This window comes from Schistocerca nitens, chromosome 3 (genome assembly GCF_023898315.1).
Source record: "Schistocerca nitens isolate TAMUIC-IGC-003100 chromosome 3, iqSchNite1.1, whole genome shotgun sequence".
NCBI classification, from domain to species: Eukaryota; Metazoa; Arthropoda; class Insecta; order Orthoptera; family Acrididae; genus Schistocerca; species Schistocerca nitens.
In genome coordinates, this window is record NC_064616.1 from 648,538,347 (window position 1) to 648,682,525 (window position 144,179).

The 144,179-nt window shown below is 40.8% G+C and overlaps 1 protein-coding gene across 2 annotated transcripts; it reads right to left on the reverse strand.

The window, feature by feature from the left end:
* Positions 1-3,142: 3,142 nt before the first annotated feature.
* Positions 3,143-109,928, reverse strand: LOC126248606 (ankyrin repeat domain-containing protein 16-like). Of its 2 annotated transcripts, none has more exons than XM_049949745.1 (6): positions 109,263-109,928; positions 106,881-107,069; positions 106,661-106,788; positions 37,391-37,561; positions 17,953-18,351; positions 3,143-4,680 (listed from the first exon to the last, which is right to left on the reverse strand). In XM_049949745.1, the coding sequence occupies exons 2-6, from the start codon at positions 107,051-107,053 to the stop codon at positions 4,649-4,651; spliced, it is 903 nt and encodes a 300-aa protein (XP_049805702.1). In that variant the 5' UTR covers positions 107,054-107,069; positions 109,263-109,928; the 3' UTR covers positions 3,143-4,648. The 2 variants fall into 2 exon arrangements, with proteins under 2 accessions (XP_049805702.1, XP_049805701.1); XM_049949744.1 differs by having other exon boundaries at positions 37,298-37,561; positions 109,263-109,918.
* Between the last annotated feature and the right edge of the window lie 34,251 nt (positions 109,929-144,179).

A 144,179-nucleotide genomic window follows, 5' to 3' on the forward strand; every position in this document is an offset into this window, starting at 1 on the left:
ATAGACCTAAGTTTCTTCTTTCCAACAATGTAAATTTCTATGAAAATAAAAAATGTTGTCCATTTGTAAAAATGAAAAGAACCTTACTTCTGGATCAAATCTCACACCTATGAAGTGAAGCATGTTGGTACACACTCTCCATCCCATCTGGCGTCTCTTTGGTTTCTAGTGCAGCGGCCAGAACTCATGCCAGCAGATCTTCCCCCATCTCTACAAGTGTCTTGTAAATTAAACTTTGTACATGAACCATTGTCAGGTGACTGTGACACATCACCCTATCTGCCCCACTGCATACCAGGACAAGCAATTCTGAGATTTTTCCCTTTCCACCAGCAGACATATACGTGTTACAGATCTGAACTAAAACCGATGTAGAACAGAAATGGTACTTTTACAGACCTGGATTTCTATTCAAAATGTTATGTGCTCACCCCCATCTTACAAGTCCTAGAAGTCTGTAATGGGAATTGCTGAACACCCTGTATGTTCTCTCTACCTACCTACCCCAGCCCACTTCATGAAGACGCTCCGAATGAACTCATTATTCAGCTGCTACTCCTTCATCTACACAGATTTTACCACATATAATGTGCTATGAGACCAAGCAAACAGCTGCACCAACAGTACAGTCATTGAGGAACTCTTAGTCATCACATACATGTCTGCTGAACAGAATGCAGATGATGTGCTTCATCACTGCAGCAGGATTATTCATACCTATCTTGATATGCTCTCCATCTCTCACATACACTGTTCAATGGGAAATTGTCACAGAGTTGCCCATGAATGACCATACCACAATCTCGATTCACCTTCCAGACATACCACTGTCAAAAAAAAAAAAAAAAAAAAACCTGCCATGATGGATGCTCAGTAAGGCAAACTGGATGCTATATAGACAGTTTTCTGCATCTGAAAACTGTGACATCATCCACAAATGGGAAGATAACATCACCAAGATGATCCACCACACCACTGAAGCATCCACTGCAAAGGCTCAGCCCGCAACAGCAAAATGTTGCTGAATTATTAGGGAGAGCAAGAAGAGATCATGAAAAAAGTTCTTCAACACCATTCCAATGAAAGTATAATTGTATGGGAGAAGGAGTTCTGAGGGTGTGGGAGATGCACAGTGGCAGCTGTAATGTGGAATGATAGTCACCAGACCAGATAATGGTGGAATATTTTGCCAGCTTTCCAAAATTACTGAGTGGCAGTTGAGAAGAGCAATTGGGAATCCAGGTCCAACAATTAAGAAGAATACTACTGCCCCTTTTTCATGTGGGAGCTAGAGTCAGCATTATGTAGAGCTCCAGACATATCAAAAGGATTCTGCACACCTAGGAGGGAGCAGATCTACACCTTGGCTCCTGTAGAGACCTAGAATAATTTTAGATCTGATAAATTTTGATGAAGAATGCACTCCAGATCTAAACTTTAACTCTTTCACGCATAAAACAGTCCAGACCACATGGTATATAACTGTTATGATCAGTCCATGATGAATTAGGTCATCTTCAGATTTACAATTAGAATAATGAGAATACATTAGTATTCATTATCATCTAAGCTAGTTATAGTAATATGTGGAAGAGATAAATATGTAAATATACCATCTTACTTAAAATAATGGAGAGTTGCTACCACCAGCATTAGCTACTGTGCATTGTTATAATTAAGAAGACAAATTAAGCTTTGTGACTATATATATGACAGTATCAGAGACTTGGTATTACCAATCATAATAGAATGACAGTGCCAAATAATGTATATGTTGATGAGTATTCTTGTGTTATTGGTACATTTATTTCATAGTCTAAGGTAAGAATAAAATGTATTCAAACATAGCAGCTTAAAAAAACTAAATGAAAAATATGTGGGGCTACCATTTTATGGTATAGTAGTTTGGTTATCAACATAGTGTAAAATGTTAAACAAATTGGTTAACTGGGTTGTTATACGAGGATTTTAATATGAAGCTATATTAAATGCAAAAGCTTGTGACATAATTGCCACTGTGTCATGAGTATTGTAGATGGCACAATTGTAGTGTAGTAACTATTTGGTTCTGAAGAAGCTAGGCTGGTGCTGGTTCAGCTGTAATTTTGCTGGTAGTGTGGACATAGCTCCTCATGGCATTGCAGCACTATCCATTTCCACACACCACAAACAACACAGCTTCCAGAATAGTGTGTTCTGAGGCAAATCTCATTCAGTTATGTGCATCTACACTGAAAAATCTGAATATCATTGAATAGAGTCTCTGTAAATGTTAAAGTAAGCACTATGATTAAACTGAGTTTGTTCACTGGGTGTTGACTCTGGTTTGTTCTTTATGTTTGTGTAAATTTCATTATCTTGTAAAAAGGTTAATACGCTGCCCTTTTGTTCAATATGTAAAATAGTTACCTGCTCTCCTTTATTTTTTAACACAGAATGGTTTCTGTTTAGTAGGTGCAGTCCAAAAGCCATTTTGTAGTTTTGAGTTTGTGAATGCTCCTTGAACAATATACGAAAATTTCCCCCTGTTTATCAAACATATTGTTTATTGCTATCTCCACATGTAACTTTGTAAGCACCTGTGTACATGTATTACATTTTTACTTAAAAGCAATTTTTACATCAGATTTTTGAAACCAGTTAGTGATTATGTCCAATAATTTACTACTGTGTTTTGTCACGACAAAATTATTTTTCAGATGATCTTTTCTAGTTTTGGTATTATATTATTTTCTCTGTTTTCTTTCCATAAATAATCTGTCAATGTCAGCTTCATGATACAAAAAGAACTAGCTACCTTAAAGCAAATAGTGTTCGCTAATAGTCATCTTGAATGAGTTCACCCAGTCAGTCATATGGATTGGGGACAATTTGTGATGTTAGGGTCTTGGGTTAGAGGAAAGTAAGGGCATATACTCTCCAATAGGACACCATCTAATGAAGCACTGTGATGTTCAAACCAACCTTTAATTTGAGGAAAAAAGTCAGGATTTGGAAGTTTTTTAATTTACTTTCATATTAGCAAATTTAATCACACTTATTTTACTGCACATGCATTGTTTTAATATTGTATTTTTCCTTTACTTCTGTGCAAACTTCATTCTCTTTTTTTTGCATCAAATGTCTCACAATTATACTTCAGTTTTTTTTTTTATTATTTTTATTTTTATTTCCAGAACAGCAAACAGTATCACAAGATAAGAACCATGATGATTTGTTGAGACCACATTACAAGTTTTAATCAAGAAACCAACTGTATCAATCACTCACAAACATTAATGCAATCATTGGTAATTTTAAGAGAGCTCTGCTTATGTAGTAAAATATGTATGAGTATAATTATGAAAGAGAAAAAGACACCAGTATAACTAAAAGTAATGTAACATTATATGGGCCATATTTGCTACCACACTCACTGATTTTAAGCAAACAACTTTTTTTTTTCGAAAAAAGAGACAATTGTTTAAGTTTCTTTGTAGATTGGGGATTTTGATTAATATGGAGGCAGATTACCTAGTGGGAGTCATTTCTAATGGAACCATATTCTAACATCTTAAGAGGCTGTGTGAAGAATGCAGTTTTAATGCAGAGGGTGTTGTACACTGAGGTGATGTGGTTAAGGAAGAAACTCAATAGTACATTCAGCACATTATTTCTAGATAACACAATAAGGAAATAGAGATTTTCAAATGTCTGAGTTGTTGAGTACATGAGGAAGATAAATTAAGTAAAGGACACATTAATTTTTATTCTGCATTGTATGCCATAGTACCTTTATGTGAGGCTCTCACTAGAACTGAGTGTGAGAAGGGGTCTACACTCAAGAAAGAGACGTTCAAGATTGCAAAAGAGGTGGCAGAACTTTACCATGTCTTAGAGAACAAACAGAGTTAAAACTACAGGACACTTCAGCAACCAGGAAAGAGAGAGCTATGTCCAATAAAAGGCATTGGAATCCGCAGTTAAGAAAGGCTACACTCTTCAGAGAAAATCACAATAACATGTTAAGGACTCTTTCCTTCATGAAAGCACTGGACAGAAAACCTTCAGAAGATTCCGAGAGAAAAATTGTGTGTGATGATGATAAGAAGTTCAGGTCATCTAAAGAAAATATGAGGAACTTGAAGAATTATAGAGACATCTTTTCAAGAAGAGGTTTTGATGAGAGAGAACTACATTAATGATGTATTAGATAATCTCAGAAAACTGTCTGTATATCTTCATGAGACCACAACTTATCAAGAAAATTTCTTAAATACCATCACAGCCACTTGTATTTCAACTGTAACAGCTCAAGAACACAAAATATGAAGATGTGAAATAAGGAAGCGAGAGAATATCCCCTGTACCTAAAACGTATCAAAGCAGTAATTCAGGAGCTGTGGAAGAAGTTGTGTTTTGGAAAACATCACCTTTAATCATTACTGGGGTTTTACTCTGAAGAAAGAATTTAAGCCTCATTTCAACATTTGCATTGCTGTTGTACTGGACACCACACTGTGTATTATTTACCGGTTCAATAGTGCAAAATTGTAATGGATCAGAAAGACCACAGTTTTAATCAGTTATGAATGGAGGGATTGTACCAAGTAATAGCTGTAGATCTGTCATCAGTCCTCTTGGTTACTTGTGGAAACCTTTACATTACTCAGGTGATGGGAGCTCCACTGTAATCCCATACTGTAAGAGAAGAAAAATGACAGTATATACATACTACTGCTTCTTCTTCAAAAGATGCTTAAAAAGACAATAAAATCAAACAAGTATATTTTAAACAAAGAAGTGTTATTTCAGCATATAAAAAAACTGAGACGTTATGGTAGAATGGATTTGTGATCCCAAGTAATGAAAATTTTGGTTGTTGTTGTTGTCTTCAGTCCTGAGACTGGTTTGATGCAGCTCTCCATGCTACTCTATCCTGTGCAAGCTTCTTCATCTCCCAGTAACTACTGCAACCTACATCCTTCTGAATCTGCTTAGTGTACTCATCTCTTGGTCTCCCTCTATGATTTTTACGCTCCACGCTGCCCTCCAATACTAAATTGGTGATCCCTTGATGTCTCTGAACATGTCCTACCAACCGATCCCTTCTTCTAGTCAAGTTGTGCCACAGTTTTCTCTTCTCCCCAATTCTATTCAATACCTCCTCATTAGTTATGTGATCTACCCATCTAATCTTCAGCATTCTTCTGTAGCACCACATTTCAAAAGCTTCTATTCTCTTCTTGTCCAAACTATTTATCGTCCATGTTTCACTTCCATACATGGCTACACTCCATACAAATACTTTCAGAAATGACTTCCTGACACTTAAATCTATACTCGATGTTAACAAATTTCTCTTCTTCAGAAATGCTTTCCTTCCCATTGCCAGTCTACATTTTATATCCTCTCTACTTCGACCATCAGCAGTTATTTTGCTCCCCAAATAGCAAAACTCCTTTACTACTTTAAGTGTCTCATTTCCTAATCTAATTTCCTCAGCATCACCCGACTTAATTCGACTACATTTCATGATCCTCGTTTTGCTTTTGTTGATGTTCATCTTATATCCTCCTTTCAAGACACTATCCATTCCGTTCAACTGCTCTTCCAAGTCCTTTGCTGTCTCTGACAGAATTACAATGTCATCGGTAAACCTCAGTTTTTATTTCTTCTCCATGGATTTTAATACCTACTCCGAATTTTTCTTTTGTTTCCTTCACTGCTTGCTCAATATACAGATTGAATAACATCGGGGAGAGGCTACAACCCTGTCTCACTCCCTTCCCAACCACTGCTTCCCGTTGATGCCCCTCGACTCTTATAACTGCCATCTGGTTTCTGTACAAATTGTAAATAGCCATTCGCTCCCTGTATTTTACACCTGCCACCTTCAGAATTTGAAAGAGAGTATTCCAGTCAACATTGTCAAAAGCTTTGTCTAAGTCTACAAATGCTAGAAACGTAGGTTTGCCTTTCCTTAATCTAGCTTCTAAGATAAGTCGTAGGGTCAGTATTGCCTCACGTGTTCCAATATTTCTACGGAATCCAAACTAATCTTCCCCAAGGTCGGCTTCTACTAGTTTTTCCATTTGTCTGTAAAGAATTCACGTTAGTATTTTGCAGCCGTGACTTATTAAACTGATAGTTCGGTAATTTTCACATCTGTCAACACCTGCTTTCTTTGGGATTGGAATTATTATATTCTTCTTGAAGTCTGAGGGTATTTCGCCTGTCTCATACATCTTGCACACCAGATGATAGAGTTTTGTCAGGACTGGCTCTCCCAAAGCTGTCAGTAGTTCTAATGGAATGTTGTCTACTCCCGGGGCCTTGTTTCGACTCAGGTCTTTCAGTGCTCTGTCAAACTCTTCACGCAGTATCATATCTCCCATTTCATCTTCATCTACATCCTCTTTCATTTCCATAATATTGTCCTCAAGTACATCGCCCTTGTATAAACCCTCTATATACTCCTTCCACCTTTCTGCTTTCCCTTCTTTGCTTCGAACTGGGTTTCCATCTGAGCTCTTGATATTCATACAAGTGGTTCTCTTTTCTCCAAAGGTCTCTTTAATTTTCCTGTAGGCAGTATCTATCTTACCCCTGGTGAGACAAGCCTCTACACCCTTACATTTATCCTCTAGCCATCCCTGCTTAGCCATTTTGCACTTCCTGTCGATCTCATTTTTGAGACGTTTGTATTCCTTTTTGCCTGCTTCATTTACTGCATTTTTATATTTTCTCCTTTCATCAATTAAGTTCAATATTTCTTCAGTTACCCAAGGATTTCTATTAGCCCTCGTCTTTTTACCTACTTTATCGTCTGCTGCCTTCACTACTTCATCCCTCAGAGCTACCCATTCTTCTTCTACTGTATTTCTTTCCCCCATTCCTGTCAATTGTTCCCTTATGCTCTCCCTGAAACTCTCTACAACCTCTGGTTCTTTCAGTTTATCCAGGTCCCATCTCCTTAAATTCCCACCTTTTTGCAGTTTATTCAGTTTTAATCTACAGTTCATAACCAATAGATTGTGGTCAGAGTCCACATCTGCCCCTGGAAATGTCTTACAATTTAAAACCTGGTTCTTAAATCTCTGTCTTACCATTATATAATCTATCTGAAACCTGTCAGTGTCTCCTGGCTTCTTCCATGTATACAAACCTTCTTTTATGATTCTTGAACCAAGTGTTAGCTATGATTAAGTTGTGCTCTGTGCAAAATTCTACCAGGCGGCTTCCTCTTTCACTTCTTCCCCCCAATCCATATTCACCCACTATGTTTCCTTCTCTCCCTTTTCCTACTACCGAATTCCAGTCACCCATGACTATTAAATTTTCATCTCCCTTCACTATCTGAATAATTTCTTTTATTTCATCATACATTTCTTCAATTCTTCGTCATCTGCAGAGTTAGTTGGCATATAAACATGTACTACTGTGGTAGGCGTGGGCTTCGTGTCTATCTTGGCCACAATAATGCGTTCACTATGCTGTTTGTAGTAGCTTACCCGCACTCCTATTTTTTTATTCATTATTAAACCTACTCCCGGATTACCCCTATTTGATTTTTTTTATTTATAACCCTGTATTCGCCTGACAAAAAGTCTTGTTCCTCCTGCCACCGAAGTTCACTAATTCCCACTATATCTAACTTTAACCTAGCCATTTCCCTTTTTAAATTTTCTAACCTACCTGCGCGATTAAGGGATCTGACATTCCACGCTCCGATCCGTAGAACGCCAGTTTTCTTTCTCCTGATAACGACGTCCTCCTGAGTAGTCCCCGCCCGGAGATCCGAATGGGGGACTATTTTACCTCCAGAATATTTTACCCAAGAGGACGCCATCATCATTTAACCATACAGTAAAGCTGCATGCCCTCGGGAAAAATTACGGCTGTAGTTTCCCCTTGCTTTCAGCAGTTCACAGTACCAGCACAGCATGGCCGTTTTGGTTATGTTACAAGGCCAGATCAGTCAATCATTCAGACTGTTGCCCCTGCAACTACTGAAAAGGCTGCTGCCCCTCTTCAGGAACCACACGTTTGTCTGGCCTCTCAACAGATACCCCTCCGTTGTGGTTGCACCTACGGTACGGCTATCTGTATCGCTGAGGCACGCAAGCCTCCCCACCAACGGCAAGGTCCATGGTTCATGGGGGGAAAATTTTGGTAAACTCCTAAATAGTTTTTTTAAAATATCTTAAATAAAACACTTCCAGTTAGAACTTGGGGCAATGAAGTGACAAAGTAAAGTGGATCATCCACGGCATTAAAAGTTCCAGTGTAAGAAAAATGCAGCTGCACAGGTAACAAAAATATAGTAGAAATTATGATTTTATTGAATATTGTAGACTTCATAAAATTATAGTTAAAAGAGTTGTCAATGCAAAAAAAATAGAAGGATAATTTTAAACCATAAAAATAATACGAAGGCCGCACAGTCAGTTACTACATCTGTAGTAGTTGTTAAATTCTCTATCCATGAAGTTTGAAAAATAATCCTTAAAGGAAAGGCTATTGTAGGTCCCAACTCAAATACCAGAGTGCTACAATGAAATCTTTATAACTGTAGCAAAATCTGATCTTAGTACATCAGATATCAAAACAAATACCTTTGGTCTTGATGAAAATTCTAAACACCTGTTTGTGACATGTGTAAAATAAATAAATAAATGCAAACTTAGCATTAAAAACACAGGCACAGGGCTGCAAAATTAAATTTTTGTTCAATGCTTTTAATTGTGAAGGGTGATTTTCATTCATTGCTGGCCTCTGTTGAAGAATGTGAAGTCAGATTGGGCTTTCACATATAAAAAAACTGTAATAATTCTACAAAGCACTGTCTTATTTATACAATATTAAGATATTTTAATGTAGTAATAAAGACACTTAGAGCTATACTAGTAATGTCTAAATAGTTTAAAATTGCAGCCATTAAACAGAATCAAACCGCCCTCATTTATTCATAAAACCTAATCACAATTTAAGTCCAACATATTCCAAGTCTTACAGAGACACTGCACTTTTCCAGTACCATACTGCTTCCTCTTCATATTGATTCAAGATTTTCTTCTATGCTGTGGACCACTTATCTCTTTTTAGAAAGCAACAGTAGTCAGGCATCATCCTTCATCCTGTCTTGATAATATGATACTATTTCTTTCATATCTTGATGAGGCCTTTCTCCACATTCTTTGCTAACATCTCCAAGATTTTCATGGAAGAAGTCAAGATGACTATGAAGAAAATGGATTTTAATGCTCATATTGCATCCTAAATTTTTCAGTTATCTTATCCATGTACTGGTGCCACCTTAGTTTATTATGCATCTGGGTGCCTAGGAACTTTACACATGGAGCATCATTCAATGTGTGCCCACTGAGGTTTATTTTTACTATCTGTTAAGTCATTTTCATTTGAAACTGAGTAATATGAGTCTTTGTAAGATTAAAACTTAAGTTGTTTGTTGTGAAACAGTTGTAAGCCTTTTTCATTATTCTCCTGGTGTATTTGCACCCTTCATCAGTATTCTTGTGTCATCAGCATACATCAGTTACTGAAGTACATATGCTTTGGGTAGTTGGTCTGTTGAACATACGAAGAAGTTGCTGTTGCAGAAAAGAAAATGAAGCTTGTTGGGCAGAAGAATTTGGGAAAACATTAACATACACAACGAAATCTTTTATGTGAAGCAAATCTCCCACTGTAGATCAAAGGAATGGCCAGGAAGAACACCACACAGAACTACAGAAAAGATTTCAATAATTACAATCAACAAAACTTGGCATGCAGCATTTAAGTGGTCAGTTTAATAAAATTCTATGTAATATTATTCAAGAAGCTAAATTGTAAACAACAAAGTTGTATTTGAGAGATGATAAAGTTACTAAACAAACTATAAGAAACTACATACGTCCGTAGAATACTCAAGGAGTGAGAAAAGCAGTAGAGCAGTATAGCTCATTAAAATGCTCTCCATGCACAACACAGCTTCTGCATCTATGTCTACAAACATACTCTGTAGGCCACCATACGATGAATGGCAGAGGGTACCTTGTATCATTACTAGTCATTTCCATCCCGTTTCATTCCCAAATGGGGCAAGGCAAAAACAACAATCTATTTGCTTCCTTATGAGCCCTGATTTCTCTTCTCTGGCATTTGTGGTGCTCTGATGAGATGTATGTGGGTGACAGCAGGGTTGTACTTTTCGTACACTATAGTTTCATCAGCAAACAGTCACAGATTGCTGCTTACCCCATCCATCAGATCGTTTAGATATACAGAAGACAAGAGTGGTACTATCACACTTCCAAAGGGCATTCCTATTTTATCTTTGTCCCCAATGACCACTCATAGCCCAGGACAAAATACTGGGTTGCATTACTTAACAAGTCTTTGAGCCACTCACATATATGAGAGCCTATCCTTTATGCGCAGACCTTTGTTAACAGTCTACAGCATGACACTGTGCCACGAGCTTTCCAGGAACTTACAAATATGGAAGCTGTCTGTTGAGCTCCATCCATGGTTTGCAGGATATCATGTGAGAAAATATCAAGTTGACTTTTGGATAAGCAATACTTTCTCAATTGGTGTTTATTTGTGGATAGAGGCTTTTCTCTCTCAAGGTAATGCATTATATTCAAACTCAGAATATTCTCATGAATTTTGCAGCAAACAGATGTTAAGGATTGTACACTTCTTTTACATGGGACTCAGCAGCACTCTTCCCAGTCACTTGGAGCTTTGCACCAGGCAAGGGATGCACGATAAATGCAAGCTAAGTAAGAGGGCTGTTGGGATACCATCTGGGTCTGTAAACTTCATTGTCTTCAACTCTTTCAGCTGCTTTTCAGTGCCAAGGATGCCTATTTCTACATCATCAATAGGGGAGTTTGTGCAGTGGTCAAACAGTAGTATGTCCATACTATCCTCCTGTGTGAAAGATTTTTTTTTAACGTAAAATATAAAACTTTTGCTTCTTCTTTCTTCTTACTGCCTTCTAGTGCCACACCAGGCTGGTTTATGAATGACTGGGTAAAAGCCTGCGACTCACTTATCAATTTTATGTAAAACCAGAATTTTCCAAGATGTTTCACTAACTTATGACATGGAAATTGTTGTACACTTCGTACATTAACCTTTTGCCAGTTGACATTTCTGCGTTATTTTTTGAACAGTGTGTGCAATAATGTCTGTTTTCTCAGAAGTTCCTAAATTTTCTTTTTGAACCACTGTGCGTCTTTTCCAGTCTTAATCTACTTACTCTGCACATACTTCTTCAGCATGTGATTTATAACCAGTTGAAACTTTACCTACAACCCCTCTATGTTCATCATACTGCAACTAAATGATGTCCACTCATTATCTTAGTAGTGAGCTAACATCTGCTAATCTGCTCTTTCCAGCACAAAAAAAAAAAAAAAAAACTGCTTCACAAGAATTACTGTCCATACTACCAGCAATAAACCCATATATTTTCCAGGAAGCTTCAGGAAGGGAATGGGTGGGATGTCTGTGATATGTGAATTGTGTTCCTCAGACAGAAAGAAACAGTATTCTGAATATAACTACAACATTCTATCAAAACATGTACAGTTGTGCAGGTGCTGATGAAGAAGAGGAGGAGTAGTAGTAGGATTAGTAGGCGTTAGAGATGGGCAAATTTGTTCACCTTGGGAACTAGTTCACTGATGATCACTCTTTTTTGGGAACCACTCATATTTACTCATTCACCGTTCATTTGTGCATGGTATATGGTTCTTATGAAAAATTGAAAATTAACAGAATGGGTGACTGAAGATGGAAGGCGCCAAGAGGGGGCACTTGCCTCCCCTCTAGAGTACAGAGTTTTTATTCATTACAGAATTCTCACACACTTATAGAAATAATTTTCATGACTCTGCAAAACCTCTCGTTTAGCCAACTGTAGCATTATGTGGCTGATCACAGTGAAATAATATAAGGTGGCACATGAAAAACTGGCCCTGAGTGCAGACAGCTCGCCAATTATGCACAATTTGTTGACTGCTACAATCAGAATAGATAAACGTGTAATAATTAGGCAGAAATAAATAACAAGTAAACTAATGCAAACAAAAACTTCAGAACAATAGATGATGATTGGTGGGCGACAATGAGCAGTCTAGTACTCAGGGCTGATTTTTCGTGCGCCACCCTGTACCACTGAAATGATATTGTAGAAGTTATTGTATTCTCTTTACAAAATGTGACACCAGACGCTCTATTATGGAGCGCGGGCTTCATACGGTTGTAAGTTGGTCTGCCTTCCGTAACAATGAACATGCTGTTTTACCTTGGATTTAAAAAAAAAAAAAAAAAAAAAAAAAAAAAAAAAAAAAAAAAAAAAAAAAAACGGAAAATGGCCACTCCTGTGTGCCATGCCGACTTCCTTTGCATGTGTAATAACAAAAAAACTTGCCATTTATAAGTATATCTTCTGCTGTTTATTGAAATAGTGAAGTAAGCCGATATGCCCTTTTGTCAACCGAAAAGATTTATGTATTACATACCATGTAATTTTTATGTAATTTATGTAATTATAAAATAATTTTAATTACCAGTCATGGATGCTGAATAGAATATTAAAAGAAACACAGTCCAGATTTTAAGAAAGGTTTGAAACAGAGTTAGAATGGGCATGCACAGTTAACGAAACGAACAACAACTTGATACTGAACTAACTAGGAGCAGTCGGCAGTGGAACTGGAACGAGTGGTCACACAAAGAAGGACGAGACCGGCCGAGGGAGACCAAGATCGGGACAGACGGGAATGGGACCGAGGCTGGAATGAGACCGGCCGACATGCCATTGCGGGAATGAGACCGCCTGTTTCCCATTCCCAGAAACTATAAGAACAAAGCTGCGACCAAAGTGAACTATGAAAGACCTTTCCTTAGAATTCATTCCTCGCTCCTTCCGTTCATCCTGGTGAACTGTTCCTTTAGATCCATTAGTTTGCGAACGACCCATCTCTAGTAGGAGTAGGAGTAGTAGTAGTAGTAGGAGGAGGAGGAGGAGGAGGAGGAGGCGGCGGCCTGTTGATATTCCACTTATAACAGCTGCAGAAATTCAGTATGAACCAACAAAAAATAAAAACAGCAGACTTGGTTCACATGAAATAACACCTGTAATGAAAAAAAGGAAGTATGCAGCATATCCCAGGATGAATGGTCAACACTAAGGGATATGACACAAGCAATCATTCAAAGCACAAATGTCAATTTTTTAAATGAGCACACCACCATTTGACCGTATTGTTGTTTATTTAATTACGACCAAGGTTTCGGTGTTTTATGCCAATTTCAATTGATTGAGTTGATGTCATTAACATGCATTGTAGGATATCAAGCTCAAAATTGACCGTGAATTAAGAAAAATATTGGTTCCCCACACAATGTAAGATGTAAAATCATCATCGTAAAAGATCAACAAATAATAGTGGGAGCACATCATATTTAGTAAAAACATGTTTACTTGGTATGAACCATCTTTTATATACCTACTTTTACTAAATATGAGATGCTTTCACTATTTTACTCCCAATGATTTTACATCTGGCATTTCATCGGGAGCCAATATTTTTCTTAGTTTAAAACCAATTTTGAGCTTGATGTCCTGCAACATATGTTAATGACATCAGCTCAATCACTTGAGCTTGATGTCCTGCAATATATATGTTATGTTAATGACATTAACTCAATCACTTGAAAATGGCATAAAAGGCCAAAACCTAGGTCATAATTAAATTTAAAAAAAGACAGTCAAATGGTAGTGTGTTCACTTAAAGAATATTATATGATTGTTGCTCAGCAACATCAAAAAATGCCTAGTAAACATGGCCTCTATGAAAGAGCTATGAGCCCTTAAACATCTACATTGTGAAACAAATCACTTCTATAGCAAACTCTTTGCTTTCCACGTTTTGGGAGCAGATAGTATGGACCAAAACAACAAAAAATTGTCTAGTAAACATGGACTCTGAAATGCATAACTTAAAAGCTAGGAGGACTTGTTGAACAGGAGAGATGTTGTCACAGCAGTGACGAAGAACAAGTATTCACAGCTCATAAGGTATGCACTTGAGACCCCATGTTTATTGTTTTTTTTTTTTTTTCCTTGTTTTGGTCCATACTACCATCTCTCAAGAAATGGGTAACAAAGGGCTTGCAGTAGAAGAGATTTGTTAGCTGATGAAGGTTTCTTGGGTCTCCAGCCGGATGGTAGCGTTGATATCTCGCAAATCTCTCCATGAATCTCGACACTTCGCCAGAAGATGGGTAGTATGACACTTCCCAAAACATCGTGAGATATCAGCATTACCACCCGGCTGGAGACCCGAGAAACCTTCATAAACAGTTTACGCCGGGAAAGCCTACAGTCACATATATGACACCTCTACAGGAAGATTTGGTAGATTTGTTGCACAGTATCGAATATGAAGAAGTGCTCGTCGCTCTTAAGGTATGCATTTTCGAGGCCATGGTTACTAGACTGACCAGCCTGTTTTGCTTTCAATGATTGCTCCTGTCATATTCCTGAATACTGACAATTCCTCATGAGATACACTGTATAGCTTGGACAGGTTATATCATTCGATATGGAAAACCATGAGCAAAAAGCATCTCTAAGAAATTTTATACATAGCTCCACCTGTCTCTCTGTGCGCACACACACACACACACACACACACACACACACACACACACAGTGGAAAACTAAATCACAGTGATGACAAGGGCAATGGAAAAAGAGGATAGTGAATGTAACATGATGAGACTGGATTAGAAATAAAAGACATTACAAATAAAACATGGGTACAGGATTCCTTGGCTCAAGCTGAAATTGGCAGTGTGCTGGTCATGTCAGGAGAATAACAGATGAAAGATGGGGAATATCAGAAACTGAACTGGTGTCTCTGGAAGAAAATAGGAGAACAGGAAGACAGACAAGATTATGGTGAGAGATGCTGAAGGCTTACGAAGGACTGTTGTGGCCAGCAACAGTGCTAAAGAGAATTTGTGGAAGAAATTGGGAGAGGCATTTCTCTGACAATGGGGCACTAATGGCTATCATCATCATTAAAAGTCTGAGAAAATGGGATAAGTGTGTCTTCACTGTGGGCCCAGATCTTTAATTGGAAGGTACAAAAACTGCAGGAATGTGATAGGTTAAGATCAAATGTGGAGGATTACCATTAAATACAGTTTGGAACTGAGTGTAGGAAAATTATGTTGGTTCTAGTGGTTCCCAAATCTTGAATACACAACTGAACAATTAAAAATTTACTTTCACAATGTCCATGAAGTTTCTTAAATCTCCTGTAGCTCTTAAGTTCCAGCACTAATCCATCTTTCACTCAATGATACCTTTGCATGTTAAAAATGTTTGTGATCTTTAAACAAACGATCACAAAAAGATTATACAATAATAGTAACACATGAGCCAAGCTAAGAACAAATGCAGTGTCTTCAAACCTTTTTTTTTTTTTTTTTTCTTCAAATGGAACTATCCTTTCCCCCTCCCTCCTGCCCATTTTCCCTCCTCTCCAGAACAGCAAGTCTCATTGAGTCGTACTTAGTGATACAAATATTTCACAGAGTCGTCAAGATATTGCAGAGTATAAATGCATTTAAAATCCAGAGTCTTCTGTTGTTATTATGGTGTGTTGAGTGGCACACCACTCTCAAGTTTTGGCACTGTCAATAGACAGATGCATTGCTGAGATTCTTTATTGGCTTTCTAGTGCAGTTGGGTGTTCAGTAAAATGCAGTGGACTCTCCGTGTACAGGATCACATCTATTGGCATCAATCTTTTTTGCATTATTGTAGATGTTGCAAGAACTATTACTTTGGATGCTATGTGGTAATATCTTTACTTCACAATTGTTTTCTTGGAGTAAAACTGGGGTTTTAAAAAGCCTTTTGACACTTTTGATGTTGGTGCAATGAATTAGATACTATTCCTCAGAAACTTTTCTTCATAAAGTTCTGTTGTTTTGGTTCATTTTAGCATCATTCCTCATAAATTAATATTTTCCTAGCATTTCTCTGTTTCTAAAAATAATTTCAACCTAAAGAAAGATTTAGAAACTAACTGACAATGTAGGTATTTTATACAGAATGTACTGTAAATTATTGAAGGCATACCTCAAAGTAAACTTGATCTATGTAGTTAGTTGTCACAGGAAGCAATGCTCAAACCTTTTAATTAGCCAAGTATGTCTTATCCTTCTAATAATTTCCGGGTATGCAGCCGGATCCCGTCGACATTCTGCCACGATATTTCGGCCCAGAGACGTCTGGCCATCATCAGGTGAGTACACAACTACTGAAAAGCCCAGGTGCAGTCGCGGTATTTATGCAGAATCTTGCGCACACGAAATGTACTGGCATCCTACAGTGCACGCATCAGGTGTTGACATGCATGGCAAAGCCGAGTTGTATGTGCTGCCCTCAGTGGTGAAAGTAAAAGATCATCTAGTCATTGAGTATCGAATGACGCCGTCGATTCCACTGTGATTGTGTAATTTTAATAACAGGATTCCAATTTTTATCCAGCTGAAAGCTGCCATCACCCAGCATAAACAGCCGGTGTTCTCAATACCTTAATACATTGAGCGCATGTAATATCGGATGATGAAAACCTCCACCTTCGGCATAAATACCGCAACTGCACCTGGGCTTTTCAGTAGTTGTGTACTCACCTGATGATGTCCGGACGTCTCTGGGCTGAAATACCGTGGCAGAATGTCGACGGGATCCGGCTGCATAACCGGAAATTATTAGAAGAAGAAATGCGCCAGGAAAATTTCAGAAGTCACATGTCTTATCCTAGCAATGCGTATTTTTCAGGACAGTAGCATTAACGTTTGGATGGAATTTTAAATAATTTTTTACTTAACTTCCTATCAGGTCTAAGACATTTTCAAGACACCAAATTTACCTTATTGATAGAAACAATTTTCATTCTGAACAATGGCATAAGTCCACTTTTGAAGAAAAGTGTTGGACGTCAGTTTTGAGCCCCTTGTGACTATTTGTACAAGTGAAAGCACATGAGGAATATCTTTAATATACTAAAAGATATTTGAGATGATACAGTGGCACATCTTGTACATATCATTTTTCTTCAGCCCGCCCCAGGTAGCTGAGTGGTAAGCGCGACAGAATGTCAATCCTCAGGGCCCGGGTTCGATTCCCGGCTGGGTCGGAGATTTTCTCCGCTCAGGGACTGGGTGTTGTGTTGTCCTAATCATCATCATCATTTCATCCACATCGACACACAAGTCGCCGAAGTGGCGTCAGATCGAAAGACTTCCACCTGGCAAAAGGTCTACCCGACGGGAGGCCCTAGTCATACGATATTTTTTTCTTCAAAGTTTTAATGATTTTCTCATAAAAGGATCATTTTAGCTATGAGTGGTTTACTATGTTTATGCTCTTCAAGACAAGAATCATCTGTAAATGACATTGCTCTTTTAAAAATGTATGTATTTCCTTTAAGTTTCTTGAGAGTTCTTTCCTTTACTCATCAAAGTATAGGCTTACACATCTTAACAACAGTGTCATGACACTTTGATAATAAAATATAAATAGCAGCTTGAAATACTGCATCTGAACAGAAATAGGAGAACTTTCAGGTTACTCTTTGGATTAGTTAGTTGGTTGATTTGGAGAAGGGGAGCAAACAGCGAGGTCATCGGTCCCATCGGATTAGGGGAGGATGTGGAAGGAAGTCGGCCACAAACTTGCAAAGGAACCATCCCGGAATTTGCCTGAATCGATCTAGGGAAATCACGGAAAGCCTAAAACAGGATGACCAGACACGGGTTTGAACCACCGTCTGCCGCAATGTGAGTCCAGTGTGCTAACCACTTTGAACTTTAGAGATACTTATGTTACAATTAATGCTTTCCACTAAACAGTTCCACAGAACGTACCACTGCGACCATGTGCATCAGTCAGAGAAGTGTCAGCTCCCAGCTTCATCAGAAGATGAACAACGTCACTCTGTTTCTCACGAGCTGCAACATGTAATGGTGTCACTCTGTCAATGCCTGAAACACTGTTAACATCTGCTCCTAGTTCTTTTACCAGGAACTCAATCACCAATACACTTCCTGTGCGCGCAGCATGATGAAGTGCACTCAGTCCTTTCTTGTCCTTGTCACCTAGGGCATCATAATATGACAGGATAACCTTCACTGTTTCCAGGCTTCCACTAGCAGCTGCGTCAAGGAAAGGTGAAACACCACACATGTCAGTACAACTCAGCATCTCCCTGCAGCCACACACTGAGCTCAAAAGGAACTGTAGTACTGATGCCCTACCATGGAGAGCTGAAAGAAAAATGTGCAAGACACATTTATATCAATCATAACATTGATAAAAGAGAAGTAGGCTTTATCAGCCTTAACATGTAGAGTAAGTTATGTAGACAAAACTGCAGAAAAACAGAACATTATTTGCCTTCCAGTTTCAATGCCTTTAGGTATAGAGATATTTTAAGAAATGGGACAGCTGCAATGCAGTGAAAGAATAGTTACAGTTTTCTTTCACTGTATGCTTGACTATCAAGAAACATGAAAGGGTCCATGTTGAAATAATAACATCAAGTGCCACTCTATGGCACCATTAAATCTGACAGTTGCGTGTGAAATTACATGCCACTCCAAAACTCAACAGTGTCTCTTTTATAAATTCCTTTTTGTAAAAATTCCTCCACAAAGAAATTACATCCAGCCTGACAATGAGCTGCACTGGTGCAAATAAACAATTCCAAAAACAAAGCAGTTATACAGTGTGACATTTTTATGCATACAGTAACACCGTCTGCTAAAAGACACATAATTTGCAGAAGAAACAGCTTCATTCTATCTTTTGTTTAACCAGAAGTTTAGTCAATAATTAATGTCAATTTTTTGTTTATATAACAACCTTCAAAAACCACCTGTAGCCCGAACAGGCAGCCATGCGTGATCTGCACAGAAGGTGTCCCCATTCAAGTTGAGAAAGAAAACCTTGTGGACAACATGTGTCATCAGGTGAAGCAGTTTCATGACATACTTATTATGTGATATTCTGTGCATAAATCAGTTAGTTTTATGTTCTCTTAACTTTCATTTGTGAGCTAAAGAAAAGCAGTGATAGCTTTGTAAATATTGGTCTGCATGAAAAATGATTCATGGACTTTTTATTCTTTCCAGCATTATCTGCACATCTTTGTTTATCTGTACACAATGAAAAGTCACCCTGTATAATATTGTGCATTCAAGACTGATATCTGATAAGGCTCCAGAACCAGTCTCAGTTATAAACACATAATGCCCACATAGTACTAGGAACAGAAAGCTGGCTGAAACCATATGCTAATAGCAATGGAGTTTTAATTCTGACTGCAATTTATATTGGACAGGTAGGCTGGATACTGGGAGAGGAGGGGTGTTTATAGCAGTAAACCTATTACTGCTAGTACAGAATCAGAATACAAATACTGTAAGTGTTAAAGATAGCTCAAACTTGGTACTCATATGATTTTATAGATTTCCTACCTCAGGAGCAGTACTGACAGAACATTTAAGTGATATCTTTGTGAATGTTGTGGATAAGTTTTCTGATCATATTACAGTATTACGAAGGGATTCCAATTTACCAGATCCAGACTGGGAGACTCAAATTATTAGAGTGAGTACTATGGACAGGGTATCATGTCAGGCAGTAGTAGCCGACCGAGATGGACGCAGCAACAGGGAAGTAACAGCTTTTGTGACATTTCTGAGTTCCTAACCAGGAGCGAATTTTATTATATCATCTGTGTGCTTTAATAGTTTAGTTTCTTGAGTTTCTGCATGTAAATTTAATATCTAATAGCCACAGTTCTCCCGTTTTCATTTGCGTCGGAAAGTAAACAGATTTTGCGGCATATTACAAATTCCTAATCAGGGGCACATTATTTAGTTTCATCTGAGTGCTTCGGTAGTTAGGTTTTTGAATATCTGCATATTACTAGACACAGTTCGTGCGTTTTCGTCAGGGTCTACAGTAGAGTTGCGCAGCACGTGCCAATAGTCCATTTATCTGCATAGTTTAGTTTTCCACGGTCTTTAGTATGGACAGGGACAGCGATTGTTGTGTGCAGATGCAAGCCGAGTTGGTGAGACTTCGCTCTCAGCTTCAGGCTGTGATTGCTTCGATTGCACAGCTTGAGGCTGCAGTGGATGGGCACCACTGTGGGGATCCAACGAACGTACAGCACGTCAGTGTCCTCCGATCGGTCCTCACCAGTGGCCAACCCAGTTACAGCTCGCACTGAGGCTGACCCCTCACCTGTGGTCGAGTGGGAGGTCGCCCCGGGGCGAAGCAGGTGGCGAAAGACTTCCCAGGCGGCCGCTGTCTGTGGCTGACACTGTTGCTGAGCCAGATGCTGTCGCCTGTCCTGTTTCAGAGGAAACCACTCAGCCTGCAAGACCCGGGCAATCACAGAGGGTGGGATTATTGGTAGTTGGGAGCTCCAACGTTAGGCGCGTTATGGGACCCTTAGGGACTTGGCTGACAAGAAGTGTAAGAAAACCAATGTGCACTCCGTGTGCATACTGGGTGGAGTCATTCCAGATGTGAAAAGGGTCCTCCCGGATGCCATGAAGAGCACAGCGTGGAACCAACTGCAGGTGGTTGCTCACGTCGGTACCGATGATGTGTGTCACTTTGGATCAGACGAGATTCTCTCTGGTTTCGAGCGGCTAACTGAAGTGGTAAAGGCTGCCAGTCTTGATTGCAAGATGAAAGCAGAGCTCACTATTTGCAGCATAGTCGACAGTACTGATTGCGGACCTCCGGTACAGAGCCGAGTGGAGGGTCTGAATCAGAGGCCCGGATGGTACTGCGACTGTGTAGGCTGCAGTTTCTTCGACTTTCGCCAAAAGGTGGTTGGGTTTCAGTTTCTGCTGAATAGGTCAGGTGTCCACTATACGCAGGAGGCGGCTACACGGGTAGCAGGGGCTGTGTGGCATGGACTGGGCAGTTATTTAGGTTAGAGGGTCTCAGGAAAACACAAGAACGGCTTCAGTCACAAAGGGTGCAGGATGAACACAGGAAGAACATAGATACAGGAACCATTGGTATAACAGTTTTAAATTGCCGTAGTTGTGTTGGGAAAGTACCAGAGCTCGAAGCGCTAATAGAAAGCACTGATGCTCAAATCGTTATAGGCACTGAAAGCTGGCTAAAGCTGGATATAAGCTCAGCCGAAATTTTTTAAAAAACCTAATGGTGTTCTGAAAGGATAGGCTAAACACGGTTGGCAGTGGCGTGTTTGTTGCTGTCAGAAGTAATTTAAGTTGTCACAAAATTGAAGTTGATACTTCCTGTGAGTTAGTATGGGCAGAGGTCATTGTTGGCAACCGGAATAAAATAATAATTGGATCCATTTACCAACCTCCCAATTCAGAAGATACAATTGCTGAAAGGTTCAAAGAATACCTGAGTTATTTCATCATGTACCTGACTCATACGATAATAGTTGGTGGTGACTTTAATTTACCCTCGATATGTTGGCGAAAATACATGTTCAAGTCTGGAGGTATGTATAAAATATCATCTGAAATTGTGCTAAATGCATGCTCTGAAAATTATTTCGAGCAGTTAGTTCATGAGCCCACGCAAATAGTAAACGGTTGTGAAAACACACTTGACCTCTTACCAACAAATAATCCTCAGTTAATAATGAGCATCAAAACTGATTCAGGGATTAGTGAACACAGGGTTGTCATAGCGAGATTGAATATTGTAATCCCCAAATACTCGAAAAATAAGCGAAAAATATACCTATCCAAAAAGCAGATAAAAATTCACATGACGCCTTCCTGAGAGACTCATTCCAAATAAATAATATAAGTGTAGACCAGATGTGGCTTGAATTCAAAGAAATAGTATCGGCAGCAATTGAGAGATTTATTCCAAATAAATTAACAAACGGCAGAGCTGATCCTCCTTGGTACACAAAACGGGTTAGAACATTGTTGCAGAAACAATGAAATAAGCATGCCAAATTTAAATAGACGCAAAATCCTCAAGATTGACAATCTTTTACAGTAGCTCGAAATTTAGCGCGGAATTCAATGTGAGATGCTTATAACAGTTTCCACAACGAAACTTTGTCTTGAAACCTGGCAGAAAATCCAAAGAGATTCTGGTTGTATGTGAAGTATGTTAGCGGCAAGAAACAATCAATGCCTTCTCTGCGCGATAGTAATGGAGATACTGTTGAAGACAGTGCTGCCAAAGCAGAGATACTAAACACAGCCTTACGATATGCCTTCACAAAAGAAGACGAAGTAAATATTCCAGAATTTGAATCAAGGAACAGCTGCCAACATGAGTAACTTGGAAGTAAATATCCTCGGAGTAGTGAAGCAACTTAAATCACTTAATAAAAGCAAGTCTTCTGGTCCAGACCGTACACCAATTAGGTTCCTTTCGGAGTATGCTGATGCATTAGCTCCATACGTAACAATCATATACAACCATTCGCTCAACGAAAGATCCGTACCCAAAGACTGGAAAGTTGCACAGGTCACATCAATATTCAAGAAAGGTAGTAGGAGTAATCTACTAAATTACAGGTCCATATTGTTAATGTCGATATGCAGCAGGATTTTGGAACATATATTGTGTTCGAACATTATGAATTACCTCGAAGAAAACGTTCTATTGACACACAGTCAACATGGCTCCTTATTCACATGAAGTGTTGAGTGATATTGACAAGGGATTTCAGATAGATTCCCTATTTCTGGGTTTCCACACAAGTGGCACGTAGTAAAACTGCGTGCTTATGGAATATCGTCTCAGTTATGTGAGTGGATTTGTGAATTCCTGTCAGGGAGGTCACAGTTCATAGTGACTGACGGAAAGTCATTGAGTAAAACAGAAGTGATTTCTGGCATTCCCCACGGTAGTGTTATAGGCCCTTTGCTGTTCCTTATCTACATAAACGATTTTTGAGACAATCTGAGCAGCCATCTTTGGTTGTTTGCAGATGACGCTGTCATTTCTTGACTAATAAAGTCATCAGAAGATCAAAACAAACAGCATAACAATTTAGAAAACATATCTGAATGGTGCGAAAAGTGGCAATTGACCCTAAATAATGAAAGGTGCGAGGTCATCCACATGAGTGCTAAAAGGAACTCATTAAACTTCTGTTACATGATAAATCAGTCTAATCTAAAAGGCATAAATTCAACTAAATACCTAGGTATTACAATTACGAACAACTTAAATTGGAAAGAACACATAGAAAATGTTGTGGAGAAGGCTAACCAAAGACTGCGTTTTATTGGCAGGGCACTTAGAAAATGTAACAGACCTACTAAGGAGACTGCCTACACTACACTTGTCTGTCCTCTTACAGGATACTGCTGCACGGTGTGGGATCCTTACCAGATAAGACTGATGGCGTACATCTAGAAAGTTCAGTTTTGTGTTATCGCGAAATATGGGCGAGAGTGTCACAGAAATGATACAGGATTTGGGCTGGAAATCATTAAAAGAAAGGAGTTTTTAGTTGCAACGGAATCTTCTCACAAAATTCCAACCACCAACTTTCTCCTCCGAATGCGAAAATATTTTGTTGACACCAACCTACATAGGGAGGAACACAATCACCATGATAAAGTAAGGGAAATCAGAGCTCATACGGAAAGATATAGGTGTTCATTCTTTCCGGAGATTGGAATAATAGAGAATTGTGAAAGTGGTTCGATGAACCCTTTGCCAGGCACGTAATGTGATTTGCAGAGTATCCATGTAGATGTAGATGTAGATGTAGAACTGTTCTACATACCTACCGAAAACTACACTGAAGCTCCAAAGAAACTGGTATAGGCATGTGTACTCAAATACAGAGAGATGTAAACAGGCAGAATACGGCACTGTTGTCGGCAATGCCTATATATGACGACAAGTGTCTGGTGCAGTTGTTTAATTGTTTACTGCTGCGACAATGGCAGATTATCAAGATTTAAGCGAGTTTGAATGTGGTGTTATAGTAAGCACGAGCGATGCGACACAGTATCCCTGAGATAGTGATGAAGTGGGGATTTTCTGGTATGACCATTTCACGAGTGTACTGTGAATATCAGGAAAATGGTAAAAGATCAAATCTCTGACATCACTGTGGCCTGAAAAAGAGCCTGCAAGAACGAGAACAATGATGACTGAAGAGAGTCGTTCACCATGACAGGACTGCAACCCTTCCGCAAATTGCTGCAGACTTCAATGCTGGGCCATCAACAGGTGTCAGCGTGTGAACCATTCAACAAATCATCATCAAAATGGGCTTTCGGAGCTGAAGACCCACTCATGTACCCTTGATGACTGCACGGCATGAAGCTTTATGCCTCGCCTGGGTCTGTCAACAACGACATTGGACTGTTGATGACTGGAAACATGTTGCCTGGTCAAATGTTCAAATTGTATCGAGCAGATGGATGTGTATGGGTATGGAGACAACCTTATGAATCCACGGACCCTGCAAGTCACCAGGGGACTATTCAAGCTGGTAGAGGCTCTGTAATTGTGTGGGACGTGTGTAGTTGGAGTGATATTTCTAGATACGACTCTGACAGATGACATGTACAAAAGCATCCTGTCTGATCACATGCATCCATTCATGTCCAGTGTGCATTCCGGTGGACTGGGGAAATTCCAGCAGGACAATGTGACATCCCACACATCCAGAATTGCTACAGAGTGGCTCCAGGGACACTCTTCTGAATTTAAACACTTCCACTGGCCACTAAACTGCCCAGACATGAACATTATTGAGCATATCTAGGATGCCTTGCAACATGCTGTTCAGAAGAGATCTCCAGCCCCTCATACTCTTATGGATTTATGGAGAGCCCTGCAGTTTAATGGTGTCAATTCCCTCCAGCACTACTTCAGACATTAGTCGCGTCCATGCCACATCGTGTTGCGGCACTTCTGCGTGCTCGCGGGGGCCCTTCATGAGATTACGCAGGTGTACCAGTTTCTTTCGCTCTTTAGTGAAACTTGAGCAGTTAAGCATAAAATTAACATGTGAGGGAAATATCATTGATTTCAAGCTTAAAAAAAGGCCTGAACTTTTCACCTCAGTTAATGAAGGGTGGGGACTCTGTGCTTACAGGGGTGTTATAACAACATTGATTACAGGTGCAAATAGGAAGGTAAAAAAGGTTAGCAAGGTATATCTGCTAGGTAAGTGCAATGTGAAGATTTCAGATTATTAGAGCAATTAAGGGGACCACACCATGATTCAGGTAAAAAAAAAATCGATTTTCAGTTTTCATCATATTTCGATAGAGTAAGGTTTTATTTAAGTACTCTGAAAAGGATTTTGCTGAAATTTTTTTTTCGAGCATTTAAAGAGCATTTTCCTACCACGTGTGTTTATGTACCACACCCACTTTTCTGCATATATTTTAGATCTTTATATCCCCTACATTGCACGTTAGTGATTTTTTTTTTTTACTCCCGAGTGTGTTGGCTATCCTTGGAATGCAACGGTCGGTATTCTTTTGTTTCTGCTGTTTGTAAACAACACAAGTGTGATTGTGAGTAGTTGTTATAGAAAACTTGCAGGTATACTCTGGGCAGGCAATTAGGAGAAATAAAGAAAATCTGGAGGCAATGAAAAGAGACGATTGGGCCATATTCTTCCATAAGTCCTCTACTGACGATAAGCCATGTCATGGATTGTGTCCACCAGGAGAAAATTCGTGGTGCAAATACAATATGGCTCGGGCAACTGGAGAATCTCATTCTCACCAGCATTCTCTTCCTGCTTATGTTATTACACCAATTAAACCTATTTTCAGGGACTTGGTTCATCCTGACCTTCTCAGGAAATGTCTGCATGGGCAGACACAGAACCCAAATGAATGTTTCAACAGCATAATTTGGAACCGCCTTCCTAAAACTGTATTTGTAGGCATGCATACGATGAAACTAGGAGTTCATGATGCTGTTATTACATTCATTTGTGGTAATATTGGAAAGTGTTGGGTATTGAAAAAGCTAGGAATTAATCCTGGTGAAAATATGATCACTGGGCTGCAACATTGCGATAAAATGAGGATAGCCGATGCAGACAGGTCTGCATCTAATATGGCCAAGAAAGAAAGACAAACATCCAGGAAGGTGAAAAAGAAGCTGGAAGATCTGCTAGAGGCCAAAGAAGGGCCATCATATGCAGCAGGACAGTTTTAATTAACTGCAAGTAACAAATTTCAAAAGTTTTTTCTTTAAAGTCAATTTTCCACAGACTAAAATTTTCAGTTCATATGTCCCATTATATAAGAAACTATCATAGATAAATGAATGAAATTTTCAGAGACTCTGCATAACATAAAAAACCACCTCTGGTACTACATTCATTAATATTCCCCCATTAGGAAGTTCACAAAAAAAATATTTTCTGCAGAAAAAACTTAATATTTTTTGTTAATAAATTTAAAAAAGTATTTCTTGAAAACTATAAAATGGAATAAGTAGATTTTAGTGCAGTTGACTCTATTAACATCATGTAACATACATTAAAAATATTAAGGTCCTGCATCAAATAGTTTTTCTGAAATGGGTCAAATACTTGCCTAAATTCACATGGTTTAGATAGGCAGGGTGTGGTCCCCTTAACATCAAAAATTCATTTCTGAGAGAAAAAATGTTGAGTATAAATGTACAAAGTTCAAGACTGTTGTACCATATGCCTTAGAAGGGTATGTGTCGAGCATTTTTTGAGGACTGGGAAAAACCTACTGGGGTTTGTGAAAGCTAAAATTGAATAACATGGGTCAGGAAAATCTGTCATAAATGGTGTGTGTGTGTGTGTGTGTGTGTGTGTGTGTGTGTGTGTGTGTGTGTGTGTGTGGCGAGGGTAGGGGGTGGGGGTTTAGAGGCACTCAACAATGAGGTTATCAGCACCGAAATGAGAAGCAAATTAGTCTGGAAATTAAGAAGCAACAGTGAAATATATCGAGAGAGAGAGAGAGAGAGAGAAATAACAGAAACAATAAGAAAAAGAGTAACATTTTTTGGACATTTATACAGAAGCCAACAGACTGACAAAGCAGACCTACAAATATCTCTGGGTAAAGAAATTAACAAGCCGGATTCAAGAATTTAAAAAGAATTTAGAAACACACAATATAAAAGTGATGTAGAAGGACATCAAGGAAGAAGAAGTACTAACAGGGACTGAAGAAAGGGGGGAAAAATCCATGGTTGAAAGATGCAACAATACTGGAGGGAAAGAAAAAGAGGAGATGAGAAGGAACTGAAATTGTCACGTGGTCCCCATTTGGGTGTGAGAAAAAAAAAAAAAAACTCTTGAAAACAAACAATGTAATAGTAAATAAGAATAAAATACAATAAGACCAAATCCTAAAGATATGCATCAGGTATATACACTACTCACCATTAAAATTGCTACACCAAGAAGAAATGCAGATGATAAACGGGTATTCATTGGACAAATATATTATACTAGAACTGACATGTGATTACATTTTCACACAATTTGGGTGCATAGATCCTGAGAAATCAGTACCCATAACAACCACCTCTGGCCGTAATAATGGCCTTGATATGCCTGGGCATGGAGTCAAACAGAGCTTGGATGGTGTGTACAGGTACAGCTGCCCATGCAGCTTCAACACGATACCACAGATCATCAAGAGTAGTGACTGGTGTATTGTGACGAGCCAGTTGCTCGGCCACCATTGACCAGACATTTTCAATTGGTGAGAGATCTGGAGAATGTGCTAGCCAGGGCAGCAGTCAAACGTTTTCTGTATCCAGAGAGGACCGTAAAGGACCTGCAACATGCGGTCGTGCATTATCCTGCTGAAATGTAGGGTTTCGCAGCGATCGAATGAAGGGTAGAGCCATGGGTCGTAACACATCTGAAATGTAACATCCACTGTTCAAAGTGCCGGCAATGCGAACAAGAGGTGACCGAAATGTGTAACCAATGGCACCCCATACCATTACGCCGGGTGATACGCTAGTATGGGGATGACGAATACACGCTTCCAATGAGCGTTCACCGCGATGTCGCCAAACACAGATGAGACCATCATGATGCTGTAAACAGAACCTGGATTCATCCGAAAAAATGACGTTTTGCCATTCGTGCACCCAGGTTCGTTGTTGAGTACACCATCGCAGGTGCTCCTGTCTGTGATGCAGCGTCAAGGGTAACCACAGCCATGGTCTCCGAGCTAATAGCCATGCTACTGAAAACGTCGTTGGACTGTTAGTGCAGATGGTTGTTGTCTTGCAAACGTCCCCATCTGTTGACTCAGGGATCGAGACGTGGCTCCACAATCCGTTACAGCCATATCGATAAGATGCCTGTCATCTCCACTGCTAGTGATACGAGGCCGTTGGGATCCAGCACGGCGTTCCGTATTACCCTTCTGAACCCACCGAGTCCATATTCTGCTAACAGTCATTGGATCTCGACCAACGCAAGCAGCAATGTCGCAATATGATAAACCGCAATCGTGATAGGCTACAATCCGACCTTCATCAAAGTCGGAAACGTGATGGTACGCATTTCTCCTCCTTACACGAGGCATCACAACAACGTTTCACCAGGCAACGCCAGTCAACTGCTGTTTGTGTATGAGAAATCGGCTGGAAACTTTCCTCAAGTCAGCACATTGTAGGTGTCACCACCAGCGCCAACCTTGTGTGAATGCTCTGAAAAGCTAATCATTTGCACATCACAGCATCTTCTTCCTATCAGTTAAATTGCACATCTGTAGCACGTCATCTTCGTGGTGCAGCAATTTTAATGGCCAGTAGTGTAGTATACATACTGCTCAAGAAAATTAAGAGGAACATGACTTAGGGTATCTGTCATACTCCACTGAGCAGTAATTTTGGATTGGGAATGTTAGCAAATTATACCTCTATCTTTGTCAAATTAAGCACACTTTTAAGTACACAGCAAAACATCATTACAATCTCGTTCATTTCCACCATAAGAACTGAAATGTCCAACAGATGTCAAAAACGAAGTGGAAACAATCATTCAAGCTGTCATCCTGGGTGTTTTTCATTGGGCTTTGAGAGTTTCAATAATGTGTAAGCCATCCATGCGTGTTTATCATGGCCCGACACCTATGTGACATGCTCCTTATAATTCTACGGAAAACAACCAGGTCATGACCCACTGTGGCCATGCCACTATTTAAATGCCCTGGCTTTGCAAGACATCACATAAGTGACGCCCACCACACATGCACAAGAAGGAGTTCAGGACAACCGTCATATGCAGCAGCCTACAAATAGTCCAACTATCTATTTGGTGTATTGCCTGGTAGTAAGGTAACTATGGAGCATGACAAGATCCATACAGCTGTTAACACTGTCTCTCCACACCAGCACAGGACTTTCCTGGACAATGTTTGGCAGGTACCACAAACCACGTCTCCACACATGAACGTGGCCATCGCGTCGTGGCAGAAGAAATCTTGACTCGTCTCTGAGTAACACACTTCGTGAGTGGCAAAGTTGCCAGTTGACACAGCAATGGCAGAACTGAAGGCGAACTGCAAGATATTGTGATATCAAGCAAGGTACTCGAACAGGATGTCTGGGTCATAATGTTCTTTCTCATAACATACACCCTACATTACAGTAGGACACAGTGGCTCTTCTATGATCATCTTGCAGCACTCTGGAGGTAGCCGTACAATGCCACAATGCAGAGATGGTCACATAGCAGTCTTCACGTGGGGGTGTAATGCATTGGTGACCTTGTCCAACTCGTCTTGTGTACTGACCTGTCTCCCTGTAGCATGTCCACAACCTATGGAAGAAAGATGGAGAGCCATTTGCATCTGCAGCAAAAGAATGGAAAGTTCATCCTGCTTGGCTCAGACAACTCTTGCAATTGATACTGCATTAACATGTCGCATTGCATGTACTTGCACTTGAGTACAACATTCACAAATGACAACTGCAGTCTCCGTACATCATTACAGGTTACTGGGACACCAGTATTCCCTTCCTTCTGCAGGGTCAGAAGTCATCTGGTACTGTAACACAAACACAGCCAATAGATGGCAAATGATTTAAGCTCTTGCATACATTAAAAGTGAAGATCTCAAGCTATGCAATAAGATCACAGATACTGTCTGTATCAAAACAGATTTAACATGCCAGACATTGACGCATGTATTCCCCTAATTCTTTTGAGCTGTACATAAGCCTTCTTGAGTCTTCAAATTAATTCTAAACTAAAACCCCAAAACCCACCAATTTTGCACTGACCTTGGTAAAACTTGAGTCACAGTGCTGATGTACCTCAATGGGATTTTTATATTCTGAATAAATGCCGATAGTTTTCTGAGACTCTAGAGGACTCGAATCACTACACTCCAAGTCAGTTGGTAGCAGTTAAGTTTTATGGTAACAGTATCCCTACGCAAACAATAAATAGCATGCCAAATCAATTATAAACAATTACATAAGGTATAAAGTAAAAACAGAAAGAACTGTTACATATATTGTAAACAATAATCTACTGGATGCTATTCAATCTGTGTATTGAGCAAGCAGTAAAGGAAACAAAAGAAAAGTTCAGAGTAGTTATTAAAATCCATGGAGAAGAAATAAAAACTTTGAGGTTCGCCGATGACATTGTAATTCTGTCAGAGACAGCAAAGGACTTGGAAGAGCAGTTGAACGGAATGGACAGTGTCTTGAAAGGAGGGTATAAGATGAACATCAACAAAAGCAAAACGAGGATAATGGAATGTAGTCAAATTAAGTCGGGTGATGCTGAGCGAATTAGATTAGGAAATGAGTTTTGCTATTTGGGGAGCAAAATAACTGGTGATGGTCGAAGTAGAGAGGATATAAAATGTAGACTGGCAATGGCAAGGAAAGCATTTCTGAAGAAGAGAAATTTGTTAACATCAAGTATAGATTTAAGTGTCGGGAAGTCGTTTCTGAAAGTATTTGTATGGAGCGTAGCCATGTATGGAAGTGAAACATGGACGATAAATAGTTTAGACAAGAAGAGAATAGAAGCTTTCAAAATGTGCTGCTACAGATGAATGCTGAAGATTGGGTGGGTAGATCACATAACTAATGAGGAGGTATTGAATAGAATTGGGGAGAAGAGGAGTTTGTGGCACAACTTGACTAGAAGAAGGGATCGGTTGGTAGGACATGTTCTGAGGCATCAAGGGATCACCAATTTAGTGCTGGAGGGCAGCGTGGAGGGTAAAAATCGTAGAGGGACGCCAAGATATGAATACACTAAGCAGATTCAGAAGGCTGTAGGCTGCAGTAGGTACTGGGAGATGAAGAAGCTTGCACAGGATAGAGTAGCATGAAGAGCTGCATCAAACCAGTCTCAGGACTGAAGACCACAACAACAACAACATCTGAAAATGTAACTGATGCAATAAACAAGTGCCTGACACTTCTGTTATTTGTATTCCCCTGCACGTTTGAACCTTGTCAGATCTCTGATGGAACTGTAGTACGCAATGTTTTTATACTTGCCCAGGAAAGAGTGTTTCCCAATGTGTAGAGAAGGTTCACAGCTACAACACTGTTGCCCCTACAATGAGCAACCTGAGAGTAAACATGTGAACAACAATGAAAGGAAGACAAATAATAGAGACGGCACAGCAGAATAATAAGCCCTAAGAGTAAACCAAGATCGAAAGCCTAAGATAAAGCGAATTCACAACCACGATAACAATGTGTTGTGAGATTATTACAATAGCCCAGAGAAATTGAGACTGACTGCAGAGCCACTCACTGCTGTCTTTAAAGGGCAGCCACAGGTGCTGACAGACTGGCAAGGAGGGCTAGTCCTCACAGTGGTGTTTGCAGCAGCAAAACTAGCACGCCATCTAGCAAATTTGTCAAGTTACTCCCGTGATGTGGGGCCTCATTCTTCAAATGTTCTCCCGCTAAGTGGACTTGGTGCTGAGAACTCACCTAATTGTTTCTTCAGTTCAACCTGGAATTTGTCCCAGCTATTGAACTTCTCTTCATTGCTCTTCAACTGCTGCTGGACTGTACCATTCAAGTAAAGGTACAAATCACGTCATTCCACCTCTTGTATTTGGTGTCTCAGTTGAATGCTTTCATCCCTTTCATTAGGTCCTCACCAGTGTCTCCAGAAAATGCTGATGGATGCATGATGTACAGCTGACATAATACTCATTTGGAATCCACTAATCTCCTGAATATACAGGCCTTGGGAACAATCTACTGCTTGTGTTTCAGTTCCTGGCCATGTAGAAAACAGATTTTATGTTGCTTTGTTGGAGCAGTGATGTTGAGATTTTGAACTACACGGTACATGCACCAAAAAATATCAAGTCATAACCTCATCCAAGTCAAAAGTCTAAAGCAGGGTCATCAATGAAGTTCTCCACTGAAAGCACATTTAGTACTGATACCAACATACTGACAGAACAGAACTACATCCTGGATGGAAGGTGCTGTTATTTATACAAACACTGAATATTCCACAATACGCAAATATTATGAACATAAGAGATTTTGAGAACATTCTAGAAATGATAAATACTAAATAACAAATATTTGCTGGTGACTGGAGTTGCAGCACGTCAGCCAATGATGCAGCACAGCTCATTACAGTATCGTTGGTTCAAAGAATTTCTGTCCACATCTAACCATTTCCACAATACCCTATGTTGTGAAGGGCAGTCGAGAGGCATAGTCAACATTATAGCTCTTTTCTTTTTTTTTAAAATGCAGCCAAGTCACGTGGACACTTGCATTTCATGGGTTATTGAGATCGTGGTACACAGCCCTTTTGATTAAGACTTCCGTTTGCATGTGCAGTCTGGTACGAAGGGCCAGTCAGTTACTTTACCCATATTTTAAATCACTTTCACATTTAGTAATTCCTGGTGGTGACTTTGAAGCACACTATTCTTCATGCTAGCTGGTGGCAACTGGAATCATCTAGGTAAACATCAGAGTACACAAGCTTGCCGTACACGCTATGCCTCACCTTTTCATTCAACAAAAACATTCAAACATGTGAGTTGTTCATTTATTTCACAAACCATAATGAATTTGATGTCAGGACACAGAGAGTGACTCAAATACTGTTTGGATTCAAAGGTCATTTTGCCACATCCCACAAATATTGTTAAAAAATCTTAAGAAATAAATCAGTTTTAAGTGCTGCAAGTCAAGAGCTATAAACAGACTGAAAACCACTTGTAACAGGGAAATACATGTCCACATCATTCACTTGTTTGTAGTAACATCTACTGAACAGACAGAAGGTAGTTGGTAGCTCTTGTTTGAAGAGTTAAGCTATAAGCTAATCAAACTTGTCACTGATGAGCTGGAGTTAGTCTTCAGTACGTACTTTAGTGAAAAATTACATTATAGAAGGTAACAGAACTATCAGCATTTTGAAAGTGTAATTCTTGCAGACAAGTCAGTGGAGTTCTGTAAATGGTATTCACAGTGCTTGACACACGGACTGAGAAGAGTTTTGATGTATTTTAGAGGTAGTAAATAAGTAACCTCAGTAGTTCATAATGGGATTGGCACATCTGCAATCTTGAAGAGGCCACATTATCTTGGTCAAACTATTCCATGAGATTGAATTCTTCTTATAATCTTCTAAAGTGATTCAAAACTGTTGCAAAAAGCTATAGTTTTTCTGAACATTCATTGTGTAGGATCAACAATGTGTTTGGTATAGGTGCTATTATCTAGAAAGGCACTGGTTCTTCCTCACTGTGTTCATCTTGCTAGCTGTGAATAGGAGAGGCTATAAGATATGTTGATCAGTAACTGTCCTGGAGGTCTTCTCATATTTTAGCTTGGTAGCCAGTTGTTATCAATATCAGTGCAAGAACCCACACTATTTTAAGTTCTAGGAGTGTTGGAGAGACAGATATTCACAAAATTTTGACAAAACAGTCTACAAATACGGAAGATTATGTCATGATTTTTGTGTGGTAGTATTTCAACACATGTTTACAGGTGATAATGTGTTACCCAACAGCTGGTTTATTTCACTGCAGAAGTCTGGTGTAGTAACAGCATTTTTGAAAACTTCCTCACATCCTTTGTATCATGTGTTTGAGACTTTTCTTTTCACTCTAGGACCTGTGACATACTTGCTCCAACTCTTCACGGAGGCCATCACTAAACTCCTCATGCAGATGCAGTCACCCACATTCTATGGTTAACAGTAAGTATTATCAGTAAACATAGGGTGTGGAGAAAGGCTGCCCCATATCCAGTGGGTGCCAATCTGTTTGTGAAATAGTTTGAGGAGACAGCACTGAACTTGTCACAAGTGAAACCAATCCATTTCTTTAAATATGTTAATGGCACCTTTATGGCATACTAATGCAGGCCTGTGGAACTGGAAACTACTTCTGCATAATCTGAGCTCAGTACTTCCAAATGCCAAATTCATGATGAACCATGAAAAGGATGGATAACCCCACTTCTGTACATTCTGTTGTTTTTTTATTTGTTTCCCTGTCAGATCCCAATATGAATATGTAATCCATAAAGAAAGCGAAGCTTGTTGAAAGCGGAACACTGAATGAAAGCCAACAACTAGAACAAGGAACTTCAAGCACAACATAGTGTCAAAACCCAATGAGCAGAATGGTATGAGTGATATTAGCTCATGCAATGGACTGTACTAGAATGAATCATGGCTTGCTGCCTGGTTCCATTGGCATGAGTGGTGTGGCCCATGTGACATGCTGTGCATGCTCCTGGTGGTGACCGACAACTGTGAGTGGCCCATGTGACATGCTGTGCATGCTACTGGTGGTGATCGACAACTGTGAGTGGCCCATGTGACATGCTGTGCATGCTCCTGGTGGTGATCGACAACTGTAAGCTGTAGCAAAGCACGAAGGAGCCGGAGAATGAAATCAAGAGTTTGTAGTCAGTCAACAGATGGAATTTGCTGTCATACAAACACTCATGAAATTTATTGATCTCATAAATGATTGTCAGAGCCTGCTTGTCAATTTCTAAATGGTGGAGGTGTGCTGCAGTTAATGTTTTACAGGTGAAGGCAACTGGCCACTCAGAATCCTCTGACAACTTATTGGACAAAACTCCCATTATTCTGTACTGAGACACATCTGTCATGAGTGGCAACAGCGGACCCAATGTATATCAAATCCGACATGGCGCCATCTTGGGACCTTTCTTAAGGTGCTGAAAAGCCTGTTGATGGGCAGCCAACCATACTCATTTGATGTCGTCCTTGTGCAGCTGATCTATGGAGCATAAAATTTTCACTAGCCATGGAATAAACTTGGGATAGTACACAATCAAGACATGAAGAGAATAGAGGCTTTTGAAATGTGGTACTACAGAAGAATGCTGAAGATTAGAGGGGTAGATTGCGTGTTATCTTTCTTGCATCACTCTGAGAACCAAGGCTTTAAATTTGCATGTATGTCACCTGTTCATTGCAGTTTGCCTTGAAAATGGTGGGGTGTTCTCCCGCCGAAATATCGGCGGTCGCTGAAAGTGTTACCTGGCTGAATTCCCGGAAGTTATTCGAAAATTGTGTCACTTGTGCACTCACATCTGTCAAAGTATTCAAACAGATATTTCTTATAAATATCTGTGGTTATGTTAATGAAATTTCAAGCTATTACTAACATTTTACATAAATGAAATATTTTCATGACTTATTTTTTTAAATTATTGTCTTTTTCATCACATTAAGGTTGTAACAATCACTTTTACAATATATACACACACTCTAAGACAATAAAATAAAATAAAATAAAATAAAAAATGATGCACCATGTAACAATTATCGACACGGCACGGAAATCTGTAGTTGTGATGAACGTGTATAGACAAACAAATGATAACAAGTTCAGAAAATTGGATGATTTATTCAAGAGAAAGAGCTTCCCAACTTGAGCAAGTCAATAATGTGCTGCTCCACCTCTGGCCCTTATGCAAGCCATTATTCGGTTTAGCATTGATTGATCGAGTTGTTGGATGTCCTCCTGAGGGATATTGCACCAAATTCTGTCCAATTGTCATGTCAGATTGTCAAAATCTCATGCTGGTTGGAGGACCCTGCCCAGAATGCCCCAAATATTCTCAATTGGGGAGAGATCTGGTGACCTTGCTGGCTAAAATAGCATTTGACAAGCATGAAGGCATGCAGCAAAATCTCTCATCGTGTATGGGCGGGCGTTACCTTGCTGAAGTGTAAGACCAGGATTGCTTGCTATGAAGGGCAACAAAATATGGCATAAAATATTATCAATGTAGTGCTGTGCTGTGAGGGTGTCGTGGGTGACAACCAAAGGCAGCTTGCTATGAAATGAAATTGTACCCCAAATCATTACTCCTGGTTGCTGGGCCACATGGCAAGCAACAGTCAAGTTGGTATCCCACCACTGTCTGGATCATCTAGAGAAATTTCTTTCACTTGGAATCTCATTGACTGGAATACAATTGTCTTCAGCGAAGAGTTCCACTTCAAATAGAGCCCGGTGACCAGTGAAGGTGTGCCTGGAAATGCCCCAGACAGTGGCGGGATACCATCCTGTCTGTCACTCGCCATATGGTCTGACAACCAGGAGTAGTGGTCTGGGGTGCCATTTCTTTTCATAGCAGGACTCCTTTGGTTGTCATCTGCAACACCCTTACAGCACGGCAGTACATCAACGATATTCTATAACGCATTTTGTTGCTCTTCACAGCAACCTATCCTGGGCTTGCACTTTGGCAAGATAATGCTCAAATGCACACAATGAGTGTTTCCACTTTTGTCTTCGTGATTGCCAAATCCGACCATGGACAGCAAGGGAGCTGGATCTCTCCCCAATTGAAAACATTTGGAGCACTATGGGCAGGGCACTGCAACCCGCTCAGGATTTTGACAATCTAATGCACCACCAATTGGATAGAATTTGGCACTAGATCCCTCAGGAGGACATCCAACAACTCTGTCAGTCAATGCCTTGCCAAATCATGACTTGCATAATAGCCAGAGCTGTACCAACGTGTTGTTGACTTGCACAATTTGAGAAGCTTTTGCTGTTGAATAAATCATTCAACTTGTCTGAAATTGTATTCATTTGCTTGTCTGTACATGTACATCACATCTATTAATTTCTGTGCCACTCAGATAATTTGTGGTGTATTGTTTTATCTGTCTTAGCCCAGCTCAATTTTGCTTGATTTACTTATTACAAACAGCAAAATATATACCCGCAGTATGTAGTATGGTTCGTTGGTTGTTTGTCTTGATTTTCAGTGCATCAATATCAACAGATGCTAGAAGCTTTATTTTGTTTTCATCACCTAAACGCACAGCAAGATTGACTGGTGTCCATCCATCTTTGTTCTGAGCTTTTGTCTTTGCCCCAAATCTGAGAAGCAAACTGACAATATCACAAGATGATGTGCCAGAATTAGCACAAGCAAGCATAAGTGGGGTCCATTCGCCTCGTTTCACAGCATCCACAGTTACACCTGAAAATAATTAACAAAATTTTATTGCAGATTTTCAGCTCAGAAAAAAGAATTTAATGCATCAGTTTTGTAATAGCGATATCAGCAGCTGGAGTGCTTGGATTGTGCAAAGCAATTAGTTTACTTACTTTACTACAAATTTCTGAATGGACATGAATGTTTGTTACCTTTTGTGTTTGTAAATTAGTACTTTGTTCTTGTTTTCTTTGGTTTTCTGATTGTGTACATGAGTTAGGCTGGAATGTAAGAATTTTGTAGTGTAGTTTTCACTCACCTATAAGTGCCACTGTCACCTGATTTGAATAGATGAAAACTTATCTCAGTAGGCTTTCGGCGGCTTTCTCAGGAAGGAAGATTAAGAGCACCACTTATGCCAGCCAGAATACTTGGTTTGTGCAAAACATTTAGTTAATAGACAGAAACAGTAGTCATGTCAAGTAGAAACATGGCCGTAGTATGACCGTTGGAGGGTCATCTCATCCAAGATGTGAAGGAGGCTCAATCAGATGGGATTCATACTGGATCAGCTAACAACAAGTAATGATACTTGTCACCATCAATAATACCAGTTATATGGTTAAACTGTAGAATACCACTTAATAGGTCAGATACACTTTACACTGAGAACGAAGCCACTTGGGTAGCTGTGCATGTGTTGCTTCCACATGATGGTTGCTTTTTCAGATCAGAACTACTATTATATCAGACCAATATGTAATTAGGTGTAGAGGTGCAGTAACAAACAGAGCAACAAGCAAGTCATCTGAATTTATTATAGAGATGAATACAGATCCTCGAATATCAGAACAAGTAAATGTAATATTATACAACTGAAAAAGCATTCAGAGAAAGATGTCAGAATTACTTTCACTAATTAATGGTAGCAAATCAAATTTAATACTTTGAATAGGAAGGTAGCTAAAATCAGAAACAATCAGTAGCAATCACAAGTACATGCAGGATACCAATGGTGACGATATATTTCTAGATAAATAAAATGACGAAGTGTCAAAGGTGGGCCATAAGTAGTCTTTTGGTGTTACTATCACAAATGCACAGCAATCATCATCATGTGTGTGGAATTTTTCGATAGAAATTATGAAAGTTTCATATGTGAATGGCCTTCTCATGCCATAGAGATAGTGGGAGTTTTTAGTAAGTAAATAATGTGGTTCACACAGTCCTAAACACTGTCACAATACTGCAAAATAGTTCACTTCACAAAATGCAGAAAAGTAGTATTCTATGATTACAACATCAAAGAGTCACAATTGGAATCTGTCAACTCATTCATTGGAGATGCCACATGAATAAACTTCAGTTAATTTGTAAGATACTGGGAAAATATTGTAGGATACAGTCTACTTACAAAACACTTGTGCGTCTCATCCTAGAATACTGCTCAAGTGTATGGCACCCATACCACACAGGACTAACCAACGATACTGAATATATACAAAGAAGGACGATGTGAATTATCATCAATTTCTTTTACTCATTCAAGAGTATCACAGAAACACTGAAAAACCTGAATTGGCAGAGGCTTGTAATTATGTGTGAACTATTGTGTGAAAGCCTACTTACAAAGTTCCAAGAGCCGTAATTATTAGGTAAATAATCTAGGAATATATTACAGCCTGTTACATGCTGCTCCAGTAGGGACTGCAAAGACAAGATTAGACTAATTACAGCATGCACAGAGACATTTAAACAGTCATTCTTGCCATGTTTCATTTGCAAATGAAATACGAAGAAGCCAAAATATGTGGTAAAATGGGAAGTACCCTGTCCTATACAGTTCATAATAGTTTTCAGTGTAGAGATATTGATGTAGATTCAAACATAGAATGTTGGACGTACAATGCCCAGTTTGCCTTGCTGAACATATTGTTGCTAATTTATTTCAGACACCACTCTGTCTAATAGTTATATCCACTAAGGGAACTAGTCATTGGGGTGCAGATCATTGATCACTCCCTACTGAGGAGTGTCTGTGAGGGCCGGAAAGCACATTGAGTAATCAACATTGGAGAACCACATCGTAGCAATTATAAAGTGTTGGTGCTGTGCCCCATTTTTAAATAAAATAACTCATGTTTTCCAAAAGCATGAAGCTCTCTCCAGCTCAACTCGTGGGTTAGCTTGTTGCAGAGACCCATCACACATAACCAGTGAATCCCCAATTCTTTAAAGAATCGTACTTTCTAAAATACGTAAAAAAAAGTTTGATTATTTTACAAATGAATTAGTGTGTTAAATATTCGACGTTAAGGATGTAAGCGACAAAAAGTTTGAAAAGGTCTGAAATTATGCTTAAAGTTTGTCAGAAATTGCTACATGCTCTCATTGTGAAACACTGAATGAACACAATCTGGGTAATTTGTGCTGCATTTTAAGCAAGAGCTAGTATTTCATGCCTCTCAATGTTTATGATGTCATATCTCATGAAGTATGTGTTGTACAATTATATATTTTGCATGTACATTCAGTGGTATATGTGGATCCTGTCTGCAAACTGTGTTTTGAATAGTCAGTAGTAAAAAGTAATAAATTAAAAAATCATGTCTGATGCTTAAGTTTTACTGCACGCACAGTGAAAATGTAGTAAGTGATAAACTTGATTCCTTCCATCTTTCTTGGGGGTGTCAGAGTGAAAAGGTTTTTTAAAGATTTGAAATCATATGTGAAGTTTGTTGAAAGTCACTAAGTGTTCTCATTCTCAAATACTGGATAAATAAAGTCCAGGTATCTGCAAGCTGTCAGTTATGTGCTTCAATATAACAGTTTCTGACTGTAATGCTTGTCTTCTTGTGTTCAACTTTTAACACAAGAATATACCTTTTAATGAGTAGAATATAACAACATTTTAATTTCTTAAATTTTGTCAGTAGACGGCCAAAAGCTATAACTGTGAGAGTCTTTTTGTTGTGCCTACCTGCGACTCAGCATGTCCACTATATAGTGAGTAGCAACCTATCTTTTGTTTGACCACATGAAAGGAAAATTTATTTCCAATTCACGTAAATTGGATTTACTTTATTTCTGTGCTACTTTCCCTTGACTGGGCACACAAATCAGTATAATTTTAATCTAAGAAGTACTCAAATACAGTGTGCCTATCAGGTTAAACCACAGATCAACTGCCGCAGTCTCGAGCAGACAACCCTGTTTTGCATGCAAAATTAAGAGTTCTGCCTGGCAAGTTGCATGTAACAATAAGCGGCTTTAAATTACTTCATTTTTAGTTGATATGCTGGAATGTCTGCTTAGAATAAACATATAGAAAATAGTTTACTTAGAAAAATAAAAATGGACATAAATAAACTAAGATTGACTGGTATTCAGAAACAACACATTTTATTGTTTTCCACTGAACATAGTTCTTCCCAAATGAATTAGCCTTGATATGTGCTTGTTATTCAAAATCATTAATGTTTTGCTGGAAAAAAAAAAGAAAAATGCAAAGATGAACACAAAAGTTTCTGCTACATGGTCAGCAAAGACCATGTGTGTGGCTTGGTGGCTCAGTGGTAAAGTGTCAGGCGAGAGTTCCAAAGACGTTTGGTTTGATACTCAGGCAGTCCTTGGATTATGAGCTCTCATTTTTCACTTCTTTCATCACTGGCAATCTTCGTTGTTGTTAAAAATGACAAGTTCACCATGGTTCAGAATCTACATTAAATTATAGGTCCTCCTATAAATGGCTCGGTAAGTCAAGATCAGAGGAAGGAAACAACATACCACCTCTAATGGAACTGTGCCTAGTAAAGCACTGTAGTATTCAAAACCTTCAGGTAGACGACAGCAAACACTGTACAGCTTTTTATTTTGATACTGACTACCAACCAGGCTGTTCATCAAGATGATGCCCACCGCCAAACTGTTGCCAAGAACAAAGTTGACCACTTTGTGGCAGAACATACAGCTGAGCACAATTTACTCAATTTCAATGGATGTGTCATACAACACAAGCCACCTGGACCCTACCTTCCACCACCAGCTTCTCTGAACTATGCACATGGGAGTATTACAACACATCCTATGCTCCTATAATCGTCATGGCCCCAATCTCTGGTAACCCATCCAACAGTTTCCTTCCTCTGTCCCGTCATCCCCTCCCAATTCACCTCTCCACATCACCTTCAGCGTGTGCCCCTCCCCACTGGTTCTGACAACCATGCATCATGTCCCTGGCCTATCTACCAGCAACCCTCTCTCCCATATTCCTAGCCAGCAAACCGGTTGCCTCCCTCCGAGCTGCTAGCCTCTCACCCTCAACACCTCTCCCTGCCTCCTGTTTCTCTCTCTCACCTTCTATCCACCCCACGAGACACTATCCCCACTAAATCCAGTCCACCTGCCGAAATTGAGCATGTCACTATTCGTCCAGCTGGCACCATGTAGGGGGTATAGGTGTGTGTGTGTGTGTGTGTGTGTGTGTGTGTGTGTGTGTGTGTGTGTGTGTGTGTGTGTGTGTGTGTGTGTTTTCACTCTAGCTTGAAAAAGGATTACTTTGAAACCTAGCAAGCTTGTTTTCTTTTGTGAGTGCCTATTGACAACTTAACACTTCTGATTTTCAGTGCATGGTCTCCTTTAATACAGAGATATTTATAATATTAACTATATCAAGATAATATTTACTATGCCTATTTCCTTCAACAGAGCTGCAGCCCAAACTTGTACTGTTATTCATACCATTAAGTACAGAAGTGAGTCAGCTGTTACTTGAGAGTGCATAGTAAGTTGGGCTGGAATCAGCAACCTACATTTCACTAAAGGAATAATGGGCAACATTACACATTGATATACTGAAGCCAAAAGTGGCAAGGAGGCAGGGAGAGGTGTTGAGGGTGAGAGGCTAGCAGCTCGGAGGGAGGCAACCGGTTTGCTGGCTAGGAATATGGGAGAGAGGGTTGCTGGTAGATAGGCCAGACAAAGCAAATAGGTTTGAATAGGAAACAGTGGTACATGAAGTACTAATTGTACACCTAATATTACCTTTGATGCAGCCGAAGTAAATGTTTTATGCTGTTAACCAGTATTGGTCATCATAAGAACTAAAAAAGAAAAAGAATAAAGTTAAATAAGAAAACCGATAACTTGAATTTCCTCTTTTCAGACAAATATCGCTAAAAAATTCTGAATACAAGTATGCTGGTAACGGGAATGTAAATTAAATTTCGCAAAAAAGGAAAGATAAAACAGTCTTTATAGATTTATGTATCAAGGAATATGTTACCAACAGGTCAAATCTTTTTTTTTCTTCTTGTAAATAAAAGTCCTAAAAGACAAAATCTATGAAAAATCAGTGTCAAAAACAACAGAACCTTTAGCCCTGAAGTAAAGAATAGTGTGATCCCTAAAGGAGTCACTTTTGCATAAATGGACATTGAAAATTTATACATGAATGTACCTATTGAGGAAATATTCGATGCCAAAAACTGGAACCTAGCACATCACAATTACATGAATCAAAGAGAAATTACTGAATTAATGAAAATGTTACAATTTCTTTCCTAAAATTATTTTGTATCTAACAACACACAACAAAAAATGTTTTCCATCACCCAGGTTCCCAGAACTCCTGAAGATAGATGTTACTGTGGATATTGTGTCACAGACACAGTCCCTTTGACTGTTCAGAGATATCACTAAACCCGCCCAAAGATGTAAACAACCATGCATGAGCAGCACCTACTAGACGGAGGAGGTCCGCATTGTTACTTCGTGCCAGGAAGGGCTCTCAGCAAGGGAAGTGTCCAGGCATCTCAGAGTGAACCAAAGTGATGTTGTTCGGACATGGAGGAGATACAGAAACTATCGATGACATGCCTCGTTCAGGCCGCCCAAGGGCTACTACTGCAGTGGATGACCGCTACCTATGGATTATGGTTCGGAGGAACCCTGACAGCAACACCACCATGTTGAAGAATGCTTTTCATGCAGCCACAGGATGTTGTGTTACAACTCAAACTGTGTGCAATAGGCTGCATGATGTGCAACTTTACTCCTGACATTCATGGCGAGGTCCATTTTTGCAACTATGACGCCATGCAGCGTGGTACAGATGGGCCCAACAACATGCTAAATGAACCGCTCGCTATTGGCATCATGTTCTCTTCGCTGATGAGCGTCGCATATGCCTTCCACCAGATAATCGTTAGAGACCTGTTTGGAGGCAACCAGGTCAGGCTGAACAACTTAAGACACACTGTCCAGCGAGTGCAGCAAGGTGGAGGTTCCCTGTTGTTTTGGGGTGGCATTATGTGGGGCCGACGTACGCCGCTGGTGGTCATGGAAGGCGCCATAATGGCTGTACGATACGTGAATGCCATTCTCCGGCCGATAGTGCAAGCATATCTGTAGCATATTGGCGAGGCATTTGTCTTAATGGACGACAATTTGTGCTCCAATCATGCACATCTTGTGACTGACTTCCTTCAGGATAATGACATTGCTCGACTAGAGTGGCCAGCATGTTCTCCAGACATGAACCCTATCGGACATGCCTGGGATAGATTGAAAAGGGCTGTTTATGGATGACATGACCCACCAACCACTCTGAGGGACCTAAGTTGAATTGCTGTTAATAAGTGGGGCAATCTGAACCAACAGTGCCTTGATGAACTTGTTGATAGTATGCCACAATGAATACAGGCATGCATCAATGCAAGAGGACGTGCTACTTGGTATTAGAAGTACTGGTGTGTACAGCAATCTGGACAACCACCTCTGAAGGTCTTGCTGTATGGTGGTACAATACACAATGTGTGGTTTTCATGAGCAATAAAAAGGGCGGAAATTATGTTTATGTTGATCTCTATTCCAATTTTCTGTACAGGTTTCGGAACTGAGGTGATGCAAAACTTTTTTTGATGTGTTTCGATAATATATTGCCCTGCGTATGGGGAACTGCATAGCTGCAACCTAGTCAAAGATTTTTAACACTCTACAGAATGCATTTTTTAATAACCAATAACGATTTCATGGCTAATACTGTCTACAATAAACGATATGTGGGCTACGCCATTATTCACTATAGAGAAAATAACACACAAATGGAGGAGTTGGGGTTGGATTGTTTGGGGGAAGAGACCAAACAGTGAGGTCATCGGTCTCATTGGATTATGGAAGGACGGGGAAGGAAGTCGGCCGCGCCCTTTCAAAGGAACCATCCCGGTATTTGTCTGGAGCGATTTAGGGAAATCACGGACAACCTAAATCAGGATGGCCGGACGCGGGATTGTACAGTCATCCTGCTGAATGCGAGTCCAGTGCACTAACCACTGCGCCAAATGGAGAGTTAGCAGCCAAATTTAGTGATATGCATCTAAAAATTGTTTACCCAGAATTTAAACTAAATGGTGTAATTAACTTATTGGATTTCACAATCTGTAACACAAATAGAAAGCACAGTTTTTGGATACACAGGAAATTGACTTGAACTGATGCCATTATGAATGCTAATTCTAAACACTCATTGTGGCACAAACATGCATATTTTTAAACCAGGTTTTCTGTCAGCAATGATAACAAACCAGATCTGGAGGTTTTGATATTCAAGAAAATTACTAAGATAAATAACATAGTCAAATAAAATCTGTAAAGAAAAAGTTTGCCATAATGAGGTTCAATAGCAGTATGTCAGACACGATCAAGCGTGTTTTCCACAGGAAAAGAACTATTATCACTTTTAGAACAACCAATAACATGAAAGCTAAGATTTGGCATATTCTTCCTATTGCAACAGAATAATATGAAAGATCCAAGTTTAGAATATGTCATGGACTGTTACAAAAGCTACATTGGCCAGACTGACATATCATTCAACATTTGTTTTACAGATCATTCTTAAGCCAATAACAAAATGACATTGGGTCTGAATATGAAAAAAAGGGGGATATAACATTCCAAATTCTGTATATATTCAACAAGAGCAGGTAGCTAGATGTCCTAGAAGAATTTGGACTTTATACAGTAAAAAGAAATTAACCCAATAAACTTCTCAAAGGATTTTAATATATATGGCGATCTGCTGAGATGAGATATTTACTGTGCCCAGTACGCACTGCCTTCAGGTACCCTGTTGACTGTGGAAAGTGAGCGATTGTCACCTGGTACGCTGTGCAGCTGGTACACAAGTGTCACCTGGTGTTCAGATGACAAAGCATTTTTGAGGAATTCGTGTTATTTTCATTCCAAGTATCACAACATGACCATGATCCTGTCACAAAGTAGCACTACATAATTCTGAGTAATTTCTCTATGTTTTTAAAGTTTTGTAAAAGCTTATTTCACTAAAACTTTACCTTGAGGTTTTTTGCATGTATTTTTGACATTACACCTCATCTTTATATACAATTTGCTTTTAAGTTTTATAATAAAAGTCTTTCCATAAATATATCCTCTTATTACAATTTTTTAAATAAAAGGGCATTTTTAATGAAGTCATCAATGTGAACTTCACAAACTCTGTGAAGTTGTGTACCTGTGCATGAGTGGGATAACGGTCTTCATATAAAATTTGCACACTGTGCATTACCCAGTTTGACTAAGCATCACTTGGTGATCATCTTATACTGCATTTGGTCAGTCTATAAGTGTTCCCTTTTTACTTTTCATGTTGTTTGTGAAAATTGTTAATTCTGAATGGTAATTTTTTTTTTCTTTTCTCTTTTTTACATCACTGAAATACGGAAACATTATAAGTATCTTTAGCACATTATGTGCTAGTTCTGTTGTAACAAGTAATAACTGAGCATCACTTTTATTATGTTATGCTACATATTTATTACTAACATGTTCATTTTTGGGTATGCAGTATTTCAATTTTATGTAAATCTTTTTAGCAACTTTACTAAATTGAATGCATAAAGCCATGTATCCACAGGCAAGGAAAACTTGCACATACATCGCCCTCCCCATCATCACCCTCAGAGGCCAGTAAAGTGGCCCACAGATCGTCAATATTACTGTGCAATATTTCTCCATGTTTTGCATTCATGGTGTCCTGCAAGTTACTGAAAGGCTTCTTGTTTATTTTTGTTTTTACTGTGTGTGTGTGTGTTTTGTCATTCTTCAATTCCTAGGTGTGCAATAATACTGACTGTGTGGAGGTTGGTTATGCAATAATACTGAGCACATCAAAAACTTCTGAAATCTGTTGCACTGTCTGGAAATACTGTGTTCTCTGTAGGCAGTACAGACAATATCCTTGCCTGTCTCTCTCACTCTACAGTCTCTGGGCACTTCCATGATTGCTAGTCATAGGTTGGGGAGTTAAGGGACTAAACAGAGGGGACATGAGTCCCTTGGTCAAGAGATGGGTCATCTGGAGTTAGTGACATAAGCCAAAAACGTGATAGAATTATAATGTATGTTGGGGGGGGGGGGGGGCGGGGGGAGGAGAGGGAGGGAGAGAGGGAGGGAGGGAGGGGGGAGAGAGAGAGAGAGAGAGAGAGAGAGAGAGAGAGAGAGAGAGAGAGAGAGAGAGATACCGTATGTTGTCCACTAATGTAGAGGCAAAGAGGCTGGAAGACTATGGTTCAAATACAGAGCCAGAAGTAAGGCACATTCCACCAGGATACGGGCTTTTGTCTGTACGGCTCCACAACTGTAGTGGGGGATGAGTGGAAAGGGGTCAGTACATAAGATAAAACTATGGGTTAATTGAAATAAAATAGGATGGTGGATTTCTTCCAGGAATTAAAGGAGAAGTTGCCATACATCAGTAGTCTCCTTGATAGTGCATAATTTATTACATAGGACAGTGGCCCACCAGCTGTTGTTCCAACTCTGGCTGAGGAGAGATCTTATTTGTACCCACAATCTGCAACTGGGATCATAAAAGTGAAACTTTGGTAAGTAATCACTGCTCTAGCCAAATGATTAGTCAGTTCATTCGCCGGCATACTCACATGACTTGGGGCCCAGAGGAAGACAAGTGAGCAGGCAGTACAAATAAGGTCAGGGAGAAGGTAGTGAATAGCAGACATCACAGGATGACATGAGTAACATCAATCAATAGCCTGGAGCTGCTCATTAAGTCACTACAAATTAAAACATGGTCAACACAGGTCTCTGATAAACCATTGTGCTCTGTTAATGGCTATCAGATTTTCTGCAAAACAATACATGTTCCCAGCAGCAAATGTTGTTCCTGACTGGCTAGAGATCTAAAAGTATATCTTGCCCTATCCATGGTTTTAGAGCCATCAATGTAAATGATGGTGACACCCTGTCACTCTTGAGGAACAGAGAATAACAAACACTGAAAGGTATGGGGGCAACTAAAACTTTAGGTCCATGAAACAGATCGGTTCTAATTTATGGTCTGGGTACTAACCAAGGGGGGGGGGGGGGGGCGCATAACACAAGGAACACCATCTGAGGGAGATGAGCAAAGGTCCTGACAGGGCCTTTAGGTGGACTCCAACTGGTTATCCCATCCAAGGTCAAATGTCTGATGGTCAACACCCTTTGCATGTAAAAAGAATTCAATAAACTTAATGACTAGGAAGTTGTCAGATGATACTTGAGCTAGTGACCAAGAGCTTGTACCACCAGAAATAGAAAAGTAAGATTCCCCACTTTGACAAGGAGACTGTCTACGGGACTAGTTCTGAAGTTGTCAGTGGCCAGTCTTACTCCACGATGATGGGCTGGGTCCAAAAATTTCAAATCTGAGGGTGCCACTGGTCCATAAACCTGGTGACCAAAGTTCTATTGAGCCACAATCAGAGCCTGGTAAATACAGAGGACTGTTGTGTGATCCACACTCGAAGAGGTTTGGGCAAGGAAGCTGAGTATGTTAAAGCTTTCACATGCAGCTAGTCTTCAGTTGATAAGAATAAGTCAGCTATGTCAGCTTTTTATCAAAGAGAAGACCCAAAAATCAGGACTGTGCAACAACATCCAAGTGATGTGTACCCAAGTAGAGTTCTGGGTCAGCATGATCAGTGGTAGGATGACAGAAATGTAGGACTAGTCTTTTCGCAGAAGATAAATGGAAGCTATAATAAAGGGTCCATGCAAGATGTCACATTGGATTAAGGATTCAACAGAGGCTAGAACCAGTGGAGGGCTGAGTGATGTACCAACTGTGAACCTGAAAAAACTGGTGGGATAAAAACTGATCCATAACAATCAGAAGGAAGCCCCCCAAAAGCCCCAATCACGGAGGGCTCGTAAAATGTAAATGTGCCAAGCAGTGTTGTATGCCTTAGTAGGTCACAAAAAGACTGCAATCAGATATTGGTGTTTAGAAAAAATCATGTTGGATTGTTGTTTCCAACCTACACAGATGGTTGGTTTAGATAATCCATACTAGAAATCATGCTTATAGTGGGACAAAATGCCCTGTTATTCAAGAAACCAGCATTACTGTTGATTAAACCATTCTTTCAAGCAGTTTGCAGAGCACATTGGTGAGGCTAATTGGTCAGCACCTGCAATAGACACCGTGTTTTAGCCTAATGTAAGGATTGGGACAATGAAGCTATCTTGCCACCGCAAAGGGAACATACCTTCTAGCCAAATACAGTTGAAGAACTCGAGAAGATGGAATCTTTGGGTAACATTTATATCTTGAATCATCTGATTATGAATCAAACCTGGACTGGGGCCATGTCATGTGACAAGTCAAGAGCCTGAAGGAGTTCATTACAAAATTCAGTCTGACACAGCGCAAAGCAGGTGTGGGTAAATAGCGCCCTGCAGGCAGCATTAGGTCAGCTAATGGTTTTCGTATGGCCTGCCAAGACAGAATTTTTATGTAACAGTTCCTATCTTTTCTGAAACGCAAAGTTAACTAATGCATGCAAACATTTTAAAAGGTGTGGTCCTTCCACTAACCTCTGCTTCCACAAAGTGGTCCACGAGCCAAAACTATTGCCCAGCCCTGACATAAAGGATAGGGAAATGTCTTCGGGGCTTTTGTGTGTTCGAAAATTAGCTGAGTAAGAAGAGGAGGCCAATACTGTCGCAAAGTAGGTTGCAAAGTGTTCAGCAAGAGCTGATATGTTGGTGGAAATACCAGTATGAAGGAGCAGTCTTGGAAAAGTTGTTGATCTTTGGTGGCCTAGTAGACTACAGAGCTTGGCCCACACCTGGGATGCAGAGGCATATGTTTATCAAGGAGGAGAACTTAGCAGTCCAAGTATACTTTTTTTACAGCATTTAATTAGATAGGAAGCCTTAGTGCAAATCTGTTTAAAAGAGATGAGTGTGATCTGTGAAGGATGTCATTTAAAATGGTGCAGGGTCTCTCTACGAATCTGAATAGCCACTGCAATGTCTTTGGTCCAGTAGGGCACTGGCCAGCGGCACTGGGGGCCTGTAGATATAGGAATAGGAGCTCCAGCAACACATGTGATTGCACCAAAGATGTAGCCCACCACAACCTCATCAACACAATCTGACAGAAAGGGAGCACAATGTAGTATCTGATCAGTCAGGCAGTGACACGATCACTGAAATGTGGCCGCCATTACAAAGATCATCGTGTAATGACAACTGTAGCAAAACCACAAGATTTGGGGGGGGGGGGGGGGGGGAGGAGAGATCATACAATTAATATCCAAAGAGGTGCCTTGGGTGGCACTGAATTGGGTAGGAGTACCATCACTGAGGAGACAAAGATCATGATCATAAATAAGGTGGTCAATCAGGCCTCTACCAAACATGGTGTTTCTCCACAGGGAGTAGTGCACATTGATATCCCCAAAGCAGGGCAATTGCTGAGTAAGGCGGTCATGTCAAGGTATGTAAGTCCACTGCGTGGGACTAAATAAGCATTACTAATAGTGATCACTGGAGTCATTTGCATTCTTGCACTGCTATTATTTCCAATGTGGTATGGAGGGGAATGTACTCACTGACAACATCTATAACAGGGTTTCACAGCAAACATGCTATGCAAGCAGATAGTGTGCGAAGGCCAGTGAGCAGTGAGAACTGTGCCCCCTCTATCAAAAAAGGGGTGGGGAGCCGTGTGGAGACTTGCATAAGCGAGGAAATCGATCCTGAGGGAAATCTAGAATATTTTTACATCCCTGTCACACTGTAGATCGATTACATAAAGCTGCAGATCAGCAAGAATTGGATTCCAAAAGCTTTTTCATTTTCTCATTCAGTTGCAATACAAAGCCTGATTTATTCCCCTACATGTTTGAAACTTGGTCTCCAGACATAAACAAATACATTCCACGTCAAACCTACATTTTCTTCTTTTAAGACTGTCATCTTCAGCTGTGAGCCTGTGATACCTACACTTTCACTTTCACAGAGCACTAAATAATACCCAACAGACTATTTGTAAAGATTCTGCAAGCTGGCTCTGAATGTTGTCTGCCATAGCCAGTGTGGGACAAGTGACCTGCATCTCCAAGGTCACCAAAGTAACCTTCCTGACATTTCATTCTTTTCTCTTTCTTTCTCTTTCACTGCTTCTGACAGTTGAGAATCTTGTGAGGACTTCTCCGCATGGGTGTATAAGTGGAAGAGGAGGAGGCAACCTTGGAATCCACCATCAATAGCACCTCCACCCACCGGCTGGTTTCTGGCTGCCAGTCTGTAGGTTTCTGGGGAGAGAATTCCCAAAAGTGAGCCCTGTCACCAGTAGATGCAGGAGTGGGATGCCACTTGTCCAGCCGGGTGCATAAAGTGGTTCCTGAAGAGGTGCTGCAGAAATCTTGAAAAGGAAGGTCCTATCATCCTCATGGTCTAATTTATTTGCACAATTGACAGAGGACGATGTCAAGTGAATAAATATGCCAGTTGCTGCTGATGACTTGGCCACATTTGTGGTGAAAGTCAATATCATGGTGACAGCATGTAAATGATCGCACTTTTTCTGAGCTTCAAAATAAGTGAGGTGATTTAGGACTGTCAGTTCTTGTATTTTACGTTCCTCCATTAATACAGCACACTTTGTGGATTGGGTAGAATGGGCGTTTGTGTGGTTGACACAGAGAGTTGGTAGCGCACATGGTGAATTTTTATCAAGTTGTCGGCCACAATCTCCACAAACTGGGCCGTATGTATATCGGAAAGACATAAGCCCGAAGTGCTGACATTTAATGCAATGCATCAGGGGTTGGACACATGCCTCACATTGCAGTGGCAAACCATTATTTTGACCTTCTCTGGAAGCAAATACCTCTCAAAAGGAAGACTGAATGCTCCTGTGTCGATCTTGTTGTCTAGTCAGCACTGACGTACCCAAGGGATGAAGTGGATACCTTGCTTCTCTGAGTATTCATGTAGTTCTTTATCTGTCTGCAGCACTAGGTCCCAGTAAAAAATTAAATCCTGCACCAGGTGCAAATTCCTATAGGGCGTGATGGTAACAAATACATCACCAAGCTGTTTATGAGAGAATAATGTCCACGAATTGCATTATTCTTCCTAAGGGAAGAGAGTTTGCCAAATATGTTTTCAGTACTGTGCTGCCTAACAAAGGAACCTCTATAAAGTTAATTTGGCCTTGCAGAATTTTCATTCATTTAAAAAAATTTAAAGATTTTTTTAAAGGATTTTTTGGAGAATTTTTTATTCACAGGGACAATGTTTTCAATATTCTCCACAAAGAACATTGGTTCAGTAAAGAGAAAGGACCCTCCATCTGTTTGGATGCAAACAACAAACTGAGGGGAATAACTGTCAAATAAATTGCTTGGTCTTATTTTCCTGCCACAGTGTAGCCAAAGAGATCAAGTCCTTAAGGCTGTAATGAGTTGAACTAAATTGCAGTCTGTCTGAAGAGACTCCCTGGGCCTCATGGCCACTGCTTGATAACTTTTGTCATCACACCAAATATCCATCATCACACTGCCTACTCTGAATGAGGGCTATCCCCACAAGTGCCACCCAGCAAGGCAAAGGCCACTTGACATGATGACCAGAGCTCTGAGACACAGTGTCACCACAGACGCGCACCTACTCCTTGAAACGCACAAGGACGTGACAACTCAGTCATCAATAGTGTGGTGTCTGAGTCGGCAGGAGTGCTACCACATGGACCGGGTACCATTTTGGTTACTGACTGACCTTCCCTGGATGGCCCAGAACTTCTGTAAAAAAAGCTTGAGATGGTGGAGCTAAAATCCAAGTGTGGGGACCGAGAATAATTTACTGGAAATACGTGGTTTAAAATAAACGAACAAAGTGGGAGAAACCATAATGTACATCCTATGAGCAAGCTAGGATGTCAGAAAAGAATTTGTCGTAGAAAATAAAATAGCGCCGCAACTTGCTCAATGCTGGGAGAGAGGACAGTCTCAGTTGTCTTCCGTCCACCGTCCTAGTCGCATCTCGCATTCATGTGTCATGTTCTGCTTTAAACTAAATGGACCTAACTTATTACTACATGCAATACGTACTTTCTCTAATGCACCTTGATCCTCAGATATTTTTTTATTAGCCCTATCATCTAGTGTTAGTCTTTCAACTCTTACATTTATCCTGTAGACGTATGTTATAATCTTGTTAATAATTACAGAATCGTACTTATTTGCAAAGAACTTAAACTCGTCAGTAATATCATAATGTCTAAGGGCTGTAAAGTTGTGTGCATTTTCGTCATATTTTTCTGTTGTCCCCATTTTTCCATATTCGAACCGTAATCCATCGGATTGCGTATATTCAGTACGCTTTATAACCATACCAGGTTTATTTTTAACATTTACAGTTACAGGACGACCTTCGACTATACGCTTCAAAATAGAAGCATAAGGACGCCAACGTAACCACTCGAATTCCTCGAATACAATTACATTGTGTACACGTGGATCGTAGCCACCGAACCCAAATTCAGAGCAAAATGGAAGATATACATGTTGCTTTCTTGACAATATCTTTTCGACCAGAGTTGATTTGCCTTATTTGTGTCTCCATATAAATACAATTGCTTTTTACGAACCATTTGGGACCGAAAGGCCTCATTGTACCACCGGACCACACGCCCCGCCCAGCCATTGTAATTCAGATGACACACTGTTAGCGCGCGAACTACAAATTTCTTTGCCTGAAACGATTCGAAATACTTCTGAATGAAACGCACACGGGACCAGTTATTCACTAAAAATGCATCTGTGTAATCAATGTGGTTAGTACGTTCAGCCCATCTATGAAGACGAACATTAAATGACAAAGCTGAGTCATTACAATTTGATATAAGCTGAGCATCTGATTTAGTAATATAGATCAAAGCTATTTTCCTACTCCTACACTTCTGTACGTCAAACACACCGTTAATACTACCGAACATAAATTCAATGCCACTCCTAACCTCTGACAACAGTTTTCCATCGCTAAATTTTAAATAAGCATGTATATGTGTACAATTACCTCTTGCAAATGGTTCCTCAGATACACAATATTCAATTACGTTCCAAATGGCCAACACTGTATTGATAAAATGCTGTTTACCGCCAACTGAGAAAGAATCAACTGTGATGAGAAATGTTTCGCTGCGTCTCTTATACCCTACCCGGCTAGTGGTTGCACAACTGGCTGGAACATGTCCGAGCCGGTCAGGCACGTCCTGGCCTGCGCGCGGCCTTGAAGTGATTACATCATCGCAAAAACGCGGAATCAGCCCACAAGTAATACTAGGTGGGCTCGATTCGCTTTCTAAAGGGGCCCCCACTGGGGGGTCACTCACAGCGGATGGTCCTGCATCTCCGAGTAAGTGCGCTGGCATGCGCGACAGCGGCACCTCCCATCCGTCGTCAAACTGATGTTGTGTAGATTCTTCCCGAGACCCATGCTGCGTTGAATCAGAAGTTGTGTTATGTTGGGTGTTTTCGGTTTGTTCATTACCACTGATAGCAGCGTCATACACGCTGCTTCTGAATCCCAAAGCGGAACGCAGGTGGTACGCCATCCTGAAATGTCCAATACATAATACAGCCTAGTAAGCCATTGTGAACGGTAATGTAAACAATACTCGTATTGACATGTACATTGCCATTTATGCTTCTCGTTTCTTAACTTGTACACAAGCCTATATTTTTGGCTACCCTGACATGGAGACCTCACTGGACGTGAGGCCATTTTCTAGGATGGCCTACGGCTGTGTGTCTGAGAAGGACTGTGTGCTATATATATACTGAGGTTCTAATAATTGTACCACAATGGCCTATATCTACCCTGCCTAAAATCGTAGTACCTATGTGCGCATCTCACACCATTAGGCATAAATACAAACTCTCTGTATGCATCTCGAAACTGATTGATTAATTGTTGCAAATTTGGTTTGTAATACCACAGTTCCTCTAGTGCAATTACAGCAGCTGAGTAATTTATCTTATTTCCATAAAATGTTAATGCTAAATCGTCGATTCGTTGCTGTGTGGTAGGAACAAGGAAGGCGAGGCGCAGGTCATCCGGATAATTTCTGATATGGTCCCAGTTGCCATAAAAAAATTCCAACGCAGACATTAGCTGTAAACAACAATCTTTATTTAGAAAGTAACCGTACCCTTACGTTTACAAAAAGTCATATACACACTGTTCCTAACTACAAAGGTTACATATTTAACTTCACTTTGTACAACATCGTTCTTGGCAGGTGCATCACCTGCTATTTCCAAACCAATGTAAAATGGATTTACACCTTGAAAGAGTTTATTTTTACATTTGCATTGATTCTCTAAATCTGGCCATGATTTTACTTTACTAATATCTGCACTAGTCTCAGGTTTTGAATACGTAACAAATTTAAATCGATTTCTCCTACTATACTTTCGCCAAGGAACGCCTGATGAACGTTCCGGCTTTAAACTAAATGGACCTAACTTATTACTACATGCAATACATACTTTCTCTAATGCACCTTGATCCTCAAATATTTTTTTATTAGCCCTATCATCTAGTGTTAGTCTTTCAACTCTTACATTTATCCTGTAGACGTGTGTTATAATCTTGTTAATAATTACAGAATCGTACTTATTTGCAAAGAACTTAAACTCGTCAGTAATATCATAATGTCTAAGGGCTGTAAAGTTGTGTGCATTTTTGTCATATTTTTCTGTTGTCCCCATTTTTCCATATTCGAACCGTAATCCATCGGATTGCGTATATTCAGTACGCCATTTACACATTCGTCCAAAATATGGCCTAGTCAGAATGGTCCGTCGGCGTATCCAACGCCTCGGGCGTGCACGGCGAACCCGAGACATCATCCTCGTCCGACGAAATGCATAAAATTTCCTCCTCGGCCTCCACATTCGAGGTGTCCGACGCCATCTCCTCCTTAATATTTAAACAATGTATTATGTGGCAGTCCGCATGAACAACATTCAAACGTGATATCAACGCATCATCACCTATAGTAAACTCATTGGACACAAATATAACCAGTCCTCTGTGCTTTATAACCATACCAGGTTTATTTTTAACATTTACAGTTACAGGACGACCTTTGACTATACGCTTCAAAATAGAAGCATAAGGATGCCAATGTAACCACTCGAATTCCTCGAATACAATTACATTGTGTACACGTGAATCGCAGCCACCGAACCCAAATTCAGAGCAAAATGGAAGATATACATGTTGCTTTCTTGACAATATCTTTTCGACCAGAGATGATTTGCCTATATTTGTGTCTCCATATAAATACAATTGCTTTTTACGAACCATTTGGGACCGAAAGGCCTCATTGCACCACCAGACCATACGCCCCGCCCAGCCATTGTAATTCAGATGACACACTGTTAGCGCGCGAACTACAAATTTCTTTGCCTGAAACGATTCGAAATACTTCTCAATGAAACGTACACGGGACCATTTATTCACTAAAAATGCATCTGTGTAATCAATGTGGTTAGTACGTTCAGCCCATCTATGAAGACGAACATTAAATGACAAAGCTGAGTCATTACAATTTGATATAAGCTGAGCATCTGATTTTGTACTATAGATCAAGGCTGTTTTCCTACTCCTACACTTCTGTACGTCAAACACACCGTTAATACTACCGAACATAAATTCAATGCCACTCCTAACCTCTGACAACAGTTTTCCATCGCTAAGTTTTTAATAAGCATGTATATGTGTACAATTACCTCTTGCAAATGGTTCCTCAGATACACAATATTCAATTACGTTCCAAATGGCCAACACTGTATTGATAAAATGCTGTTTACCGCCAACTGAGAAAGAATCAACTGTGATAAGAAATGTTTCGCTGCGTCTCTTATACCCTACCCGGCTAGTGGTTGCACAACTGGCTGGAACATGTCCGAGCCGGTCAGGCACGTCCTGGCCTGCGCGCGGCCTTGAAGTGATTACATCATCGCAAAAACGCGGAATCGGCCCACAAGTAAGACTAGGTGGGCTCGATTCGCTTTCTAAAGGGGCCCCCACTGGGGGGTCACTCGCAGCGGATGGTCCTGCATCTCCGAGTAAGTGCGCTGGCATGCGCGACAGCGGCACCTCCCATCTGTCGTCAAACTGATGTTGTGTAGATTCTTCCCGAGACCCATGCTGCGTTGAATCAGAAGTTGTGTTATGTTGGGTGTTTTTGGTTTGTTCATTACCACTGGTAGCAGCGTCATACACGCTTCTTCTGAATCCCAAAGCGGAACGCAGGTGGTACGCCATCCTGAAATGTCCAATACATAATACAGCCTAGTAAGCCATTGTGAACGGTAATGTAAACAATACTCGTATTGACATGTACATTGCCATTTATGCTTCTCGTTTCTTAACTTGTACACAAGCCTATATTTTTGGCTACCCGACATGGAGACCTCACTGGACGTGAGGCCATTTTCTAGGATGGCCTACGGCTGTGTGTCTGAGAAGGACTGTGTGCTATATATACTGAGGTTCTAATAATTGTACCACAATGCAAAGAACTTAAACTCGTCAGTAATATCATAATGTCTAAGGGCTGTAAAGTTGTGTGCATTTTCGTCATATTTTTCTGTTGTCCCCATTTTTCCATATTCGAACCGTAATCCATCGGATTGCGTATATTCAGTACGCCATTTACACATTCATCCAAAATATGGCCTAGTCAGAATGGTCCGTCGGCGTATCCAACGCCTCGGGCGTGCACGGCGAACCCAAGACATCATCCTCGTCCGACGAAATGCCTCGTTTTAGGAGAAACTAACAAAATTCTTTGCACCATTTTGTGACCACAGCTGAAATTTGGGAGCACTACTATACCCCAGAGACAAAACAACAGTCAAAGCAGTGGACATATGCTGATTCTCTGCCACCAAAGGAAGCAAAGACAATTCTTTTGGCGGGAAACGTCATGGCATCAGTGTTCTGGGATGCGAAAGGGATTCTGTTTGTAGATTATCTCCCCACTGGGCAAGCAATTACTGAAGAATACTATGCTAACCTCCTGGACAAATTGCAGCAAAAGATATGTGAAAAAAAGGCCAGATTATCAAGGAAGAAAGTCATCTTCCACTAAGACAATGCACACCCGCACACATGTGCCGTCACCATAGCAAAATTACACAAACTAAGGTATGATCTGTTGCCAAACCCGCCTTATTCACCTGATATGGTTCCGTCAGACTTCCACCTCTTCCCAAAACTGAAAATTTTTCTTGGTGGATGAAGATTCACTTCAAACAAAGAAGTGATAGCCAGAGTTGACAACTATTTTGCAGGCCTGGAGGAAACTCATTTTTGAGATGGGATCAAGACACTGGAACATCGTTGGACCAAGTGCATTAATCTACAAGGAGACTACATTGAAAAATAAAGAAAGTTTCAGTGATGTAAGTACTTTTTTCTAATCTGTTCCAAGAACTTTTCAAACCACCAAATAAGGACATATCACAGCTGACAAGAATATCACACAGGTTCACATTAATGTTTCTTAGCTTTTCAATAAAATTCGCTAGGTTTTTGATATAATTGTCAGTTCTACCAACAAAGGTTTGTAGCAAAGAGGCTAGATATCTATCCATCCTGTTGGTGGGAGACCCTATGTAACTCGCATTTCTCAAATGAACTACTGGCTTGTGCATTTTTGAAGCCAGTCAGTCGGGGGGATAAGCTTCAGTTCAGCAGAGCCATTTCTTATTGTGCCCGGCAGGGGGGGGGGGGGGGGGAGACTTTAACAGTTGACTGATCCAAAAGGTCATTAACCTTCCTATGATAATCTTCACTCATCATCATGATTCTCTTTTTTTTGTGGTAAGGACTGTGATGATGTTATCCACATTGATAACCCTAAGCGTCTTCCTTTCTGCTTGTGACAAATTACTGTTAGTGGCATGGGTCAGACTGTTCTGATAACAAATGGATGTTGATGATATGAGAATGGTTTCAGTACCATTACCTCTTGATGGTGGCTTAAAGAAGTAACTTATTTGTGGTTGAGGCTTTTTGTGTACTGTTCTTTTATCACTTGTTGCCACAATATCTTTCAATCCAAGAAATATGTTCGGTAATCTGGATTAATATCAATAAACTTGATAAATGTGTCCAAAGACAAATTTCCCTCATCAAAAACAGTCTTTGATTCTTTATTAAGTGCATATCTGCAATGACGTACAGTGAAAAAAATGCAACTGTAAAACAAAATGTGCCTAAAGCCTAAATAGAGAGAGAGAGAGAGAGAGAGAGAGAGAGAGAGAGAGAGAGAGAGAGAGAGAGAGAGAGGCAGAGAGCTGGCTACAATGTATACTATCCATATAAACTTGTCATGGATACCACAATGCAATGCAGTCACCATGAATAGTCTAGTTGTACATGGCTGAAAAAATAATGTTCCCATAATACCTTCATCTGATGATGCCGCAGTGGCTCAAAAACTACACTATGCAATCAAAAGTATCCGGACACCCACAAAAACATACATTTTTCATATTATGTGCATTGTGCTGCCACCTACTGCCAGGTACTCCATATCAGCGACCTCAGTAGTCATTAGACATCGTGAGAAAGCAGAATGAGGCGGTCCGCGGAACACATGGACTTCGAATGCGGTCAGGTGATTGGGTGTCACTTGTGTCATACACCTGTACATTACATTACCACACTCCTAAACATCCCTAGACCCACTGTTTCCGATGTGATAGTGAAGTGGAAACATGAAGGGACACGTACAGCACAAAAGCGTACAGGCCGACCTTACCTGTTGACTGACAAGACCGCCAACAGTTGAAGAGGGTCATAATGGGTAGTAGCCAGACGTCTATCCAGACCATTGCACAGGAATTCCAAACTGCATCAGGATCCACTGCAAGTACTATGACAATTAGGCGGGAGGTGAGAAAAATTGGATTTCATGGTTGAGCAGCTGCCCATAATCCACACACCACTCCAGTAAATGCCAAATGACACCTTGTAAATATTGGACAATTGAGCAGTGGAAAAACGTTGTGTGGAGTGACGAATCAGGGTACACAATGTGGTGGCCCAATGGCAGGGTGTGAGTATGGCAAATGACCGGGGAACATCATCTGTCAGCATGTGTAGTGCTAACAGTAAAATTTGGAGGTGGTGGTGTTATGGTGTGGTTGTGTTTTTCATGGAGGGGACTTGTACCCCTTGTTTGGCGGGCACTATCACAGTACAGGCCTACATTGATGTTTTAAGCACCTTCTTGCTTCCCACTATTGAAGAGCAATTCAGGGATGGCAATTGCATTCTTTCAACATGATCGAGCACCTGTTCATAATGCACGGCCTGTGGCGGAGTAGTTACATGACAATAACATCTCTGTAATGGACTGGACTGCACAGAGTCCTATAGAACACCTGTGGGATGTTTTGGAATGCCGAATTCATGCCAGGCCTCACCGACCGACATCAATACCTCTCCTCAGTGCAGCACTCCATGAAGAATGATTTGCCATTCCCCAAGAAATCTTCCAGTACCTGATTGAACGTACGCCTGTGAGAGCGGAACCTGTCATCAAGACTAAGGGTGGGCCAACACCATACTGAATGCCAGTGCTACTGATGGAGGGCGCCACGAACAGGTGTCTGGATGCTTTTGATCACATAGTGTAGTTAATGGTACAATAAATAGTACCAAATTAAAAAAAGTGGCCAGTTGCATATCACACTCACATAAACCATAATGTAAATCACAATTGCAGTTCACCATTCACAATGGATATGATGAGTTTCGCAATCCCATTGGACATATCAGTGGAAGACATGCATTAACTGCAAAATGTCATTACATCCGTCATCACATCTGTGTTACAATATAGCAGTTGGATTCTATTCAGTTTGACCCACATACATGGTGAATTAGTTATGCTAATTCTTTAATTTTCTTGTGACTCAGAATAATTATTTTATTTTACTGTGAACTAATGACTTGTTTCCTGTTGCAGTGTATTTAAGAGAATGCAATAAATAAATATTGCCACAGAGCAGCTAGTCAAAAAATTATTTTTTGCACTCAAAATGACTACAGAGATTTCCTCTAGCAACCCCCTGCTGCCACCTCACTGTCCTCCCCCCGCGTCGGCCTGTCCAGTTCCAGTGGGTGGGATCTGGTAAACCCGTTGAACGTAGCAATGGTAGATGCTGAACTATCGCAAGTGTCTATGTGTGTCAAAGGCACTGGCAGCAAGGAAAACACAGCATCTGGTTGGTTTGTAGGGGTTGAAGGGACCAGACTATGAAGGCCATCGGTCCCTTTTCCATGATCATGAGACACCCACAAGAAACAAAAACAAGCAATGGAGATGACAAGGGACGACACAGAACAAGAAAGACATAGACTAAGACCAGAAAAGAGGAATTAAAACACACACAGTGTTACAGTGGTTCGCCGACCACGGAAACAAAAAAAGGAAATGCCAACCACCAAGACACACACTAAAAACCCCAATTTAAAACCGTACGCCAAAGGCCAGACTCAACACAAAAAATGACACAAACAATAAGATCGAGTGATAAAAGCCCCCTGCTCAAATAAAACTCAAAACAAAGCCTGCCATTGCCGCGTCACCTGTTATAAGTGCAGGGAGCATATCAGACAGCGCAAACGTCTGCCTGAGCGCAGTTAAAAGCAGATAGTACAAAAAAATGTGGACAACTGACAACACTGAACCACAGTGACAGAGAGGTGGGTCCTTGCGGCACAATAAATAACCATGCGTCAGCCAGATGTAGCCAATGCGTAGCTGGTAGAGGACAACAGAGCCCTTGCAAGAGGCCCGCAAGGAGGAGTGCCACACATGATCCGAAGTTTGCTGGGTGAAGGCAGTGTGCGCCATTCATCACCCCAGGCGCCAAGGACCTTCTGTTGCAAAACTGACTGGAGAGCACACTCCAAAAGGCCAATCTCCAGGGCCGGTATGCTGATAGCCTGTTTGGCCAGTGTGTCAACACATTCATTATCTGGGATGCTGACATGGCCTGGGGTCCACACAAAGACCATGGAGTGGCCGCAATGGGCGAGAGTATGGAGGGACTTCCGGATAGCCATCACCTGACGACAGCAAGGAAAACACTGGTCGATAGCTCATAAACCACTCAGGGAGTCACTACAGATAACGAAGGACTCACCTGAGCAGGAGCGGATATACTCTAGGGCGCAAGAGATGGCTACCAGCTCTGCAGTGAAAACACTGCAGCCAGCCAGCAAGGAGCATTGTTCAGAATGATTTCCAAGAGCAACCAGCAACCATCGAACCGTCGATATAGACCACATCAGAGCTGTGGAACGCGGCAAGGATGGAAAGAAAGCAGCAGCGGAGGGTCTCAGGAGGGACTGAGTCCTTCAGGCTCTGTGCCAAATCCAGGTGAAGACATGGGTGGGGCATACATATATGGACCCAGAAAAGAGGTGGAAAAGGGAAAAACTCAAGCCCAGAGAGAAGAGCCCGGATGTGAACCACTATTGTACACCCTGACCGGGGCTGCCGTTCTGGAAGATGGACGACCAAGTTGGCGAACAGGAGACGGTAATTTGGATGCCTGGGCAAGGTACAAACATGTGCAGAATAAGCGGCCAGTAGTCATTGGTGTCGGATCCGCAATGGAGGGACACCAGCCTCCACAAGTATGTTGTTTACAGGGCTTGTGCGGAAAGCTCCAGTTGCGAGTCAGATCCCGCAGTGAAGTATGGGATCAAACAACCACAAAACAGAAGACGATGCCGAACCATAAGCCAGGCTCCCATAATCGGGACAGGACTGAATCAACGTCTGATACAGTCGTAGAAGGGTAGACTGATCGGCACCCCAGCTGGTGTGACTCAAGCAACGAAGAGTGTTAAGATGGCGCCAGCATGTTTAAGCTGTCGAATATGAGGGAGCCAAGTCAACCAGGCATCAAAAAGCAATCCCAAAAACCGATGTGTCTCCAACACAGCAAGAGGTTCACCATCAAGATAAAAAAATCTTGCATCTGAGCACTATGGGACTCAACTGCTGTGGTCATCAGTCCCCTAGAACTTAGAACTACTTAAACCTAACTAACCTAAGGACATCACACACATCCATGCCCGAGGCAGGATTCGAACCTGCGACCGTAGCAGTCGCACGGTTCCAGACTGCGCACCTAGAACCACCGCTGCTGGCGCCATCAAGATAAAGCTGTGGCTCAAGGAGAGCAGTGCGACACCAGCAGAAATGCATGATGCAAGTCTTGGCAGCTGAAAACTGGAAGCTGCGCAATACAGGCCAAGGCTGCGCCTTGCGGATAGTGCCCTGCAGCTGCCGTTCAACAACAGAAATGCCAGTGGAGCTATAGTACAGGCAAAAGTCATCAACATACAAAGAAGTTGATACAGACGTACCCACAACTGCAGCGAGCAACTAAAAAGAGGCGGACACTCAAGACAGAGCCTCCTGGGCTCGGGAGGAACTATGGGAGGGACCAACTTGCACGCGGAAGGAGCGAAGCGACAGAAAATTTTTAATAAAAATCAGGAGCGGGCCCACCCATGAAGTGTGGTAAGGATGTGATCTTGCCATGTTGTATCGTATGCCTTCCGCATGTCAAAAAAGATGGCAACCAGATTCTGTCAGCGGGCAAATGCTGATGGCAGACTCCAGGCAGACCAGATTATCGGTGGCAGAGCGGCTCTTACGAAACCCACCCTGAGATGGAGCCAGAAGGCCCAGAGTCTCAAGTAGCCAACTCAACCTCTGGCTCACCATGCATTCGAGCAACTTGCATGGAATTTGATGAGGCTAAAGGGGCAGTAGCTGTCCACCTCCAGTGGGTTCATGCCAGGTTTCAACATGGGATGACAATGCTTTCCCGCCATTGTGATGGGAACTCACCCTCAACCCAGATACGGTTGAAAAGGTTTAGGAGGCGTCGCTGGCAGTTCACTGAGAGGTGTTTGAGCATCTGATAGTGGATGCGATCTGCCCTGGGAGCCGCATCAGGGCAAGCGGTTAGGGAACTTTGGAATTTTCACTCACTGAATGGAGCATTGTACAATTTGGGGTGGTGTTTATGGAATGAAAGGCTCTGACATTCCAACTGCTCTTTCAGGGAGTGGAAGGCCAGTGGGTAATTCGGAGAAGCGGAACTCTGAGCATAATGCTCTGCTAAGATTTCTGCAATCGTGTCGGAGTCACTACAGACTGCTCCAATCACGGAAAGCCCAGGTATGCCAACGGGGGTCCAATAGCCGTAGAATCACCTAATCTTGTCCCAAACCTGCGATGGAGAGGTACGGAGGCCAATGGTGGAGACATACCTTTCCCACCACTACTGCTTCCGTCGACGAATAAGGCGTCAGGCTTGGACATGGAGCCGCTTAAATTCAATGAGGTGGTCTAGTGACGAGGGCCGCTTATGACGTTGGAGGGCCCACCTGCGATCGCGAATCGCTCAGCGATCTCTGGTGAGCACCAAGGCACAGTCCTCCTGCTGAGGGGACCCAGAAAAACAGAAACAATGCCGGTGGTGACCGTGTGAACCATCACATCAATGGTGTCATGAGGTGGAGGTTCAATAGTGGCAAAGGAGGCGAACGAGTTCCAGTCAGCCTTATTCAAAGCCCATTTGGGGAGGCTCCCAGGTGAGTGAAGTTGGGGCAGTGACAGAAAGATCGGAAAGTGGTCACTACTGCACAAGTTGTCATGCACCCTCCATTGGAAAAACGGGAGAAGGCCAGGGCTGCAGACCGAAAGGTCGACGGCTGAGTACATGCCATGCGCCACACAGAAATGTGTGGAGGCACCATCATTTAAAAGAGAAAGGTTGAGATGTGCCAACACTTGCTCAATGACAGTGCCTCGGTCTGTTGCCACCAATCCACCCCACAAAGGGTTATGGGTGTTGAAGTCACACAGTAACAGAAAAGGTGGCGGCAGTTGGGCTATCAGTGCAGCCAATACAGGGGAAGATAGATACTGCAGACGGTAAAAGCCTGTGACGTCCACACCCTAACAGCGACAGCCTCTAAAGGCGTTTGAAGAGGCACACACTTGCTGCAAAGACAGTTAAGGATGTAGATGCAGAATCCAATGGATACCCTCTCATAAGCTTCCCAATTCTTATAATAACCCAAATAGCCACAGAGGGCAGAGGTTCGCAACGCCGGAAACCAAGTTTCCTGGAGAGAAATGCAAAAGAAAGGGTGAAGGCTGAGAAGTTGTTGGAACTCAGAAAGGTGGTGGAAAAAACCGCTGCAATTCCACTAGAGAATGATATTGTCTGCGGGTGAAAAAGGCGTGAAGGGACCGAGTAGGCAGATTACACTGATGGGTCACCTACCACCACCAAAGGAGAGCCTGAATCGACGACCATTGCATCTGAGGAAGAGGTGAGATTGAGGTCATCGGGGGACGCCAAAATCTTCAGATCGTGCTCAGAAGCAGAGCTGGTAATAACAGGTGGCACAGAGGCAACCTGAACCTCTTCAGTTATACCCAGCTTCTTCTTCTTCTTCTTCTTCTTCTTCTTCTTCTCCTCCTCCTCCTCCTCCTCCTCCTCCTCCTCCCACTGCTCCTCAAGAGCAACCTGAGAGGGAGTCTCAGAAAGAGGGCCATGGACAGACGAAGCTCTGTGATCTGCCGCTCCCGGCGCCTTGAGCCACCGACTGATGTCAGCCGTCGCGCTGGAGGATGCCTTGTAAGGTAGACTTCCAAGAGACCCTTTCCGTGCAAGAGAAGCCGGAGGAGGCTGGTGTACCTCAGGTGGGGGTGCGGGGTTCGATATCCCAGTCAATTTTGGGGGTTCGTCTCCCAAAGGAGGTACCTTGTGAGTACCAGAAGAAGCAGTGTCCCCCATCACAGACAAGGGGGGAAGAGCCAGGGCGGCCCTGAGGGCCCACTGGAGACTTAACCGCAAGGACAGCAGTCGCCACCAGGGGCAACGAAGTCACAGTTGCAGCATAGGAAGTAGTCATCTGCACAGGATGAAGCTGTTCATTTTTTCTCTTTGCATACTGATACGTGAGCCTGTCCAGGGTTTTTATTTCCATGATTTGTCGCTCCTTATGGAGAACAGGGCAGTCAGGCGAGCAGGGGCAGTGGTGCTTCCCACAGCTGACACAAGTGGGAGGAGGCACACACAGAGAGCCCGGGTGAAGAGGATGACCGTAATCCCTGCATGTGGTGCTGAAAGTACAACGAGATGACATGTGAATAAACTTCCAACACTTGAAGCACCGTATGGTTTCACGTCACAATGGTAAACCATCACCTTGACCTTTTCAGGCAACGAGTCACCCTCAAAGGCCAAGATGAAGGCACCAGTGGCAACCCTGTTGTCTTTGGGTCCCCTATGCACGCACCGGACAAAGTGGACACCTCCTCACTCTACGTTGCCGCGTAGCTCCTCATCCGACTGCAAAAGGTGGTCACAATAGAAAATAATACCCTGGACCACGCTAAGGCTTTTATGGGACATAATCGAGACAGGGATGTCATCCAGCTTGTCATAGGTGAGCAACACCCGTGACTGGGCTGGGGAGGCTGCCTGGATCAAAATCACCCCGCTGCGCATTTCAGACACCGCCACGTCCCCAAACCTATGTTTGAGGTGGTCTACAAAGAACTGGGGTTTTGTTGTCTGAAAGGTCTCTCCATCAGTCTTGCAAACTAGGTACCACGGCGAATACGGCTCACAACACCGAGTCACCCTACAGTCCTCCCAAGGCGTAGCTAGGGAGGGGAATGATCGGGAATCATAGGCCGCAGCATCAAATTCATCTTGTATGCACTTAGAGACTGCTGCGGCCAAGTGACCACCAGCTTGATTTGCTTTAACCCATTTCATTGCGGGTCATCTGCTCTGATGCCACCCATTCTGACCAGGGGCTCTCCCCACGGGCGCCACCCAGCCTCAGCAAGGACTATCTGGCGGGATAGCCATTGTCGGGAGTCCTGTTGCCCCAGAAGGATGGGCACCTACTCCTTGGCATATGCAGGGAGGTCTCAGCTCTGGCATCAGCAGTGCGATCCCTGTGTTGTCAGGGGGCTACCACCAAGAGGGTACATGACAACCCCACCACGACAAATTGGCTACCACACAGGATTTCAGGTGCCGAAATGGACCAGAATTGTCGTGGGTGTGAAGGATAGTATGGCACAGGAGATGAGAAGTAGGCAACCCATAAGACGTTGGGTGCAAAGCCCACTACACGACAGTAAGTAGCATGCAAGATCTTGGTGCATGGTGGTCAAACAAAAAACACCACGTAAGGCATCCTTCCCCAAATGGCACACACTAGCAACAGAAATTTGGTTCAAATGGCTCTGAGCACTATGGGACTTAACTGCTGTGGTCATCAGTCCCCTAGAACTTAGAACTACTTAAACCTAACTAACCTAAGGGCATCACACACATCCATGCCCAAGGCAGGATTCGAACCTGCGATCGTAACAGTCACGCGGTTCCAGACTGTAGCGCCTAGAACCGCATGGCCACTCCAGCCGGCAGAAATTTGGTAGGGATGGCAGTCAAACCCAAGAGAGGACCAACACATAAAGGCCGAAATGTGTGAGACTCCTTTTAGTCGCCTCGAACGACAGGCAGGAATACCTCAGGCCAATTCTAACCCCCAAACCCGCAGGGGGGGGGGGGGGGGGGCCCACAGCATCTCCGGCCAATCAATTACATGAGACTAGCTAGCTGGCCAATTTAAACCTGAGTGGCCATAAATTTGCTCTCATTCTTCTCTGTGAGTTAACCAACCGCGTATTATGATCCACCTGACCCTTTCCTAGACAATGCTTCTGTATCTATGGGCTTTGCCGGATAACAAAACAGACTGCTCTTACAGCTGTGCAAGTTGACTACGTTTGGCGTGTGAGATTGCTTGTGAAGTTATGCTCAGGCATCTATGGACTGGTATACTTACTCAGCCAGGTGAAATAACAATTATAGCAGTTGCACCGCTGTCTATCAGTGCTGCCACAGCTGTGTTATTTTATGGCAAGTGTCTAGTGAGTAGTTTAATGTCCATAAAAAGTGAATTACTTGTGCAAATCACTTAATTTTCTTCTGGCTCAGAAATTATTGACTTTTGTTCCATGCTGCAGTGTACTTACGCAAGTGCAATAAATAACTGTTAACATAAAAGGATGTGTCACAAAATTAATAATGAGGTGGTTACTTTCGTATCAAGTCACAACTATCATGGACGCAAAGCTTTTGAACTGTGGCAACAACTACTAAATCAACTTCAACAACCGGCAAACCTTTTAACATATTTGATGTGTTCAATGATGCACAGGACTACTGGGGTCCTAATGCGATAAACACACCTTTCACTTTTCATGGCGGCAGCCAACCAGTCCCACTCTATGTCACCCCATGTTGTTCTAAAGCACCAGTTTCAGTTGTTTCCTAACTGTTTTTCATTGCATGCACACCATGAAGGTCTGCATTATGAAGCAGAATGCCGCAATTGTTTTGATAAAGGGCATACTGCAGAGATGTGTCAAAGTGCAGCAGGTATCAGTTGACTGTCTTCACCAACTGAAAATATACACTCCTGGAAATTGAAATAAGAACACCGTGAATTCATTGTCCCAGGAAGGGGAACTTTATTGACACATTCCTGGGGTCAGATACATCACATGATCACACTGACAGAACCACAGGCACATAGACACAGGCAACAGAGCATGCACAATGTCGGCACTAGTACAGTGTATATCCACCTTTCGCAGCAATGCAGGCTGCTATTCTCCCATGGAGACGATCGTAGAGATGCTGGATGTAGTCCTGTGGAACGGCTTGCCATGCCATTTCCACCTGGCGCCTCAGTTGGACCAGCGTTCGTGCTGGACGTGCAGACTGTGTGAGACGACGCTTCATCCAGTCCCAAACATGCTCAATGGGGGACAGATCCGGAGATCTTGCTGGCCAGGGTAGTTGACTTACACCTTCTAGAGCACGTTGGGTGGCACGGGATACATGTGGACGTGCATTGTCCTGTTGGAACAGCAAGTTCCCTTGCCGGTCTAGGAATGGTAGAACGATGGGTTTGATGACGGTTTGGATGTACCGTGCACTATTCAGTGTCCCCTCGACGATCACCAGTGGTGTACGGCCAGTGTAGGAGATCGCTCCCCACACCATGATGCCGGGTGTTGGCCCTGTGTGCCTCGGTCGTATGCAGTCCTGATTGTGGCGCTCACCTGCACGGCGCCAAACACGCATACGACCATCATTGGCACCAAGGCAGAAGCGACTCTCATCGCTGAAGACGACACGTCTCCATTCGTCCCTCCATTCACGCCTGTCGCGACACCACTGGAGGCGGGCTGCACGATGTTGGGGCGTAAGCGGAAGACGGCCTAACGGTGTGCGGGACCGTAGCCCAGCTTCATGGAGACGGTTGCGAATGGTCCTCGCCGATACCCCAGGAGCAACAGTGTCCCTAATTTGCTGGGAAGTGGCGGTGCGGTCCCCTACGGCACTGCGTAGGATCCTACGGTCTTGGCGTGCATCCGTGCGTCGCTGCGGTCCGGTCCCAGGTCGACGGGCACGTGCACCTTCCGCCGACCACTGGCGACAACATCGATGTACTGTGGAGACCTCACGCCCCACGTGTTGAGCAATTCGGCGGTACGTCCACCCGGCCTCCCGCATGCCCACTATACGTCCTCGCTCAAAGTCCATCAACTGCACATACGGTTCACGTCCACGCTGTCGCGGCATGCTACCAGTGTTAAAGACTGCAATGGAGCTCCGTATGCCACGGCAAACTGGCTGACACTGACGGCGGCGGTGCACAAATGCTGCGCAGCTAGCGCCATTTGACAGCCAACACCGCGGTTCCTGGTGTGTCCGCTGTGCCGTGCGTGTGATCATTGCTTGTACAGCCCTCTCGCAGTGTCCGGAGCAAGTATGGTGGGTCTGACACACCGGTGTCAATGTGTTCTTTTTTCCATTTCCAGGAGTGTATTTCAGTCAGGGATTGTGATGTACTGCCTAGTCAGATACTGTTCTATGCCGAATTACTAGAAGTGTCAGTGACGTTTCTCTCTGATACTTGTGAATTGGTCTCCATGGCAAATTAAATCCTGTGTTTCAGTACTGGTGCTCTGCCACTGGAGAATATGCACTCACAGTTATAGGCATGTGGATGACATGAGATTCCGCTGTTGGACCAAGTGTAACTTTAAGTCAGATATAACCAAGATAAACAGACATTGCCTTTCCTGGTCATTGCAGTCCCATCTGTGGAAAACATTTTCTGACTGGATGCATACTCTGCATCTGGGTTTTCTATTCAACATTCTGTGCATTCTGGTCAACCTCCAGTGCCATGTGAAGCAACAGACTCTCAACTTACACCATTTTTGAACTGGGGCTTGGGACGGCTTTGAACTTTTATGCCCACAGTGCTGAAACCTTAGGCAGGGCTGCAGATGTTTAAAGCATGTCAAAATCTGCTAGCAATCCAAGCTAGAATCACACACATCATAAAAGCAAAATGGCTTAGCCCTTCCCTTTTAGCCATGTAAAAAAAAAAACAACTCTCTGACCTCTATCAGTACAACAGATTACCATTCAGAGTCACTAGTGCAGTGGCCATATTTCGAAGATTTTTGGTACAGCACTCTGTTTAATGACTAATCAGCCTCATTTATCTTTAATTCTGGCTACAGATATCTCATTGCATGGAATCAGGGCCATTCTGTCTCATAAATTTGTTGACAGTACTGAAAAACCTATACCATTTGGGTCCAAACATCAAATCAGGCCCAGGACATTACTCCCAAATTTGACAGTTCAGTACGGGACAAATGGAGGGAAGCGTAGTCGCCAATGTGCGCTGGGTATGTCAGCAAGTGACGCTAACGCCAGGTCTACTCAGTGCGGAACCTGGCAGGTTTGCTCGACTATGTGATCAGCAAACCAGCCAATCTGCCATCTTTCTCAAATGATTTTAAAGAAACTATATGGTAATAAACTCTCAGTCTCGTGCACCGTATAGTTTAATTCATCAGCTTCATGATGAACCACATATCATTTCATTAATGGTCATTGTTATTGTGGTATTTCGATAGTAGGTAAACTACTGCAAGAAATTCTTACTTTGCAGTGAAAAATACGGGTCACAGTGAATTTGTGTTTGCTGTGTGTTAGGTTACATGCTGCCGCACATTAAATGTCGTTAACATATTGAATTATTCCTTGAACGTTGAAGGGTATCGCTGTCTGTTTCCAATCTCAAGATAATGAAATGTGTGTAAGGCCTTCCACCACACACTTGTGCATCAGTGAAAAAACTAGAGTGAAATATTCATAAACTCCTCATATCTCATAAATGGTTTGATATTGAAACAAGATTTTGGCAAATGATAGCACACAAAGACAAGAGTGTTTCGCCACATAATTAATATGTGAAACTTCCATATCTACTGCGAAATTTGAGCAAATACAGACTTTTCGGTGAAGTACTGTAATTATTTATGGCCATCGATAGCTGGTGAAATGAGAACTTCTATGGGTTTTGTAACAATATATGTGAAGAAGTTACACATTTATTTTTCTACTGAGAATGGATTGTTTTATAAAACATTGTCTTGACTTGCACTGAGTTGCTAGTTTAATAACACACTATATTTCAGGATGCTGTCACAATCTCATCTGCCTTAGAATGTTAGTGAGATGAATATTTATAAACTCTTCTAACATGGCAAGAAGAGAAGTTACATATTCCTCAAAACTTGTCACAGTCTTTCATGAATAAATGTCTCCTCAACTACCTTCTTAGTATGGCTGACAACTCAAGACCAGTCGTGTCATACAGCATTCGCAATGGCTTTTTTTTCTCAGTATTTCAAAATCACTTGTTGCTGTTTTTTGCCACATTACTTTTCACCAGGCAGATATGTTCTCAATCGCATTTAAATGAGCATGATACACAGGAAGCACGATTGAACTACGCCCTTTACCATTAGCTGGTTCGTCGACCAGGGGCCGTGAAGTTTTGGCTTGTACAGCACTACAAGTTCCATTAACACCGCTTTGTATATGCTAGGTTCAACTTTATCTCATGGAACATTTCTCTGTATCCAGAGGAAAATATCCGCTTTCCTCCACTGCACTGTTGGAGCTGTATGCATCACAACAGAGTGGTAAGGCATTTTGTCCATTACTATTGTAGAATTTTGATAAATGTTTTGCAGCAGAACATTATCTCACCAGCCAGTGAACGTGTTCCTGGATGGTGCTTTTATTGCAAATCTTGTGTCAGATGTATTGCACTATTGTTGTTCATGCAAGCCAACAAAAAAACACTTGTTCACAATACCTGATGACTACAGAACACTTCAACGCCAGAAAATACGACTTTACAACGAAAGCTGACAAACGTTGATGCATGTAATGCGTGACACCACATGGTTTCATGGTGTGGCAACAGGGGCGCTTTACCAGCCAAACCGTTGGGGCCATGGTAGGGAAAGCCGGCACAGCATTGGTGTTACTTGGGCAACGGCTTCACATCCCCCTCCGGTCAGCCAAACATCAAAAGTCGCAACTGCTTTTAAATGCACTATAATGCAAGATGATGACAATTACTGGGAGGTGGTGTCCATATCCATGCATCAATGGGTGTTGCAGTTACTCTAGTTGCGTTTGGGGGGGGGGGGGGGGCGACCAAAATAAAGCAGCTGGACTGCTGCTTTCGCCACTGGCCATGTATGGATGATGACGTTGCACGGGTAGCCTGTCACTATACTGCCTGCCAAACCCATCAGTCAGCTCCATCCTCCCACAGTCTTGTTCTGCATAGCCAGCACCCATTCAGTCATGGGACCACGTCCATGCAGATTTCAATGGTCCCTCCCTTAGAACGATGTGCGTTATTGTGGTCGACACCTTTTCACATTTTCCTTATATTGTCAGGTTGCAGCAGATGATGACATCAGCAATGTCGGGGGAGGGGGAGGGGGAGGGGGAGTGGTGGTGGTGGTGGTGGCGGCGGTAGCGGTGGCTTTAAAAACTTTTTGCCATTGGAGGAGCACCCCACATCTTGATTATGGGCAACGGGCCTTATTTCATGGCATCCAAGTTCCACCAATTCTGCATGGACAATAGCATTAAGCGTTTACAATCTCACACCCTTACATCCATCTTCTTATGGCTTAGTAGAATGCTTTCTAAGCACTTTTAAAACAAGTGGCAAAAGCCATGGGGACAACTAAATCAGACTCTGCTCTTAACATCTTTTTACCTTCTTGCATATCAATGCCCAAAAATGGTCATAGCCTGACAGAATTATTGCATGGACATCCTCGCTGGACACTGCTGGATCTTCTCACCACCTGATCAAGTTGAACAGGAAGCAACACCATTTTCCGTAGCTGCACTGATGTGAGTATGCACTTTTGGGCAGACCCAGGGTTGGATCCAGTTGTAGCACTGCCACTATTTTTGGGCACTACGAAGTAAAATATCAGCACCACCACAGTTGTCGCACACAGTGGACCAAAACACCCACACATCATATGTAGCAATACCACAAGCTAGTCTCCACATTGTGGGCCCAGAGCAGCACTTGCAGTACCGACAGGGCAGTAGAAAGGTCAGCCAACCACAGCACTGGCAGGCCAGTTGTCACACCTTCTGTCGTCATTTTTAGCTGATGGCATCACAATCTGGCAGCACCAACAATGAGGCAAGGTCCATACCAGGTGAAGGGGTGACATGACTGTGCAAGCCACCACTAAGAGACTTGAGCACCACCACTGACAATCCAACTTCTGCTTCTGAGTCAAGTCCTGTGGATTTGGTGCCTTCCAGATGGTGGGCCATCTTCGGGTTCACTTCAGCCACAGCTGGACTTCTGCTGTATAGGGCTGTCATTCGTTACCGTGGCGGTGCAGCCACCTATCTGCCTATACTGATGCAGGCAAACTGATGCTGTACACCTCTGCTCTCGCAAGGATGGACACCACCACTGGGGGCTGTCTTCCTCTGCAAGAATCTTGGTGGACTTCCATGCCTGCAGGCATGACCTGCCCTGAGCTGCCGAGATGTGATGGGATGGTGCACTTGCTGCCGGTGGCATCCCGTATCAGCATTTCGGCCCAGCCACCAGCCCGTTGTCTCAGCATCATGGTCCTCGCACTGTCAGCACGTGCCAAGGGGGCGTTGCTACTACAAAATGACACTACAAGTGCTGTATCTTGTTTTCTAATAAAATGTGTAGCTGTTAATGATGTTTTTTTTGAGACCCAGCAGACAACTTTCTGCTGTCAACATACCTGCCACAGTAAAAGCCACCCACCCCAAGGCTTCCACATTTTGGTGTGAGACACAGGACTGATATCTGCAGCTGGATCCAACATCATGTCACAACTGTAACTTGTAGCATCAACTTACAGTGGGGTGAGTGCAGTGGTGTGTGTGTGTGTGTGTGTGTGTGTGTGTGTGTGTGTGTGTGTGTTTGTTTTGCTTCACAGCAAGTATCATGGCAAGTGAATGGGTCTTTTGTCAGACGTTAAATTGTATTTATACGTACAGTATGTGGCAGATAAACTCAGACAGTGTTATGTAGATGTGTAAATTTAAGTGTTAGCTTTCACTTGGTTAATATGGGCAATATGCTGTGTTATGGGCGAGGGGTGTGGCTCGTTATCTAGAAGTATATACAGTGTTAACCATGCCATTTCAAATACTAAAGGTGGCTTCCCGGGATAAAACGTTATGGATTTTAGCAGATGAGGTAGCTTGGTTGCAAGCAGACAATGTGTGTATGTTTACAAAAGTAAAGGCCGAGCAATAGTACAGAGCAGTGTATAGTAGAATAGAGAAAAGGAATATAGAATTTTATGAGTGGATTGCTGAAAACTGACAGTTTTCTGGGAGTAGGGGATGTGAGGATTTTGGAGGAATTAAGAAAGAAGAAGGAAGTTATCATTGTTGTTGTTTTTGAGGTGTACGGACACTTGACAGCGAGGTTATCACCTCCCTTATAAATATGGGTAAAAGAGTTGAAGAGGTTGGTATGTTCACTCAGTCATGCACTTGGTCACTCACTCAGCCCTCAATCACAATTGACACACACAGTCACTTGATATCACATGCCATAAAACAAAGGAGATACAGTGAAACATGCTACACCTTGGATGAAAACGCAAGTAAAACGACAGAGGAGCTAAACAATGGCACAGGGATATGTGATGGCTGACCTTCTACAAAAAGCTTGGGTGAGCAAGTCACCCTGTGAACACATTAACATCTCCCTAAAATTTTTGGAAACAAGTCGGAGAGATCACAAAACCTTTATAATCTAACCACATTCACTTCAATGTCACTGAAAATAGAAAGTAGACCTATCACTGCCGTCTGGTCAAAAAATAAAACACTGTCTAGTAAACTGTGGCACACAGTGATCTGTACCCCACAAGCACCACACATTGGAAGGTCCTCTCGCTTATGCAAGAAGCCACGTGTAAGAGGCCTGTAGCCTATGCAAAGATGAGTAAGAAGGACCTCATCTAGTCTTTGTCGTTGAAAGAAGGTATGCCATGGCCGCATAGTGGGCTTTACTAGACGCAGCTTGTTATCTGTCACTTCAAGCCATTCATTTATCCACCGACACATGACTCCGCACCTAACAAGTGAGGTGATGGCATGCAGGAGGGTGGCACATTGAAATAACTGAGGCTGCTGCATCTGCCCTTTCATTCCCCACAATACACAAGTAATCCAGCAGGTAGAAACCTCCTCCCCAGGTGTTGTAGTTGGAGGAGGGCATCCTGGAATACTTTATCTGCTGGTAGAAATGTTGTAGAGAGTGAAGAGCACTCAGAGAATCTGAACAGACAAGGAATGTAGGACTCAAAGCACATCTCATCTGCTCCAGTTCCAGCAAGATTGAATATAATTCTGCGTCAAAGACAGTAAAGTCTCGAGGCAGTCGGACCTTAAGGACATGATTGGGGAAAATAACAGAGCAAGTAATGGAGCCCCTGTTTTGACCCACCTGTAAAGACACTGTATAGTTGTGGTGCTCAGTTAAAATGTCATAAAATAATGAATTAAAAATATATGCAGGAGTACAGCCTCTCCTGTGCTGCACTAAATCTAAAATTACTGTGGGTCCCTACAGTACCCAGGGCGACAAACAGTTAAAACTCTCGATTTGAGGTTGTACTTGTTCCATGCCAAGTGATTCCAGCACATGCTGCACAGATCCAAAACGGCATTGTTGCTCGTGGACAATCAGAGAAAAGGCGTTTCACAGGTGGACAAGCAACAGCATGGTATGCCAGTGAAATTGGAGCTGTGAGGCACTAACATGCCTCACACACCATGAGAAGTTTCCACTGGATAGTGAGTCACGGTTCCCCAGCCCAGCACAGAGACTGGGTATGGGGCTGATCCTATAAGCACCGGTGGCCAGCTTAGCCCCCTCATGGTTGATAGGATCAATAATTTTCAGGTATGAAGGCCTTGCTGACCTGTACACTGTGCAGCCTTACTCAAGCTGCAAACAAGTGAAAGCCCTATAAAATTGGAGCAGATGCTCCAAGTCTGCTCCCCAAGACCTGTGACTAAGAAAAATTATGATATTCAGTGCCTTCTGAGTTCTGACTTTCAGACCTCTTAGGTGTTGTAACCACAGTCGTTTGGAGTAAGAAATGAGGCCTTGAAACTTCACCGAGTCTATAAAATGTAGAATTATATCCCCTACATTCAAGTCAGATAAATTAAAAACACTATGAGAATGATTAAAATGAACACCAACAAAGACACTTATCTGGAGGAAACAGAAAACCTGTCTTTGCAGTCCACTCCTCTAACCTCCACATTTTATGTTTAAGGGTTTACAGTCATAACAATGTTTCTACAAAATTAGACATTTACAAATCTGCTTCCCACTGTACTGATGTTAAAGCTGGGAAATTGCTGAATGAATGGAAACACACGGTAAGATCCATGAGGTATCACAGTTATCAGCAGTGTGAACTTATGTGGTAGCAGTGATAGTTTCTACTCTTGCAAAATATCTGTTGCCTTCATCTCAAAATATGTGTTTTGTAGATACATTGATTTGAATGTAAACCCCATGCTGCAGCTGGCGAGTCGCTGTTGCAACACTGGAGGAGAAACAGCAAAATTGTCCATACATGAGGAGTACTATTTGGGACTCTGTGCCATAGATGTGATATTGTTTATGGCTATGGCAGAGTGCGTAACACTTAAAACACTACCCTGAGAACACCATTCTCCTGCTCAAAACGATCAGACAGTGTTTTGCCAATGCGCCATGTAAAACATTGCCAAGACAGGGAAGACCATATAAAGATGGGGAGGTGGCCATGAAAACCACACTGAAGGAGTTGCATGATAATACTGTGTCTCCAAGTAGTGTTGTACACCTTACTGATATCAAAGGACATAGAGAGACAGTAACATTTATGTAGGAAAGCCTCCTTAATAGCCGCCTCCAGTAGGGTCAGGTTGTCGACAGGGGACTGAAACCTCCAGAACCCACAGTGAGAGCACTGAAAGAGTTGCCTGGTCTATAAAAACCACAACAGACAACAGTTAACCATTCACTCCAGAGTCTTTCCCACACAGCTCATTAAGGTGACGGGACACGTGCAGTCCTTTCCTAGTTCGAGGAGAGGTTCCACGAGTTGGTGAAGTGACCTTTCTGCCATATTAAATTAAAACATTTGAGAAGCACTTCCTGTGATACTGCTGGCAAATGCTGAAGCACACAGTACCAGATTTGGTCATGACTGGGTGCAGTATCACAGGTCTCTGACAATGCTGATTCCAGCTTCCATATGGAGAAAGAGCAGTTGTAAGGCTCAGAATTGTGGGATCTGAATTCCAACTTGCCCCTCTCTGCAGCCACACAGCAATGGCCACTGCCATCATCTGAGCGATGTCTCCGTGTTCTGCTTGGAGACAACCCAATTTCAGCACTGCTGCTATTGGTAAACAACTATGTTTACCAGAAACCATGAGGTTGGCTTCCCACACTTTTGTAGAACAACTGGAACAGCTGATAGAGTCCAGGAACGTTTGCCATTACCTTTTCTTGTTCTCTCTAATCATGTGTCAAGCTTTGGCTCTTGCGACTCGAAAGGCTGTGAGGTGTCTGCTGTTGGGCAGAATTTAAACCATTGAAGATATGCATGCCTGTCCTGGATTGCTGAATGGCACTCGTCGTCCCACCAAGGTACAGGTTGCATTCTAAGATGACATGAAGTCTTTGGGATCGATAAATCAGGAGCATGATGGATCACTGTGTGATGTGGTAAACCCATTCCTGCACACTGTCACGGTGTTCAAACACAGACAGCTGGATGAACAGCATCCAGTTAGCCCAGCAGACCATAAATTTTAGTGTGGGACTGCCCGTGTTGTGGATGCACAGCTCCCGAGACATCATGAGATTCTCCAAATTTGACCCCTGGGGTAAGTATAATTTCAGCCCCAAAATACATTATGGGCACTGAAATCATCCAGTAGGAGAAATGGGCAGGGGACTTGTGCAATAAGGCCTGTGAGAGCCTCAGAGTCTATCGTATCCTGCGGCAGTGAATACAGGTATCAGATAGTGATCCTCTGACCCACATGAACAGCAATGACTACTGCTTGTATATCAGTAACCAAGGAGAAAGCAGAGGAGTGGTATATGTTATTGACAAACACAGTAAACTCTCTCTTTGCTCTTTACCCAGCCAGGTCATCCTTTCAGTGGTGCATATAGCCCCGTAGCACAGGGCTTTAAAATGTGTTTCCTGTAAACACAAGGACAGGGGGTGTGCCTGTGCCAAAAGTTCCAATTCCTCCACAAGAGTCCTGAAACCATTTGTGTTAGCTGAAGCAAAAAATTTAGTGAATGTGGGAGGTCGCACGGCCTTATAAATCTCTTTGGCCTCACCATAAAGGATGCGTTTTGATGTTTTAATCTCCTGTAACTTCCTTTCTTCATGGAAGACACTGCACTCTCTACTCTAGACAAAGTGATCCCTTCATCAATTTACATGCTTTGGAGGAGAGGAGGAACCAACTCCATTGTGGGTGGCCTTGCCACACGTGGCTTCACCCTGACATCCTAAGTTGGTGTGCCCAGAGTGCTGACATTTAAAACAGCACATTGTGTTGGGGACATAGAGCATATTCTTAAGTGAAGGAAACCTGCCTTGATATTCTCTAAGAGTTTTGTGCTATTGAAGGTAAGGGTGAAGGAGTCAGATTTTACAAGATCCCCATCCATCCTTTTCAATATATTTTGCACATCAATGATCACTTCTTGAGCCCACTCGTCTTTCAATTCCTACTTGGGAATATCAATTAGATGGCTACAAAACACAACATCTTTGCTGTAGTTCAAGGTGTTGTGGAGCTCCATTTCTACGGCGTATTCCCCTAGGCATTTAGCTTTCCAGAGGTTGGTCACTTGTTGGGAACTAGCAGTTTCAACCAACATGTTCTGTTATAAAATCACTTGACTGATTTCGATGTATCTGTGATGCCCTCTAAACCTTTCTTAATATGAAAAGGCGAAACCTACTCAAAGCTGCTCTCTTTCCATTTCACAATCGCAAACACATTCTGACCAGCAGCATGTGTTCTGTTACTATATACTGAAGAACTCTGTATAACTGCCGAATCAGGACTGCCTAAACAAACCCTCTTGTTAGAATGGGTGTAGGTCCCTACCAGCGGCCCACTCATTTCCCTGGGAGGAAGAAAGGGAAACTTTGAGGGCTCTGTCTCAGTCCCACTAGCAGCTAGGGAAATAAAAAGTCCACCTAGATCGAGCGGTGCATGCCTAGGTAAGCCTTATACAACTGAGGTGCGGCAGATTCCCCAGAGGATGCCAGCTAATCACTGTTTCACCTCAACAATCATGCATCTCATTGGTGCGCAGCACACCTTGAGACTGAGGGTTTTTGTTATAGAGGTTTCTACCATTCTCATGATCCAGATGGTGAAGCCAAGTCCCCATTCTCCTTAACACCCAACATTCCACTGCTGCTTCACGTGGTGGTCGCTGAAGCATTCCAGAGCTTATGGTGACAGGGGAATGGCAGCACTTACCAGTCCCTAGCTCAGGAACCCCAGGGTTGCCAAGACCATACCCAGCAAATGAATGTTGAGTCTCAGAGGGCAAGAAAGAAGCAGAAAGTAAGGAGAAAGAAGTTAGAAGTGCAAGTTTAATGGGTGCAGAAGTTAATGTAGAAGTTAGAGAGAGTAATATAGAAGTATCAGTGCCAAGATCTCAAGAAAATGTGATAAAATGCGAAGTAAGTGTGGACTGTACTGAAGTAAATAAATGTGTGTATAGCAACATGGGAGATGTAGGTAAGTACAGTAGTATCTACCCCATTGTGTAATAATGGGTGCTATTTAGAGGCAGTGAAGCCTGAGTCCCATGTACAGGGAAGTACATGTGTCAATGATTTTTGTGTTATGCAGATGGAACTGCAGACTATAATGTTGTTGTAGATACTGCAGAGACTGCACAAGACATTATCGCTAAGGTGGATTGTGCTGCAGATATTATAAGTAATGAAGTAGTATAGATGTTTATTTCCAAAGGACACAGATTTGTCGTCACCTGAGGTGGCACTGTCACCTCAGAAGCGGGGAGGGGGATGAGAAGTAGTTGGTTTGGTGATGCTTTGCACTTCCAAGCCTCCGCCGAAGTATAGTACCACTATACCACCTTCCATAAACCCTTAACATGCCCGCTACGATATGCATTTTTGTGGAAATCCTTGCTAAATAAAACACCCAAGTTATCTACTCAATAGAGAAGAGCTGAATGTGTCCCTGAAGTTGAGAAGAAGTGTACTACCCTCTCGCTGTAGAGCTGTAAGCAAGATAGAGAGGTCAGCCAGACAAACACAAGTTTCTTTATTATTCACCCTACTTCTTACAAAGTAATTAATTCACGAAGTGAGGATGTTACGAGCGAGCATGGAAATTGACACTGCTACCATTTGGATACAATGCCCTGACGTGTGTTTAGGAAATGAGAGACACCCATTTGTTTATTCAAACCAACACACCCACGATGTTACAAGATTGAAGCTCCTGTTAAAATAAGCACTAATTTGTTGATGTTTTGCGCTCATGACGTGACTCATTGCCCAAGCGCAGTAACACGTTATTTTGTTGATAATTTAGTTAGCAAGAGACTTCCACCCAAATGAATAAAAAGTTTCATTGTACAATGTCGCAGTAGTTCGTGCCCCCTTTTTTTCATAGCTCACTCTGTTACTTCAGGGATTTTGGGAATTTCGTAGTATTTACCCCCCACGAGACGTAATCACCCTATGTCTTCCTCGCCCATGCATTGCATTGGGTTACTACCATTGCTGAGTCGCTCATCTACCTGAACTTGTTCCTGATAATACCCAATTCATTATCCTTTAACATCAGCACCCTTCCGGATCGCTGCAAGTGTGCCGCTTGGCATAAATGGCCAATATGTCGGGCTACCCTGGTGTTGCAATCACGCATGGTTGCCCATTATTATAACCAGAACAAACCCTGCATTAAATACAACATGATTTTTTTCCATTGATCAAATCCCTTTTCTTCCTAAGCCTCAACATCCAGTACTAAAGCTTCCAATTCAGTGAATCACTTATGAAACCACTAAATTCCATCGGTACACTCTGCCAACTGTGCCGCGTGCTGAAAGTGCCACTGCCAGCCACTTCCCCTTCACCCATCTCGCCCTTCCTCATCCCTTGCGCTTACCTCTCCGCTCTTCCCCCCCCCCCCCCCCCCAAGACATGCGTTATGCCACAGATAATACCGCCTCCATCACCCTACTAGAGAGAACGGCCAAGACTTCCCCGCCGGACAAGCCACGTGCTCTTCTCCCGTCAGCCAAAGTTTCTTTACAAACAGTCTGTGCAAGTCTTTCGCACAGATCCACATTCTAGATGAGAACCTCTTCGTATTTTATGATCTGATTATAATCTCACCGTATTCTTCCCCTTCCTTTATACGAAGTTTTGTAAATAGGATGAGAATATTATTAGTTGTTTTGTCACTATGGACACACTTTTTAATTACCTTTTCTCGAGTTTTTCCTGTGTATTCTCCATGCCTATAACTTTGTTTTACAAGCTTATTTTATGCCTTATGACAGTCCCCTGATTTCATCCTTCATTCCAGTGTTTTGTCAGTATACGTTGTAGCCCGTGGAACTTTACGTAACCATTACCTGTAACTAATACATTTGTTATCACTCTTCTTTGAATGTACTTAACACAGTTGTAACCCAAGCTAGGTGTTAATGATCTGCAGTGAGGCAATTTATTATCTTTTCTACCCAAATATTTTGATTACCACAGAATTAAGTATTTTGTTATAACAGAAGATTTTTCACTCAAACTAACAGAAACCATGATAGTTCATTCCTATTTTCTGAAGCGTTATGGTATCACTTTAACTTCGTTTGTCTTCAGACTTGATTGTATGGACAGTGATGATTTCAACTATTTCAGGAGATACTGTATTGTAATTTGAACAAGTTAATATTTTACTATTTTCTTAGTCATGAAATTTGATAAACTTGCCTGCATGTAAATCCCCTCCCACTTACATACACTATACGAAATATTGTAACAGATCCCTCCCATAGTATTAGTGCCCCTACTACGGCACACTGTCTTTCCGGGGAGTGACCGACGCCCTTTTGTAAACAATATTTGTCACCACTTCTCTGGAAGGGGGAAGGATGGCAGCCCATCAAGGAATATTTTAGGGAATTAGTTTAAAAAATTTATTTCAAAGGCCCAGTGGAATCTTTACAAGTTTTATCCCAGAGTAATTCATGCCGTGACTACGTGACACAAGTCGTTTGCCTTTCAAGACCGAGGCAGTTCTGTCCAGTTAAAGCTGTTGGCAGGAGAAGCCCTGAGCCCTCTACTGAAACTGCTAGCGAATTCATGCCATGGTTTTAGCCAATAGCGTGCGCGGGATACCGATCACATTTGTGAATGCTGTAGTGTTCTGCTGTGCAGAACACACTTGCTTCTCTCTCTTGTTATCCAGACGTCTAGCAGAACAGACGTCCCTTTAGAAGGCAGAGCCTCTGGCTCCACTTTTCATGACCAACCACCAATGTAAGTTAACATAAAACACTTCCCCTTCCGTTGCCCATTTTAATTAATAATTCAACCTTCTAGACTGGCCTAAACCTGCTAACTTCTAACCCTAGGCACGCCTTTTGTACTCCATATATTGAAATATATCCTCTTTTTTGTACTTAATTTCCTGTTTTGTCATTTAACGGCAGCCCTGGATGCACGCTATCAAATCCCAACTGCTCGACCTCCTGCACACTGTCACCACGAGGCATATTTAACAACCTTCTTCCCCCTTCCCTGCCATTTTATACATTAACATTGGTGTCAGAAGTTTCTCTCCCCATCCCCAAACAACGAACTCTTTTACAGAACCACTGTAATGCTTTAATTTTATGAGAAGAAGGGTATGGCATTGGACCATGGTTAATGAAATCATTCCAGAATCCACGGACACCTGAAGAGAGGACCTACAACAGACTTCACTCGTACGAAATGGTGATAAGCAATTAGTGCTTTGGACAGGTGAAAAGGATTCTGCAAAGCAAAATAAGACTTGCCCAAACTAAAATCCCCAATGTGATTACAGTCTGTTTTGTTTTGCACAACGTTGCAAAACAGATAGGGGGTGAAGATTTTGAGGCACCTGGTGGTGGTGACGATCTTCCCGTAATGGGAGACTTAGCACGCAAACATGTATGTGGTACAAACAGAAGACAAGAAATTGCTGATGGTATATGTCAACTGTAGTGTGCGGGGGATTTGTACCTAAACTTTGTCTACATATGCCTAATCCTCCCCCCCCCCTTTTTTTCCATTCTGTAGTATTTTGATATTTCTTGGAACTTGCTGAAATTTGATTTGGAAATTTTAATTTTACCAAAAATAGTTTCAAGGGTACTACAGTGAATCCTTAAGAGGATATGGAGCTGTGTAAATGAATAATGTGAAGAAATATTCCTGCTTTCACCAATTTCCCATTTTCTCTTCAAGACATTTAATTGGCATAGCAGTAGCAGTAGTTGTAATTCAGCACTGGACAAATCATTCGTCTCTTCGATGTCCCTGCTTAATCGTCTTTACTTCTGTGCTCTGTGAGGACACAAAACAGCTGAGTATGCTGAAGTGGCTACTGTAATTTCTGGGCACATTATATCTGGAGCACCTTCCACTAAAATTTGGGAATGTTGGAGAAAATGACTGTACTCAAAACACATTGAGTCGGAATCATTCTGACTTATGAATTCCATGCTAGCCTCTTAGAAAGTGAAACAGGTTGAGATATAAGACCCTACTACAGAAGCTCCTGAAACAAATAAAAAACAAGAATACTAGTGTGTATCACACTCCATTTTTTGAAGTGAGCAAGCAAGGAAACATGGGAGGGCTTTATCCAATATTATGCATGCTTCACTGTACTAGTTTCACTGAACAGTGGTCTAATATCACTCAAGTGTTACCAAAATCTGTTGCAGTTTTGCAGAATAAAAATAAATAGTTTACTAATTCATAATATCAGAGTGTTAAGCACATAATAAAAAAAAATGAAGGGAAGGGGACTGTGTGTCATACGGTTGCAGTAATTCCCATCCAAAAACTTCAGAAACAGCTCTTCTCATTTCTTTAAAGTAATTTTCATGTTCCCCATGTTTTTAACACCAGTCTTAGACTTGATGCATGACTTCATATTGAGCATATTTTTTAATATTTGTGCACCACTAATTTCTTTTCCGAAAATTGCCATGTAGTGATGATGAATTTCTTTCAAACTCTCAGCCTTCTTCCTTCTCACAGTTGGCATTTGCAATTTATTTATTATCATCAGATAATCTTTTACAATATTTACATAAGTAAATGCTGAATCTTCCACTTCAGCAAACAAACACAAGCACTTTTCGACAAACACTCACACGCCCTTAGGCACAAAAACGTAAACAAAGTGAGAACCAAAGAAGTTAAATTTTAACCTCCTCCCTGAGAACTTACTCAAGAAGGAGGTAGTGAGAAAGTATTCCCTGGTCACAGAATATGCTTCAAAAATTTTATTATAGCGAAATTAGAGAGAAAGTACTCCCTGGTCAGACATATGCTTAAAAATTTTATTACAAGGAAAGTGAAAACTTTCTCGGCGAGTGTTCTTTTGCTCTAAGAATCTTCTTTGGAGAATGTTCTCTATTTTATTAACCAACCCCATGAGCACAACAGGTTTAATGTAGGTGAAGTATACTATGTGAGCCTGTGGCCAGTCTTTCGGTTCAAGCATCATGCCAAAATTAACTTTTGGTGATGTAAGGTGGAATCAGAGAGGACATTATCCCACGAGGGGGGGAGGGGGTGGAGTCAAACTAGTTGAACTGTGGACAAACTCATTAAGGCTTCGTTTAATTCACATGGCATAATGCCGCAAGGCACGGGGAAGTTGCTTTGGGTGAGCGAGGGTGTGAGAAAGCCTAGCACTGTGAGAATAATTCAGTCTGTGATTGACACTGCAATGACGGAAATATATAGAACTAACTGTCAATGTATTTTGTGTGGTAGTACATATGTGGTTTGTGTGTGAGCATGATTTTAGATGTATGTTTTCTGCAAAAACCAAAGAGAAAGTTTGGATGTAGAGACAAAGTTCTGAATGATTTGCCAGAACACCAAGTAAAGAAACCACCGGATGGACGAATACAAATGCCTGACATACAAGGTTAATGGAGTTGAACCATTTCATGTTCAGAATGATTTGTTACAGATTATTTGTAAGAGAGGAAAAGTCTATCAGTGTTATTTTTAGTTTGTTCTACTTTTATTGTGGTCAACCATAGGAATATGTGTATCTACGATTAAGGATATACGCATTACACTGCAGATTCTTTTCTTGCACTCAAGTACACCACATGAATTAATGGTATAGTACTCCAAATGATTTTTGTATAATAATTATAAAGGAATGTAGACTGTTTATGAGAAGCTGAGGAGTTGCCAATGGTATGTGTATTAGTGGGAGTCAGTGTAACATTGTAAGGAACCTACAAAGTCAATTTCCTTTTATGGGCTATCCAATGGAAGAGTAGTCTGGTAACATTATCCTGTTAGGTGATAAGTATTCACTTGACTAAACTTCGGATCATGTGTAAACAAAAGCCGGTGAGCTAATGTTGTGGACTTTATGATGCACCTGACGAACCTTACAGTTCAAAGTGACTAGACTTAAGAAAAATGTATTGTACACTATTACCAGTGTGGAAATTATGCTGAGTCTTTGCAGCTAAGATCCAGGGGCTGGATCTACCAGAAAGGGGGGGGGGGGAGGTATGCAATACCGCAACTATTTTTCATCATTGGCAAAATAGTTGCGCTGTCAGAGCGAACAGCAGACACCAGTAGGTGTAGAGCAGATCAAAACATCATTACATCAGATTTTTCACACTATGGGTCAGCACTTGCAGTACCGACAATGCAGTAGAAAGGGGGGGGGGGGGGGTCGACCGATGCAATTTGCATGCCAGTTGTCACACCTTCTGGTCACTGCCTTGTTTTAGTGTATGCAGTCGGATGCGGTGCCTCGGCAAAACAAGTGAGCACTAAACAGTTTCACTCAAAGGTACTGCAGTCAGGCAGAACCAACTGCGAGGTGAAATCCGTAGGAGATAAAGGGGTGACACAGTTTTGCAAGTGCCGACACAAGACTTGGGCTCCACCACCAACAAGCCGACTTCTGAGTCTTAAGTCCAATCCTGTGCACTTGGCATCTTTCAGCTGATGGGCTACCTTCAGGCTCACTTCAGCCGCAACTGGACTCCTGCATCGGACAGCAGTCATTCGTGACTGAGGCAGTGCATCTGCACACACTTGTATAGGCAAACTAACACTGTACACCTCCCACCGCAATGGTGGCCACTGGGACACTGTCTTTCCCTGTAAGACTCGCAGAAAACTTTTACCTCTGCAGGCACACCCTGCCTAAGTTGCAGAATCACGATGGCCAAGGCACGTGCTGCCATGTGGATCCCACATCAGCATCCCGGCTAGCTGCCAGGCAGCCACTGCCCACCAGCTGCCCCAGCATCACTGGCCCCAGATTGTCAGCATGGGCCAAGGGGGCACTGCTATTGCAGAATAATGTCACAAGCACTGTAGCTTGTTTTTGAATAAGCTGTGTGTCTGTTAAGGTTGTTTTCTTGATCATTACCGAAAACATCAACTTCAACTCAACCTTGCTAGGGGCCACGCAGTCCGGGTCTCCACAATGATTTACACTGCACCACGACTGCTATGCCAGCTAGTTCTGCCAGTGACTGTGCACGGGATGCTGTGCAGACTTCGCACTGAGGATCAATTGTGGCACTTCAGCCAGATGTCTCTGAGATGAGCAGGACAACTACAATGGCAACAACCCGACCCACCCACCCACCCCCTACAAGCCTTCAACAGCTCATCACACATGACAAGCATACGGTCCTCCCGTCCCGCCTGTTCACCTCTTACTATAAGGCACCCCTGTGGACATAAATCTTGCTCTTTCATTGGAAGGACTGCCAGGTTGTTAATACCAGCATTAGCTTGGGCTCCTTACTAAGTTCCCACACCACCTTTGAAGTCTCTACCTCTGGCTTCCACGACCATCATATAGGGACTAGAATGTCATGCCAGAACTGACCACAGCATCTCCCTCAAGCAATCAAACACCGTCGTCTCACCATCCTCTACTGCAATGGCTTCGCCAGTTTCACTCCTATGTACCGATTTGTGGGGGGGGGGGGGGAGGGGGGGGGGAAGGATCTTTTAACTCCACCAGATCTCTGATTGACCAAGTGCATGAAACCAGGTATCAGGCCAATTTATGTCTCAGCGTGCTCTCATTCACTGTGAGTCAGGCGGTACCATTTTCTGATCCAACCATCTCTTCTCTAGACAATGCTCATATATCTATGGACTATAAGGGATAATGTAGCAGACTGCTCTTACTGTTGTGCAGACTGACTCTGTCCGAGGGTGTGTTGCTAGGATAACTTACACTTCAGCACTTATGGTCTGGTATACTTATTAAGCCAAGTGAACTAAAAATTATGGTAGTTTGTACAACTATCCATCAACACCACCACACCTATATTACTATATGGGAAATGGAGTGTATTCAGCCTGCATGCACAGTGAGTCAATTGCGCAAGTTCTTTAATTTTCTTGTGGCTGAGAACAATTACTTTATTTTATTGCAAGCTTATTGACTTTTGTTTCATGTTGCAACATACTTTTGCAAGTTTAATACATAACTGTTGCAATAAAAGAGTGGGGATCAAACTTAACGATTTTTACTTACTCCTTACTCTTCATTACTCTACTGGACTTCACTAAACTTTAATAAACTTTTAAGCAGTCATAAAAATGGGATGTAATATAGCTTGTCACATGTGGGCATCAACAAATGAGCTGACTTTGATTTTGTTTTACAATAAAGTATGCATGTGTGTAATTTAATATTGCATATATGAATAACTGATCCATTCCAAATCAAACAATGGAAAATCGAGGATAGAATAATGACAATAGTGTGAAAAGGATAGATTGCTACTCACCGTTTAGTGGAGATGTTGAGTCACAGACAGACACAACAAAAACACTGCTAAACAAGTAAGCTTTTGGCCAAAATGCCACCTTCTGTGTGTATTGTCTAATTCAGAAGAAGACTTTTGGCTGAAAGCTTACTTGTTTAGCAGTCTTTTTGTTGTGTCTGTCTGCAACTCAACATCTTCAAAATGGTAAATAGAAATCTATCCTTTTCATAACACTGTCATTAATGATCTGTTACAGTATATATATATATATATATATATATATATATATATATATATATATATATATATATATATATATATATATATATAGAGGGAAACATTCCACGTGGGAAAAATGTATCTAAAAACAAAGATGATGTGACTTACCGAACGAAAGTGCTGGCAGGTCGATAGACACACAAACAAACACAAACACACACACAAAATTCAAGCTTTCACAACAAACTGTTGCCTCATCAGGAAAGAGGGGAAGGAGAGGGAAAGACGAAAGGATGTGGGTTTTAAGGGAGAGGGTAAGGAGTCATTCCAATCCCGGGAGCGGAAAGACTTACCTTAGGGGGAAAAAAGGACAGGTATACACTCGCACACACGCACATATCCATCCACACATATACAGACACAAGCAGACATTCAAATATGTCTGCTTGTGTCTGTATATGTGTGGATGGATATGTGCGTGTGTGCGAGTGTATACCTGTCCTTTTTTCCCCCTAAGGTAAGTCTTTCCGCTCCCGGGATTGGAATGACTCCTTACCCTCTCCCTTAAAACCCACATCCTTTCGTCTTTCCCTCTCCTTCCCCTCTTTCCTGATGAGGCAACAGTTTGTTGCGAAAGCTTGAATTTTGTGTGTGTGTTTGTGTGTCTATTGACCTGCCAGCGCTTTCGTTCGGTAAGTCACATCATCTTTGTTTTTAGATATATACACACACACACACACACACACACACACACACACACACACACACACACACACACACACGGGGTGTAAACAGTATAAGGTGCCAAAATTATACAGATGGTACATCTAGGTGTGCTTGACAAAAAAGTCTAATGAAATTTTCTTGTATCATGTACTTTATTTTTGTATTATTAAAACCTAAAGTTCGTAGGATAGATAGTATTTCTGTTTACGTAGTCAACCGACAGTACACAGCGTACCGAGCTTATTGCCTAGAATGATGGGGCGGCCAGAGAAAGGCAACGAGCTGACAAGAGGATTGAAATCATTAGACGTGTACAACGACATGGTGTGATAATCAGGTGGTACCGAAAAAAGGAATGTAAACGGTTTTTGGGTTGTCAAGAATGTGTAATTCACTTTACGTGAATTGAATACAACCAGTCTGTCTCTCAACAAGTCGACAACGAAGGTCGTAGTAATAATGACAAGCTAATATCAAACAATGTATTTCCATTAGTACAAATTCAATCAATCACCAAGTAGATAGTTGTGCATTAATTATAATCAACTGTTTCACCTTATAACGGCAATGCCATAACAAATACTAAATCCACATTATTTTCCTTCTGTACAACAACATCGTAACGAAAAGAAAACCCATTACTTCGTTTCCTCTTACACCAATACTACAATAAATGTTCGAAATGACCACCATTTGCTTCTACACATGCTTCATTACGGCGAACCCAGTTTCGTCGCACTTGTTCACACACATGCACATTGGCCTTTATGGTATTGGCAGCATCTAAAAATCTTCTGAGTCAATTCGTCCAATTTATTTACTGGCTCAGCATAAACAAGTTCCTTCATATGGCCCCAAAAGTAAAAATCCAGTGGATTTAAATCAGAGCTGCATGCTGGCCATCGATGTGGACCCGAACGCCCGATCCATCATCCTGGAAATCGACTATCCAAAAATCTGCGTACTCTGTGACCAATGTGGGGTGGAGCACCATCGTGGAGGAACCACATGTTATGACGTATGCCTAACGGAATGTCTTCTAACAATGTTGGTAACAATGTTTCCTCTAGAAACATTCAGTAATAGTTACCAGTCAAACGTGCAGGTAAAACATAGGGCCCAATAATGTAATTATCGAGCATATCCGCCCACACATTTACAGAAAATCGTTGCTGAAAATATGTTGCCACTATGTGGTGAGGATTGTGTACACTCCACGTGTGCATGTTATGGAAATTAGTTATTCCGTCGCCAGTGAAACACGCTTCATCTGTGACGAGTATTTTGTTGACAAAATCATGCTGCGTACTGTGTAACAAAAACCACGTCTTGTTCTTCCAATGCTTGTACGTGTTGAATGTGGTAAGGCCGCAGACGCTCTTCTTGCAAAGTGCGATGAACGACAGTGTGCGATACACCCACGTGGCGGGCGATGCTTCTAGTACTCTGAGAAGGATCCTCCTGGATGCAGTCCAGAATTCTTTCCTCAGCTTCCAATGTATGATCGGCGCGTTGTGGGCCTCTGCCTTCTGCGCGGGGCAGTAAAGAGACAGTATCTCTCAATCTAAGGAAATTAAATACGTACTTGTCAGTTGTATTCTGTCATGATGTAACAAAAACGGAAAGCATATCAGAACAGAAGATATGTTTCGCATACGGACGAAAATTTACAAAGGTGCTACAAAGGTGCAGATAACTAATGTACTTTATTAAGATGTAAATGCATAATAATTGCATACAAGTAGAGAATTACAATGACACAAACCTCTGGTGCACAGCAGCAAATGTCTTTCGTGCAGGAAGTCGTCGTCGTGGGAAGCGTTCTCGATAAATTCGTACAGCTGCCCTCGCAACACCTTTTGCCTCGCCATACATTCATTCAATGCATATTGCATAGTTCAGCTATAGTAAATCTCCTTTCCATCCTAACAGTTAACAGAGTTGCAATAACATGTGCACAGGTTACTCGCCTCCTGTTGTCGCTCAGTGTATTACAATGACGCAGCCACTCAGGCCACAGTTGCCTATGTGTTTACGATTTACGCTTGTGATGTCAATATGCGCAGTGGGCAATAACAGGAACCGATTGCTTACGTACATGCACGGCCAAATATCTACATGTTACTAGACTTTTTTGTCAAGCATTGCGAGATGTGCCAGCTGTGTGTGAAGAAACTAATTATTTGCGGCACGCTAGTGATGAAATGATCAAACGCTATTTCATAACATGGTTCTGGGGAGGTTTTTGACTAAAAACTTAACATACGAGGTGTGATTGGAAAGTTTTAAGAATGGATCTGCTACTGCTTACTGGATTGGTGGGCAGTACACCGAAGATGGGGAGTGAGTCATTGCCTTGTCCTTGAACACCCTCTGACAGGAAACTGTTTCCTTTATTCAGTTCGTTGTGGCAGCTGGTTGAGTGCGGGTCTGTTAGGGCTTGTTGCCGGATTCTGTCTGCGTGAAAATGGGCATAAAAATGGAGCAACGAGTTGAGTTTGTGTGTAATTTTGTTTTAAAACTGAGAAATTAGCCTCTGAGATGTACGAACTACTAAAAACAGCTTTAGGAGATAATTGTATGAGTCAGTCAAATGTTTTTGTCTGGTTCTACAGATTTAAAAATGGCTGCGAATCATTTGAAGATGAACCACAGTCCGGCTGTCCTTCCACCTCAAAAACGAATGAAAATGTCAAAGTTCGCGACTTAGTGCACTTTGATCATAGACTTCGCTGATGAACTTAATTTAAGTTTCTATGCAGTTCTGTCAATTTTAACTGAAGATTTGAACATGCATCGAGTGTCCGCAAAATTCATTCCAAAAGTGTTATCAACTGACCAGAGGCGATACGACTTTAAGTGTGCCAAGAACTGATTAATCAGACTAAAAATGACCCAGATTTGTTAAATAGGGTAATTACAGGTGACGAATCATGGGTATATAGATATGATCTTCAAACCAAAGTGCAGTCTTCGCAGTGGAAGTCTCCAGGTTCACCGCGACAGAAAAAAACATGGCAAAGTCGGTCGAAGGTGAAGACAATGTTGGTGATTTTTTTTTTCCAATTCTACTGGTATTGTGCATCATGAATTTACCCCTGGAGGACAGACAATTAACCAGGAATACTACAAATGTCTCCTTGAGCGTTTGTGCGAAAATGTGTGGAAAAGAAGGCCTGCATTATTGCTACAACATGAGAGTGCTCCGGCTCATTGTGCCTTCTCCAACATTGAATTTTTGACCAAATTCAAAATTCCTGTACTTCCACAACCACCATATTCCTCCGATTTGGCCCCTGCGGACTTCTACATGTTTGCTAAACTAAAATTTTCACTGAAAGGGAAGCGATATGACTCGATTGAAGACATCCAGGCAAATACAGAGAGCATCCTTAACACACTTCAGGCGAAAAAATTCCAGAAATGTTTGCAAAAGTGGAAACACCGTTGGAGTTGGTGTGTTCAGTCAAAAAAATGGCTCTGAGCACTATGGGACTTAACATGTGAGGTCATCAGTCCCCTAGAACTTAGAACTAATTAAACCTAACTAACCTAAGGACACCACACACATCCATGCCCGAGGCAGGATTCGAACCTGCAACCGCAGCAGTCGTGCAGTTCCATACTGTAGTGCCTAGGACTGCTCAGCCACCCTGGCCGGCTGTGTTCAGTCAGAAGGGGACTATTTTGAAGGAGATGCATCACAGTAGCATGAACGTACCACCATTGTACAATTACAAGCCCATTCTTAAAACTTTCCAATGACACCTCGTATATCTAAAGTTGAAAATAAAATAGAATACCTCCAGTGACCGCAGGCTCCTTTCTCTAATGTAGCACATCACATGTAAATTGTCATAGTTTGTAAACAAAGATTGTGCCTGGAAAGAACTAGGTGCAAAGAACATAGAGCGAAACAGAAACATTATCTCAAAGTAAAAAGAATATGAATCACAACATTATTATTTTGGTGCAAGCTCTAAAGTATTGTGGACATCTTTGTTCTAATTGCTGAATACATGCATAGGAATAAATATTTCAAGGGGTTTACAAATCCTTTTCTGTCAAGTTTATATAGGTTGAATTTCATACTAGTTTAAATAATCAAGTGACATATTGCAGTGTTAAAATCACACATAAGTAACAATTTTCAAGGGGATAGGGATGAAAGGATGGAGGCAGAGGGAGAGGGGGGAGAGGGAGAGGGGGAGAGGTGTAGAGAGGGAGAGGTGGAGAGGTGGGGAGGTAGAGAGGGGGAGAGGTATTCACAGGCAGGGTGAAAGGATTGATTGCAGGAGAGCAAACTTTTCAGAGCAGGGGGTTCTTAAAGTTATATCTGTTACATGTAATGACTAAGCAAGGACTGGAGCAATGCATTGGTTAATGCTTTAACATATGCAGAGAGATACACAATTTAAGCTGTTAGTTGATGTATGAGGTCTGTTCAAAAAATTCTGGAACATTCGTAATTTTGCGCCAATGATGTGTTGGAGCGAAATGTGGTTGGCGTCCCTCCACACACCTGCATTTAAATTGTAACTGCCAGAAATTCCATTGCTGTATGTCTGTTAGTTATTGTTCAGGGCTGTATTATGTAGAACATTGTGCTGCACAGTTTGCAAATTTCGAGATGGCAGTGTTAGAGGAGCAACACATTTGCATTAAATTTTGTGCGGAACTCAAGAAAACCTTTACAGAGACACCAAATGATGCAGGAAGCCTACAGTGGCTCTTAAGCTGTACTCGGTGTTACAAATCATTCATCTACATCTACATATATACTTTGCTAGCCACCAAGCGGTGTGTGGTGGAGGGCACTATTCGTGCCAAAGTCATATTTCCCCACACCTTTTGTTGCACTCGTAAATCACATGAGGGAAAAACGACTGTCTGAATGCCTCAGTACGAGCTCTAATTTCTCTTATCTTTGAATGGTACTCATTGCATGATTTGAAAGTTCGTGGTAATAATATATGCTCTACATCGTCAGTGAAGATCGGATTTTGGAATTTAGTGAACAGCCTCTTCCGTTTAGTGCGTCGTCTATCTGTAAGTGTATCCCACTTCAAACTTTCTATGACATTTGTAATGCTCTTGTGATGGCTAAATGTACCAATCATGAATCTTGCTGCTCTTCTTTGGGCCTCCTCAATCTCTTGAATGAGACCCAACTGGTAAGGGTCCCATACAGACAGTACTCTAAGACTGGGCGAACTAACGTATTGTAAGCAATATCCTTTGTTGAAAGACTGCATCGCTTTAGGATTCTACCAATAAACCGCAATCTAGAGTTCACATTGCCCGTTTAATGTGAAATCTGATCATTCCATTTGAGGACATTTCGAATAGTCACACCCAGATACTTGACAGATGTTACTGCTTCCAAAGGCTAGGCATTTATTTTGTACTCTTACATTAATGGGGATTTTTGCCTTGTTATACACAGTAGGTTACACTTACTGAGAGATAATTGCCAGTCATTACACAGGGTGTATACATGGACAAGGAAAAAAAATTCCCAGATTTCTCCTGGATTTCCCGGTTAAAAATACACTTTCTCCTGGGTGGAAACAGTTTTTCCCTGGTAATTGACAGTATTTTCTCTCTCTGAACTGTACAACTTATCAATCCTTTGAATGGTTATGAGCGTAGAATTTCCCAGTGCTTTAGAAAACGAAACACCTTTTGGAAAGATGTTTGATGTGCAGTAACATGTACGTTGCATATTTTCATATTACGAAAGTATAAATTCGAATTCCATCAAACACTGCATGTTACTTTCCGAAGCACTGAAATAGATTGCGATGTGCATTTGTAAGCCAGTCATAGCACATGTCATGTGATCTTGCCAGCCAATGACAGCGGATATTCAGAGCTTCGGACACGTGGTGTAGTCAGCCAAAAGCAACATCACTGTTCAGTAGCGCGAACACACAAACAGGAAAAGTTAATGGTTTAAATTAATATATATAATGTTACTACAAGAAAAAGCTTTGACATATAATATTGGTCTTTTATGCACGTATTACATTTTAAGATATATCACACAAATATGCCAGTAAATTTTTTTGAATGACTACATAATCTTCTGGGCTATAAATTCTTCTAAGTGGCTCGTCATCAAAGAGCTGATTTTTAAACGAGTCCCAGATTCCCAGTGAAGTATGCATTGACCTGATATTAAGCTTTTCAATGTGGATTCAGGATGTAAATTTCCTTGGGTACCAGTACTTTGTCATCTCATGTCTGGTTCTTTGTTATGGCATAATGCCATACGTGCTAGAAGATGAAAACGCACACTTTAAATGCACCGAACAGTTGAAACTAGCCAATAGTTTGAAATTAAACCCTTTGTTTCAAATATATTGACGGCCTCAGCGGAAAAGATAAATAAAAGAAAATTTCTTCAGCAAACTGATAAAAATAACTTCATTGTTCTGCATGGCAATTAATGCTTGACTGTCAGAAAGGTGGAAATAAAGTAAAATCTGAAACTAATAATGTATTTTAGCCTTCCATAATTATGTGAATGTATTTTAATTCACATGATAGCTCCCGGCCAAATAAATCAATTTTGTTTTCATTTGACATAAGTGCAGTAGACAAAGAGGAAACAGCAAAATCACTAAATGTAAACATGGGTCACATGGAGACTACCCACTTCCCTATTATAACTCAGACTGCTCTGCGCATCAGACCCGTATCTACAATATTTCCGAACCAGGGCAATAGTAGATAGTGGCGTCCCTCGAGCGTTTGAGATAGGATGTCAAAAGTTTAAAAATTCGAATTTTCAAAAATACGTTCATTTTGTAGCGCACATCTTTCTGAAGACTGATACATACAACATACGTGTCCAAGGAATTGTAAGATATGTTATCTGATCTTAAGTGTGCCAAAGTGCAGTGCCACACCTCTTCACACAGCATTCTTCTATCGCACGTCACTGTTTTCCGGTCTGTGGAATTGAAACGTGCATATTTTGTACTGGATGCCATCTAACTATATTCAGGACAACGAAAATTAAAATGTCCTATGGTGCATCTCCTGCTTCCAGACGGCCGGTTTGACATCCTGCCCCTCTTTTTTCTTTTTAAAAGCTCTTCAGAAAATTTGCACTCTTTATTCCCTATTAGCTAACAACTTGCTGCTTTGTGTGACATAAAATTAAGTATAGGATACATAAAGCCAGTAAAGAGAAGAGACAAGAAAGACAGTACTCATTTCTTCAATCCTTAGCTCCTAGAATTTTTTTCTCTCTAATCTTGCTACAGCCTTACATGGCATGCTTTCCTTTCTGCGAAAGGATCTGTTACCTCAAAGTTCGTCAAACGTTTTCCTACTTGAAAAATCGAAATGTCGTCGTCTAATACTGAAAAAGCTGTAAGCACAAACAAGCCCAAGACTGGTGTGGTTTCTCGACCTGATTACCTATATTTTGTCACTGTCTGCGAGATAAAACAAAATAGGCCTTTATAATACTGCAGCAATTTTAACACATGCCAAAGAATCGAGACTGTTTTGGCAGAAATTGTCATTTTTATAACACGGCAGAATATAATTCACGAAGTACCAATATCAAATGCCTATTAGGACTACTACAAGCAAAAACCTTTACGTTAGGAAATAGTTTTACACTTCATTCATACGCTCCGGTTTCTCAAGCATGAGATCGAAAAGTAGTAGTGCGAAATTTGTATAGAAATTTGGAATCGTCTTATTCTTCCATGATTTGTGTGATGTCCCCATTTCTTCTCCTTCCTCGTTCTAACAAACAATGTTGTTATCACTAATTCTGTATCTATTCCTGCCAATGTCAAAGGTTATTCACCGGTTAACTTCACTAACTCTGCCAGAATCACCAGTTTAGTTATCCCGCAATTATTCTTCGGTTAGACAGTGTTACGTGTTCGTACAATGCGTTTTCCACGCTACTTCCAGAATAGACCTGCTGCTAGACCGGCTGCTAGCCGGAGACTGTACAACTGGCCCTTGCTAGTATAGAGATCTGGCCGAAAATTTTCTGTCAAAATTTCATTTTCTTGGATACACCAAGAAGATGCTTACACAGCCAACAGCCACGTTTCTGTAGGCAGAAGCGGAAGAAGATACTACTCAACTGCGCATGCGCATGATCCCACTCGTAACTGCTATAACAAATCTAATGTTAACAGTTGTGACGTCATGCTCATCGGAGGCAATTTGTTGTTACGAAGCATTGCATAGTCTTCCTAAAGCCTTTGACACATTTTGCTGTCGGCAGACACTTGTATGAGCACAGTGTTTTGTTGCTGTATATGACGCATTTCTTTTGCAATTTAAGTTTTATTTTAGTTTTTTCTCTCGTTCACGTTTTATGGCTGCAGTATTATTCTGCAGAATCAGGATACAGTAATATCCTTTGTTAGAGTATTGGTTCTTACCAGTCAAAACTACAAAAATTTAACTGAGAACAAAAACAATGAAAAATTCCTGGAATTCAAAAAAATTCCCGGGTTTTCCCCGGATGAAAAAATTCCCGGGTTTTTCCCAGATCTCCCAGGTCGTAGACACCCTGTTACACCACACATTTATTTTCTGCAAATCCTCATTGATTTGTTCACAACTTTCATGTGATACTACTTTCCTGTAGACTACAGCATCATCGGCAAACAGTCTAATGCCACTGTCAATACCATCAATCAGATCATTGATGTAAATCATAAAAAGCTGCCCTGGGGCACACCTGAAGTTACGCTTGTTTCTGTTGCAGTCACCCCATTCAGGAAGACATACTGCTCTCTTTCTGTTAGAAAACTTTCTATCCAACCACATATGTCATTGCGTAGACCATAAGTGCACACTTTTTGGAGCAAGCGACAGTGTAGAACTGAGTCGAACGCCGTTCGAAAGTCAAGAAATATGGCATCAACCTGGGAGCCGGTATCCAGAGCCTGTTGTATATCATGCACAAATAGGTCCAACTGTGTCTCACATGACTGCTGTTTCCTAAAACCGTGCTGGTTTCTGCAGATGAGCTTCTCAGAATCTACAAAGGTCATTATGTCTGAACACATAATATGTTCCATGATTCTACAACAAATCGATGTCAGTGAAATTGGCCAGTAATTATGTGCATACGATTTTCTATCCTTTTTGTAGATTGCTATGACCTGGGCCTTCTTCCAGTCCTGTGGAACTTTGCGCTGTTCCAATGATCTCTGACAGATGATGGATAAGAATGGTGCTATATTTGTAGCATAGTCAACATATAATCTTAAGGGGGTACTGCACGGGCCAGATGCCTTCCTGGTGTCTAAGGATACACTAAACACTTCACATGGTTCACCCGCATTCGAGATGACCTTCGACGCCTACCATGACTGTCAGGAGCATAAATGAAATTGTGCATACCAATTGAAGACTGACTGTCCGACAGATTGCAGAAGAATGTAACACTTCAGTTGGATCATGCCATGAAATCCTAACACAACATCCAGGAATGCATCAAGATGCTGCGAAGTTTGTCCCAGGACTCACGATTCAAGACAAGACCTTTGCCTCACTATCTGTGAAGAGCTTTTGGATCACGCAAATGAAAACAATATGTTCCTTAAGAGAATCACAGGACTTTTTTTTTATTTCTTAAGTTGAAAACCCTGTTGAAAGGATGAAGATTTGCAGCAACAGATGAGATAAAAGAAAATTCGCAGATGGCCCTTCTAGTAATCCAGCAAGAGGTGTACCAAGACTGCTTCTGGAGGTGGAAACACTGTTGGGAGCGATGTAGCAATCATGGAGGAGAGTTATTTTGAAGGAGACAATGCACAATAAGTAAAATGTAAGCACAGAAAAATTTTGTGGACAAAGTTCTGGAATTTTCTGAACAGACCTCATACATATAGTTTCAAGCTGATGGGAAAGGAGGGGGGGGGGGGGGAGGATGGGGGGTAGAAGCTATTGGTATGATGGTATATCTGTAACCGAGGCCACGTACATCAACTAACACTACGAACTATATATCTATCTGCATATTTTAAAGCATTACCCAACATATTACTCCAACCTTGACTTAGTCATCACATGTAACAGATATAATCTTAAGAACCCCCTGCTCTGAAAAGGTTGCTCTCCTCCAATCACTCCTTTCACCCTGTATCTGATCCCCACCTCATCTCCCCCCCCCCCCACCAACACCACCATTCTCTCTTTCCCCCTCTCTCTGCCTCCATCCTTTCACCCCTAACTCTGAACCCAAGAAAGCACTGCTATTTATGTATAATTTTACCACTGTTGGCAACATAATTATTGTATTGTACTTAAAGTCTGCACCAGATCAGCTGATTATTTAGACAAGTATGAAATTCAACCTATATAAACTTGACAGAAACGGATTTGTATACCTCCTGAAATATTTATTCCAACGTATGTATTCAGCAACTCAAACAAATATCTCCACAATCCTTTAAAACTTATTCCAAAATAATAAAGTTGTTATGATATATATTCTTTGTACTTTGAGATAATGTTTCTGATTTGCTATATGTTCTTTGCACCTAGTAGTTTCCAGAACCAGTCTTTGTTTGCAAAATAAGACAGTTTACATGTCAAGTGTTATGATACAGAAAGGACCCTTTGACCACTGGAGGTATTCTATTTTACTTGTTTACTGTCACTTTTATATATCCATTTAAGTTATAATAAAAACTTTCCCATACCCCCCCCCCCCCACACACACACACCCACACCCACACCCACACCCACACACACACACACACACACACACACACACACACACACACACACACACACACACAGAGAGAGAGAGAGAGAGAGAGAGAGAGAGAGAGAGAGAGAGAGAGAGAGAGTGTGTGAGTGTGTGTGAGTGTGTGTGAGTGTGAGTGTGTGTGTGTGTGTGTGTGTGTGTGTGTGTGTGTCATAGCAGCACATGTAAATACACCTGATGACGGAGGTTTAAACTTTCAAAACACACCGTGGGTATAAATAAACAGCGACCGGTAACAGTATACTTATTGTTTCATTCGATATGAATAATGTTCATGGGTAAAGCCTAACCTGAAATGTTCGCATTTAAAGTTAATAATGCCTACCTTATTCACGTTAGATTACCATAATCATGGAGCTAAATGTACAAAATTTCATTTAAATTTTCTACAAAATTTTAATTTTCTACAAATTGAATCTATCTCCAACAAATTCGTGGGATTCGAAAGAAATTAGATGGGACAACAATCATTATTCATACTACACCACTTCATACACTCCTAGATATTCTCTTGCTCTGATTTTTCTGATCTTAATTTTCCTCGATCCTCTTATGTTCTCCCCAGCAGGCCACAAGTTTTTAAACACTATCACAGGCATTCTATTGACCTAAGTCCACTTTTAGACCTTTTAACAAAAATTAGAAATCCGAAAGCTAAGAAATTTTGTGTTGATACTACACAGAAAACCACATTACACACTGAACAGAATGGCCGCAAAAATTTAAAGCACTGCACGTTATTCCATTTTTACTATCTTCCTTTACACCTAGAATTCTCAATCATGTCTCTTGGATTTTATCTATGTTACTGTAATCTTCATTATTAGGGATAGCTCGAAGCAACTCTTCGCGATATTCAAGCATGGGATAGTTTTCTCAACTCTTTAACTACTGTAACCTGTTGTTGTTGTGGTCTTCAGTCCTGAGACTGGTTTGATGCAGCTCTCCATGCTACTCTATCCTGTGCAAGCTTCTTCATCTCCCAGTACCTACTGCAACCTACATCCTTCTGAATCTGCTTAGTGTATTCATCTTTTGGTCTCCCCCTACGATTTTTACTCTCCACGCTGCCCTCCAATACTAAATTGGTGATCCCTTGATGCCTCAGAACATGTCCTACCAACCGATCCCTTCTTCTGGTCAAGTTGTGCCACAAACTCCTCTTCTCCCCAATTCTATTCAATACCTCCTCATTAGTTATGTGATCTACCCATCTAATCTTCAGCATTCTTCTGTAGCACCACATTTCGAAAGCTTCTATTCTCTTCTTGTCCAAACTATTTACCGTCCATGTTTCACTTCCATACATGGCTACACTCCATACAAATACTTTCAGAAATGACTTCCTGACACTTAAATCTATACTCGATCTTAACAAATTTCTCTTCTTCAGAAACGCTTTCCTTGCCATTGCCAGTCTACATTTTATATCCTCTCTACTTCGACCATCATCAGTTATTTTGCTCCCCAAATAGCAGAATTCCTTTACTACTTTAAGTGTCTCATTTCCTAATCTAATACCCTCAACATCACCCGACTTAATTTGACTACATTCCATTATCCTCGTTTTGCTTTTGTTGATGTTCATCTTATATCCTCCCTTCAAGACACCGTCCATTCCGTTCAACTGCTCTTCCAAGTCCTTTGCTGTCTCTGACAGAATTACAATGTCATCGGCGAACCTCAAAGTTTTTATTTCTTCTCCATGGATTTTAATAACTACTCCGAATTTTTCTTTTGTTTCCTTTACTGCTTGCTCAATATACAGATTGAATAACATCGGGGAGAGGCTACAACCCTGTCTTACACCCTTCCCAACCACTGCTTCCCTTTCATGTCCCTCGACTCTTATAACTGCCATCTGGTTTCTGTACAAATTGTAAATAGCCTTTCGCTCCCTGTATTTTACCCCTGCCACCTTTAGAATTTGAAAGAGAGTATTCCAGTCAACATTGTCAAAAGCTTTCTCTAAGTCTACAAATGCTAGAAACGTAGGTTTGCCTTTCCTTAATCTTTCTTCTAAGATAAGTCGTAAGGTCAGTATTGCCTCACGTGTTCCAGTATTTCTATGGAATCCAAACTGATCTTCCCCGAGGTCGGCTTCTACTAGTTTTTCCATTCGTCTGTAAAGAATTCGTGTTAGTATTTTGCAGCTGTGGCTTATTAAACTGATTGTTCGGTAATTCTCACATCTGTCAACACCTGCTTTCTTTGGGATTGGAATTATTATATTCTTCTTGAAGTCTGAGGGTATTTCGCCTGTTTCATACATCTTGCTCACCAGATGGTAGAGTTTTGTCAGGACTGGCTCTCCCAAGGCCATCAGTAGTTCTAATGGAACGTTGTCTACTCCAGGGGCCTTGTTTCGACTCAGGTCTTTCAGTGCTCTGTCAAACTCTTCACGCAGTATCGTATCTCCCATTTCATCTTCATCTACATCCTCTTCCATTTCCATAATATTGTCCTGAAGTACATCGCCCTTGTATAGACCCTCTATATACTCCTTCCACCTTTCTGCTTTCCCTTCTTTGCTTAGAACTGAGTTTTCATCTGAGCTCTTGATGTTCATACAAGTGGTTCTCTCATCTCCAAAGGTCTCTTTAATTTTCCTGTAGGCAGTATCTATCTTACCCCTAGTGAGATAAGCCTCTACAGCCTTACATTTGTCCTCTAGCCATGCCTGCTTAGCCATTTTGCACTTCCTGTCGATCTCATTTTTGAGACGTTTGTATTCCTTTTTGCCTCCTTCATTTACTGCATTTTTATATTTTCTCCTTTCATCAATTAAATTCAATATTTCTTCTGTTACCCAAGGATTTCTACTAGCCCTCGTCTTTTTACCTACTTGATCCTCTGCTGCCTTCACTACTTCATCCCTCAAAGCTACCCATTCTTCTTCTACTGTATTTCTTTCCCCCATTCCTGTCAATTGTTCCCTTATGCTCTCCCTGAAACTCTCTACAACCTCTGGTTTAGTCAGTTTATCCAGGTCCCTACAGTCACACTGTAACCTACATACGTTTAAATCTGTTTTACTGCATTCAAGCTCTGGTCTTCCTCTAAAATTTTTGCCCCCCACCTCCCCTTCCTCTACACATATCTTTTCATCTACAATTCCCCCCCCCCCCAACACACACACACACTCACACACACACACACACACTCACACACACACACACACACACACACACACACACTCACACACTCTCTCTCTCTCTCTCTCTCTCTCTCTCTCTCTCCTCTTGCATTGTCAAATGAACTACTCTCTGATATCTCAGAATGTGCCATGTCAACTGAGGCCTTATTTTTTTGGGTCAAGTTGGCTTTTTCCTCCCCCGTTTGATTCAGCGTTTCATTAGATACCCAATCTATTTATCTAATATTCAGAATTTCTCTGTAACACAACATTTCAAATTTTATTCACTTCTTATTTGTACTGCTTAATGTTCGCATTACAGTTCCACTTCACAGTTCACTTCCAACAACTACTTTTAGAGAAGACTTCGTAACACTTAAATTTATATTTAATCTTGACCAATCTTTCTTTTCTATCAAAGCTTTGCTTCCTAAGAAAACTCCTGTACTATTTTTAATGCCTTGTTTCCTAACCTAGTTCCCCCAGTATCACATAACATAATTTAACTACATTGTTGTTTTGTTTTCATTGGCATTCACCTTATGACCTCTTTTCAAGGCACTGCCCATTCTCTTCAAATGATCTTCCATGACTTTTCCATCTCATATAGATTTATAACGTAAATGGAAAACCATAATGATTTACTTCTTCTCGCTAACCTTTAGTTCCTTTTCAAATTTTCCTTCAGTTGCCTTTGCCAAAATTGCACAACATGGGTGATAGGGTATAACCCTATCTCACTCCCTTCTTAGCAGCTGCCTACCTTTATGTCTTTTGATACTTACAACTGCAGTCTGGTTTTTGTACATGTTGTAGATAGTCTATTGCTTCCTGCATTTTATCCTAGATTATGTCCAAATTTCAAAAAGTGTATTCCAGTCAATAGTGTCAAAAGCTTTCTCTAAATCTCCAAATTTAGGTTTCTCTTTCTTCTGACTAATTTCTAAGACAAAACAGATGGTTCGGTAGTATTCATACCTCTTAGCACCTGCCTTCTTTGTTATTGGTATTTTTAAATTCCTCTGGGAGTACTTCATCCGTTAACATAGTCTACATAGTAAATGTAACATTTCTGTCATGATTGTTTCTCCCATAGATCTTAAATCTTCTGACGAAATATCGTCTACTCCAGGTGCCTTTTTTCCACTTGTATCTTTTAGTGTTTGGACAACTACTTCTCGCAGCAGCACATCATGCATTCAGCTTTTTCTTCCCTTGCCCTTACATTGTCTTCAAGTTTCTTACCTTTATATGGCCCTTCTATATATTTCTTTCAACTTTCAGCCTTCTCTCTCATGCTTAGTAATGACCTCTCATCTGAGCTCTATGTTCATACAGCTGCTTCTCTCTTCTGCAAAGGTTTCTTTAACTTTTCTGTAATTGGCATCATGCCATGCATCATTTCACAGCTTTGCATTTTTTTCTCTATGCATTCCTACTTTGACACTTTCCACACTCTCATTTTGGGCAGTTGTATTCTCTTTGGTCTGTATCATTTTCTGCATTTTTTATATTTTTTTCCCTTTCCTCAACAGAGTTTAATATCCCAGTAACACCACATTTCTTGTGGGCATTATGTTTTCTCTATTTTATCCTCTGAGCCCATCAGTACTTCATCTCCCAAGGCTATCCATTCATCTTCTATTTGATTTTTTCCCACAGTTTCAGTTCATAGTTGTCTAATACTAACTTTGAGCAATTTCTGGTTGTTCTAACTTACCCAGGTCTCATCCCTTTAATCTCCTTCCTTTCTGCAACTTCTTCTGTTATAAATAGTATATTATGGTCCCTTGTGGAGATCTGAATGGTGGAACTATTTCACCTTCACAATAGTTTACCCAAGAGGCCTAAAGGAGGTAGTAGAGCTGCATGTCTTCATGGAATATAATTCCTACAGTTTCCTCTCGCTTTCATCGGTGCTGCGAAGGACCATATTGGCTAATGTTGCATGGTCAGATCATCAATCATAAAAAATGTTGCTGTTTAATTACGGAAAAGGCTATTGTACCCAATTCCCAAAATAGGAGAAAATAATTATGATATTTCCAGTCTCAGTTGTCCTTGCTATCACCCAAGAGATAGCGACACAACGGACGGATTGCAAAGTCTCATAAAACATTTCATAACCTCGCACCAACACTTTCAGAGGCCAACAACGGGTATAGGCAAGAAAGACTCTGACTACAAGCTTGTCAGCACTTCAAAACATAAGATATACAATAATAATAATAATAATAATAATAATATTTTTGCCCTCTATGAATCCTGCCAGTAGCATTGAGGTTATTCAAATGGTTCAAATGGCTCTGAGCACTATGGGACTTAACATCTATGGTCATCAGTCCCCTAGAACTTAGAACTACTTAAACCTAACTAACCTAAGGACATCACACAATGCCCAGTCATCACGAGGCAGAGAAAATCCCTGACCCCGCCGGGAATCGAACCCGGGCGTGGGAAGCGAGAACGCTACCGCACGACCACGAGCTGCGGACAGCATTGAGGTTATTTCCTGATGCCTTAACACACGTTCTATCATCCTATCCCTCCTTCTAGTAAGTGTTCTGCACATATTCCTTTCCTTGCCAATCTTGGAGGGAACGTCCTCATTTCTTATGCTATTATTCCACTTAATTTTCGGCATCATACTGTAACACCACATCAAAAATGTTTCATTTCTCTTCTTTTCCAGTTTTCCCAAAGTCTATAATTCACTTCCATACAATGTTGTGCTCCAGATATGTCTTCTTCAAATTAAGGCCTATGTTGATACTGATAGACTTCTCCTGGTAATGAATTTTTTCCCTTTGCCTGTGTTTGTATGATTCTTATGCCCTCCTTACTTCGTCCATCATGCTTATTTTGATTTTATTGTAACCCAATTCCCTCACTCCATTTACTAGGCAATCCTCAATTTTGACGTTTAGTTTATTGCTAGTCTCAGTTCTGCAACCCCTTATTATTTTTGTATTACAATATAGTTATTAAAGTTATATTATTAAACACTGACTAGCAGTAAGGGTATATAACAATTGTTTATTCTGTCCCTCACAATCTATTTTTCTTGGAATTACTGGTTGTCATGGAACATAACAAAAATCAACAGTAATGTTGACTGACTGACGAGGAATATGACTAACAGATGATGCTAGTGAAAATGAAACCAGCAATACCATGAAATATAAACTGTGAGGTGAAATACATTTTATTACAACTATTATAATTTCTCTATTATTACATTTTTTCATAAATGTACCTTTTTCCAGAAGATATTTCACCACACTGACATTGCAAGCTGTTACTGCCTCATGTAAACATGTTCTTCGGTCAAAATTCATGGCCTCCAGATTCTCTAGTGAGTCTACACACACCTCTACTAAGAATCTATAATATAAAAAAAAAATAATTAAATAAACCATTATTACACCATTTAGAAACAGAATTACAACATAAAATTCAGGTATTTGTTACATCACCTTAGAATCTCCAAGTCTCCCAATTTGCAGATCAAGTGAAAGGCTGTATCTCCAGATTTTACATCAGTACACATCTTGTCAGTCACTTTACAGTTACTAAAAATTTCTTTTAATTCATTTTTGTTTCTTCCAGTAACAGCATGAAATACTTTTGTCCATAACTGGTTCTCCATTTTAATAAAAAAGGTCCTGAAAAAGGGAAAAAAAACATTACTCAAATTACTAAAAGTGGGTAAGTCTTAGTGATGTACTAAGTTCTGAGGTATGCTAAAAGTGAGCAAAGTTGTTTAATTTTAATTTTTAGTAATAAAGCAGCAATCAAGTCAATTTGCTGAGTGGAACAGTCTATGAGATGGGTTGTGCCAAGCAACAAAATAGTAGAAAAGACTCTAGCAAGTCACATTAGTGAACTGAAATTGAACTTGTCACCACTCCAAAAGTTAATCTGAAAATGGAAGTGTACGCTTTCATTTGTATAACACATGAAAGGCCTCTACCTTTCCCTGACTTGGTCACTACAGATGGAATAGCGCAAGCTTAGATTGGGGAAGGATAAGGAAGAAACTTGTCACTTATTTTTCATAGAAACCATAGCACCAGAGATACCTTTAAAATGGAAAAAAAAGGCAATGAGTATAATATGCAATCTGAGATATAATGGCACATACAGACAACATTTCAAGAAACTTTGCATTATAACATTATCATCTGTTTACATTTATAGCATTATATCATTTGTTAAAACCTACATAATATGCAAAGACGGTCTTTTTTTTTTTTTTTTTTTTTTTTTTTTAAAGCAATAAAACAAGACAGCAGTCAGACCTAGCCTACATACATTTCAGTCCAGAACAACTTGTTACCAAAAACGGGTCCTACATGTTGTGATATGGGTGTATAACAACCTACCAGATGGGGTGGGGGGGGGGGGAACAGAAATACCAAGAGTTTTCACATATAAATTAAAAAATTTCTTTTGGATAAAAACTTTTACACAATAAATGATTTTTTTGAAAAAAGTAATCAATGTTAACAAATTTCTTAGCCTAATAACTGATCACTTAGGCCTGATTATTGTGTGTTTCCTTCAAGTATGAACAAGTGAAAGTACAATGTAATGTCTATTATCTTCTTGTAATATTGAAAAAAACTGTCATGAAATAAATAAAATTGAACAATATAACAAAAAATACATGCTGACTTGTCCCATATGATACATGCAAATTGCCTTAGCCTATATTCCTTAATGTTAGTCCGGTGTCTTAACCTGTTGGGCACCTCATCTGGTTAAAGAGAAATTAATGTTTAACATGAAATCCTGTCCATCGTGCATTTTCATATGCACATTATAAGTGAAATTAAAATTTGATATGGATTACTAGCAATGGCACAATTCCTTATTTCCATGAGCAACAATGTCAGAAAACAAACAAATGGCTTCTAGAGCAACCAGAGATTGAATATTGGCTCTTGCAACAGCTTGTCACTTGAACACTTTTTGAGTCTCCAGCTTCATCTTACTCTAGACTGTAAGACCTATAACGTATCCAAAGAATTGTTTCCTGGATCTAGCACAAACCTTTTGCCCATTACTTTGTCTCAAAATCTATTTGTCATTCAGTATACTGCTTACACATTTTACTTCCCTTCTTTCTATTACCATGATACAATGCCTTTTTTCATTTATTTCTTGCACCCACATAATCTGACAAGTTATTTCAAGGCAATATGACTTACATTAATCAGGACAACTGAGCCAGTTATAGGAGCTGCTCCCATGAATAAAAGGTGACTTATTCAGAATTACATGATTGACCTAAAAAAAAAAAAGTCGTTGTGACAACCCAATTTTTGTTATCTTTCCTGCAACTTTCTGTTTTGTCAATAATCACATGTTGCCCTGCAATACATTCAGACAGTTGCCTCTCTTAGTTCTTCCCAGCTCTCTAAAATTTTTATTGGAACTCTTTGTCTGCCCTTTATTGTAGTAAATCATCATCTTTGCTGAGAAAATCATAGATTTCAGCTCCTGCTACAACTCCAAATCATAGGGTTCAGATAACACTGTTTTTTGACCCTCTGAGGTCAACTGAACCTACCATTAATGGATGTTGGCTGTGTCTACAATGAAAGGTGACAAGTCAATTGTAGTCAACAATTATGAATACAAAACATTATTTCTGATATACTAATCTGTAGGCCCGAGGCCTAGGTCAGACTGAAAGATAAAAGAGTCTTAAGTTGGCGGAGTGGTACTACGGGCTTCAGGTAACACAATTATTCGTTCAAATAACATAACAGACTCAGAATTACAAAACTTTGAAGAGTATTTTAATCACCACTGCTACGTGTTAGTTATTTCATACAAAATCAGTTACTTACCAGTAGCTTACAGGAGAACGAATGCAGTAACATTCTACGTCTTCGACGATTTGTTTGAATTCATGACTACATACTGGACTCTTACAGATTACCGGTATCAAATAATAGGGCTTTAATTACTCTTTGTCAGCACTTATGCTAGTAGTGAAAAAAATTACATCTCCCTACAAAAATAAACATCTCCCTCTCATAAAACACATACCACTACAGTTTCTAAAATAAATTCGTCTACAGTATAGTAGGATTCGTGCACATTAATTTTACACTTTTTCAAAATTAAAATCTTGTTTCTCTACTTATATGTAGTAGAGTTCACGTTCTAGCTTTAAGTCATACGGTATATTTTAGTATTCTAAGAAAAAACTCTGTATTAACCACAAAAAAAATTTCCGCGTGCTTCCTACATAAAAATTAATACAACTGTTGTCAAATAGTGATGGGGAGCTCGAGAATGAGTCGTTCAAATGAACGCTTCACTCCAGTCAAGGAACATACTCCAGTGAACTAGTGAAGCGTGAACTAACCACTCAATTTCAATGAACTGGTACTTCAAACTAGTGGTGGGCAGGAAATCGAGTATCTGTTAGAAATCACAGTGACTGAGAAGTCACAGATATCACAGTAGCAACTTTACAGAATCTAACTGCGATTTGAATTACAGTTAGCAGTCGCAATAAGTATTTCACATTCAAAGACGTGAGCCATCTATTGGTCGAATTTAGCACTGCTTTCTGCGATTTCAGTGACAAGTCGCAACTAAGAGTCGCAAGTAGCATCTAAAAAGCGCGGTTAACAGTGCCATCTGTTGGCCAAAGTTCGTACTACGTCCATCTCTGCGGTACGCTATGTAGTCCAACTGCGATTTCTGTGACAAGTCGCAACTAAGAGTCGCAAGTAGCATCTAAAAAGCTCAGTTAACAGTTCGTACTACGTCCATCTCTGCGATACGGTATCGAGTCTAACTGCGATTTCCGTGACAAGTCGCAACTAAGAGTCGCAAGTAGCAACTAGAAAGCGCGGTTAACAGTGCCATCTGTGGGTCAAAGTTCGTACTACGCCCATCTTTGCGATACACTATTGAGTCCAACTGCGATTTCCGTGACAAATCGCAACTAAGAGTCGCAAGTAGCAACTAAAAAGCGCAGTTAACATACTTTTCCTAGTGTCATCTGTTGACCGACGTACGTACTTCGTTATGAGAGCCTTGTGCCTCACGAGATCGATGTGCTGTGTGTGCATATGAAGGGCTTATTTCAATAGTGGTACAAGTCCATTTTTGTTCATTTTGAGATACAGAGTCGTAAAGTTAAATGAGCGCTGAAAAATCTGCAGTTGAGATACCAGAAATATTCAAGCATATGGCTCCTTGCTAGAGATGAACCTTTATTTATATTTGTTTGGATCACTAATTTCAGAAGCATTATAGACAGAAAAGTGGAGGTAATGGACTTGTACCACTATTGAAATAAGCCTTTCATATTATATGACGACATGCACATTCAGCATCAGTTATGGTTGGTCAAATACTGCTGTGACTTTGAATGTATTATATTAATAAGAAGCAACATTGCCCTTTTCTCCTGAAAATATCAAGTAACGTAACAAATGTGATTGATTCTGCTTCCAATATGACAGTTTTGGTTAATACTCCACATGCCTACAGGACTTTGCAATGTTTACACAGCAGAACTCAGAAATGTAGTGAAATGAAAACAGTATTATTGAGTCATATGAATGCCTCACTTTTGTTCCGACACAGTTCAAGACTAGGGAGAAAAGTTTTAAACCTGGTGTTCTACATGGCAACTTCACACACAAGAACTTTTTGCCGACACTACTACCACCTACATAAGCAAGCTTTTCCTGTGTTACTTTCAAGTAATGCAGTTAAGCTATTCCTGATTTAACTGGAAGATCTGTACTTCCCACTTTCATATCAACAACCTCAAAATGCATATTGTAGACTTCGGGATATGTTACAGGTCAGTGTCACACCAAGATTGTGGAGAAAGGGGGGGGGGGGGTGGCATGTCGCTCTCCAACAAGTGTCTACCAATAAGTAAGTGGCGAAAAATTATGGGTATAGGACAGCTTAAACATGTGGAAAATGAGATTTTTATTATTCACTCACTGTATTTGACATTTATTATTCCTTTAAAATCACACAACAACTTCAATAAAACACAGTTTAATCATTCACACACTTATTTCACAATTATTTCACTTTTAAACTGCAAATCCTCTAAGAGCTGTCTTGAATCTTCACGAGTCTCTCCCAACAGCCTTGATGTGGATAGATACGTACAGCAACCAGTAATCAGAGTCAGAACTGTGTCTGCAAAAACACAAGGATTATTAAACAATTTTTGCTGTCATTAATTACTAGCAATATAATTGACAGAGTAGATTCTAATATTTACTATAATGAATATCACATTTGCAAGAACGATCTCACTGAAGTAATTAAGTCCATCGAAACGCTTAGAAACTAACCTCTCGTCTGACGAAAACGGTCTAAAGACGCAGTGGCAATTTCTTCAGATCTGTTGACAATGATATTTTGAGTTATCACTTTACTGAGTGACTGAAATGTAGTTCAGGTACCTGTGAACATAACAATATGTTAGAATTCATTTTCTAAATACGAACTATTACGGTACTGTACGGCTACTTACATATTAATTACACTATTAATATTTTCACAGTTGTTTCTTTAATACAAAATTAAAGCCAACGGAAGAAAAAACGTAAAACATACTTGCCAATGACAGGTTTGTTGCGATGCAATTTTCTGTGTTGACAGATGTAACTTTTTCATACAGTGGTAAGTCACAGAAATCGCAGGAGTCACAGAAATCGCAGAAGTAGCAGAAGTCACAGAAATCGCAGAAGTAGCAGAAGTCGCAGAAATCGCAGAAGTAGCAGAAATCGCAGAAGTCACAGAAGTAGCAGAAGTCACAGAAGTAGCAGAAGTCGCAGAAATCGCGGAAGTAGCAGAAATCGCAGAAATAGCAGTGGCGGAGGGATACACGACCTATGTTCCTTAACTGCGACTCTTAACTGCGACAAATCGCAGTTAAGAATAACAGATACTGAAAAGTAGCATTCACAGAAATCACTCATATCGGAAAATCGCAGTTTAGCCCATCACTACTTCAAACTCTTCACAGATAGCACACTCCACACTTTTTTCTAGTTCACTCACTCTCTTCCCCTCTCCCACTACATCGGCGCTACGTCACTCACTCTCCCTCACCTTGACTCTCCCTTCACTTCAGTCCTCCCTCTACTGCCTGTCGACGAATCGCGCGGAGAAATACTCTTAGAACAGTTGCACTTTGCTTTCCCAACACCTAAATCGGCGAAGAAACCCCAAATTTCACTACTTTTACGCGATGGCGAGTTGCTAGCCATTGTATAAGCGCCAATAAACACAAAAACTGCTTTCCGAATAAAATAAAGAGGGACTTTACCTGAATTAGTACCAATGACTACAGGTGACAGTTTACGTTTTAAATTTTGAGGGTTACTACTCTCAACAAAAATAAAATCTACAGGAAAACTTCTGAATAATTACTTAACGTAGGTTTATAGACTTTGTGACAGTGGTAAACATACTCATTCTATTTTGTAGTTTTCAGTCCATGAATACAACAAATAAGGTTTCACTTGGCAGATAAAGACTTTTTTGGGCGCTTCGTGAGAAAATGTCGAGCTTCATTAAACGTAATACCTTCTTTATATGTGACAGGCTTCTCTGTTTATCTTTCCTTTGTCCCCTTCGACCATGCTCTGTTTAAGTTAACTCAGACGCTGTAAGTGTGTAAAACGTTGCGTGCACGTCACTGCATAGTTCGGCCATCTGTTGGTAAACTTACGAAGCTTTATTGTACGTCAAAAACACAGACCTGCAGTGCCGCCAACATAACACGGACAGAGACAGGAAACTATCAAGGCAACTCCCGTGTGTGCGTGCAATGAACCAGGACATCTTCGAGAAAACTGCCCACAGCATGTGTTTATTCTACGAAATAATCTGCAACAGCAAACAAGATCACAGGCACAACAATTGATTCTTTCAAGTACTGCAACGGGCAACACAGAGAATACTCACAAGCAATCCACTGACCACTCTCCTAGTTTAATTGAAGAGGAATCCCCACCCTTGAACAAGTCACCATTGTTCAGGAAAACTGCTACAGAGTCCATGAGATTTCAATTCAAGGGCAAGAAAACAAAAAAGAAATGTAAAATGAAAGTCTTTCTTGTTCTCATCAAAATCAGAACAAGAAGAACTGGCCATTAGAAAAAGGCTGTACGAGGTCCAAAAAAGACCCTGGAAAAAAAAATCGGTACAGATACCATGGAAACAGAAGCACGATAAAGTTCCAGCATTACAGAATGGACCCGACATTGAGGAGGAAAGTCAAGCGGACATAGACATTTTTTAGTCCCGAAAACCATACGAGGCGAGCCGCTTGAGCCGTCCACAGCAGGAAAGTAAACACCAACCACTGCTGATAGTTACTTAATTTCTTTGCGTGTTTTTGGTACTTGCATTGTTTAATTCATAAATTTCGGTCGTATTATTGTATTTGAGAGTTGTAGCATCGCGTTTTAGTACCTGCCGCCGTTGGATAAGCAGCTGCAGCAGCAAGTCGTATACTCCTAGCTCACTCATTTGTTACATAGTTTAATTCTTAATTTCTTTGCGTGTTTTTGGTACTTGCATTTTTTAATTCATAAATTTTGGGCGTATTATAGTATTTGAGAGTTGTAGCATCGCGTTTTAGTACCTGAACAGTGTAAATTCGCGTAGTCGTTTGTCTTCTGTTTTTGTTTTGAACGGCCAGTGTCGGTTGGTCGTAGTCAGTGTGCTCCCTGCCGCCGTTGGATAAACAGCTGCAGCAGCAAGTCGTATACTCCTAGATCACTCATTCGTTACATAGTTTAATTCTTAATTTCTTTGCATGTTTTTGGCACTTGCATTGTTTAATTCATAAACTTCGGGCGTATTATTGTATTTGAGAGTTGTAGCATCGCGTTTTAGTACCTGAATAGTGTAAAATCGCGTAGTCTCCTTCCGCCGCCGAGCAGTGTGTCAGCAGTGCGCAAGTAGCAGCATTACTGCATTTACTAGGCAATCTTGTATTTTAATAACCGTTTAAATTTTGTCGATTTGTTTGCGCTCTCTGTAGATTAGTTCAGACCTTTGCACAACAGTTTTTAGCATGGATAGGGACTGCAACTGCTGTGTTCGGATGCAGGCTGAGTAGGTATCCCTTCGCTCCCAGCTTCAGGCAGTGTTGGCTTCGGTCACACAGCTTGAGGCTGTTGCCAATGGGCATCACTGTGGGGGTCCGGATGGGGGTTTGTCGGGGACGGCCAGCTCGTCCCACGAATCCCCCGATCGGACTACGACTGTGGTTGCCTGGGATACTGCCCGCATTGAGGCTGATCCCTCACCTGTGGTAGAGTGGGAGGTCGTCTCAAGGTGTGGCAGGGGGCGAAAGACATTCCGGAGGGCTGAACGGAAGGCCTCTCCAGTTTGCCTGACGAACCGGTTTCAGGCTCTGTCTCAGGCTGATACTGACCTTCGGCCTGACATGGCTGCTTGTCCTGTTCCAGAGGTTGCCCCTCAGTCTGCAAGATCTGGGCGGTCCCAGAGGGTGGTCTTACTGATAGTTGGGAGCTCCAACGTCAGGCGCGTAATGGGGCCCCTTAGGGAAATGGCCGCAAGAGAGGGGAAGAAAACCAATGTGCACTCCGTGTGCATACCGGGGGGAGTCATTCCAGATGTGGAAAGGGTCCTTCCGGATGCCATGAAGGGTACAGGGTGCACCCATCTGCAGGTGGTCGCTCATGTCGGCACCAATTATGTGTGTCGCTATGGATCGGAGGAAATCCTCTCTGGCTTCCGGCGACTATCTGATTTGGTGAAGACTGCCAGTCTCGCTAGCGGGATGAAAGCAGAGCTCACCATCTGCAGCATCGTCGACAGGACTGACTGCGGACCTTTGGTACAGAGCCGAGTGGAGGGTCTGAATCAGAGGCTGAGACGGTTCTGCGACCGTGTGGGCTGCAGATTCCTCGACTTGCGCCATAGGATGGTGGGGTTTCGGGTTCCGCTGGATAGGTCAGGAGTCCACTACACGCAACAAGTGGCCACACGGGTAGCAGGGGTTGTGTGGCGTGGGCTGTGCGGTTTTTTAGGTTAGATAGCCTTGGGCAAGTACAGAAAGGGCAACAGCCTCAACGGGTGCGGGGCAAAGTCAGGTCATGCGGGGACCAAGCAGCAATCGGTATTGTAATTGTCAACTGTCGAAGCTGCGTTGGTAAAGTACCGGAACTTCAAGCGCTGATAGAAAGCACCGAAGCTGAAATCGCTATAGGTACGAAAAGCTGACTAAAGCCAGAGATAAATTCTGCCGAAATTTTTACAAAGGCACAAACGGTGTTTAGAAAGGATAGATTGCATGCAACCAGTGGTAGCGTGTTTGTTGCTGTTAGTAGTAGTTTATCCTGTAGTGAAATAGAAGTGGATAGTTCTTATGAATTATTATGGGTGGAGGTTACACTCAACAACCGAGCTAGGTTAATAATTGGCTCCTTTTACCGACCTCCCGACTCAGCAGCATTAGTTGCAGAACAACTGAGAGAAAATTTGGAATACATTTCACATAAATTTTCTCAGCATGTTATAGTCTTAGGTGGAGATTTCAATTTACCAGATATAGACTGGGACACTCAGATGTTTAGGATGGGTGGTAGGGACAGAGCATCGAGTGACACTATACTGAGTGTACTATCCGAAAATTACATCAAGCAATTAAACAGAGAACCGACTCGTGGAGATAACATCTTGGACCTACTGATAACAAACAGACCCGAACTTTTCGACTCTGTATGTGCAGAACAGGGAATCAGTGATCATAAGGCCGTTGCAGCATCCCTGAATATGGAAGTTAATAGGAATATAAAAAAAGGAAGGAAGGATTATCTGTTTAGCAAGAGTAATAGAAGGCAGATTTCAGACTACCTCACAGATCAAAACGAAAATTTCTGTTCTGACACTGACAATGTTGAGTGTTTATGGAAAAGTTCAAGGCAATCGTAAAATGCGTTTTAGACAGGTACGTGCCGAGTAAAACTGTGAGGGACGGGAAAAACCCACCGTGGTACAACAACAAAGTTAGGAAACTACTGCGAAAGCAAAGAGAGCTTCACTCCAAGTTTAAACGCAGCCAAAACCTCTCGGACAAACAGAAGCTAAACGATGTCAATGTTAGCGTAAGGAGGGCTATGCGTGAAGCGTTCAGTGAATTCGAAAGTAAAATTCTATGTACCGACTTGACAGAAAATCCTTGGAAGTTCTGGTCTTACGTTAAATCAGTAAGTGGCTCGAAACAGCATATCCAGACACTCCGGGATGATGATGGCATTGAAACAGAGGATGACACGCGTAAAGCAGAAATACTGAACACCTTTTTCCAAAGCTGTTTCACAGAGGAAGACCGCACTGCAGTTCCTTCTCTAAATCCTCGCACAAACGAAAATATGGCTGACATCGAAATAAGTGTCCAAGGAATAGAAAAACAACTGGAATCACTCAACAGAGGAAAGTCCACTAGACCTGACGGGATACTAATTCGATTCTACACAGAGTACGTGAAAGAACTTGCCTCCCTTCTAACAGCCGTGTACCGCAAGTCTCTAGAGGAACGGAAGGTTCCAAATGATTGGAAAAGAGCACAGTTAGTCCCAGTCTTCAAGAAGGGTCGTCGAGCAGATGCGCAAAACTATAGACCTATATCTCTGACGTCGATCTGTTGTAGAATTTTAGAACATGTTTTTTGCTCGAGTATCATGTCGTTTTTGGAAACCCAGAATCTACTATGTAGGAATCAACATGGATTCCGGAAACAGCGATCGTGTGAGACCCAACTCGCTTTATTTGTTCATGAGACCCAGAAAATATTAGATACAGGCTCCCAGGTAGATGCTATTTTTCTTGACTTCCGGAAGGCGTTCGATACAGTTCCGCACTGTCGCCTGATAAACAAAGTAAGAGCCTACGGAATATCAGACCAGCTGTGTGGCTGGATTGAAGAGTTTTTAGCAAACAGAACACAGCATGTTGTTATCAATGGAGAGACGTCTACAGACGTTAAAGTAACCTATGGCGTGCCACAGGGGAGTGTTATGGGATTATTGCTTTTCACAATATATATAAATGACCTAGTAGATAGCGTCGGAAGTTCCATGCGGCTTTTCGCGGATGATGCTGTAGTATACAGAGAAGTTGCAGCATTAGAAAATTGTAGCGAAATGCAGGAAGATCTGCAGCGGATAGGCACTTGGTGCAGGGAGTGGCAACTGTCCCTTAACATAGACAAATGTAATGTATTGCGAATATACAGAAAGAAGGATCCTTTATTGTATGATTATATGATAGCGGAACAAACACTGGTAGCAGTTACTTCTGTAAAATATCTGGGAGTATGCGTGCGGAACGATTTGAAGTGGAATGATCATATAAAATTAATTGTTGGTAAGGTGGGTACCAGGTTGAGATTCATTGGGAGAGTGCTTAGAAAATGTAGTCCATCAACAAAGGAGGTGGCTTACAAAACACTCGTTCGACCTATACTTGAGTATTGCTCATCAGTGTATGATCCGTACCAGATCGGGTTGACGGAGGAGGCAGAGAAGATCCAAAGAAGAGCGGCGCGTTTCGTCACAGGGTTATTTGGTAACCATGATAGCGTTACGGAGATGTTTAATAAACTCAAGTGGCAGATTCTGCAAGAGAGGCGCTCTGCATCGCGGTGTAGCTTGCTCGCCAGGTTTCGAGAGGGTGCGTTTCTGGATGAGGTATCGAATATATTGCTTCCCCCTACTTATACCTCCCGAGGAGATCACGAATGTAAAATTAGAGAGTTTAGAGCGCGCACGGAGGCTTTCAGACAGTCGTTCTTCCCGCGAACCATACGCGACTGGAACAGAAAAGGGAGGTAATGACAGTGGCATGTAAAGTGCCCTCCGCCACACACCGTTGGGTGGCTTGCGGAATATAAATGTAGATGTAGATGTAGATGTAGAAACAACATGGCAGGCAACAACACAGGAACAGAAACAGCTGAGTACAACCACTAACGTAGAAGATGTGCGGAAACAGTTTTCAGTGACACCACACGATCTGCAAAGCACACAGTTAGGGATGTATAAGCAACCAAAAGACTATGAAATCTCAAGGTGTTGAGAAGGTGCCGAGAACGAAAGCCAAACCAAATCTCAATGTGGCACGTCGGAAAAATAAGAAAGATGGAGAAAGAGAATACCAAGACAACAAGAAAGGAGAAATGGAAAGTGAAACTCCTGGAATCCTGGAAACGAATTTGGAAACCGACAAATCGCTCGCAATGGACAATAGACGGGTGCTTACCTAAATATCTGCAGAATAAGAAGTGAAAAAAAATCAGGATTCTGGGGAATTTCTTAAAAACCAATGATGTGCACATTGCATTCCTTCAGGAAGTAGCTTGCAAAGAGATGAATCTATAACAGCATTACAATGTGTACAACATTGTCGGCTCTTGCTGTAGGGGTTGCTTAATTTTAACCAGAATGGGACTGGAATTAGAGACCTTACAAAAGCAACTGGATGGACGCGTTATCAAAGCCAAACTAAATGAAACAACAATATTAAAACTTCACATAACAGAACTACCACAGAAGTTTTTTAATGAAACTATCCTCTACTTTATGAGATATGCAAGTGACATAATAATGGAAGAAGATTTCAATTGTGTTGTAAGAGTGGCAGACACAACAGGATCAAATCCCGACTGCAGCCCCTTAAATACCATGACTGGAGAACTAAAATTGATAGACGTCATAGATCGACTAGCCATCACGTTATCCCAGTATACGTACTTAACTGTACTGTCAGCCTCGAGACTGGACAGATTTTATAACACAACAGGAACAGCTGTACAGGACCATGAAGTAATCTCTGTCAGCTTCTCGGACCACCAGGCAGTGGTCGTTAAAATAAAAGGCTTACCTCGGCCCACCATAATGGGAAAGGGGCGCTGGAAGTAAAGAGCAACCTGTTCAATGTTCTGCGAATGCTATCGAACATAGGTTCATTGGAAGAGGTTCTTTATTAGCGTTATTGCATGGTGGGATAAACTGGTCAAACCTGGAATTCTTAAACTGTTCAAAAACTTAGCGCATAATATCAGTGACACTAGACGGAAAGACATCGAATTCTATTATGTGATTGCTCAAGAGCTCCAAGAAAAAGTGGATAACGGAGAAGACCAATCTCGCGAATTGAATAAATTCAAATAGAAGATCCTAGAACTACATGAAATTGTACTCAAAGCCAAAATAATCACGTGCAAAGAAAGGAATACATTCCAGACGAAAAATGGAGCCTCTACAACGTCAGCAGAGAACGAAAAAGGTGCAGACAGAGATTTATTGGAAATCTAACGTCTTCCGATGGGAACGTCACCGTTAATATGGATAATATTAAGGTCCATTTTCGGAGACTGGAGAACAACCATCAGATCCTACGAAGACCGCAAGTTTGCTACAACACTGCACGACTTCGTCAGCAGCGAAAATGTCAGTAGTTTGATAGTGCCCAGATCCGAAGAACAAACTGCAGACATTATAGCCTAATGCTATTACCACGAGATAGGAATCCGAGCACTGACAGCATACCATATGAATTGTGCTAAGTATTCTGATCAGTTGTAAAATCGGAAATAACGGAGGTTGTGAAAAAGAAACAAAGATGCAGTCAAATAAATTCAGAAAATGAACCAGGAATTATAGTCCTTGCACCTAAAACTTCGAAGCTCAGAAGAATAGCTGATTATAGGCCAATAACGTTGTTATGTTCTGAATCAAAAATAATGGTGTGCATAATAACTGCAAGACGAAAGGAAATTCTTCCAGATACAATGAGGCCTGGCCATATGTGTAGTGTTTCCAACAGGAAGATCATTCATGGAATTTCTCGGTAAGAGACATGACCTTCTTCTCATGGATGTACCAAACCGCAACAAAGGGATTGTTGAACATAAACCTAGAAAATGTCTTTGACAAACTCAGTCACCAATAGCTAATTAATGTGTTGCAACGCTGTAACTTCTCACAGGCCGCAATAGATCAGTTACTACCAGACCGGAATCCAATGGTCTCCAAAATACAAATAAATGGCCACTTCATGGGAGAATTCTCAACTCGGCGCTCAGTCTGTCAGAGATATCCATTATTCATGATATTATTTATAATTTCCTTGGAGCTAGAGATCCGCTTAGTCACCAACAAGATCTCTGGAATAAATGATGGTGACAAAGATTGCCATTAATGCTTATGCCGATGATATTGCAATTGTACTCAAGCAGCATCAAGACATTGGGAAGATATTAGAAATAATGGATTCTTATAAGGAAGCAGCGGGCGCAACAATAAACTACAACAAAACCCGGCTCCTATGGTTGAACAAAACTTCACAACTCATGCCACATTCCTTCACAGGATACAATGAGATGGAAGTGCTAGGCGTTAAACTGAAGAAGTACATGAAGGAACTGGTTGAGGATAATTCCAAATCAGTTGTGAAGAAAGTAAGAGGCACCTTAATAGCAAACAGTACTAGGAACTTAAATATGATTCAAAGGATACGATATGTAAATATGCTGGCCCTTTCAAAAATTGGTATACAGCTCAGATAATACCCATAGAGTGACAGTATATTGCTCAAATAAAGAAGTGTATAGGACGGTTCATCTAGAAAGGGATGTTTCTCTGTGTAGCCAGAGATCAGTTAACAAAACCGTCAAATGGAGGTGGATTAGACTTAACATACTGCGAGGAAAAATGCACCGCCCTCAAAGTTAAAAATCTTATAAAATCCTTAAAACAACCAGCAAGTCAGTCGGATTTATCGAAGGCCGTGTTGGGAATTAGCACAAGAAGTAGAACTCAACAATGGGCACTCACATATATTACTCACACTCTTAAAATCACAACAGGAATTGTAGAAAAACTCCCACATGAAAAGAACTTCACCACAAAAAGATTATAGGAGAACTGCAGAAAAGAAACAATCCGCACACCAGTCAGCCAAACAAAAGACAAAGATCTTAATTGGAAGCTATTGTGGTCTAAATTTTCAGATGCGACCCTAAGTTCAATGTTGCACTCGGCCGCTTACACGTTCTTAAACGATCTGTTTCCGGCAGCATCATAACAACACTACCCAAGACTCACAGGAAACTCTTACTGTGAACATTGTGGCTTGACTGACACAGCACTGCACCGGAAAGTGGACTTTTCACGAATCCTAGGCTTTTGGAATTGGATTAAATTTAAATGTGCAATGTTATTAACGATGACAATGGTTGAAATTAACACCAAGGAGATATGTTCATGGATTTCAAAACGTTTCTGGCTTCAAAGAAGTCACGTGGCTTATACATTCCTATATAAACTACATCGTCAACGATGAAGGTGCATCTGTAGCTGAATTCAAACTATACTTGCACCAAGAAAGGGACCAAATTCTCAGAAACAACTGGAAAAAAATTGGCCCATAGATACACTTTTTATACAAATAAAGATATTTTAAAAAGGGAAACATCAAACAATTTCTTTTAAAAGGAAATCTCAAGTTCATGTAGATTTATAGCTAAGTTCCATTATTTCAAATGTAGTCAGAACAGAAACTGAATTCTTCTAAAATACCATGAATCACTAATAACATGCTCTTAAGAAGAAGGAGGTTTTGGTTTTGAGAGGAAATAGGAATAGTCCACAAACCAAATCATATTAAGAGAGAAATGACAATAATGCTGTATACTTCTGCAACTCTAAAAACTATGAAATTGTACTTTTTTGCAACTTACAACTGCAAGTTTGTTATAAATTATAAATAAAATATATGTTGTATAAAAAGGCACATTTGCAAAGTCAGTTAAATGAAGTTTTGCGGTGAAAGAACTCTTGTATTCGTAAATTCTGAGGACTTGATCCTTTTTTTTATGAAAAAATTGCTGCCAAGTAGCAGAGTGGAACGAAGATTACGTTAAACTCAATGCAAGTGGGAATTGTCTTCAGAAATGATTCAGTTGTTAAAATTAAAGACAGAAATGTCTAACCCCAAGTGGGAATTGTCTTCAGAAATGACTCAGTTGTTAAAATTAAAGACAGAAATGTCTAACTCAAAAGTATATTCTTCCATATTGTCGACCAGTTATACATATCATATCAGTAAAATGCAAAGTTTTGTTAACATTAATCTCACTACTACTAGGGCATGACTGATAGCAATGTGTTTAAGAAAAACATACTGTCCTGACAACTGGAATATAGATATAGATGGAAACAACATGCCATAGGTTATTTTTTCCGGTATTTTAATATCTTCATCACAATATCCTTGAAAATGGAATCGTTCAATCCAGTATTCATCATAATTTGGTAAGTGAAATGAAAGTAGTTCTGCAAATTTTAAAATGTGTTTAGTGTCAAGTGAGTAATGTTAACAAAACTCTTGCATTTAACCGATATAAAGAACCTTTTGCAAATATTGTCAGCTCAGTGCAGTCACATCAATATGGTTTTTGGGAAAAAAGCTCTTTGGTCACCTATTTTTAACAAAAATCCTGCACCTATCGTGTATACAGAAACTAAATGAGAAGTTAAATTTAGCATTAGATGTGACTAATGATTTCCCTGATGTCTCATAGCAAATAAGTCAGACTGGCACTATTCTCTCTGCCTGGTGAGATTGAAAATCTCGAAAGTGTTTTGGAGGTCGTATTCAATAACTCTTCCTAACAGTACTGGAACAGCTAAAAACACACTGCTGCAATTTTTCAACGATATTTGTAATTGGTTGCCAGTATGTAGGATATGCGTTGGCATTAGACATTTAAGTCAGTAATTTTCACAACTGAACCATCTCTGGATGCAGTTCCCTACCTCTGTCGAGTTTAATGTGGACTCCATACCACGCTGCTACTTGGAGGCATTCCACACTGTGCCACTGATGGCCTCGCTGTTTGGTCCATCCCCCAAATCAATCAACCAACAACCAACCACACTTCACGCTGGTACTTGGAGTCAATTTAGCATTAAAAAAAAATTGACCCTCACTATCTTCGAACCTCTGTTACTACATTACTTTGTTTACCTGACTGAGCCACTGTGACATTGATGTAATTAGCTCCCACATTTATAATTTACAAAGCATATTGTGAGCTCTTTTTTCCAGAAAATGGCAGGTTCACATTTTCAATGAAAATAAAAACATCAATAGTTTCCAAAATTGCAGTCAATATACCAGTTGAGGATAAAATGAGCTGCTCCTTTAATTCGTCTCCAAAAATGGCTGCCACAGTTTAGCATCTTGAACGATCACAGAAGTTGATATGGGGTCTTTTTCGTTTTTGACATAGCATGCACACATCATAAAGATGTCACACTTATCCCTACCAACGTGCAATAAGACTCACATGGCTACATTGATTTTTTGGACCAGAAACACATGATTAGCTACTGTACACCATATGTGCCTGTCTGCAATGACAGATGAACATCTGACATGGAACCTTATGCACGAGTGGAATATGATTGTTTATTCACATGCACTACATAAATTAGAGAGTATACTAAAATGACTGACTGCTATAAAATGAAAAATATGGTGCTAAGTATATTTCAGGTGTGTTTGAGATAGAGCATGATTCCTATTTTTGTAAATTAGACTCAAGATTAAACAGTAGTCAACAATTTTGACGTATGTGGGTAAGTTAATTACTATTGTGCATTAAATATTGAGAAATTTCTCGCAAAATTAATACCAGGACATCGTACCATACGCTACAGGTACATTGGGGATTACTTTAAATACGTTTATACTGATATTTTATATGTAATTATTGCTCTATGACCATAAAAAAGTGTTGTATAATAGTTTGGCTAAATCAAGTAAACGACCTTCAAATTTCATAACTGCCTCTCTGTTAGCGTTTGATGTAGGCCACAAAACTCACATTTTTCTAGGTATATGTATAACTGCTAGTTCAATGACATCTTCAACCCAGCGAAATTAAAACTATTAAGATTTATTCAGTCTAAAGGCGGAATGTAGATTACTGCCACGACTAGGGTGAAGGCTGTGTATCATGTATTTCTGATAATGACTCAGCCGACTTTTGTTCTTAGAATAAGACATTTTTTTAGTGCTCAATGGTCACACAGATATCGTTGTAAATTACTGACAGGGGTGGCCTATATGATCCACTCACTTATTCAATATTTGTCTGATGGCTCTGGTTGTTTTCTTTTGCCACAGGAATACTATTAGTGTACAGTATGGTTTCCACAGAGAATAATACAAAGAAGAAACTTTTCACAGAATAAAATGCAGCATGTAAGCAACTGGTTTTGGCTTACAATTGTTCCCAATTTGTGAAAGATGAAACTACTTTTAATAGCTTGCTATACTTCTGCTGAGTGTGTGCATGCCATGTCAATTTGAGATATAGGTGTATGACTAGCCACTTGACGAGGCATACTTGTTAACTCCACCGCTGTATTTTTGATGGAAAACGTAAACAGCATCAGCTTCTGTGTTATTTAAATTATGGAAGTCATGTGGAAGAACAATTAAGAGTACCTATTATGCCTCCTTTCTTTCCCACATTGAATATGGGCCATAATGTGGGGTAATTTGGCAGCAGCTAAATGAGTTTCTGGAATACAAGAAAAGGCCATTAGAATCAACCTAGAAACGTCTGTAAGCCCCTGTTTAACAGTTTAGCTATTCTACTTTCACCATATATATATATATATGGTGAAATTATATGTATATATATATATATATATATATATATATATATATATATACAGGGTGGTCCATTCATCGTGACCGGGCCAAATAAGCGTCAAACGAAAAAACCACAAAGAACAAAACTTGTCTAGCTTGAAGGGGGAAACCAGATGGCGCTATGGTTCGCACACTAGGTGGCGCTCCCATAGGTCAAACGGATATCAACTGCGTTTTTATAAAATAGGAACCCCCATTTTTATTACATATTCGTGTGGCACGTAAAGAAATATGAATGTTTTAGTTGGACCACTTTTTTCACTTTGTGATAGATGGCACTGTAATAGCCACAAACATATGTCTCACAATTTTAGACGAATACTTGGTAACATATAGGTTTTTTAAATTAAAATACAGAACTTAGGTACGTCTGAACATTTTATTTCGGTTGTTCCAATGTAATACATGTACCTTTGTGAACTCATCATTTCTGAGAACGCATGCTGTTACAGCGTGATTACCTGTAAATACCATATTAATGCAATAAATGCTCAAAATAGTGTCTGTCAACCTCAATGCATTTGGCAATATGTGTAACGACATTCCTCTCAACAGCGAGTAGTTAGCCTTCTGAAATGTTCACACATGCATTGACAATGCACTGACGCATGTTATCAGGCGTTGTCAGTGGATCCCGATAGCAAATAGCCCTCAACTTTCCCCACAGAAAGAAATCCGATGAACGTGCTGGTCATGGTATGGTGCTTCGACGACTAATCCACCTGTCATGAAATACGCTATTCAATACTGCTTCAACCACATGCGAGTTATGTGCCGGACATCCATCATGTTGGAAGTACTTCGCCATTCTATCATGCAGTGAAACATCTTGTAGTAACATCGATAGAACATTACATAGGAAATCAGCATACATTGCACCATTTAGATTGCCGTCGATAAAATGGGGGCCAGTTATCCTTTCTCCCATAATGCTGCACCATACATTAACCCACCAAGGTCATTGATGTTCCACTTGTCGCAGCCATCGTGGATTTTCCGTTGCCCAATAGTGCAAATTATGCCAGATTACGTTACCGCTGTTGGTGAATGACGCTTCGTCGCTAAATGGAACACGTGCAAAAAATCTGTCATCGTCCCGTAATTTCTCTTGTGCCCAGTGGCAGAACTGTACACGACGTTCAAAGTCGTCTCCATGCAATTCCTGGTGCACAGAAATATGGTACGGGTGCAATCAATATTGATGTAGCATTCTCAACACCGATGTTTTTGAGATTCCCGATTCTCGCGCAATTTGTCTGCTACTGATGTGCGGATTAGCCGCGACAGCAACTAAAACACCTACTTGGGCATCATCATTTGTTGCAGGTCGTGGTTGACGTTTCACACGTGGCTGAACACTTCATGTGTCTTTAAATAACGTAACTATCCGGATAACGGTCCGGACACTTGCATGATGTCGTGCAGGATACCCAGCAGCATACATAGCACACGCCCGTTGGGCATTTTGATCACAATAGCCATACATCAACACGATATCGACCTTTTCCGCAATTGGTAAACGGTCCATTTTAACACAGGTAATGTATTACGAAGCAAATACCATCTGCACTGGCTGAATGTTACGTGATACCACGTACTTATACGTTTGTGACTATTACAGCTCCATCTATCACAAAGCGAAAAAAGTGGTCTAACTAAAACACTCATCTTTCTTTATGTACTACACGAATAAAAAATGGGGGTTCCTATTTTAAAAAAAACGCAGTTGGTATCCGTTTGACCGTTTGACCTATGGCAGCGCCATCTAGCGGGCCAACCATAGCGCCATCTGGTTTCCCCCTTCAAGCTAGACGAGTTGTAGTTTTTTCGTTTAATTCTTATTTCATGAGATATTTGGCCCAGTCACTATCAATGGACCACCCTTTATATATATCAGTGACAATCATCATCATAACAATCTCGTTGTTGTTGTTCTTATCTTCAGTGCGAAGACTGGTTTTATGCCACTCTGCAATGTACTCTAAGCCATGCAAGCCACTTAATCTCCGAATAACTACTGCAGCCTACATAATTTCTAGCCCACTTACTGTATTCGGCATAAACAATATAAAAATAAGTAAATTCCAGCAGCAAATACAAAATTATTTGTTGAGCTGCCTGTCAGAGGGAAGCAACTTATTGTTTGTGGGGATTTCAATGCAGATTTTATGAAAGAGTCAAATGGAAAGCTTGACCTTGAAGTATTACTTGGTTCTTTCAGTCTGATGAGTTATTGATTTTCCTATTTGGGTGGTTCAGGAGAGCAGCACACTGATAAATAATGTTTTTATACACCGAGCTAACTTTAATGAAATAAAAACTTTTCCTGTTAAGAATGATCTGTCTGACCATGATACAGAGCTAGTTACAGTATATGACATAGCTCCGTATAGTAATGCAAAACAGTCCTCCAAAATAGTGCATCCAATTGATGATTTAACAACTGAAAATTTCAGGGTCAAACTTGTAACAGACTGGGATGAGGTGTACAGGGAACCCAAAACTAATTTAAAATTTAACTTATTTCATTATACCTTTGTGAGAATATTTGAAAACAGTTTCCCTAAGAAAACAGTGAAATATAATTGTAAGAAACCATTTAAAAAGCCGTAGCTTATTTCAATAAGGAGTAATGGTTCAAGAACCATTACTGCAGAATTCACATAGGGAGTAATGATCCAGAAACAGTGAAACATTATAAAAGCTACTGCACTGGATTAAGAAAAGTTATTAAAAAGTCCAGAAGTATGTGGATCATGTCTGACATTAGCAAATCTGATAATATAATTAAAACAATTTGGAATATTGTTAAAATGGAAACAGGGCAACCGAGAGCATAGGACGACTGTATTTCTATCAAACTGAGTGAAAAGTTTGTTAACAAAAGCCAGAAGTAGAAAACATTTTTAATAATCATTTTTTAAGTGTTGTAGAGAATATAGGATCCAGCTATTCATTAGGAAATGCGAGGCTGTATATGGAATAGGCAATAACTATGCAATTTGTTAAAACTGAAATTCAACCCACCTCTCCTAATGAAATTAGGAAAATAATAAATGCACCCAAAAGTAAAAGCTCACATGGAATTGATGGCATTTCCAACAGAGTACTAAAGACTTGTTACCAACAGATACGTGGGATTCTTAGCCACATATGTAGTAGTTCAGCGAAACAGGGCATTTTTCCAGATAGACTGAAATATGCTATTGTTAAACCATTGCATAAAAATGGGGATAGATCTGATGCTAACAATTGCCACCCAACCTCAATTCTGACCGCTTTATCCAAAATTCTTGAAAATGTAATGTATTCATGAGTAGCTTCATATATTTGTAAAAATGAAGTACTAATAAAATGTCAATTTCGTTTTCAGAAAGGCTCTGCAACAGAAAATGCTATATATACTTTCACTGATGAAATGTTAAATGCTTTAAATGAACGAACATCACCCACTGGGATATTCTGTGATCACTCAAAGGCTTTTGATTGTGTGAATCATGAAATCCTTCTAGATAAGTGTAAGTGTAGTGCCATGAGTGGGCCAGAGCACAAAGGGTGTAATTCATATTTAACTGGAAGAATGCAGAAGACTGAAATTATCAGTAAGACAGTCTGCAAAAATCAGCAGAGTCCTATAACTGGCGAGGTATCTAGAATGGTGTCCTGCAGGGTTCAGTCTTCTTGAGTCCCATATTGTTCTTAACATATATTAATGACTTTCCGCACTATATGCATGAAGATGGAAAGCTAGTTTATATGTTGATGTTGTAAGTATAGTAATCATACCCAATAAACAAGAATCAGCTGAGGAAATTGCTAATAATGTCTTTCAGAAAATTATTAAGTGGTCTCTCACTAAATTTTGAGAAAACATGGTACATGCAATTCTGTGCAGTAAATGGCATAACATCATTGATAAATATAGACTTGGAACAGAAGTCTGTTGCTAAGGTAGAATATTGAAAATATTCTATGTATGTGCATTGATGAGAAATTAAATTGGAAGAAACACGTTGATGATCTGCTGAAGCAGTTAGCTTCAGATTCTTGTGCTATTAGGGTTATTGCCAAGATTTAGTGGTTTGCACATAAGTGAATTAGGGTACAATGCCTATTTTCATTCACTGCTTTCTTATGGTATATTTTGGGGTCATTCACATTAAGAGAAAAAAATATTCATTGCACAAAAGTGTGTTATCAGAATAATAGCTGGAGCCCATCCAAGATCACCTTGCAGACATTTATTTAAGAAAGTTTGGACATTCACAGAACCTTCACAATATGTGTATTTACTTATGAAATTTGTTATTAATAATACATTCCAATACAAAAATAATAGCAATGTGCATAGCTACAACGCTAGAAGAAAGGACGATCTTCACTATTCTGGGTTAAATCTGTGGCACAGAAATGGGTGAATTATGCTGCCACAAATATCTTTGATCATTTGCCAAATAACATTAAAAGGCTGACAGATAGCCAACCAGCATTTACGAGAGCAGTTCAATAAGTAATGTAACACATTTTTTTTCTCGGCCAATTTTGGTTGAAAAAACCGGAAATTTCTTGTGGAATATTTTCAAACATTCCCGCTTCGTCTCGTATAGTTTCATTGACTTCCGACAGGTGGCAGCGCTATACGGAGCTGTTAAAATGGCGTCTGTAACGGATGTGCGTTGCAAACAACGGGCAGTGATCGAGTTTCTTTTGGCGGAAAACCAGGGCATCTCAGATATTCATAGGCGCTTGCAGAATGTCTACGGTGATCTGGCAGTGGACAAAAGCACGGTGAGTCGTTGGGCAAAGCGTGTGTCATCATCGCCGCAAGGTCAAGCAAGACTGTCTGATCTCCCGCGTGCGGGCCGGCCGTGCACAGCTGTGACTCCTGCAATGGCGGAGCGTGCGAACACACTCGTTCGAGATGATCGACGGGTCACCATCAAACAACTCAGTGCTCAACTTGACATCTCTGTTGGTAGTGCTGTCACAATTGTTCACCAGTTGGGATATTCAAAGGTTTGTTCCCGCTGGGTCCTCGTTGTCTAACCGAACACCGTAAAGAGCAAAGGAGAACCATCTGTGCGGAATTGCTTGCTCGTCATGTGGCTGAGGGTGACAATTTCTTGTCAAAGATTGTTACAGGCGATGAAACATGGGTTCATCACTTCGAACTTGAAACAAAACGGCAATCAATGGAGTGGCGCCACACCCACTCCCCTACCAAGAAAAAGTTTAAAGCCATACCCTCAACCGGTAAAGTCATGGTTACAGTCTTCTGGGACGCTGAAGGGGTTATTCTGTTCGATGTCCTTCCCTATGGTCAAACGATCAACTCTGAAGTGTATCGTGCTACTCTTCAGAAATTGAAGAAACGACTTCGGCGTGTTCGTAGGCACAAAAATCTGAACGAACTTCTCCTTCTTCATGACAACGCAAGACCTCACACAAGTCTTCACACCCGAGAGGAGCTCACAAAACTTCAGTGGACTGTTCTTCCTCACGCACCCTACAGCCCCGATCTCGCACCGTCGGATTTCCATATGTTTGGCCCAATGAAGGACGCAGTCCATGGGAGGCACTACGCGGATGATGAAGAAGTTATTGATGCAGTATGACGTTGGCTCCGACATCGACCAGTGGAATGGTACCGTGCAGGCATACAGGCCCTCATTCAAGGTGGCGTAAGGCCGTAGCATTGAATGGAGATTACGTTGAAAAATAGTGTTGTGTAGCTAAGAGATTGGGGAATAACCTGGTGTATTTCAATGCTGAATAAAACAACCCCTGTTTCAGAAAAAAATGTGTTGCATTACTTATTGAACTGCCCTCGTATAAACAACTTAAAAGTATTTCTGGATGACAACTCCTTCTACTCAATAGATGAATTTTTAAGTATGAAGTAGTACCGTAAAAAAAGTTAATTACATTGTGTAAAGAAAACTTATGATAAAATGACATGTTCCACATCATTATGAAGTGTTGTATTTCTGATCTAACGAAGAAATATTAATGTAATGTAATGTAAGGTAAGGTAAACATCAAACAAAAAATGACAAGGAAAGCAAGTGAAATGAGAATAAGTAAGAGATATGGGAATAGGCAAGTGAAGCACACCTATAGTGTTGTTAAAACTACTTTGTACTTGACAGTTCACTGAGCGGCCATGCAATGTTGCCAGCTGCCACTGTGCACAGGCTTCCGCTAGTGCAGTACCATAGAAGTTCTGAAATAACTTACTCACGGTGTGGGAAGGCAGCACATATACCGCTAGTTAGGGATGGTTGCTGTTACATTTTCGTCTTGTGCCATGAATTTCGCAAGAAATCATAAAACTCAAAATACCAAGACAATGAAACCACTACCACCACTAAAAGTACAGATTGTGTTGCTATTTATGGTCAATAAACTTGTTCTGTGTTCGACAGCTAGAAAATGCTGTTTACATCTGTGTCGCTGGAACTTTCAGATGACTCCCCAATGGCAATAATTAATTCAGAAACACAATCTTCCAATATACATTCGTCTTTCCATGATTCCTGAATATCTCCTTTTGTATTAGCTACAACATTGCTCGTGTTTTCCACAGTTACTTCAGAAACAGCTTCTTGTAAAAGTCTTTCCACTTCTGAAATCGCATGTTTCTTGTTTTCACATGCTATGCACCCCTTGATTTGGTCACATATGAGCTCTATATCATTAAAGTGACAATGATAGACTGTAATCTAACTACAGAATGTCCTAGCTTGTTGGCAGCTTCGTGTACCACGTTTGTTGGAAGGCGAGCTTATGTTGTGACACAAGTTCTTGTAGTTCCACTTTCTTCATTCTGTCATCGAATTTAATATTATTTCGTAGTAGCCACTATGTCATTTCTTCTTATCTAGAAGATGTCGTTGGTGGTTTGTCCTTTAAAACAGTGTGGTATGGCATTATGTCAATAATAATGTATGACGGTTGCTCGAAATTCGGTAATAGCGAATTTTCAAACCGTCGTAAAAAGACAACCTTGTAGATAGGGCAACCACAGCTATGGGTAGTCATCTTGGGTATTAAAAACCGCTTCAACTGTATTTAGTCCTTTATTACTGGATCACTACCAGTTTCGTGGCACCAAAAGGCACATCTTCAGGTGAACATATGACTAAAAAATGACGCTCTATTGTTTTGGTCGTGTGTTCAGCTGTTGATGTGGCTTTTAGTGCCACGAAACCGGTAGTGAACGAATAATAAAGGACTAAATACAGCTGAGACGGTTATTAGTACCCAAGATGACATTGTAAAAAGGTGGTGTGTTTCGTTTCAATTACGAAAATCCGAGGTTTTCTTTGATGTGAATATGTGTAAACAGCCAGGAACAAACTCACAGGCTGTACCTGCATGAACAACAATAATTCTGCTTCCTTTGCCCACATGTTCTGCAATTCCTTGTTGTGCACCGTCCGACCAAGCTGTTTTCAGCTTATGACCAGAATTCATTCACGTTTGATCTGACCACACTAAATCATTGAAATTAATGTCCTTTAACTTCCGTAAAAATCGACATCGCCATGCAGCAATATCTTTTCGTTCCAAGAGTATCTTTCTACCAGTTACTTTTTCGTAATTAAACCCCAGGTTTAATAACACCAACCGAAGTGAGGACTTCCTGCCAACAAAAAGACCAGCTTGATTAAGCGTTGCATGCAGTTACTGTAACATTGGACGCTCTACAGTAATAATATGCATACAAATGTATGTGTATCACATCCTGTAAGAAGTAATGAAGATTTGTCACACGTTTCTTGTTGCATCGTTTTCTCCCCAGAGTTCCTGGTGGGTCTGAAATAAAATTTGATGGTCCAGAATGTGTATTTTCTTCCTTGCCTATATCGATAACGGTAGTTCTACTTATTCTTAATGCCACCGCAGTCCTCTAGATTATCCTATTAATGGCAATGAGAGGTCCTCCATTCTCCCTTTCCACCTCAAATTATTGTCTTACGTTGCAGGCGTGTTCACAAAATTGTTCTCACAGTGGTATTCCTTGTCCGACTTTCTTCAAAAATTGTATTGTATTGTGTCTTTACTGATCCATTCAATCATTCAGTCTACAGTAGTGTACAACATGATGTGGGATAAGTGAAGCAAATGTTGAAAAACTCATACACATGCAACGTTGTTACCCATAGTATACATCACACTGAAGGTATATTACACATGTGTTATTACTCAGTCATTCAAGATACAGACGTGTACAACATAATAAACACGTAGACACATAACACTCATTCACTTAATATACATCTCTTTTTTTGTATATCACACTGAAGAAAGTCTTGTATACTGTAGACACAATGTTTTGTTAACAGTGCTATTAAAGTTTTTAAAACTTAGTTCATTCTTGAATAATTTCTATATCTTACAGAAATGTTTATAAAATTTGATTTCTACACAATTAACACTATTAATTTTCAGTTTAGTTGAACGAGGAACTAACCTTAACAATCTCTTCGATCTTGTGTTATTGTGGTGACTGTCCAGGTTCTGATTCAGTCTACTGAGTTTTCATTTAATAAAGGAGAGCAGTTCAAAAATGTGTTGACTAGGGAGAGGCAGTATGTTTAATTTTTTAAAGGGTGATTTACAGTTTTGCCTTTGATGCTTGTTCAGGATTGTTCTAATTGCTTTCTTTGCACTTTGAATAATTTCACTGATTTGGTACTATGACCCCAAATATGATTCCTAACTTATTACTGAGTGGAAATGAGCATGACACATACAAGTCAAAGTGCTGATATTTAGTGCATCCCTCACTGAGTGAAGCATAAAACAGACTTCTCTTATCTGGGAACTAGTCATGTTAATGTGGCTTTTCCATGTGAGTATCTCCATGATGTGAATCGTTAAGAATTTTGTCTCATTGGGAAATTCAACATTGCTGTCACATGATGTAACTGTTGGAACCTAGGGAGTTCTGAATGGTGTGTAAGGTTAAACATACTGTCTTTTTTTATACTGAGGACCAGTCTCTTTCATGGTGGCCATCACTCTATTTGGGCAGTATTTCTGTTGATTGCTGCCTGGAGAGATTCAGCTGTATTTGTGATATGGACATTAATGTCATTGGCAAACTAAAATGCTCTACTAGTGGGTAGGGTGGAGGGGAGGACCGAAAACTGAGCCCTGTGGCACACCATGTGTAGATGAGTGCACCACATTCAGGATACTGGACTGATTTAGTGTATTCATATAAACATAATACTGTTTTCGAGCTTTAATATAACTACTGATACAGTTACGGGCAGTTCCCAACATCCCATCCAATCCAACATGTCAAAATCATGTTGTGGTTACCACTGCATCAAAAACCTTTGTGAGGTCAAGAAAGACCCCAATAGCTGGGCATTTCTTGTCTTCCAGGTGTAGGCTAGAATGACGGAATTCATATATTGCGTCAGTAGTTGTATTATTTTTGGAAACCATACTTAGCAGAAGAAAGAATGCTGTTATTTTTTTCCAGGAAATGAGTTTAGTCTGGCAGCCATTGCATACTCAAATATTTTACTGATTACTGAGAGCACTGCATCTGGATGGCACTTGCCAGGCTCTTCTTTAGATCCCTTTTTATGTATGGGTGTACATACAATGTTGTAGCCACTCCCTGATCTTATTCAGTCTGTATATTAAGCAAGCAATAAAGGAAACAAAAGAAAAATTTGGAGTTGGAATTAAAGCCTGGGGAGAAGGAATGAAAACTTTCAGGTTTGCCAATGACATTGTAGTTCTGCCAGAGACAGCAAAGGACTTGGAAGAGCACTTGAATGGAATGGACACTGTCCTCAAAAGAGGATATAAGATAAACATCAACAAAAGCAAAATGAGGATAATTCAATGTAGTCGAATTAAATCACGCGATGCTGAGGGAATTAGAGTAGGAAATGAGACACTTAAAGTAGTAGATGAGGTTTGCTATTTGGACAGCAAAGTAACTGTTGATGGTCGAAGTAGAGGAGATGTAAAATGTAAACTGGCAACAGCAAGAAAGGCATGTCTGAAGAAGAGAAATATGGTAACATCGAGTATAGATCTAAGTGTCAGGAAGTCTTTTATGGAAGTGTTGTGTGGAGTGTACATTCCATACAACATTTTCCGAAAAGACTTCCTAACATTTAACAGATCACCCATAAGCAAATAACAAAGATTGTAACTGTATAAACTAAGGAAAAAGTATATAAACTGTTGGTAATACCAGTTGAAAGCGAATATCAAAAGATCGTAATTCCCAAAAAAGTGGAAATCGGCATAAATCGTAAAAATGTATACAGATTCTACACTAAACATCCATAATGCGGACGTGGCTGCATAAATGCGGGCATATGGTGACCATAAATCCAGTTCATTATTCATGTACTCCTACTTTTTTCTTGATAATCCCCCAGCCTCTGACTTCATTTCCTAATCATAATAAATTGCTCAAATTCTTCAAAGGTAGGTAAAATTTAGTTTGTACATTTGAGTTTTTACTCTCTTCTTATTTGTACATTTAAGATGCGTTAAAATATTCTCACATATTTTTTGTCTTACACAATTAGAAATATTCACTTAAATTTGTCTTGGCAACTAATTATACAGTTATTGTCAGCATACTTCAGTTAACACCCATGTTATTATACATGATTATTATGCACAGAAATCAAAACAGGTAGCCGTTTATTTCATACGTCCAACATGTTTTTCACTTGCATAAATTGATATACATGTGAACAAATATTCCTCAGAATCTGTAATTTCATTGACTCAACAATGGTATATTTACAATTCATATATGTTTCTGAAAAATATATAACAATAATATAAAAAGCAGAGTTATTACAGTCATTTACTTAACATAAAACTGCGAAGCTTAATTTACAAACCCTGCAAATCGTTTCTTTCTTGCTTAGATTTTCACATTATCATTCAGAAATTCTTCTAAGGAATAATAGCTTTTCAGTAATAACAAGTTTCATAGCTTTTGTTTCAGTTGCCCTAGGTCCAAGCCGTGGATTGGTTTCAGTTTTAGAATGTAAATTTTCATGCCCATATATTCTGGGGTTTGTGCATGTAGGTTTAACCTATGAATGGGAAGCATGAAATTCCCCATGTTCGTAGCGCTATATTGATGTATAAAATTACTGTCTTTGAATAACTTAGATTATTGTGTATAAAAATAATCAGATCATAAATGTAGCTTTAGATTACACATTTTTCTAACAATTGATTTCTGTAATTTTAATGTTCTAATCACTTTGCTTGTGTTACCAAAAACAAAACAATGCCATATCTTTTAACTGGTTCAAAATAGCTATGGTAAACTACTTTCCTCGTCTCCATGCTAGTTGAATATGACAGAGTTTTTCATTTGCAAAGGTAAGGGTGTTTAATGTATTTGATAGGTACTTTAAGTACGAAGACTAGGATGAATTTTCGGCCAGATGCATTCCTAAAATTTTACACTGCCACCTTCTTTCAGTTCTTGGTTAGTATAATTTTTGTTGGTTTCATTTACCTTACAGTTTTTAGTTGAAACCTGGAGTATAATTTTTTTCCACTATTCATTTCCTATCCATTTGGTTGGACCCAGTTTTCTGAGCTGTCCAATTTGTGACATTTGAGGGAATTTGTTCTGAGTCATTTCTTTTGACCAGGGCACAAGTATCATTGGCAAAGAAAACTGAATGTGATTTTATTTTAGGAGTATCTCGTTTACATAAACTAGAAGCCAAATTGGGCGCAGAACTCAAATGTGTGGAACACCTTTTGAAATAATTATCCATTGAGACAAGGAATTTCCCTTGCTTGATGATATAACTACCCCTTCCTTTCAGTTTGTGAGATATGACTTAAACCACCATAACGGACATCTCCCAGTTCTGTGTATTTCCATTTTACACCAGAGCAGGTGATGGTTTAGAGTATCAAATTTTTATTTGTATAAAGCTGGGTACACACGCTACTAACGTGGCGCCACAGCTTGTGGCTTTCTCTACTTACATCATGACCTGCCATTCACACAGGATGCCACAAATTCTATGTAGTTGCACAGCTTTCAATATGGCGTCAACTGTAATCATATGTCACGGGTATGAATGTTATAGTGCAGGTTGTGACATTAGAGCTGTGACAGGAGTTAAATACAACAAAGACGAAAAATGTTGGATCCGAAGATAGATATCGCACAAAGATAAATCAGGGGTCACAAACACATTTATAAAAGAAATAACACTTGGAGATGAAGATGTTGTCTGCAATGGCAAACTAACCAACAGCTGGTATGTAAATATCATCTGCAGACGTGCCACTCTTTGAAGATTTTAGACTATTATTGTATTCATTTGTATAAGCATTTCAAATAAATAATTTTTAGTTTAGCAGCTGCCACATCACACTTGGGAGCCTTTTCCTTCATATAATCCACAATTTATACAATGCTTCATCTCACAAATCAAGAAGTTTATACAACTTGCTTTTTTGCTTACATATATTAAGTTTATTTATTAATGCATCCAAAAATCTTTTAAGATTGTGGAATACATCATTGGTTTGCACACACACACACACACACACACACACACACACACACACACACACACACACACACACTCTGCTGCTGCAGAAAATCAAACATTGGCTGCTGTTCTTGTAGTTCCAGAGGCCACGAAAGTGCACCTGTCGACCATTGTTTTCACTGTTTTCAGTAATAAAATGAAGACATACTGATATCGAATGGAGTATAGCAGCAATTAAGGTCGATTCACACTTAAAGGAATGTCTTCATCACGTCACGGAACGTCAATTGCCACAAGATCATCTGAGCATTCGCACTACCCAGAACGTCAACGTAACACCCTGTGACGTGACAGAAGGTTCTCACCAGTGTGGCTTTGTTTATTTGCAGTTTGTGTGACGACTGACTAAGGAACAACCGGAAGCGCGAAGATGCCTAAATTCAATTTAAGAAGTTTGGCAGTGATTGCGATAGCACTTGATGTAGGAGAAGAAATCCAACCGAGCAGGATATGGGTTAGAAATATGTTGAAACTTATAGACAGCAATGGAGCGTTCCATACATTATACAAGGAGCTGTAAGACCAGGAACAGTCCTTCTTCAAGTATTTTAGAATGTCGAAACAGCAGTTTTTTTCTTGCTAAATAAGATCCAGTCCACGATTACAGAAAAGGCCTCAAGGTTCATACAACCAGTATCACCGTGGCAGAAGTTGATGGTGTGTTTAAGGTGAAATCAGTCAGGTATTTCCATGAAAGAGTTTTTGCTGTCCCGTCTGTTACACACAGTTCGTCATAAACAACTTGTATTAACCCCAGGACGCCTAAGCCTTTTTTTCCCACTTGGATGCCTAAGGGGGCTTTGGCGAGCCCACTGACGAAAAATTACAACTTTCAAAATGGTTTATGTATTTTAACTAAGGCATCGGTTTATAAATGTTGTTAATTGTTATAAATATTGGATTGAGTGAGTGAAAAATTGACATATTACAATACAAAATACAGATGTGTTCATATTCAATAGACTACTCTGAGCTCTCAATTTCAAGGCAAGAGACACACTACACAATTTTTCTGAATGTGTGTTACACACATGATTAAGACACTGTCCACAATACTGTTTTGGTTTACTTAGATTGTTGTAATTCTGCTTCTTTATTTTAGCTTTTCTTACACAAATATGGCACTGACCTTTCCCTGCAGGAGGCTGACGTGCTTCTGTTGTCACTTCTTTGATTTTCTTTTGTAGAATAGTCTCAATTGATTGAAAAATTTGGTTAGATAACCCTCTTGCATTGGCACTTCTTTCTTATACCTGCAATTTCACTAGTTCCATCCCAGCTTGCAGAAGATAAAGTTTCCATTTGTTGTGTTTCTTTTCATTCCATCTTGGATGTTGCTGGATGAATATGGTGGTTGCATTGATAGCACAAATGTCGATGAGAGAGTAAGATACAGATAGAGGCAATCTCTTTGTTCCCCTCTTGCAGGTGTACATACGCGCCATTTGATCAATGGTATCAATTCCACCTTTAGTGGAATTATAATATGCATTTACCTCAGTTTTATTCTTCTCTCCTCCAACAGTTCCTTTATCTTGGTGCATTGTTGACAACATCAGTAAGTTTTTATTTGGTTTCGTTTTTGCTGTGTAGGACACCAAAGTTGCTGGAGGCCTACGTGTTGGGAACTGCACTAACTCACTGCAGGTTTACAAGATAAATAACAGCTGACTGACATCAACAATCACTTCCTCTGAAAGTAAACCGATTGTTGTGAATATCAAGAATACCAACCAACAAGAAACTAACTTGCATTGTTGTAGAGATGAGAAATACGAAATCATACTAAGGGAAATTTTCTATAGCATGGAAGCCTAAGTGGGGGGCTTTGTTGGACCCATAATAAGTTTGTTTATTTTTTCTTTCAAAGCAGAAATTTTCTATAAAATATATTGACACTAACGTTTCATAAAATAGCCAACAAACAGTAACTCAAAGGGAATATGTTGTATGAAAGTTACTTGGGCAAAATAGAGGACATAAAAAAATTGTGGGTACAGCGAACCCCCTCCTTAGGCGTCCTGGGGTTAAACATATTTTTAAAGTTTGTCACCACATAGACTTAAGTTACTGTACAGTTTTAGTTAATGCTATTCCAGGTGTGAAACTATCAGCAAAATACAAGTAACTGTGTCTGTTTCTTTTTTTCTCACTCTGTGTATTAATATAGTTTTAGTTCTCAAAAAGTACTTTGCGAAAAATATGTGGTGTTATACAGTACCTCTTGTTGTCAGTTTATAAATTTTTGCCATTTGAACTAATATGGGATAGTTTCATGGGTAAGTCCCACACTGTACTTGATGTAAAACTTGCTAATTCTGTAAAGGTCACTATTACACTCGCTAAAGCTCCACCATCTGTACTAGAAATTTGTCTGAGTTTGTAAGTGAGCGCTTTGGTTGGCTGAATGTAAAGAAGCAGATACTTCTTCATACCTGTTACAAAAAGTTTTGCTATTGAAACAACTTTCTAGCTATAGGCCTTTCCATTGTGTTTGTACACATATATATAATGTATTTGTCATACAGTGCAACAGCACTATAGATAAGCTGTAACAACAGATGGGAAGCATGGAACTTCAAAACTTTTGAAAATTCAGTTTGTATACTAATGTGCATGCATGTTCTGTCATATATAGCAAATTGTGAAAAGTTGTGTACATTGTAAGATATGCTAGATACGTTTTCTATATGGCTGTTTATTCATGACTAATATTTTTCAGGTACTTGGCAACTGGTGACTCCTTTCTGACAATGGCGTTCAGCTTCCGACCTGGACATTCAACTGCCCATTATATAGTGAAAGAAGTCTGCCAGGCTATAACTGATACAATGCTGCCTGAAGTAATTCCAACTCCAACAGAAGACTGGCAACGCATAGCACAACAGTTTTGGGATGTCAGGAACTTTCCCAATTGTATAGGTACAATTGATGGGAAACATATTGCGATTGTGGCTCCTCCAAACAGTGGATCCCAGGTTTTTAATTACAGACAAACATATTCTATAGTTCTTCTTGCACTAGTTGATGCAAACTACAATTTCATAATCGTAGACGTTTGGTCTTACGGTAAAAATAGTGATGGGGGCATATTTGCCCATTCCTAGTTGGGGAAAGCTTTGAAACTTGGCAAATTGCAAGTGTCAGAAGATAAGAGACTTCCTGGTACTGATGTTGTAGTGCCACATGTGATTGTTGGGGATGAAGCCTTCCCATTAAAACATTATTTATTAAGACCGTATCCAAAAAATCAAGCAAGTGGAGATATTACCATGACTGCTTTAAATGCCAGGCTATCCAGAGCTCGTCGAGTCTCTGAAAATGCACTTGGGCAATTAGCTCAGAGATTTAGAATTTTTTTAGGAGAATTAACGCAATGCCAGAGAATGTGGACAGAATAGTTATGATGACATGTATTTTACATAACTACATTAAAGAAAATGTTCCTGCACAACTTAATGCAGCAAATGGGACCCTCATGCTGCAGGAACTAGGTGGACAAGGTTGTTCCGCTACATCATCTGCTTTTATTGTGAGCGAACAGTTCAAAGATTTTTTTTAATGCCGCTACTGGTGGACCCCCATGGGAGTAATTTAAATTTGTGTTCAAAAAGTTTCCAAGCAACTTCCTCTCTTTGTTTTAAAAAAAATGTTAATTCCACTATATGTTACAGTGAGTGACTGCCTATGTTTGCATGTCAATTATTCTCGAACTTTTTCCTAGTACCAGATCACTTGAAGTGCTCCACTGTGAGTAATTAAAGGTAAAGAGTGAAGAAAATGGGTGCCGTATTCAATTCTCTGGTAGCTTCCTACTTCATTGGGACAGTGATAACTGAACAATAAAGAAATTGAAGTAGTATGGTTTTGTGTTTTATTCATAAATAAGTGGCCACATACAATTATTCCCCATCCCTAACCTGGAAATTATTCTTGGGCAATACAGTTTTTCATGTATGTTGTGCTTTGAATTGGGGTGAAGAAGTAATATCATTAGGGGCATATACATTCTCACTATGAAAAGGAATTCATATCACAAGAAAAAATTATTTGTCACTGCAAGGGATTAACATGATTAATATGTATGTCTTCATCTCTCAAGTTATTCCACTCTCCCCAAACTCTATCCATCAATAAAAAAGAGCCTAGCCTAGCTTGAAAGCAAGTCCCTTTTTAATATGATGTTAAGTCACTATAGTCTTGGTTTTTTGGTTCTCTAAAATACTAGTCTTCAGCATAAATAAGTCACAAATAACAACAGAAAATATTTTGGGTGTAAGGAATAGGTGATCATGTCAAAAATTTGGTTGGTAAGACAGAATTACATTTTCAAAAGACTTTTTATTTAATTCAGTTTATACTTACAATCTACATTACAGGTTGTAACAAACGACACTGTTCAAGGTGAATTACTATTTATAACTTCCAGTACTTGCTCCCTTTCTAGGGCAGACACTATTCCATAAATTTCATCTTTAGCTTTTACCTGTCACATTGGGGACAATGTTTTTATACTGGCACTTATCCCTGAAAGAAAACTATCAATATGATTTTCCTTTGGCTGTGTTGTTAGAATATAATTCATCAGAGAAGCTGATGAAGATTCTGCAATCCTCCTCTTTATGCCTCTTGCACTACGCTTCTGCACATTGTGTCTGGCCTCAAATCACTGTCAATTTGACTGCCAGAACAGGCAATGAAGACATATCCTTGTTTTCTTCCTCTTCTGAACAAATGTCAACAGTCACATTAGTAACTCAAAATATCCACAGGTGTACTGCCGGTCTACATTGTCCAACGGGCACAATATTCCGGCGATCGTACATGTCGCCATCATCAGGTGAACTGACGGACTGAGCTCCTGTGAACGTTCCGGCACGGAGATCCGTACACTATGGCTGCTCAGGGGGAACTGGGTTCGGTCGCGGCGGCGGCCGATTGAAATACCCTCCGCCCGCGTCGCGCTCACTCCGCCGTCCGCGCCCCGCGCCACGGTCGCGCGGTGGAACAGATTGCGACGGCGTCTGAGATGACGTCGGTGTGATGGCTCTGTCCGCCGTGGTCGTCACAACTATACATTTGCTCGATTTACTCTTGATTAACCCAGTCGCTGGTTCCCAAGCCTTGCTAAGATTATAGCCACAGTCACGGTTTATGAGGTCGTCATTGGTGCGAATTTCGATGGCCTCTCTAACAACGCTGTCCCAGTATCTCGACGTCTGTACCAGAATCCTCGTGCTTTCATACTCCATAGCGTGATTTTCCGACAAACAATGTTCAGCGACCGCCGACTTGCTCGAATACATCAGTCGAGTGTGCCTCTGATGTTCACGGCATCGAAACTCGACGGTACGCATCGTCTGACCAATATACGACCTGCCACATTGACACGGAATCTGGTACACGCCGGCCTGACTCAAACCGAGGTCAACTTTGGCGCTCCCCACCAGTGCACGAGTTTTATTCGGAGGACAAAACACAGTTTCGACCCGATGTTTCTTCAAAATGCGGGCGATTTTCCCCGAGAGTGCGCCTGTATATGGGATAAACGCAGTGCCTACCTCCTCCCTCGTGATTTCATCCATCTCCACAGGTTGTGCTGTAGTGGGTGGGCGGAGAGCACGTGGAATCTGCCACTCTGAGTACCCATTTTTTCGAAATACAGTTCTCAGATGTTCCAATTCCTGGGGTAGACTCTCTGCGTCAGAGATAGTGCGCGCCCTATGTACTAGAGTTTTAAGCACCCCATTCCTCTGTGAAGGGTGGTGGCAGCTGTCTGCGTGCAAATACAGATCAGTGTGCGTTGTCTTCCGATACACCCCATGGCCTAGGGTGCCATCAGGCCTTCTCTTGACCAAGACGTCAAGGAAAGGTAGTTTACCCTCCGTTTCAGTCTCCATAGTGAATTTGATGTTGGGGTGTATGGAGTTTAGATGTGTAAGGAAGTCAAGGAGTTTATCCATACCATGTGGCCAGATGACGAACGTGTCGCCCACGTAACGGAAAGAGCAAGTAGGTTTCCATTCGGATGACGACAGGGCTTCCTCCTCGAAGTTCTCCATGTACAAATTCGCTACCACCGGTGATAGTGGGCTACCCATGGCGACTCCCTCCGTTTGTTCGTAGTATTCTCCATTAAAAAGAAAATACGTGGAAGTCAAGACATGCCTAAAAAGTTCAGTGGTCTTCTCGTCAAACTTCTGACTAATCAATTCTAGTGACTCTCGCAGGGGCACCCTCGTGAACAAGGAAACGACGTCAAAACTCACCATGATATCTGACTCACCCAACGTGAAGCTATCAAGGCGTTTAACAAAATCCACGGAAGATCTATAATCTTAGCAAGGCTTGGGAACCAGCGATTGGGTTAATCAAGAGTAAATCGAGCAAATGTATAGTTGTGACGACCACGGCGGA

Excerpts from the sequence above, each read along its gene's own strand:
- LOC126248606 (XM_049949744.1), bottom strand. The coding sequence starts at position 107,053 with ATGGAGAACCAGTTATGGACAAAAGTATTTCATGCTGTTACTGGAAGA. Across the intron at positions 106,789-106,880 it reads GGAGACTTGGAGATTCTAAG|ATTCTTAGTAGAGGTGTGTG; the intron begins GTGATGTAACAA and ends TTTATATTATAG. Across the intron at positions 37,562-106,660 it reads GAAATATCTTCTGGAAAAAG|GTGTAACTGTGGATGCTGTG; the intron begins GTACATTTATGA and ends AATTATTTTCAG.